The sequence below is a fragment of the Megalobrama amblycephala genome, linkage group LG17 (assembly GCF_018812025.1).
Source record: "Megalobrama amblycephala isolate DHTTF-2021 linkage group LG17, ASM1881202v1, whole genome shotgun sequence".
NCBI lineage: Eukaryota > Metazoa > Chordata > Actinopteri > Cypriniformes > Xenocyprididae > Megalobrama > Megalobrama amblycephala.
In genome coordinates this window covers 9520347-9664525 of record NC_063060.1, presented here as the reverse complement: position 1 = coordinate 9664525, position 144179 = coordinate 9520347, and the positions used below count along the sequence as shown (strand labels likewise).

The 144179-nt window shown below is 37.3% G+C and overlaps 1 protein-coding gene across 1 annotated transcript; it reads right to left on the bottom strand.

Annotated features, from left to right (window-relative positions):
* Positions 1-36664: 36664 nt before the first annotated feature.
* gpc1b (glypican 1b) lies at positions 36665-141009 on the bottom strand. The gene is made up of 9 exons (XM_048164676.1): positions 140462-141009; positions 82804-82962; positions 64640-65031; positions 44682-44847; positions 43789-43919; positions 42299-42415; positions 40537-40667; positions 40109-40284; positions 36665-37516 (listed from the first exon to the last, which is right to left on the bottom strand). Exons 1-9 carry the CDS (start codon positions 140604-140606, stop codon positions 37308-37310), a joined length of 1626 nt encoding a protein of 541 aa, XP_048020633.1. The 5' UTR covers positions 140607-141009; the 3' UTR covers positions 36665-37307.
* Positions 141010-144179: the final 3170 nt, after the last annotated feature.

Here is a 144179-nt window from a genome sequence, read left to right as displayed (position 1 = left end):
AATGAAGTCCTTGATGGTGTGGCAATAGTCTGGGTGGAGTGCCGTCTGGTGGTAATCACGGGCACTCACTGGTGATCGTGACAATAGCATAAAAGCATTTATCAGCCATTGACCGTAACACAAAATATTGGTTTACCAGCATCAGACAGAATTTGAATATTGTTGCATCCCTATATGGAATATTTACATACGGTATAGAAGTCTTATATGGGCAAAAACAGCCTGTTTAATTCTAACCAAGAGAGACTGGGGGCAAGAAACCTTTACTTATTGATAGTCATCTTCAGGGAGAAAAATACAACAATAACAATGTCCAAATCACTATCTGACAAATGATGACCACTGTGGTTAGTGACAGACATGGGGAACTTCAGCAAATGCACCTAAATGTCTGTTCTGTTGGATTAAATTGGAATAGAAACACTCTCAAACCTTCCCAAAACCATTTCTGACTACTTTCTAGTGGAACTTTCCAAAGTTTTCCCCCTTTTTCCTCTGACATTCTGGAGATAACAGTAGCATCAATGGAACATTCTTTCTTTTCTTCTGACAGTTGTGAAGACACAGAACTCCTTAGATAAACACTTTCCCCAATGAAAATGCAGAGAAACGCTCGATTCACTTATTTTTCAGATCCTTTTAAAATCTCCAGACTCGCCCAATCCGCCATCACAGGAGTCTACCTACGGCCGCTGGAGAGCAAAGCGAGAACTCGCCCTGACAGAAAGCTTTATCACATCTCCATGACACATAAAGACGTTTCCCTAATCTCTTCCTGAAAAGCGTTTGAACTTTACCTCTCTGAGCTGGCGGTCTTGTGAGAGCAGCTGAGCTCTGACTGATAACGATGGAGCAGAAAGATGGAGCAGCACAGCATATGTCTGAGGGTAAGGGTCAAGCCATTAAATCACACTCCTATCTGCCGACACAATAATGAAATATGCCTCCGTTTCTCTTAATAAAAAAAAAAAAAAAAAAAAAAAAAAAAAATCTGAGATCTGAACCATTCGAAACCCAACAAATACCTTCAACTTTGTAATTTAAAATTTTCAGATATTTTTATATAATATAATAGTCAACATGAAATAGTATTTTTTTTAATTATGTAATGAAACAGGATATTCATTGAGAAAAAGTACAAGGGTGAACGTGATTTTATCCATTGGGAATTGATTGGATTGAGTATATGAAGACTTTTTTATTCTTTGGAATAACATGCACCAAGTATTAATCATGGATAAGTCCAGGAAAGTAAATTTTAATTTCATGTTGACTTTAATACTCAAAACGTCACCCTTGTTCAGTCTCCAGTGAGTTTTGATGGGTATACGTGGCATTATCCGTATCAATTCCTTGGACTTATCATGAAAAGTATTATAATACCCCCATGATATCAATCAGTTGGCTTCCAGGTGGTACAAAGACAAACCTTTTCTGTGACATTTCTGCAGTCTGACAGCATTATCTAGACAAACTTCAAGTTCATATTCAAAGAGTCCCATTCTCCTAAAGTTATTTCATTACAAAGACATTATTGTACATATTCCCTTTATTTTAGAAACTTCAGATATTTATGAGTACTGACTGGAGTTGTCAAACGTACCGGTACTAAAGAAAAAAGTTGGCGGTACCAGCATCATTTCTGCAGTACCGGTAGTACAGAGTATCGGGTATATTGGGTCCGCTGGTAGACACTGCTTGCAAATGCTCTCATTCGTGTTTGTTTGAGTGCTATCTGAGCGTCAAAGGTTTCTATTTACAGCATGTTTTTCAAACATTGAGCATTGTAGTATCCAGTCACAATCATATTGAGCATGTGAACATGGTGCTAGTCAGTAAGTCAGTCAGAATCCACTTAACACCGCTGAAAATGTACAAGGTTTTGTTTGTTCAAAGAGAGCCACAAGCTCACGAATCCTCAATGGGAGTTTTTGCAAGCATGCAGAATTCATTGAGCTTGCACTCTGACAGCCTTGGAGATTATAAAGGAAGGGCTCTTCTCTTGCATTCTGAATACAAATTTAGTTTTTCATGCTGCCAAATACACTGCAAAGTTTCTGGATTGACAATCATATTTAAATGCGCAATTGAAATGAAAACTGCGATGATTGACAGTGAGAAACCAACGGACAAGACAAAATGGGACAAAATTCAAAACTTTTTGCTCTGGTACCAAAGTTTGACTGGTATTGGTACCAGCTACTGAAATTTTGTTACCATACTGACTGAGCCAAATTGTAAGGAATGCTGGAAAAACCAGGTCAAGCAATAGCTTTGTGTGAGGAATACACAATAATTTGTGAAAATCACCTCTGTAGCCTTCAAATTGCATTGGTTCTTGTGCTAGCTGCATTTCAACAAAACAATTTGTTGTGTCATATTTGACATCAATGTAAGTTTTTTGTAAGGTTAATGTAAGGTTTTTGCATGCATTGTGACCAATTGCAACATGCCAAGCTCAAAAATGAGATTTAATTGAAAGAAATTTCAGAGATAAAGTGGAGGGCAAGAATTTCAGTGAAATTCAGTTTTGGGAAGCAGATTTTTGGAACAAAGCAGCTGGTTTGTCGCTAATCCAAAGTGGTCTACCATCCCTAATAAGCATGACCAAGATCAACCTGGTAAGCTAAAGGCTCAGATATACTTAAATCAAAATCAAGAACGAACTGGTGTTATGTCATTTTAGAACAAAATCCGGTCAAAACAAAGTTTGTTTTGTGTTCGTTTCGGAAATTCGAAACAGCGAACAATCTGAAAATGTTCCCTTTATTTAATATTTTGTAAAAAATTTTTTTTTGCGCAAACAAAGTACTCAGTCGCTTCATAAAACTGAGGTTAAACCACTTGGGTCACATAAGTACGGAAGAGGACTAGGGCCAAGCAATAATAATAAAAAATAAAACCATCTCGAGAAGTTGTTAAATTTTGAGAAAAAAATCGTTAAATTTTGAGAAAAAAGTCAAAATAAAATGTTGAGAATAAACTTATTAAATTACAAGAAAAAACTCGTTAAATTTCAAGAAAACAGTCGAGATAAAATGTTGAGAATAAAGTAATTAAATTACAAGAAAAAAGTCATTAAATTATGAGAACAAATTTGTTAAATTACGAATTTGTTCTCGTAATTTAATTGTCACTGATCCCTTGTCTCCCGGACTCCAAATCCCATGATCCTCGTGTCTCCTCACCTGCACTCACTTCCCTCGTCTTCTCCTCCTCATCACGGATTGCCTGCACCTGTTCCTGATTGTCTTCACTCCCTATATAATGCACTCACTCCCTGCACTCCTTGTCTGTCCTAAATGTTATATTGAGTATGTCTGGTGTTTCCTTGTGTTGTTCATTAAAGACCCATTGTTATTGTGGAGATCCGTATTTGCCTCGTCTTTACACCAGCTACTGTAACAGAAGGACAGACCAGAACCGTTGGATTTCCACACTGAAGGAATGGGTATTCTCCTGTTTCCCGAGCCTCTAAAACCTCTCAGGGCGGACGAAAGACTTTGCCATCTGCGGCAGAGTGGCAGGCCGTTGGAGAGGTATGTGGAGGAGTTTTTGGAGGTTTCGTATTTGGTGAGCTGGACTGATGCCTGCCTTAATGCTGTTTTTCTGATGGGACTGGACAGGGACGTTATTCGTTATAACGAACCAGCCTGTAATTTCTCCTTAGTCGATTCCCTGAATGTGATTCTCCTGTTAAATGGTTCTAATTTTGAAGTGGATAAAGTTCCAGAGAACCAGAGTCCTTGTCCAGCCCCATCAGTAGCTTATCGGGCATCACCAGCTCACCTTACCCCAAAGCCCTGCACATACCGCTTCAACGGTCCTGCCCACTCCTGGCCGCCAGCTGCCGCCGCCGCCGAGCAATCCGCTCCAGCCGCCGCCGCCGAGCAATCCGCTCCAGCCGCCGCCGCCGAGCAATCCGCTCCAGCCGCCGCCGCCGAGCAATCCACTCCAGCCTTTCACGAGCCGCCAGAGGATACTGGCTGGTTGATAGACTTTATCACAGAGTCCATCGCTCCAGCCCTCAACGAGCCCTCAGCGGCCAACGAGCCAGTATCCCCAGTCTCAGCCGCCGAGCCAGTATCCCCAGTCTCAGCCGCCGAGCCTGCATCTCCAGTCTCCGCCGCCGAGCCTGCAGCTCCAGTCTCCGCCGCCGAGCAAGCAGCTCCAGTCTCCGCCGCCGAGCAAGCAGCGCCAGTCTCCGCCGCCGAGCAAGCAGCGCCAGTCTCCGCCGCCGAGCAAGCAGCGCCAGTCTCCGCCGCCGAGCAGCCAGCCGCCGCAGCGCCAGTCTCCGCCGCCGAGCAAGCAGCGCCAGTCTCCGCCGCCGAGCAAGCAGCGCCAGTCTCCGCCGCCGAGCAAGCAGCGCCAGTCTCCGCCGCCGAGCAGCAGCGCCAGTCTCCGCCGCCGAGCAAGCAGCGCCAGTCTCCGCCGCCGAGCAAGCAGCGCCAGTCTCCGCCGCCGAGCAAGCAGCGCCAGTCTCCGCCGCCGAGCAAGCAGCGCCAGTCTCCGCCGCCGAGCAAGCAGCGCCAGTCTCCGCCGCCGAGCCAGCTGCTCCAATTATGAACTTTGTTAAGACTGTTTTCCCGCCCTGCCTCCCTCTCCCACCTCCTCCCACTAATGTCCACACTGCACCTCCACCTCAAGCCACCTCACCCAGGACTCCACCTCGGCCCGTTGGTCCAGATGCTCCCCCTTGGCTCCAACCTCCCTCATCTCCACCGTGGCCCATCAGTCCACCAGTTCCGCCAGGCTCCATCCTCCCCCCGGTTCCGCATCAGTCGTTCGTCGGCCTTCCCTCACTTCAGGACTACACTCCTCGCTGTTCACCTGTCCCTTCGTCCCTCACGCTCCGTTGGCTTCCTCACTCCCTCCTGCGTCCCTTTGGTCGGCTGTCGCTCTGACTCCTCTGCGGCCTTCTGGAGCCCCGCCTGCGCCTCGGTCGGCCGAGCCTGCGGCATCGCCCTGTCCCGCCGGATCCTCACCGCCACCTGGGCTCGTCGGCAATTCGGCTACGGCACCTGACCCTCCACGGCAGCCCGCTGCACCTGACCCTCCACGGCAGCCCGCTGCACCTGACCCGTCGTGGCAGCCCACTGCACCTGACCCGCCGTGGCTGCCCGCTGCACCTGACCCGCCATGGCTCATGGGCCCGCCCTGGAGACCTCCACTCCTACCCATGCCTCTCCCTGCACCGGCATGAGGTCTCCAGGGCGCCCACCCCCCCTCCCCGGTGTTTCTCCTACGGCGCGAGGACGCGCCTACCGGGAGGGGGAGGTACTGTCACGGATCCCTTGTCTCCCGGACTCCAAATCCCATGATCCTCGTGTCTCCTCACCTGCACTCACTTCCCTCGTCTTCTCCTCCTCATCACGGATTGCCTGCACCTGTTCCTGATTGTCTTCACTCCCTATATAATGCACTCACTCCCTGCACTCCTTGTCTGTCCTAAATGTTATATTGAGTATGTCTGGTGTTTCCTTGCGTTGTTCATTAAAGACCCATTGTTATTGTGGAGATCCGTATTTGCCTCGTCTTTACACCAGCTACCGTAACAAATGACTTTTTTCTCGTAATTTAATGACTTTATTCTCAACATTTTATCTTGACTTTTTTCTCAATTTAACGAGTTTTTTCTCGTAATTTAACGAGTTTATTCTCACCATTTTATTTCGAGTTTTTTCTCGAAATTTAACAACTTTAATCTCGAAATGGTTTTATTTTTTATTATTGATTGGCCCTAATCCTCTTCCGTACATGAGCGCCCACCGAAATTACCCAGAAAAATTTGTCCCAGGAACGTTTTCCCCCCCCAGACCTGTTGTTGTCTGCATTTCCATCGCGGTCTAAAGTAACGTGAAGATTAGTCCAGTGATGTAGGACTTTACGCAACTTTTTAGTTTGCTCTGGATTTCGTCCTCTGCATATAAGCTTAATAAAGCCTGAACCTCGTCGTCAGTCCATCGTCGAATTTTAAAACTCCATTGTTGATTCAAATAGCAAACAACTGTTACTGCATGCACCACAACAAACTTTTACAACATGGTGTTTAAATAAAATGCTGCTTGGAGTCAACCAATGAAAATGCTGCGTGAACTCAACCAATCAGCATGTTCAGCACGCAAGTCCCACCCCCGAAAGTTCCTGAACTTTACTAACTCGTAAGCAGGTGGAAATTTTTATTCGGAACTTTATTAGTTTACACCCCTGTCCCTGCGGTCAAAACACACCGAGTAACACCCCTAAGTCCCTAGTTCCTGGGGAAAGTTCCTGCAGCGGAAACGTGCCTATGGATTACTTTTATGATGTCTTTACTACCTTTCTAGGGCTTGAAAGTGGTAATTGCATAGGCTGTCAATAGAGAAACCTCTCAGATTTCATTAAAAAGATCTTCATTTGTGTTCCGAAGATGAACAAAAGTCTTATGGGTTTGGAATAACATGAGGGTAAGTTATTTTTGGGTGAACTAACCCTTTAAAGCCCTAATGACAGGTAGTCCAACTGACAGACCATCTTGGACCAGCATTGGAACATAAATGACTAGAATTTTCCATATGTATACATCTCAAAAACCATGTCTAAGATATGATCCATATAATCTTTGACTATGCAGTACAGTAGGTAACAGTCCCTCTCCTGTAGCACGTAAAGATAAGTGTGATCTAGAGAGAAGAGGCCTAGCACTGCTGTGCCACAGGAGCAGACGGTCTCATTCACAGGGCACAAGAAGAGGGATGAGCATTTAGACAAACAAATCATTTCAGCCCAAGATTGCTCCGGCAGCACAGAGCTGTTCCATTATCACGCCACGGCTATCTGGGTAACGTTCAATTACAGTGTCATTAGGCTGAAGAGTGGAGCTGCCAGTACTGGGAAATGAGGGGCTGACGAGAGAGATATTGAGGGATACACTGAACAAAGAAGATACTAGAATAGATTTAAAGAATCAGATTTTGCTCAATAAGGCCAGACTTTGCTAACCTATTACATTTTATATCCAAGCAAGCAAATTTTCAAAAAAGCCAATGTACTATATACGGCACAGCTGAAACTAAACTGATGACTGGTTGAAACTGGCTACTGATGATTTTAAAACAAGAACTACAGGTGAATTTAGATATTATAAGATAAAGCTAGTCCAAAAATCATAGGTGAAATTATAACTTAATGTTTATTAACCCTGGGTGGTTTAAACCAGTGACTAACTATCAGTGTTTTGGAGACCAGTAAAAAATATTCACTGGCTATAAGCAGTAGTATTACAAGGTAGTGTACTATTCCACTTTTGTTTCGACATCCATAAACAAGAAACTAGCCCATAACAGCGCAAATACAATTTCAACACAAAAATCTGTCACTTAAAATCCTTTTCAAAATCCATGCAATGCAGTGGCACTTATAAAAACACTCTGCACATTAATCATGTCACATACATATTCATATATGCAAACATATTATTATACAATATGAAAATCGAGTCTGAAATGGATGAAACAAACTAATTTGTACCATACATAAGCAATGCGACATTCACTAAATTAAAGTGCATCAAAATATGCCAAATAATACCAGGTCTAAAAGGCAAGTTAAAGGATTAGTTCACTTTCAAATTAAAATGTCCTGATAATTTACTCACCCCCATGTCATCCAAGACGTTCATGTCCTTCTCTCTTCAGTCGAAAAGAAATGAAGATTTTTAATGAAAACATTCTAGGATTTTTCTCCATATAGTAAACTTCAATGGACCCCAAACGGTTGAAGGTCAAAATTTCAGTTTCAGTGCAGCTTCAAAGCATTCTACGGGATCCAAGACGAGAAATAAGGGTCTTATCTAGAGAAACCATCGCTCATTTTCTAAAAAAATAAATAAAAATGCTCATCTTGAACTAGCTCTCTTCTTCTTCTTCTTCTTCTTCTTCTTCTTCTTCTCTATTAGAATTCCAGCAATGTAGACACTGCTAAGTGTATTACTGCCCTCCACAGGTCAAAGTTTGAACTAAATTGTCATATACAATATGCTAGTGCAATTACTGTATATAACAATTAGTCAGAATATTTTAGTCCAGAGACATGTGACACATATGATTGGTTATTTCATGACTTAATAGATGACAGAACTATGACATTGCATGCTTGTAGTTTCTTTTGCGCTTTATTTATAGTGAGTAATATACAGCGCGTCATATTTGCGCGATTGAATAGTGCGCAGTGTTGCAACCCACCAGCTGAAAAACATTTAAGCTTTAAATAATGTTTGCAGTTCACTGTTGTATGCTGAAGCTCATTTGGCACCTGTATCATTTCTGCATGCGTTTGACTTGTGCCTGGCGCTGAGGCGAAGTTGAGTTTTTGTGGTCTTAAATTCTTGTCAACAAAAAAAGCAGACAGAAACAGCAGTTGTGAGCAGGGTGGCCAAAGGGGTGGCCATTACCAAGCTTAGGCCAAGCTCCGTCCCTGGTTGTATGGTGTATTTTTTGTATATAGTAGAGCTGTAGCTACATATAAAAATATTAAGTGTTTTCACTATGCTCTGTGGAAAACACAAATGCGGAGGGTACTAAATTAGCCAGTGACACATACACAGAATAGACAGGCAGGCTGATAGCCAGCGCATTGACCTTCTAATTTTGGCTGAGACCTTTACTGGTGACTGGCTCCTCGCTCGCACTAGCTTCACATCGCTACGCTCACCACTTGGCCATCCCATAATCGTCCTGTTATCTCCATGACAGCATGCAAAAGGGCTCGAGGACAGGAGCACGCCACTAAATGTCAGAGCTTGACACCAGACGTCATTTTGCAAACAGCTGAAATATTCCCGAGTGAGCCTGGGGATCAGACTTGATACTGTTGTGGTGAAATGAAATATTGATCTATGAAGATACCAGTGACAGATTCTGACAATGATTTCAGAAAGACTGTTTTATTTCCCCCGAAAAAATGTTTAGCTTTTTAAGGAATGCTTAAAAATTAAATACTTCTGCAAGTGTTGCTTTTATCTTTGCTGTAAGCCTGAAACAAGCCTGCAGGGCAGACCACAGGCAGGTGTCTATATAGCCTGGGCTGCATTTAACAAATTTTGCACAGTTGTATAAAGGGTAATTTATTCAATTGGAAGAAGCTGAACACTTTTCTCTTGAACAAACCAAGTGGTGCTCAATGCAGAGCCAAATGATGTCCAGCTCCCACTCTCTGGATGTAATGGGTGAAAGTTGACCTAGTCCAGCCCTACCTCTGGACCTAATGGGTGGAGTTTCATCTAATTATGTTTAGGGTAGGATTATGGGTGAGGTTAGGGTGGGCCTGGATGTCAAGCTCTAAACAGTAGAGGGCACAGCTCATACAAACCTTTCAGTTGTGCTTTCATTCTGGATTAAAGAAGAATAGGATACAGAAGAAGAAAGTTCAACACTCTTATTTCTAAATCTAATTTTAAGTCATTTTTGCTTATTAGTATGGTTGAATTAGATCATTGAAGGTCAGCAGCAAAGACATTGGTTAATAAAGTGAGATTAAATACATAAAGTATATTTGTGTAATTTAATATAGTTAACTATTACAGGTTTGTGTAAAATTCTGAAATTGCATTTCACAGTTTTTACTCATTTTGAGGAATACTGAATGTTTTCATGCAAGTGAGATTATTTAATTCATGTTCACATTTAGTCTAGAACTACAATAACCATCATGTTTACACAACACCTTTGAACTTTATTTCTCTCAACATGGGGACAGGAGAGCTGTCAGTCAATAAATGTGAAAAAGTAACTTGTGTTACTTATTTGAAAAAGAAACTTAGATATTTTGTTGTAAATTGAAAAAGTAATGCATTACTTTACTAGTTACTTGAAAAAGTAATCTGATTACAGTACATAATTTAAATTACTTGTAATGTGTTACCCTCAGTTAACAAAAACACGCGCATAGTTTTTCTTTACAAAGTGACCGCCAACTACTGGCCTGACATGCATTGTGCAGCATTTGTAGTCGTTTTCGCAGATCGGTGTGAACGGAGATCATTTTGACAACGCTGTTGTCTGTATGCGAAAAACGCAAAGGAACAACTTTTCCGTTCTTATTACATCATTACCATTTAAACGTACCCATAGATTGCTTTAGGGCTGTTTACATGACACCATTTTCAACTAAAAATGGAAAACTGTTTATGTGTTTTGCATTTTGCATTTTGGAGACTTGAAAATGAAAACTTTCTAAAACTAGTTTTAAAATGCAAGTTTTTGAAAACAATACCATTATATTCTATGTGTAAACTACAAAAATGCGAATTTGCGAAAACATTTGTGATGTCATATGCATGCGTAATACATGCAGTATTGTATTGTAAAACCTTTATTGGCCCCCTTAGGGGCAATTTGTTCTGTAGCATGATAGCACCCGGTACAAGACAGACAATACACAACATTAACAGCACATAAAAAAAAAAAAAAAAATACCTCTTCCTATTTGAATTAGGCAAGTTGATAGCATATGGAACAAACGAAAATTTTAATCTGTTTGTCTTAACTAGAGGGACCCTATACAAAGATCCTGAGGGGAGGGTCTGAATTGAATCATAAAGAGGGTGAGATATGCCAGATATGATGTGATGCGCTTTCTTTATCACCTGAATATCAAACAAATCTGACAACCCAGGCAATCTCACACCCAATACTTTACTGCAGTTATTTATAACCTTCGATAGAGAATTCTTCGGTTTGACCTTTAAAGAAGCAAACCAACAAATCAATGAAAAGGTTAAAATCGATTCAATATATGCCTTATAAAAAGCAGTCATCAATGTCCTATCAATATTAAATTTAGCTAATTTCTGCAAACAATAAAGTCTTTGTTGGCTCATCATACACAATCTATCGGTATTCTCTGCAAAATTTAGTTTTTTATCGATAACAGTGCAGAGATGATAACGGTATAGTTTTCAAAAACTTGCACTTTGAAACACGTTTTTAATAGTTTTTTTGGCCATATCACATCAAAGTTTTCAGTTTTTAGTTGAAAATGGTGGCATGTAAATGGCCACCACAGAAGATCTCTAGTGGATGATACATCAGAGTCATAAAAAAAAAAAAAAAGTGTACTTTTAAACAGCCTCGGAGAGACATTTTAAATGTCCATTTTTAATATTAAGAGAGTAACAGGGATGTGTGCAAAAAAGTGTACTATTTTATTTATTGTTAGGCAAACTAAACAAAGCTTGCTCACTCAATCTGAAGTCCATAAACAACTAAGTTTGCAATCATTGTCAATCATGCTGTGCTAAAAGGATAATATTCTAAAATTAAAATTTTGTCTCTTTGACCTAGACATTTCAAGCTTCACTACTGAAATACATAGATTACTTTTAGTATCTTGGTTACCTGTCATTTTGCAGACACCTTTTCCAAAGTGACTTTTTGACACCAAAAACTAATTGCATTGAAAGTCCCTCTGGAGCAGCCTGATATTAAACGCTTTGCTCATAAAAATGTTCCTATTTCTCAGAGATACAGAATATGTCAACCGCTGCACATGACCCTGTGGGTCCACCAATCAGAGGAGAACAAAGAACTGGGACACTGTCCAAGCCAGTTTCTGATTAGCAATTCAAAGAAAATTCTGTTGGCTCCGTGAATGTTGTTCAGTCAAGCCGGAGTTGTGTCTCTTAAGATTTTGCATTGCCGGGTCTGGAGTGATACAGTAATTGGCCATTTACAATACCTTGCCAAAATATTCTGTCTTTGTAAAATGTCCGTAATAAGTTTGTTGCAGTTTGAAAAGGTCTTAGCTAGGGCACACAACACTTTTACTATTGCTCATATCTGGGGATAGAGATTTCAGCAAACCTCTTGACTCTTATTAATGGTTAGCATGTGATTATTCCTGCATCATGTGTACTACGGGCATGCGTGATACCTCAAATCACACGGCTTGTTGAGGAGAGATGTGCTATTCCTTTTTAAGCAAATGGGCTCATGATTTTCACATGCAGACAATAAAAGGAGCAATATAATATAAACTATTATTTCTCACAATTACAGGGAGCATTTTTGTTTGGATGCTTTTAAAGCATATATCAAATGTTATGAAGAAATTACATGCATTGATGAAAAGCACTGTGCTATTTGCATCTTTTTATTAATGCACCAAAGAGTCAGCTCTTGGTCGGTCATCGCTCTCTTTGTTTTTATCTTCTGAATATTTAAAAGACAGCTGCTCATTTTCATACTTAATCTGATATTCAAAACAGGGCCACAGAGGGCAGACTCGATTAAACTCTCTCTCTCCCCCCATATTTCCATTTTCCATCCCATAGACCCGACTCGCTATCAAATTGTGTTGAGATCCTGTTAAACTGCAGTGAGGTCCTGTTACTTGCCAATTTCCCAGTCAATGATTTTTCATTTTCCCCAAAGTCCCTGGATTCAGTGCTTGTTGGAGAGCTGATGGATGGGCCAATCAGAATGTATGTATGTGTGTGGATGGAGACAGGGGGGTTCAGTCTAGGAGAGGGAGTGATCCGTGGCCTGTCAGCTGACAATGGTGGGAGGGGGCGGGTGGGTGCTCCAGGCATCTGGAAAGCAAACAACAGCATTAGGGAATGCAAATTGAAACTGCGGACAAGCTGGAAAGGCTCGATCCCAGACGGAAATGTAGCACATCCTTGTCTCCTTATTGAAATATATCAGCGAACACTTTGCCCTAAGGGATGTTTAGCATCACGAATAACCTGTGTGGCATAATCCATATCTGTGCCAGTGAATATTCAGCGAAAATACAATTTGCTCCTGTGAGTGACTGCAGATATATTACCTGTTGCTCAGCTCATAGCCCTCGGAGTGTAATTTGTTATGTCAATCAAATGTAAATACAGCATTTGCCTCTCATTTTCAAATCTTGCTTTCAGTTGGCCACAAATACTGTCTGGAGCAATTAAGTCAATAAATGATTGGAATTTGAAAGAGAGAACATTGTCTATATTTATTTATTCATACAGTGTTCAGCATAAATGAAGTACACCCCCTTTGAAAAGTAACATTTTAAACAATATCTCAATGAACACAAAAACAATTTCCAAAATGTTGAAAGGACTAAGTTTAATATAACATCTCTTTAACTTATAACATGAAAGTAAGGTCAATAATATAACTTAGAGAACAAAATTTTCAGTTTTACTCAATTTAGGGTGTTGCAAAAATGAGTGCACCCCACTGAAAGTCTCTGGAGCAAAGCTAAATTTTAGACTACAAATGTCTAATTTAACAAGAATTCAACCACAGGTGAGTCTAATTATTCATTACACAGGTGTCCAGCAGACAGTTGACTATAAAAGAGTGTTAAAACCCCTTCCCATTTCATGCTGTCAGCAATGGCACCACATGGAAGAGAAATGTCACAAGACCTGAGAAAGAAAATAATTTATTTATACCAGAAAGGTGAAGGCTACAAGAAGATCAGCAAAGCTTTACTTATCAGTCAGAATACTGTAGCAAATGTGGTACAAAAATTTTAAAAAGATGGAACTGCAATCATCTCACAGAGACGTCCACGGAAGTTAACACCTCGACAGGAGCGTCTTCTGATGAGAAGGGTTGAAGAAAATTGGCATGCAAGTTCACTGCAGTTATCTAAAGAAGTAGAAAACCTAACTGTGGTGACTATTTCCCGTGACACAATACTGCGTACGCTGCAGAGGAACGGCATGCATGGGTGCCGTCCATGAAATAAGCCTTTCCTAAAGCCGAGGCACAAAAAAGCCCGCCTAGAGTTTGCCAGGGCCCATGATGACAAAGATGAAGACTACTGGGACTCTATACTCTGGAGTGATGAGACCAAGATAAATGTTTTTGGAACTGATGGCTTCAAAACTGTATGGCGTCACAAAGGTGAGGAATACAAAGCATGTGCATGTGCCTACAGTGAAACATGGTGGTGACAGTGTCCTTATGTGGGGCTGCATGAGTGCTGCTGGTGCCGCGGAGCTGCATTTCATTGACGGCATCATGAATTCACAGATGTACTGCTCTATACTGAAAGAGAAGATGCTTCCATCACTCCATGAACTTGGTAGTTGTGCACTTTTCCAACATGGCAATGATCCTAAACACACATCTAAGGCCACTGTTGGATTTCTGAAGAAGAACAGGGTGAAAGTGATTCAGTGGCTCCTGATCTAAACCCAATTGAACACCAATGGGGAAGAGACAAGTTGAGCATCACTCTCCATCCAGCACCCAGTCTCTAAAAGAGGTAATTCTTGAAGAATGGAAAAAGATAGATGTTGCAAAATGTCGCCAACTTGTTCATTCCATGCCTAGAAGACTTGGTGCTATCATTAAAAATCATGGAGGTCATACAAAGTACTAGATGTAGTAGTTTTTGTTGTGGGGTGTACTCATTTTTGCATCACCCTAATTTGAGTAAAACTGAAAAATGTGCAATCTAAGTTATATTATTAACCTTACTTTCATGTTATAAGTTAAACAGATGTTTATTAAACTCAGGTTTGTCAACATTTTGGAACATGTTTTTGTGTTCATTGAGATATTGTTTAAAATGTTACTTTTCAAAGGGGGTGTACTCATTTACGGTAAGCACATATGTGACCATGTAAAGTTAAGAACACACACACACTTGCCTCCCCCGAGCCCACTGAGTTTTAACAGACCCCCTAAAGTGTGTAGTGGGTTTAGTCGGGGTAATTGAGAATGAATGGGGGAATGTAACCTGAGAGGAGGCAATGCCTCCATCATACTATGATTGGATATGATCGGTTTGCGCGATAAATGATAAAAAAAGATAGCGTTAATGGGAAGACTAATTAAAAAGTAAGTAAACAACTCAGCCACTTAGATATCACTGCTTTATGTCACGTCAAAATCAAACTTGAAATGGCCTGTAAACATGATGACTGTGGAGGGTTTTAGTGAGCAATCAGCTACTGTAAATGTAGGCCTATCTTCGTTTTTGTGACCAATGTTTACCGAGCTTGATGGCGGATGAAAATAAGTTGACTATTAAAAAGAACAGCTGAACATCAGTTCACAAATAAAATATATTGTTTAAATTGTAACTGCCTTTAGTTATTATTTTGGAATAAATGAGGAAAAGCACTACTTTACATGCAATTTACAAAGCAATACTTTTACATTATCCATGTGTACACTAGGCCTCGAAAGTCTCAATGTTCACAGCAAAACAGCTGGACAGATGGTTACAAGTCCTGCAAGTTAATGCAGCTGTGGCTCCCTCAATGCACCAGACCGTTTCTGACTCACATGAGATTCACCAAAAAGTTATTTTCTTTTCTTTCTCTTTTTTTACTAGACAAATGAGGAAGTCTGGATATATTTGGATTGGAATATGAAATATTGGCTTGGTCCTGTTGGGCTCCACCAGGTTGATTAAACAATAAATTTGGAGAGTTTATGGAAACCATGAGCGCATGACGGAGTTATTCCACACACTCCTATATATCCTTAATTTTGTAAATAATAAGAAAACTGAATCACTCCTGAAATAAAGAATACTGGGGTGTAATGGAATTTTTAAATTAATATAAGCTTCGTAATGGAACCAAGCTCATTTCAGATTAGCCCATTAAATGTGTGTGCGTGCGTGTGTGAACATGGTCACATATGAACATATGAATCAGTATGAAAGTGTATTTGCACTGTAATTATCTTCTTAGAGAGTTTGTGTGCAAGTTTAATGGATTTTAAAGGGGGCCTATTATACCCCTTTTCACAAGTTGTAATATAAGTCTCTGGTGTCCCAAGAATGTGTCTGTGAAGTTTCAGCTCAAAACACCCCACAGATCATGTATTATAGCTTGTCATATTTGCCACTATTTGGGTATGAGCAAAAATATGCCGTTTTTGAGTGTGTCCCTTTAAATGCAAATGAGCTGCTGCTCCTGGCCCCCTTTCCAGAAGAGGGCGGAGCATTAACAGCTCGTGTTTCAACAACAACAAAACTGGAGAATCTCACACAGTCAAAATGTCGATTGTCAGTAGTCGGACACTGATGGAGAAACTCAGGAAGAAGTTACAACTTTTAGAATGCAACTGGACATTTCTGAATGGTTGGTTTATGTATTTATGTAGTTGTTCAACTCATCGACTAGCATGTACCAGCCTGTTAATCTTTTGTGCAAATCCAGCGTTGCACTGACCCTCGTTTGTAAAGCAGTCTGGCATAAAATGATTTGTGTAAATATATAGCACTTTCTTCTGCACATTTCCTTCATAAATTAAATATGTCCTCAGTGGCTCAGAGTCTACGGAGACTCTTATGTTCGTTGGTACATCCAATAACAGAACATTTGTAATGTTTTTTGGCACAGACATTGTATACCTCCAGCTGCTACAGCGAGGAAACAGAAATGGCACACTGCTGCGGCTCACTCAGGGCGGTATCTACGAAACCCGATTCCAAAAAAGTTGGGACACTGTACACATTGTGAATAAAAACAGAATGCAATGATGTGGAAGTTTAAAATTTTTATATTTTATTCACAATACAACATAGATGACATATCAAATGTTTAAACAGAAAATGTATCATTTTAAGGGAAAAATAAGTGGATTTTAAATTTCATGGCATCAACACATCTCAAAAAAGTTGGGACAAGGCCATGTTTACCACTGTGTGGCATCCCCTCTTCTTTTTATAACAGTCTGCAAACGTCTGGGGACTGAGGAGACAAGTTGCTCAAGTTTAGGAATAGGAATGTTGTCTCATTCTTGTCTAATACAGGCTTCTAGTTGCTCAACTGTCTTAGGTCTTCTTTGTCACATCTTCCTCTTTATGATGCACCAAATGTTTTCTATGGATGAAAGATCTGGACTGCAGGCTGGCCATTTCAGTACCCGGATCCTTCTTCTACACAGCCATGATGTTGTAATTGATGCAGTATGTGGTCTGGCATTGTCATGTTGGAAAATGCAAGGTCTTCCCTGAAAGAGACAACGTCTGGATGGGAGCATATGTTGTTCTAGAACTTGGATATACCTTTCAACATTGATGGTGCCTTTCCAGATGTGTAAGCTGCCCATGCCACACGCACTCATGCAACCCCATACCATCAGAGATGCAGGCTTCAGAACTGAGCGCTGATAACAACTTGGGTTGTCCTTGTCCTCTTTAGTCCGGATGACATGGCGTCCCAGTTTTCCAAAAAGAACTTCAAATTTTGATTCATCTGACCACAGAACAGTTTTCCATTTTGCCACGGTCCATTTTAAATGAGCCTTGGCCCAGAGAAAACACCTGCGCTTCTGGATCATGTTTAGATATGGCTTCTTTTCTGAACTATAGAGTTTTAGCCGGCAACGATGAATGGCACGGTGGATTGTGTTCACCAACAATGTTTTCTGGAAGTATTCCGGAGCCCATGTTGTGATTTCCATTACAGTAGCATTCCTGTATGTGATGCAGTGCCGTTTAAGGGCCCGAAGATCACGGGCATCCAGTATGGTTTTCCGGCCTTGACCCTTATGCACAGAGATTGTTCCAGATTCTCTGAATCTTTGGATGATATTATGCACTGTAGATGATGATAACTTCAAACTCTTTGCAATTTTTCTCTGAGAAACTCCTTTCTGATATTGCTCCACTATGTTTCGCCGCAGAATTGGGAGAATTGGTGATCCTCTGCCCATCTTGACTTCTGAGAGACACCACCACTCTGAGAGGCTCTTTTTATACCCAATCATGTTGCCAATTGACCTAATAAGTTGCAAATTGGCCCTCCAGCTGTTCCTTATATGTACATTTAACTTTTCCGGCCTCTTATTGCTACCTGTCCCAACTTTTTTGGAATGTGTAGGTTGTCCCACCTCATGCCAGTATTTGACTAACAATTTCTGCCCAGTTTAGACTAAATGTTTTCATTCTAGCAGTTTATTTTCTACAAAGCCCCATGCTTTGTTTTTCAGTGAAGATTTAAGTAGCATTAAAGATTAACTGTGTTTTGCTTCATTTCAGAACAATTTCTGCAGGGGCTAATAAAAAGCAATTTTATGAGTGTATTTAACAATGCTCCTCTGTAATGACTTTATTTCAATATGGTACAGATTCTCTTCCATAATGACTAGCCATTTTCAGTGGAAATAGGCCCTGCTCTTCAGTAACTATGATAATAATAAGACTGCTAAAGCTGTCTCCGCTGGGAACAACGCAAAGTCATATTTTGGAGAATGATGCCCTCTTCTATTCTATGCTAGAAAATGTTGTCCTTGATGCTTTCTAGCCTGAAGAACTTCTACTGACAGAGAGTCAAAAAGAATGAGAGAAAGTTTTTAGTTGAAATTTAGTTTTAAGGAGTCATGAACACTTGAAAAAAACTGAACCTGTATCAGCAGTATGGTAATGAATCTGTAGGGTTGTTTACACTTGGGCAGCATTTTGGGATGTATGATATAAAATGTGGCTTAAGGGAAGCCACCAGGGCTTGTTTTTTATTTGTTTATTTATTTATTTCAGATTAAGTTTCAAGACTTTGCTCAGCCAGTCTCAGCACTGTTTAAACCTGCAGATTTATCCTGAGGGACAAACAATTTCTCTCTCTCTCTCTCTCTCTCTCTCTCTCTCTCTCTCACTCACTCACTCACTCACTCTCTCTCTCACACACACACACACACACACACTCTCTCTCTCTCTCTCACACACACACACACACACACACACACACACACACACACACACACACACACACACACACACACACACACACACACACTTCAGCCTGGCTAAAATGGTCTGGAAGTTCAGGAAGTTCTCTGGATTGCTGAGAATTACATCAGGATCTTCGATGGAATCATGTCCCCCTGGTACGGTGCCCTCAAACACCCTCACATATAATTGGATTTGGAATTTTTATCTAATAATATTAAAATATGACATGATTTCCTCTTCTGAATTAGAGGAACTCAGGTTGAGCGAGTCTCTCAGGATTTATGCACTCTTTAAAAAAAAGTACTGTGGTGGTAATGCTTTGATACAAATAAATATAAAATAAAAAGTATACTTTTATTCAGCAATTGATAAAAACTGACAGTACACTTTTATGTTGCAAAAGATTTCCATTTCAAATAAATGCTGTTCTTTTGAACTTTCTATTCATCAAACTCTTCAAAACGTATCATGGTTTCTACAAAAAATTTCAGCATATTAGAATGATTTCTGAAGGATCATGTGACACTGAAGACTGGAGTAATGATGCTGAAAATTCAGCTTTGCCATCACAAAGATAAATTACATTTTAATATATATTAAAATAAGAAACAGTCATCTAACATTTTAATAATATTTCACAATATTACTGTTTTGACTGTATTTTTGATCAAATGAATGCAGCCTTGTTGAGCATAAGAGATTTGAGACTTAAAAAAACATAGAGACCCCAAACGGTAGTGTACCATATTTAGGCTACATAAAAACCTTAAAACATATCATGATATTACTAAAAATGTTATTTTTCATTGTTTTCTATTGCATCAGTCCAGCAAAAGTTAGACAATGAGAACTTTATCATAAGTCATGTGCTGTACTGCCTACCAATGGACAGGAGGTGAATTGCAGCCCCTGAAACTGTAAGCACTTGCACGCTAGATCTGAAAATTAACTTCTTTGAATTCCACAATTGCACTATTTTCTGCTTAGGAACAGACACGTATCAATGTTTCATGCATTTACAATGAAGACTGGATCCTGTCAAGCTTCAAAAAGGACTCAAGCAACATAAATGTAGTAGTCCCTATGACTCATGCACTAGCTCAAACTATACAGAATTGTGAAAGAAACGGATTAAATTAGCTATTTACTGAAAATGTTCACATCCACCCAAGTCTCCATGGTGCATTCACAAGAGTAATGATGAGTAAATCCTCCTTTTGAGCTTAATCTTTTGAATGAATCAGTTAATTGATCTAGTCTGAAATGACGTAGAAAGACAAATACAACGTCAAATCATATACTCTGTATGATAGAGTTTGATTTGCATGTGATGTTTAAAACTTAAAAAGATGGTCACTGCAACATTGAGACCTTTTTGTTTCTCTCTGTAGCCTATATGGGCCACAGAAAAAAAAAGAAAACATCAGTTTTCAGGCTTTTCTGTCTGGTGTTAAAATATATACTAGACTATAACCTGCCCCACTCCATCAGAGACGGTGGAATTGATTATCTTTGTGTGAACTGACCCAGTACCAGACCAACCAAGCAAGTGAGCTGGTATGTAGGCCAACCTGGCAATTATCTGAGAAGTTCAGACTCTCTCTCCTTGTCCAGCTTTCTTTTTTATCATTTTGGGGGTATATATTCTCCTCCAGATGTCTTTAAGAGGTGAGATTTTAAAGCGTTAAAGCCAGGAGAGGCTCGGTTCTGAGAAAAGTGTGGGAGAGAGAGAGGTAGAATGATCTCAAAACACTCTCTAAAGAACCTTACTATAAACATGTTTTCTTACAAGCACTCTAATATTGATCATTCTCAAGTTGTAATCCAGAATGTTCCTTGAAAGGACAGCACTATGAACAGCATCTGTCGAATACCTAGTTAATAATTTAGACTCATGGAGGTCTGTTTTTATTATTATTAATACTGTCAGCAGACCTTAGTTACAATTCCTTATAAACAGCCACTAGATGGCAGCAAAAGCTTGGCAAATATTGAAAAATTCCCATCAGAATATCCAACAGCTTCAAATCTGCATTTGTTTCTCAACAACGCCGCATTTTATTTTTGTAATTAACAAGATAAACTGGACTTTGACATTTTTGTACTCACAGTCAAAGTTATGGCATAAAACATAGTAAAATAATTGCTAAAATGTTCCAGTGGTTCGCCACACATGTATTTTATTGTCATAGGCTACATAAACTCGTTGCAGTCAGCTTTGAGACTTGAAATACATCAGATGTTACTGGGATGAAAACCAGCTGAACTTTTGTTTAAACATGACAGGTTTATTATGAATACAAGTGATGCAACAATGAACAAAGGAATAGTATAAAGATATAGATGACAGTAAGACATTTAAGAACAAACTGTGCGTGGGTAGTTGGAAATATTCTCACAAATAGAAAAAAAAAAAAAAAGTTAATAAATGGGATTAATAAATGTCTTGAGTAAGCCTAGTAGTAGGCTACTAGCTAAGCTAAGGCAAGTATAACTCACTTGGGATTCATCCAGAGTCGTTTGAAGCTGTTCATCAGATTCAGTGACGGTTTCAAATGACATATTTCGCCAGCAGGTGGCGAAAACGATCGTCTTTCACGTGTTATGAGAGCGTTAATATTGCAATATGTAATATTTTTCAGAAAAAAATCTCCAAAACCACTAGGCGGTATATATTTTGTTCACTTGAGTACTTACAATATCCCAAATGTTTCCAACTATTTGTAAAAAATTGCAATTTTAACCAAGGCTCCGGGACGTGTGAGGAGTCGCCTGTCAATTGCGTCATACCCGCGTTTTCCTCGGTTTCCGGTTTTATTTTGTAGAAACCATGAAAACACCAAAGACGCTTTAAAATATTAAAATATACTATATTTATAGACAGAACGAATAAAACGAATTGTTGTTATATAGCTCAACACGTTTAGAGCAAATGCACAGGGTAATGTTATAACAGCATTTTCAACACTCTCAAATGTATCTAAAATGATAAACAGAGCTGCGTTACCTCATACTCATGACCGGAAAAGCGGAAGCGACGCCGGCGACTGTGTCATAATGGTGAGGCGTGTGTTGCGCAATCGCTCCAGCGGCCTCGTTCAGCTCCCACAACACTCGGTCCTGCTCTGCTTCATACTACAGTAACTTTAATAATCTCATCCATGAACACGAGTTCTTCCTGACTCCAATCCCTATTCTTTTGCACCGTCCGTTGAGATGGAGACCACATATCCCAAGATTCCGCTCTAAACCTTTGTTACAAGCTACACCTTTGGTACTTTGGCTTCTAGCGACCTCTAGCGGACAAAATTATTACATATTATACCTTTAATAAATGAATTGAGTCATCGAAGACCAAAATAAATCGTCTTTTTTTCTTTTTTTTTTTAAATGCCTGTCAGCTCTGTCAAATTTGTAGTTTTTAGATCTATAATATTCCATCCATGCCGAACTGTGTGATTGATTATTTCGTTCGGTCATTTATCAGAAGATCCTCGTTCATGAACGAGATTCTCAGGGGAGGTTTGTTCAAATCACTCAACCCTGATTATTAGGATTGCCTAGTATTAAACTCTGCCATAGCTTGCCCTGAATATTTGTGCTACGATCATGATAGACCTACCTTACTACCTTGTTGAGGAGGTGCTATACTGAAAAACATGCAAAAAAAATTCTGTAGATTTACATTGAAGTAGGCATGGACCAGAATAGCATAGATATTTGAGGATAGACTCTTTTGACTTTGGTCACCACTTAGACTACCACCCAAAACACCATCAACACATAGAAACATGCAACAAAAAACAAATTAGCCACAACAAAAACCTGGCAACTATACAAAACACTGTAGCATTGTGGGAAACACAAGCACCACTCATTTTGTCTCGGTGACATATTACTGGAAGGTGGAACAGTCAAAGTAAGCAAGAAACTTGCATTTCACAGTGTTCCTGAAGACACTGCACAAAATATTTTAAGGGATTTTCATTCTGTCAGCAGGGTCAAGGCCCTCTTAATGTGAAACGCTATGAATCAGTGAAGAGTTCGCTGATGTGGATAAATAACACCAATGCTCAATTTAGTCTAGCGAGAAAGGAATGTTTAACGGAGACAGAAGAATGTCTGAAAGATATGCAGCGCCTGAACCACAGATACAATAAAATAACATTTGGACTCGCTCTTAAGAGCACAAATAAGAACCGTATGACATTTTATTTCTGGACGGTGGCTCCACAAACACAAGAGGAATCTCAGATGTGGAATATAGTACTGTTGACGTTGGAGGGCCGTATTGTCACACTATTAACCACCATCCGTCTGGAGGTGGGAAGAGATACGCTTCAGATCTTCCTACAGCCATCATTTCTCTGAAAAATAAATACACAGGATGACACGTTGTCGCATTGAAGCTTTTGTTTTATGGGGAATCTGGCTGGTATCAATCTGTTGGAGGAAGACGGCGGAAGCGGATGCGGGGCGTTCTGAGCACACAGGACAAAGAGGATGCGCGTCGCATTGCCTGCTGACCAGATTTCATCAAAGTGAGGGATGAGCAGCAGAGCCTTTATGTCACATAAAAGAGATACACTTCAAACAGACCAATCTGAAGCTGGGCCGCAGGCCTCCATGTGGGGTGTGTGGAACGTCAGGTTCAAACGATGAAGCAGGCATACATTTCTCTGTAGAGCTTGATATACAGTGATGGATAAAGTTTGAACATTACTGTGGTGGTTCAGTGGTGGAATCAGACAAGTAATAATTTACTTTGACATAAAGCTTGATACTGTTTGATTATCATATTCATATGCTGTGCTATTTACAGGGTAGGAATATTATGGTAGTGTCCAAATCCATTGGTATGTGATGCAAGTGGAATTAGCAGACAATAAGGCCATGTGTCCAGCAAAGTATTTTTTTCAGAGGCTAGCATTCATTTCCAATTGTTTTCAAAGGGAGTGCCAGGATTTTTACACCAGGAGTGTAAAGCCCAAAGTATAGTTAACTTTTTACATGTACGTGAGGGTTAGCGCACAGCGTATATGTGCACCGCCGGATTTTTGTAACCGCACATGTGCATTTAATTTTTTTGCAGTATCTAGTTTATCTACAAGATGGCAACCGTGCCCTGGGGCCGTCGATTCGCAAGGCAGTCAAAGAAAAACTGCATAAACAGAACAGAGCGGAACGCATGCAAGCTACAGCAACAATGGAGGCCTACATAGATGAGAGAATGTGCGAAGAGGTTAGAAAGTACCCTCATTTATCAACTCTAGCATGAAAGAATACAAAGATGTTTACATAGGATGTAACTCATTGCGAGAGATTGCTCAAAACTGCGCACGTGTTGAACGCCTGTCTATGCATACGAGTCAAATGAAGTATACTTTCCAAGGCTGTGCGTTTACACTAGCGGACGCATAATAAAAATATACCCAGGGCTTAATGTGGCACTGAGCGTCTTTTTCACGCTTAAGTGGTGACTGCTCGTTTGTTTTTTTTGTCAGCCATGGGCAGGACAAATACAACAATGACCAACTGTTACAACCATAGACTGTAAAAAAAAAAAAAAAAAAGATGGACGATGCACCTTCACTCTCTTCCATTGTAGTAACTGAAGCCGCCAGTGTGCCAATATGCGCTGACATCTTGAGTTTCGAGTCTGTGCGTAGTCAACTTGGAGCCTGAGTCTTCGAAATAGTGAGCACGAAGTGGAGCGATATAAATGTCCCGGCCAAACTCAGAAAAACTTGTCATGTCGGTGAGAAATAAACGTTATGGAAATGTAAAAATTAAATTGCGAAGATCCAGAAAAAAAGTCTGTTGGCGCCTCAGTGACTACTTCACTCAGAGATGCTGTCAATCTCAGCTGTCAATTTTTTGATTGACCTTTTTTATAGCATCAAATAAAACCAAACTTTTTAAAGCACAACACTTGAACTTACACCAGTGTGATAAAAACTGCCTAAAATGACAGAAATTGTCTTTGGAGAAAAAATATTTGAAGTGTAATTTAATAGTTTAGTTTGTCTAACGTCCCATTGGAATACATGGAGAGGGCGGAGTTTATGAGCTATACTGCATCCAGCCACCTGGGGCAATCGAGACGCTTTCGCTTTACTTTTAAAGTCGGCATGAAATCAAAATTGACCTATTTACTTTGTTAGTGCTTATTACTAGTCTTGTGGTGAACAATTAATCTGTGCAAGTTAATATACAGAAAAAAAATATTTGTCGGGGTAATCTTTAATTAAAATCTGAAAAGTCTGAAATGCCGCTCCTCATGATGACATCAGTTTGACGGCTTGGGTTGAAAATGCTTAAACTACTCTGTTAAATATTCTGTTTCATTTGGAAATACGTCACAACACTGGAGAAAAGTCGTTTGCAACTTCCGGTTCACGGGGACTTTAAAGGGGACCTATTATGCAAAATTCACTTTTGCATGGTGTTTGGACATAAATGTGTGTTGGCAGTGTGTGTACACAACCACCCTATAGTGATAAAAATCCACCCACTCCTTTTTTTTTAATCCCCACAAATCATAAGCAGTGTCTCAGAACAAGCCTGGCAGTGTGATGTCACAAAAGCCACAGGCCCCGCCCACGAATGTTGACAGACAGTGACGTTTGAACATAGAACCGCCCTGAGTGCGTTCACAACCAGTTGTACAGTCCGCCATTGCTGCACTGACAAGAATGTCTCACAAGAGTTTTAGGTGTTCTGTAGCTGGATGGATTAATCCACATAACTCTCTCCATTTACTACCTAAATCTGAAAACAAGGTGGATTAACTTGGTTTTCCAGGAAAATGCTCCCTCAGTTCTGTCAAAATTCTTTTATGTCTGCGCGAATCATTTCACACCGGACTGCTTAGTGAACGAATATCAATACAAAGGGACAATACAAAACAGAGACTGTGATAAAAATATGCCACTCAAAGATATAAAGGTAAAAACTGTACGTGATCCAGCTTACAGTCTCCAGAGTGATACTGGATACAGCAGTAATGAAGGTGAGAGCACTTTATTACAGTTCATTGGAGTTTATTTACGGGTATAAAGTTTACCACTTTATTAAGCACCACCCGAAAGGCATAAGGTCTTTGTATATTTGTTTACTGTTAGTTGTATTGAGTGTTTCTGTGTACTTCGCTGTGTATGTTGATGATAATACAAGGGAGAGAGAGAAAGTACAATACACGAGAAGAAAGTACAATAAAATACAAGGGAGAGAGAGAAAGTACAATAAACGTCATAAATCTCATCTGTAAAGTTTTGGCCATCATTCGGACGGTACAACAGGCTTGTGCTAATATAGTGGATAAAAAAAAGAAGACAATATAAGTTATAACTGTAATTTAACTAAACTATACCTATATCTCCATGCAGCATATATTCACAGTTTCTGACATTATAGTGCATCCTGACAGGGGAGAACGAGCTCTTGAAGCTCCGCCCTCTTAGGCTGATCACAGCAGCTCATTTGCATTTAAAGGGACCACACTGAAACGGCGCGTTTTTGCTCAACCACTAAAAGTAGCAATTTTAACATGCTAAAAAAAAAATTATCTGTGGGGTATTTTTAGCTAAAACTTCACATACACACTCTGGGGACATCAGAGACTTATTTTACATCTTGTAAAATGGGGCATAATAGGTCCCCTTTAAGGACTCGTGTGGCAAGCTGACGCTTGGTTACAAAATTGTTGCTGTATAACGACATCAACAAGCAGAGAACAGAACATACATAGTGTCACAAGTGTCTACATTGTGTTGACATTTTTAGTCTGAAACAAATCATCTGCGAAAGGTGAAAAGGACTTACATCTGCATAAAACAAGAAGACAATATGAATCACTTAATGCAATGCAATCAAACATAAATGATAATGGAAATAAAACTTAGCATACTAAATAAACTTACTATATAAAAATAGTCAGTTATTAAAAGAATATAATAAAAAAAGGAAAATAATGTACATTTTTGTGTTTTCTCATTCATTGCTATGTTTTTATGAAAAACTGTTTGCAAGCATTTCTAACATTTTTTATTTTTCCTGATTATAATCTGGTTGTAGTACTTTAATACTTTGAAATATATGATGGTACTAAAATCTTCTAATACCACGCTGGTAATCGCATAGTATGTCTAAAATACTATGGCAGTACCACAGTCCGAAATAATCATGGTAGTACAAGAATACTTTTTTGGTAAGGAACAGGCAGAAACAGTTAGAAAAACAGACTAATTACAGTATGTAAATCAGAAAACTAAAACTAAAACTAAAGAAATAAAGCAAAATTACAGGGAAAACCAAATGCAATTTTCTATATTCAGTCCCTGTTTGAGTATTTGCCAGTTTAATTTGGTCCAGGCTGTGTTTCATGGAACCAAAATGAATGGATAAAACCCTATGTTTCTTAATGTAGAAATTGTCCATCTGCTACACCGAGCGTGGGGTGCTTGTGTGTGTTTTGGGATGGTACTTTAGCTCCAGAATGAGAGATAAGACTTTTCTCTCTCTCTGCAGAGCCATACAGAGGAGCTCACAATATAAATGATGTCTGTTTCAGTAATCAACCTCCACAATTGGGTGGAATTAACACAGACCCACCTGATCAGCAGGGAAAGAGAGAAAAACAGCATGAGCCAAACATGTCGAGAAAGACAGAGACAGAGAGAGAAAGAGAGAGAGAGATGTAGAACAAATGAGATTAGGCAGAATAATCAATGAGACACTGATACTGATCCCTGAGCAAATTCATTGGCTTGAACAGATTGGCACAATTAGACAGGAAATGGCTGTTGACATCATCAGTTGTGTAGAGGGCACAGATGGGCTCTACCCAGGAGACAAGAAGGTGAGAGGGAAGAAAACATTGGAACAGACCTTCATAGCTGAGATGAAAACAGCTTAAAAAGGTTGATGTGTGTTAGTTTATGGCTTTCACCATTAAAAGAGTGAAAACAGTGTCATAACTGAAATATCAGTCTAATTGGTTCTCACACTTCTGTATTGAATAGGCTAAATAATATTATAAATAAATGTGCAGAATGGAGTGGTTTAGTCTTAAATTTCAGTCAGGACTGTTCGTAGTATGTATGTCACAGTCCGACGTATACAATACATTATAGACAGCTTCATGACATCACAACATATCGCAGTGGGAATATCTTGCCAGAGCTGTGAGCCGTTTACAAAAGAGTTATGGATTAGTTTATGTATCATAAAAATATTATGTGTTTCAATTGTCAGGAGGCCTGGACAAGTGTGTCTGTGGTTTTAAAGTACAGATTGCTCGGTAGCGGTTTTATATATTCCCTACATTACTCCACTAGTATAGTCAAAGACTACAGAATAACACAAGACGTGTCACTCATTTTGTTTTGAATGGGAGAAAGTGTAACGCGCAATAGAGGGTATGCACGTGATGTCACCGTCGACCGTTAGGACTGTGGTTACGCACGCTGAGTGGCAAAAGACTGAGCAGCAGCATTGGTTTTCAAAAACTATACTTTAAAACTATATATATTTTAGGGCTGGACAATATGACGATATAACATTGATATAAGTGATTAAGCAGATTTAAACCTACCGATATTGTAGTTATATAAAATATTCACAGCCAGATTTGCTTTATGTATTTCCCCGGCGTCAAATCAGGCACATATAAATGTCAGGAAACACGACTTCTGGCTGCATGTCAATATCCATGGATTAGGTTTATTTGACAAGTTGTAAGAAACACTTTCGAGTCCAACCTTTAGGGTAATTCGTTAGTTTTACTCGCGTTTTCGCCGTTTCTCCTATTAATCCAGTTACGCTGCAGGTTCTTTTGCCACTCAGTCCAGCTGAGGGAGCGTGTTTTCGGCGGGAAAGTGACGTCGATGCATACCCTCTATATGGCGGAATAAGTCCCGCCTTCTAAATAAGAGCCAATCGCCGACTGGTAAAGTCATCGCGTCACTGCAGCGGCCGTTAGAAGCACTGGTTCAAAGAGATAGGAGCTGCATGATGCCCAGGATGCCCGAGAGGCGTTTCAAAGATGGCCGCCGAGTGAAATGACTTGTCTTAAAGGGACTTTGGTAGAGTCCACTTGTTGAGTGAATGAAAACGAGTGAGTGAATTCGAACACTGGCGCTGCATCCGAAATCAAATAGGCTACTTCCCTACTGTACAGTATGCGAAAAACAGCAAAATAGTATGTCCGAATACATAGTATTCGAAAAACAATGGGCGAAAAGTCTCTGGATGATCTACTACTTCCCTCGAGATTCTGAAGTGCGCATTCAATGGACACTGTACTCTCCTACACTCAAAAAAATGATACTTTAACTCCCTGAGGTCTGAAAACGCGCCGGCGTGTTTTGCAGGTTTTTTTTCACATAACAGACTTAAAATACGTAATTTTTTTGTCATAGAGACATAAGTAATATATCAATTGAAACTATAGAATATCTTCTTTTATTTGTATACACTCAGAGTAAAAACAAAATGTTGTGCTTTTTGCAAAATAAAGAAAACTAAAATGATGCATGATCTGTCGTCTCCCTCTGAACAAAGTTTAATCTGATAGTTCTCAGAAAATGAACTATAACTTAGTGAATACTAATCACAAAAAAAATAGACTTATGTCTAAAGACACATTGAAATGTCAGGTTTTAAATCATGTAAGTCATATCGAAAACAAAAAATCTGTGTTTATGTAATCTGTATGAAAAGAGACACATGTCAGAAATCCGTGATTCAGCTCATTATCCGCTAATGCGGCCACGCCCACGGAGCCAGCGCTATTCAGAGGCAAATTATGAGTCAATACAGGCATACATCGTCTCAATCATGTATTTATTGTCTTGAAAAGTGTTTATCTGTATGTGAAAGCCATGGTTAGCGACCTCTGGAAGACATGCCATTAGTTCCTGATATGTCCTCTTCTTCTTTAGAATAATTTGTGGACTAAATGTGCACAGAGAGCGCCCTCCGGCTGCAAGTATGAATTGAAAACACCATTCCTGAAATGTCCTCTTCTTCTTTAGAATAATTTGTGGACTAAAGGTGTACAGAGCGCCCTCCGGCTGCAAGTATGAATTGAAAACACCAGCGCTCATAGTGATGATAATAAATATTGAATAAATATAACTCCTCTGTATTGAAAATTGACATAAACATATGAGAATCCATCAATATTTCTCCAAATGTGCATACTTTTAAACTAAAAACCTATATTCAGACTCACAGAAATACATTATATTTTAAAGAATATAATAGAATACCATTATTTTAAATTGAGCTGAGACATGATTACAGAGGTTTTTTTCACAGCCTACCTAACTGAAAGGCCTCATTAATATGCAAGTCATTTCAGGTCATTATTATGTGATTCTTTTGTCTTATCAGGTGTAAATGGCCCATTATTCATGATGATTCACGCCTCCATGCATACTGTGTTTCTTGACAAAAAGTGTCTTACAAAAACTAAATCAATATATTGTTTTATATGAACAAGTAGGCATTATAATTTTTACATAATTTTGAAGCAAAAACTCTAGCCTACAACCTCCAATACCCATAAGTCTTGTAAACACAGATTTAATATATATTTTTGGCCTTATTTCAGTGACTTAATTTTTTTGTTTTTTTCAATAACCACGCATAAACATTATTCTTTCAAAAACATAAACATGTGCATACATGATCCTCACATATTATGGTAGCCTAGGTTGTGCTGAATACAGTGTAATGACACCTTTGTCATTAATATGTTTATGAACAACTGAAAAAAGCATAAATGTCAGGGCATGTCAAAACTTCTCCAGGCCCCAAATCAGCCTCAGACTCCAGAGGGTTAAACTAACTCAAGTCAATCGTGGACAGTGGTTCCACACAACCAACCAAGTTTTTATTAACATTTATTTTTAATGTATGCAAAATCATTGTGTTGTGACAACACAACTGACTAAAGAAGGATCTATGTAAAACAGTTATGTCCATCCAACTCAATTCAATCATGGACAGTGGTTCCACATGATTGAAACAAGTGAAACCCAATAGAATCAACCATGTTAAACTAACTAGAATCAATTGTGTTCATTTAACTTGAATGAAAGGTTTTAGTTTAAAGGGCACCTATTATGCAAAATTCACTTTTACATGGTGTTTGACCATAAATGTGTGTTGGCAGTGTGTGAGCAAAACCACCCTAGAATGAGAAAAATCCACCCAGTGTTTTTTTTACAATCTTAATAATTCATAAGCACTGTCTCAGAACGCCCTGTTCTAAGATTGCTCTCACTGTGATGTAGAATTGCGCTAAGCCCCACCCACGTGGTTTGATTGACAATCTGGTTTTGGCATAGACCCCGACCTCGGTGATCTGTAAACCATCCTCCATTGTTTCAACGACAGCCGGTAATGTCTCCTAAGAAACATAAGTGTTCTGTTGTGGGATGTAATAATGAACATAGTAGTTTTCACTTACTTCCGACATCAGAGCCACTGAAAACGCAGTGGATGGATTTTATTTACGAAGGAAAGGCGCCACTCAAAATTCCAAAATACGTTTATGTTTGCGCGAATAATTTTTTGACTGACTGTTTTGAGAACGAGGGTCAATTCAAAGCAGGTCTTGCTTCAAAGTTAATCCTCAAGCGTGGATCGTTGCCTACTGTTCGCGATCCAACGTCACCTCCAGAAGAAGTAAGTGTATTTAATGTTTTTTGAGCAAATAGTCATTTCAGTCGATGTCAGCCAATTCAATAACAAATGCGTCTAAAGTTGTTGTCGTCGTCGTAGAATGTCTGTGTATATAATTTAAACCTTGTTTGTATAGTGTGTATCCACACGTATATATATATATATATATATATATATATATATATATATATATATATATATATATATATATATTTTAAAGATATTGTATTAAAAACTGTGTATGTTTACTTAGCAAACGTTATCACAGTATTTGTGTTTGTAGTTTCAAAAAATTGCGCGAACGTTATCACAGTGTGTGTGTGTGTGTTGCACATCCATAATTGCAAAGGGGGCGCGATTAAAACTCTATAAGTACATAAATGTATCAAATAACCATTCAGAGACGTCCGGCTCCATTCTCAATTGTGTTTCTTCTGCCGGAGTCTCTTCATCATCTGGGTCTGATTCCGGTTCAAACATGTACGGCTGAATGCCATACAAAACAGCGGGTCTCTCACTCTCAGCCATTCTGCTTCTACCCTCTGTTTATTGCCATAGGTATGCAAGTTACGCCCTCATCCAAAGGCAGGGCGGGGATATGCAGCTCATTTATATTTAAGGTGGTACACACCAAAGCAGCTCTTTTTAAAACAGGCCCCAAAAATGACATTTTCAAATGGTTATAATAAATTAACTGTGGGGTATTTTGTGCTGAAACTTCACAAATACATTCTGGGGACACCCAAGACCAATATTACATCTTGTAAAAAGGGGCATAATAGGTGCCCTTTAAATAAAATAAATAGTTTTCATATAAATTGATTTTTACAAATAATCCTACAAATAATGCTTCTTGTTTAGTCTTATGATTTACATAACTTTTGTGAAAAGTGATACTGGTTTCATCCAGATCACTACCATTGTGAATACTTTATTATTAAAGTAATTTTGAAATTTTGTTAGCAGGTCCTCAACCCAAGCACAAGCTCAACATCAAGTTAAGTCAAAAAGTAATTGTTTCAAATCAATTTAACATTAAGCAATTAAATTTGAATGGTGTTGATTGTACAACATGGCGGTTTCATTCATACTATCTATATTCATTCTATATAGAGCATACTTTTTAACTGTCACAATATACATTTAAATTCAATTGTAGTAGTAAGCGATTTCAGACGGAGTGCTTTTGCATAGTTTGTGCTTGCTGTTTAAAAATTATTTAAAACTTGGCAAATGGGCAGCTCCAGTGGTAAGATGAAAAGATGAATCTTGAACTCTGTCATGGAAACTATGTCACATTTCATTGAAGGAGAATAAATATTTTGTCATCTTTCCTCTGTGGACCTATTTGTTTAAATAGTCAAACCATACTTGGTCTATAATAAACTACATTTACATTCAATTGAGAAGCATTTGTCTGAAATGAGTGGTGAGGAAGAGGAAAAGTAACCCATGCTAATTTTTTAAATAAGGCCACATCTTTCTGAGAGGTCTGAGATATTTGAGGTTGCTCATTATAGACTGTTTAATTTTGCTTGCAATGTTGTATCTCTGATCTACTCTACTCTGCTTATTGTTCTGGTGGCTGGGAATATGTATAATTAAGAGGAGGGGACATTTTCAATCTAGAGAGCATTTTATAGGACAGAACTTTTTCATTGTTGATATTTTTGATATTTTCTTCTGAAAAGTACAGTTTCTCAAAGTTCATGTTGTCAATTTTTAGAAGTCGGTATACTGAACATGACCTCAAAGTTATGAGACAGACTTGAGGCCACAAAGCTTAACCCTCTGGTGCTTTTTGGTCACTTTTCACTGAAAAATTTTCCTTTTTTTTTTTTTTACTTCATCGGAATGCTATGAACTTGGTAGAGATTTTGGTAGAGGTACACACACACACACACACACACACACACACACACACACACAAAGGACATGATTCGAAAAGGTTAAATGGTCCTGAAAAAATAGTCACACTTGTGCTCCATCCATTGTAAATGAATGGAAAACGAATTTTATCTAGTGGAAACTTTTGGTACTGCGCCCAAAATAAATCTTACTGAAAGCTCTTTTTTTGACATATCAACCTCAAATTTGGAACACAACTTGTTTAGATTCATGGCTTTGATTTTCTCACAGTTTTAGAGTAAAATGGAAAAATATACATTTTGGAAAATATAAATTTCAATAAAAATTGAAAATAGTATTTTTTTTTTTTTCATTACAATAAACTTAAAATTTTAATTTTTTTAAGTTCACTTCTTAATTATTTTTTTACTTGAGCAATAATCTGCCAAGTTTATATAATAAAATAATTTGCCAAGAGATCAAACTTAAGTGTGCTCCAAAGCATTCAATATTTACAACAGTTTAATTTCATTTTCATGCTCAAAAAGAGAATAAATGGATTATAACTACTGAAAATATTAAATAATAAAAACTTATCAAACTAAAATATAGTACATTTAATTCATTGGAAAAAAAAAAAAAAAAAAATCTGTCATTTTTGACCACCACACAAAGAGCACCAGCGGGTTAAATTATACTGATAATAATATAGCTTACATATACATTATAAAAATGTAAAACAGAAATATTGGTAACACTTTACTATTAGTACATAAGTTAACTACATTAGTTAAAATTAACTAATAATGAACTGCACTTATACAGCGTTTATTAATCTTTATTAATGTTAATTTCAACATTTACTAATACATTATTAAAATCTTGTTAACATTAGTTAATGCCCTGTGAACTAAAATGAACAAACAATGAGCAACTGTATTTTTATTAACTAACGTTAACAAAGATTAGGAAATACAGGAACAAATGTATTGCTCATTGTTAGTTCATACATTAACTAATGTTTAACTAATGAACCTTATTGTAGTGTTACTGAAATATCATTGAGGTTTCAAGATATTTGCACCCCAATGTTTATAAAAGTACACTGACCCAAAGTAAACTGACCCAAGATGTTTTGATTATATAATTTGATTATATAATGGTTTGCACTAATATTTAATGGTTTGACTTTTTTTTTTTTCTGAAATCAGGCCAATTTAGGAAAAATGTTTTTAGAGAAAGATTCAAAGCACTTGGCTATCATCTCATATCTGTGTGTTATAAGTGTGTGAGTGTGAACAAAATAAACACGACAGATATTTTCAAAATCTTTTGATCTATATAATTGACACAAGGGTTTTTCTCTTTCTTTTTAAAGAACATACAACAACAATGGACAGATAATTTCTTCAGTCTCTTCAAAATATTCTTCTTTCAACCTTAAACACAAACTCCCCATTATTGTTTATTTAAAAACAAACTAACAAAAATAATAAACTATATACCAGAATGCATTTTTTTTTTTTTTTCATCTCAGCACATTTTGACAATATCAGCCACATTCATCAGGAAGGAGAGCGTGGCAGTGCCACCATTACACCATTGCACCTAGAGGTGGGACTGTTTTCCTGACCTGGAGTCAGACCACTAACTGTCAAACATTTAACAAACGTGCTAAAGACAGTTGAGACTGATTTCAAATCAGATCACTCTACAGATAGTTAATGAATTGTGCCACGGCACGGGTCCATTTCTTCAACCACATCTGAATCAATCGATCAACAAAACAATCCATAACACCGCCTGTGGGATATTTCTCTGTTATCGACCCCTGATCATGATGTAGTCATGCGGACGTGGCCGCGTGCGTCATGCAAAATGCAGCATTTCTAACTGTAAGGGTGGGGGTGTTGTCTCTCCATCTTAATGATCCGGTCAGATCTGTCCGCCACTGTATATAGTGACTGAAACTGCAGCACTTTCTCTGCTGAGCCAATGGCAAACTTAATCCTCATTCAGGACAGTTACATCACTTCCTGTAACCTCTACAAACACAACGTTCATTAATAGAGTTAAAAAATACACTCTTCTCAGGTTTGGTCAAAATGTGTCATCCTCTCTTAGGCCCGACACTCTGTGCAAGTACGAGAACGCAAATGCTTCTAGCTATGCTCAATTTTAAGTTGTTTTTTGAAATGAATCTCAATGTATTTAAAGGGGACCTTTATTGCTCCTTTTACATGATGTAATATAAGTCTCTGGTGTCCCCAGAATGTGTCTGTGAAGTTTCAGCTCAAAATACCCCCCAGATCATTTATAATTTGCCCCTATTTGGGCGTGAGCAAAAACACGCCATTTTTGTGTGTGTCCCTTTAAATGCAAATAAACGGCTGCTCCCGACCCACTTTCCAAAAGGGGGCGGGGCTTTAACAGCTCGCGCTTCGGTTGCTCAACAACAACAAAGCTGGAGAATCTCACGCAGCCAAAATGACGAATGTCAGTAATTGTTCAAAGTTGGACACTGATGGAGAGAATCAGGAAGAAGTTACAAGTTACATTTCTGAACAGTTAGTGGATAAATTTATGTAGTTGCTGTGGCGTTGATTCAACTCATCGACTAGCATATGCCGTCATGTTAATCTTTTGTGCAAATCCAGCATTGAATTGAACCTCGTCTGGGAATCAGTTCGCCGTAAAATAAATCCCCGTCTGTTGTAGTCCTTAAACAGCGAATTCTTTAAAAGGTAGTCAAACTCTCAACATGTTAATAGTTATAGCTACCTAGACATGCAAATATTTGCAGGTAACTCTATCGCCCCCTTGAGTACTAAAGTGTAAAAACACACATTAGTATGCATGATGGCTTGTTATTTGCATTTACATACTTGCATAGAGTGTGATTCTTGCCAACTACTGACAGACTTTCATTGGTAAAATGTTGCTCAGTGTTACGCAACACCGTTTTTCACATCAACATTGTGTGCGTACCATAAACAATCCAACTCGTCCGCTAATGAAGGGAAGGGTGTGGGGCTGGGAAATATCTGAGACACACATATGCGACTCACTGAGCTAATCTGATCTGACGTGGATGCAGCATGTATCGAGTACACGTGTATATTCGTATAGTGAGTTCTTACAATGCTTTCTCTGAAGTACACTCACACATAACACACACATCGCTATGAGGTTTGAATCAATATCAAATTAACAATGTCCAGAAACCCCTCCACATCCCTCTGGTTTTGAGTCTTTTATTCTCCGGCTTGTCCTTTCCCGTGTGTAAAATCCCTTTCTGAGATGACGGTTATTACATATCTGTCCCACGGATTAGAGCACATCATTTCGTAAAATGTGCCCGTCTCGTTCTCATTGCTGGTGCGTTAACGTTTCATCCCATATATTGCTCTAGTGCTGTTGAGGGTCTTCAAGGATATACTGAAAATGTGACTGTGGTTAGTACACGTTTATTTACATCCAGAGTAAATACATGTTGGGTTTTCATTAGGATGGCCCTGAAACCCATTTGTGAAGCGGAGTGCGGAAACTTTTACAATAAACAAGATAGAGAGAGACAGAGAAAGAGTGAGACAGCTGGTCTTCAAAAAACAAGGCTCTACTGAGTCTTGTTTTCATGATTAGAAAAGCTTTAAAACAAAGGAGAACACACGGTTCTTTCAGTTGCTTTGATCGAGTGTTGAAGGACATTCTCAAGGTTTGAGACATCTTATCTTCATGGGTCTTAATTAATAAATAATTGAACAAGGAAAAACCAGCATGTTTTGTTTGTTGGGGTGGATTTTCATAGCTATTGTTATAGATATCATTGAAGCATTCTCAGAGACCTTTTTCACCACAGACATAAAGACAAGCAAAAGACCAGCTCTAGGGGTGTCGTATATCAAATAAGAGACAAAAAAGTACACAGATCTAAGAATATTATTCCATGGTGTTCTTATTCAAGACAAAAAAGTGATGCATTCGCCGGTTTCCGTTGATGTTTGCATGTTTGTTTTGGCAATGTGACTAACCCCGCCCCTCCACAATCCAACCCAGTCCTGTACTCAGTCCCAGTTGGTGGAAATGCCTGTCAATTATCGCCTAAGCAAGACTGTGACCAATGAGAGAAGGTAGAGGCTGATGCAAGGAAGGTTCTGGCTGCTTCTTCCAATCACCACCTTCTTGTTCTCCGGCTGATAGGCGTACACTTTGGGTTTGTCCGTGTTTGGGGCCATTAAACGCGGACCACGGGAACACTGATCGTCGGCACACATTCCACTTCCTGAACCGCTTATATCATCACCTGAAGATGAGAAAACAACAAAGAGATTCATGAGCTAAAGTCAGACAGAGTTCAGGAACGTTCCACAGTAATGACGAAGCTACATTCCAGGGTTGGAGAGTAACTAACTAAAACTAGCAATGGTTTTAAGTTAACTACATTTTTGGAGCCTGACAGTAGACCGTTTTTTAACTTAGTTTGGAATTTGATTCATATTAGTGAATCATACCCCTTTTCCACCAGCATGAACTGGGTGCTATAGTTCAGAGCTAGTGCTATTGCCGGTTCGGAGTTGGTTCGACTGACGAGCCTTCTAAGAACTGGTTTGCCTTTCCACAGGCTAGAGAGCCACCACAGAGCCAGGTCTTACGTCACTGTATACGTCTCATCATTCCCAGCACCGTTAGCATGGCAGTGCCAAACACAAAGACACCAGGCTTGTTCGAGATGGATCGGCGTATGACATCAAAGTACCGCGAGAACGATTCAAAAGCATAAGGAGTCGTATGCTCTCCAAACGCGGTACTTTGATGTCATACGCCGATCAGTCTGCACAGCATTGCCGCATCTCGAACAAGCCTTCCATCAACAATGGCGGATGTTGCGTTACTATTGATGCTCATGGCTTTTTGCGAACCTACATCGGCATTCAAACATGGCGAATCCGTGCAGCTTGCCATTGCTATTGATGGTCACAAGTTTCTGTTCATCTTGTTGGTCATGCTAACCCCGCCTCCAGCCCCTGATGCAAGTGGTTCTTACTTCTAGACCAGCAATGTTTTGGTGCTACTCATGAACCATTTTTCCTGGTTCACAGCTGGTGCTTTGGGTGTCGAAAGAACTGATTTGAAAATAGGCTCTGACTCTGAACCAGCACTCAAACTAGCTTGGTGGAAAAGGGGTATCAGTCCATTCAGTTCATTTTAATGAACCAGTTTAAAAAAAACAAAATGTTGTCAATCACCAGGAGTCGATCAATTATCCCTTCTTTTGTAGCAATATAAGCAGTTTTAAATTCTGTTAAATTAGGATAAATTAAATTATCCTTTTTTAAATTTTTTTATTATTAGTTTAAGATTATGTACGGAAGAGGATTAGGGCCAAGCAATAATAAAAAAATAAAACCATCTCGAGATTAAAGTTGTTAAATTTCGAGAAAAAAGTCGAGATAAAATGTTGAGAACAAACTCGTTAAATTACGAGAAAAAACTTGTTAAATTTCGAGAAAAAAGTCGAGATAAAATGTTGAGAATAAAGTCATTATATTACGAGAAAAAAGTCGTTAAATTACGAGAACAAATTCGTTAAATTAGAAAAATTGTTCTCGTAATTTAACGACTTTTTTTCTCGTAATTTAATGACTTTATTCTCAACATTTTATCTCAACTTTTTTCTCGAAATTTAATGAGGTTTTTCTCGTAATTTAATGACTTTATTCTCAACATTTTATCTCAACTTTTTTCTCGAAATTTAATGAGGTTTTTCTCGTAATTTAATGACTTTATTCTCAACATTTTATCTCGACTTTTTTCTCGAAATTTAACGAGGTTTTTCTCGTAATTTAACGAGTTTATTCTCAACATTTTATCTCGACTTTTTTCTTGAAATTTAACGAGTTTTTTCTTGTAATTTAATGAGTTTATTCTCAACATTTTATTTCGACTTTTTTCTCGAAATTTAACAACTTTAATCTCGAGATAGGTTTATTTTTTTATTATTGCTTGGCCCTAATCCTCTTCCGTAATTATGTCTTTAACATTAATGCTATCACCCTAGTTTCGTTTGGTGCTAGATAATAATAATAATTGTTAATATAAATATAAATAATTATTATACTATTTAAATGATATAAATAAAAAGGCATTGCTTTTATGGCATAAATGATTTAGCTATTAATTTGTAGCTATCTGTTTTTTTCCCCAAAAAGGTAGCTGTAGTTTTGACTGTATAGTTGTTTAACTTGCTGTTTCTCAAAGTAGGGGTTGCAGAAAATTTTTGATTTGTGAACAAACACTTTTCAGAAACCAATGGCAAGTGATACACTTTACTCAATACACTGTAAAACTCTTGACTTATGACATAGACTATATGAATAAATAATTAGCTATTTTCTATAGTGAAATCCACTGCAGCTTTCTTTAAACATTACCATTCAAAAGTGTGAGATTTTTAAATATGATTATTTATTTATTTTTTTAATGTGAATTAATCAAAAATACAGTAAAAATAGTAATATTGTGAAATATTATTACAATTTAAAATATACATTTCTGCAGCCACTTGTCACATGACCATTCAGAAATCATTCTAATATGATGTTTTGGTGCTCAAAAAAATAAATAAAAATCTTCTTATCAATGTTGAAAACAGTTGTGCTGCTTAATATTCTTGTGGAAACTGATACTGTTATTTTTCAGGATTCTTTGATGAATAAAAAGTAAAACAACAACAACAACAACAACAACAACAACAAAAAAACATTTATTTGGATTTATTTTGTAATATTATAACTGTATTGTCTGCTATTTGCTAAATAAAAGTAATAATAAAGTAAACTTTTTTTAATCTTACTAACCTCAAACATTTGGTAGTGTATGTGTATACAGTACTTACTGGTGTCCTGGAAGTCCACATCATTTCCATTGATGGCATACTTCAGTCGGTTGATCATTATCTTAAGCTGCATGATCTGTTTGCGTACAGTCATGTCTGGTTTGGTGATGTCGATCTCCACCTCAGGATTATTGATCTGACTGGCCAACCCGTCTCCCATCACTTCTGGCAGATACCTGACAGAACACAACACAGTAAGAAAGAAGCATGTGATCTGGTTGAGAGGCAATATCACAGACTGACTAAAATCTGAGTACACATTTTGCCATTGATAATAATATCGGTGCTCCCCAGCTTTTAAAAATCTGCAGATTTTGTACTAAAAAATGCTATAAAATAATCTACAGAGAGCCATTTTGTAGTCACTGTACAAGACAGTTGTGTTTCTATTAAAACTGAGGTTGAGTGAGCTGTTCATGTGCATTTACCTGTCCACACTCATTCCATTCCAACATCTGTCTACTTCACTGGGTCCAGACTCACGATCCACACACAGTTTTCTGGGCAAATGGACCCAGTATTGCATCATATCTCTCAACATTCTGGACACATCGGATAACTGAGAGAAAGAAAATGTGATCTCACAAATATGGCATATGGCAATGAAAAAATATTTACAATTACAAATAATAAAATAAATAACACTTCTGCTGTTGTTTATGCATTTACAAAATGTTTCTAATCAACATATGCTAACATTAATCATTTTGCACATTATTGAGCCTGCAGTTCGAGGTAATATTAACCCCATAAAACCTGCTGTACCATATTTTCTAAGGCCTCTAAATTATCAACATAATCAAAACTTTGCAGAAAACCTGTTGTATGCAATCTATTTCATGCCTTCTGTCATCTGATTTATAGTTCATACTTTTTCAGCAACTATAAGGCCTTTTTATATGATTCTTAAAAGGTCCACCTTCAGGTCGTGGTATGCATCTTTTTTGTGAAATCTTTACTATTTTTATAAAGTAAATGTTAAAAAAAAGACTTATATTGTTAGTAATATTTTAAGATTAGCACCTACTGGACTGAAGCAACTTTACTTGATTGTAACGTATGTTTTGTTTTGGTTTAGTGTCATTGTGTTTTGGTTCTGTTTTCCCTGTTCTGGTTTGCCTGTGTTAATTAGTTCTACGCACCTGTTTTGGTTCAGTTTATTACTCTTCCTTGTATTTAATTTCCTTTGTTTCATTGTCCAGTATAGAGTGGATATCAATAGGTATCAATTTTATGTGCTATACTGTCATAAAGATTTAATTGATTTACATTACAAGCTATCTGTCACGAATTCGGCCTCTGTGGCTCCCTCTGATCGCCACCTGAAGGCTCCCTCACCGGAGTACTAACTCTTTTTGGACTTCATTTACACACACTCACACACTGCCAAGTCTTGTTTTGCCACGGCTGACATTTCTGAGAGTTCTTTCATGTGTATTGTTTCTTCGTGTATGACCTTGGATTGTTTATACTGTTTTGATGTTCTGCTGCCTGCCCAATTGACCTTCTGCCTGTTTATCTGGATACTGCCTGTTCTGTTTGCTGCCTGCCCCAACCCTGTGCCTGTCCCTTCGTTACGATTCTGCCTTGCCTGTGATACTGCTGTTGTTGGTGATTTACCTCTGTCTGTTGTACTTCGATTATCTACAATAAAGCTGCACATGGATCTCATGGCTTCAGACTCCTCATTACACTATCAGAATTTCATCTTACTTTTAGCTAAATAAATATCAACTACACCAAACTGACTATTTGCTCATTTTGAACCTGCCAATTTTTCATAAATATTTTTTAAAATAAATACTTTTTTCCACATTGAGTATGAGTTTTGTATTCTACTATATCATACTATATGAATCATAAAAGACCTATCAAATATTGTACTCAACAAAAAACACATATGCAAACTTTATTATTATTTTTTTTTAGGATTTAAAAAAAAATCTTTTGTCTAAAGGTTCAATAAAATATTCATTTAAAAAAAAAATAAAAAAAAAATAGATTTTTCTGACTATTATTTCATATGTCATGCTTAAAATGGTTAATAAAATAAGTGTTTAAATTATATTTTTGTGTACATTTTGTATAATGAACCATTTTGTTACTGTGATGGGCTGCCACTTTATGTTCAATGTAAAACCTGGGTCCTAAAGCAAAAACTGCTACAGTACACCATATAAACACACTCACCAGTTTCTCCAGCTGGGCTCCAGGGGTGCTGCTGACTTCTTCTGCTGTGTTTCTCCCTCGCTTGATCTGGTCCTCAGTGTCGGAGCTCTGAGCAGGAGAACCACATGCCTGAAACACCTAAAGAACAAGAAATCATGGCATGGGTTTGGCACATGGTTCTGGTTAACTTTATTTATTTATATTTATTTATTTTTGAATTAATGATACACTATATTGCCAAAAGTTTTGGGATGCCTGCCTTTACGTGCACATGAACTTTAATGACATCCTATTCTTAATCTGTAGGGTTTAATATGGAGTTGGCCCACCCTTTGCAGCTATTACAGCTTCAACTCTTCTGGGAAGGCTTTCCACAAGGTTTAGGAGTGTGTTTATGGGAATTTTTGACCATTCTTCTAGAAGCGCATTTGTGAGGTCAGGCAGTGATGTTGGCGAGAAGGCCTGGCTCCACTCTCACCACTCTATCTCCACTCTAATTCATCCCAAAGGTGTTCTATCGGCTTGCAGGCCAGTCAAGTTCCTCCACACCAAACTCGCTCATCCATGTCTTTATGGACCTTGCTTTGTGCACTGGTGTGCAGTCATGTTGGAACAGGAAGGGGCAATCCAAACTGTTCCCACAAAGCTGGGAGCACGAGATTGCCCAAAATGTCTTGGTATGCTGAAGCATTAAGAGTTCCTTTCACTGGATCTAAGGGGTCAAGCCCAACCCCTGAAAAACAACCCCACACCATAATCCCCCTCCACCAAACTTTACACTTGGCACAATGCAGTCAGGCAAGTACCGTTCTCCTGGCAACCGACCAAACCCAGACTCATCCATCAGATTGCCAGACAGAGAAGCGTGATTCGTCACTCCAGAGAACACATCTCCACTGCTCTAGAGTCCAGTGGTGGCATGCTTTACACCACTGCATCCAACGCTTTGCATTGCACTTGGTGATGTAAGGCTTGTATGCAGCTGCTCGGCCATGGAAACCCATTCCATGAAGCTCTCTACGCACTGTTCTTGAGCTAATCTGAAGGCCACACGAAGTTTGGAGGTCTATAGCTATTGATTCTGCAGAAAGTTGGCGACTTCTGCGCACTGTGAGCCTCAGCACGCGCTGACCCCGCTCTGTGATTTTACGTGGCCTACCACTTTGTGGCTGAGTTGCTGTTGTTCCCAATTGCTTCCACTTTGTTATGATACCACTAACAGTTGACCGTGGAATATTTAGTAGTGAGGAAATTTCACAAATGGACTTATTGCACAGGTGGCAATCTATCACGGTACCATGCTTGAATTCACTGAGAGAGCGACCCATTCTTTCACAAATGTTTGTAGAAGCAGTCTGCATACCTAGGTGTTTGATTTTATACACCTGTGGCCATGGAAGTGATTGGAATACCTGAATTCAATGATTTGGAGGGGTGTCACAATACTTTTGGCATTATAGTGTATATAAAAGGTTAAGTCTTTAAAGAAAGGTTTACAGTTCAGCACTGACCTTATTGTTGAATGTGTTGAGGTTGTCTTGCATGTAGAGAATAGCTTCAGCAATGCGTTTTGGCAGAGACAGAACCACCGAATCCACACTGTAAGGCCGACTCAGTTTGTCAACTACCTCCAGCATAGCATCTACACAAAAACACAGACAAAAGTCTTTATATCATGTTGACATGTTGTCAGATGACTTTCAGCACATGTTTGACAATCTGTCATGTCATTTGCATTAAGTGCCCACTCACTTTTCTATGGCGTTGGTTCCAGAAATATTTATAATAGTCTTTGTTAAGGTTTTCCATCAATTTTTTCAATTTTTCCATCAATTTTTCACAGACGGATTTTAAGTCTTTGTTGAAGCATTAAAAACCTTGAACCAAACCAACCAACTACAAGGTGAATCACAATATTATAAATTAATTGAATTAATTTAATTTTTACTTCTGGGAACTGACTGTAGCATTTTATGGCCTTGTCCCAAATGGCACACTTCATATGCATTTAGCAGCACATTCAGTGCGGACTGGGCAAAAGTGTGCATATCAACCACAAAGGGGCGCTCACGAGCACCCTTCTAAAATCTAAAATGACAAATGGGACATTCTACGGTCTTGTAGACTTAACGGACATGCGCACATGGCGGCCACTATAAGTACACAAGACCGTAGGGTGTACCATTTGTCATTTTAGATTTTAGAAGGGTGCTCGCGAGTGCCCCGTTTGTGGTTGAAATGCGCACTTTTGCCCAGCCCGCACTGAAGCGAGCTCTGCAGCAGACTTCTACCCAACAATCAAAGCAGTGTTACGTCATGAAAGTGCAGACTCGTAGGAAGACCGCAAGTGTTTAGGGTGCAATTTGGGACAGGGCCTATAAGGGTCTATCTTAGCTCTGCACACCTGCCAGGTTCCTCCACTCAGAGTCCAGATCCGCTTGATTGGCGAGGCAGCCCTTCATGACATTCTTACAGTAGTTTGAGCAGGGCTTGGCAAAGGCAACGCCGCTACAGAGAGGACAGTACGTCAGCTTCATCATGGCACGCACACATTCAGTGCTCAGAGACACCTACAAGAGAGGGACAAGAAATGAAAGAACAGCTGAAGCATATTTATACTGACTCATGTAACCACAGAAAATGCCCTGAATTGTGTTGTGTCACACATAATGAAAAAAAAAAAAAATGTGATAATTACATTCTACAAATAAGTCTTTGTCAGTTCTTACAGTTTCCCATGAGGTCCAAGGATGTGGGATGATACATTTTGATAAGATTATTACATAACACCCATCATGCTTTTCTACAGACAGTAACCCCATGAGGTTGAAGACAACTTTCACAATATTCCCACTTTTTATCAGAAACCTCCACTCCTCTGATGTCAAAGCATGGGATTTATTTAGGGCCCCATAGGGAAAAGTAATGCAATTCAGAAAGGAAAGAAAACTTGACATTTGCTTGTATAGATGTTTAAATGAATCTAATTTCATGGATATTGGAAGGCAAAACTAGTTTTTGTTTAGGTGTGAATGTAATACAGTCAGTATGACATTTGATTTCTGTAAATGTAACTGCATTCTTTCTGTCCTAACTGCATTAGGCTGCACGAAACATTGTCGCAGCTGCATCATACAACTTTGACACAGTTTCACAAAGCAGTAACTGTATATTGCAATGACTTATGTGAAGTAACCGGTTCTGAACAATCTTCAATCAAAACCTTCAATGCGATCAGATGATGAAACACTTGCAAATCACATGCATTATTTTATTATCAACTGGGAGTCCTTCAGAAAGTGGTGCGAATAAATTTGTATTTCACTGAAAATATACCTTTAAAGTCAAATCGAAATAGACAAGTAACCCCAGATGACATCAGTGCGGTTAATGCTGAGCTGCAGTTCTGTCATACTGTATGTGATCAGCCTGATAAGAGGAGACTCCATTGTCCATTATATTAAACCTGGACGAAAACTAGATTTTTACAAAAAAAAAAGTTCTGGACGAATTCTGGACAAGGATGAATCTGCATATATTGTCAACTTTCCTCATGATACTGTATAAAAGCTGTAAAACTGATGTCTATAGAAAAAAAAATTTAAGAACAAAGATTTAATTTCCAATGCATTTCAATATGACTGAAACTTTTTGCAGATGTCATTTAAACCTAGAGGTTCACTTAATTACTAATTACAATAACAACAGATGGCTTTCTGCAGGTTACACCAGTAGGTGTGACAAGTGACTGTCTTTAGGTCATTGAATCACTCAACTGATTCATTCAAACCCACTGATTCATGCAGAAATTAAAAAAAAAATGACTGTCATGAATCACTGAAAAAGTGAGTCATTGAATCATTCACTCAAACAAAGAACACAGATTCATTGTAGAACAAAATACCAGACTTACTTTATAAACGAGTAATTGAATTATCCACTCAAATGAGTCAAACATGCCGATTCATTTAGAAACGGAACTATGGCTGCATCCGAAATCGCATACTTCAACAGTATGTGACAAGAGTAGCATGTGGGTCAATGACGTGTCGGGTCTTTTTTTTTTTTTGTCCAAAGTCCTTAATAATAATACAAAACAAAGATATGACATCCAAAGTATTTAAAGTAGTACAACTAGATATCTTTTATTGATTCCAAAATGTTTTAATTATATTTTGCTACATATAAAGGTATTTTAAAGATTTTGAAGTGTCAAAAGGTCATTCGGTTTAACCGTCCAAAGGTCAATACAGCCACTTCATTTGTGATTAAAATATCTTAAAATATAATAAATGTATATATTTTTTTATTCTGGCATGATTTTATAACATCATATATCAACATAGTGAAAAAATTGTATTAGAATTATGCGTAAGTTGCTTTGTTATGAGAAAGAATGTCCGGAAAAATGAATTTCATTGATGTTATTAGGAGTAACCAATATGAAGGGACCATTTTGGATGGTCATGCGATCAGTATCATGTGATAGGATGTGACATCATTCAGACACCTGCAAAGGACCACATGGTCATGAAGCAAACTAACTAACTCTCTTTTAACTATTTGAAAAATTCATGTTGCTCACTTGCTCATACGCATGTCCCGAAACATCAGGTCATTCGGTACAACCGCTATAAAACATGGAAAATGTTGTAATATTTTAAAAACTTGTACTAAATACAAAATGTTTGACTGTCCTTTTGCTAGCTAGCTAGATATCAGCCTGTTAGCATTGTTTTAAAATATCGTCATTTGGTATAACCAAAAATGTCATTCAGTAAAACTGAAATTTTGGTTAAACCGAATGACATTTTTGGAGACAAATTTTGTCCATCTTGTAAAAAATGACAAAAGCTGTGTTAATTGATTATAAAAACCACAATGTCATTGTTAACACTTAATAAAACTTCAAAATTAATTATATCTCCATTATGGTTTTTTTTTTTTACACTTTTAAAAACCTTATTTGTCAATGCCTCATGTCCGAATTCACAGTATTCTGAAAGTGTGTATACGATGGACACTTCACTATCCCATGAGGCCATGGGAAAGGATTTGTGAATGGCAGTGAAGCGACGTAACTGACGCTGGTAGGTCACATGATAATGACAACATGGTGAATGTAGTACACCCAGATTACATTTTTACTACACACATTAATACTTTATAGAACATGCTTTTTTAGCAGTCTTAAAGTAAGTTCTTGCTCAAAATAAGTACCTACTTAAGAGAGTATTCCATTTCGGACGCAGCCCATTTATTGTGTTCATTTATTCAAATAATTAATTCAGGAAGGAAACACAATGTTCTGCTGTTGTTTCGTCAGTGGACCAAAAATAGACAGTGAAAATGGCAATATCTAACATTTAAGTTACTCAATATTAACTTTTTGTTTGATAAACTTTAGTAATGTGATTGGGAAAGGTGCCACATGGGTAGCAGATTCACTTCACTCTAGATATTTGCATACTTCACTTTAAAGTGAAAACTAGCAGCATCAAGGGAGGAAGAAATTTTTGTCACACATTGAGATATAAATAACTGGACTGGACCGAGGTAAAAAGACTTGATTCAGACTCCTACACACCTTACACACACAAACACACCACCCTTCAGGGAGACCTGGCAGTGCTTGTTACCTGAAGGATGACTCAAGCACAAACTCTTTAATGAGGAGAGAAGAGAAGAATGAGAGAAAATATGATGAGAGAGAAATTCAGAGAATAGACAAATGGAGTGAATGTGAGAAGGATGTGTGAAGATGCACAGGAAGCTACGGGGAGGAGGGAAAGCGAGGACAGAAGAAGAGAGAGAGAGTGTGAGAGAGGGAAAATATAGAACAAGTAGAGGGAGGATAATATGGCACATCAAAGCCTCTGAGCATCTGTGATTCATCAGATCAGAGCAGGATAGATAGAGTTTGCTGCCCAGCCTATGGCTCGGATTCAGTTCGGACATCGGTCCCACACTTGGACTTTAGCCTCATGGAATGCCAGGTTGGACATTCAGCAATCTCAAACTAGTGATTCAAAAAGTTATTTATTTTTATTAATCAAATGAATTGATCGAACCGATTTGCAAATGTGTTATTTACTCATTGAATTGGGCATTTCATACACCCTCAGGAAAAAAGGTACAAAAGCTGCCACCTTAAAGGAATAGTTTAACCAAAAATGAAAATGATACCAAAATTTACTCCCCTTCAAGCCATCCTAGGAGTATATGACTTTCTTCTTTCAGTTGAACACATTTGGAGTTATATTAAATAATATTCTGGCTCTTCCAAGCTTTATAATGGCATTGAATAGTGTCTGAGTTTTAGAAGCTCCAAAAAAATCTATAAGTAATCCATATTTATGACGTAGGATGTATGACATAAGGGTAGCATAAGTTTAGTTGAGAATTGACAAATGAATAAGTTTTAAAGAAAAATGTTGGAGGATTTCGATATAAGACAAGTCATCCAGTCATTAGTTGGGTCAAAGGTCACCCTCCCACCAGAACTACTCAACTCTCTCATGAATGCACGTGTGGCCATTGCTGAAACCCAGTTAAGCGTTAAATATGGATATTTTTCTTACAAAAACCCAACGCTTCTCTTCAGAAGGCACTTATTAACTCACTGGAGCCATATGGATTACTTTTATGATGGTTGGATGAGCTTTTTTGGGCTTCAAAAACTTGGGAAAAGCTGGGAAGAGCCAGGATATTATTTAATATAACTCTGATTGTGTTCGGCTGAAAGAAGAAAGTCATATACACATAGGATGGCTTGAGGGTGAGTAAATCATGGGATCATTTTCATTTTTAGGTGAACTATTCCCTTAAGGGTGCATATTAGTACCTTCTGAAAGGGTACAGCCCCAGTTTTTATACCTTTTTTTCTGAGAGTGTACTGAACTTGATATGAACACTAACCAAATTAGTAAACTGTCAATATGCCTAATGTAAACATACATTTTGAAGGAGCTTTTTCATATAATCACGCCAATCATATTTCAAGGATTTTTATAAGTGCCTGCTTACCTCACTTGTGTGACAATTCTTCCAGCATCCCTCCTTCTTCATATTTTACCATCTATATTATTTATTATTACTAAATTCTTGATCTATTATATTTTTGCTTTAGTTCAAAGGGAGATCTAAGTGCTTGAGCAGAGTCTCATATTTAAAGGTACAATATGTAAGATATTCGCGGTAAAATATCCGAAAACCACTAGGCTAGTGTTATATATTTTGTCCAGCTGATTTCTAACAATATCTCTAATGTTTTCAACTACTTGTAAATCATGAGAAAATTCCCATTCTAAACAGTGACACGGGGCAGTGCAGTCGCCTGTCAATGACGTCAGTTACCCTTTGTTACCGCCTTTACTGGCGTAGAAACCACATGACAACAGTGTCGTGGACAAATGCGGAAGTAGTGTCTAGCGTCCAGCTAACCACTAGCGTGCTTCAAGCAGTTCCTTATTTACTTCTTGCACGTTTTATGGTGGATTGTGTTACTTATTTATGGAACATAATTACTGTTTACCATCTGGTTCTGTCGACAAGGACAGCTCCTGTAAACGTAAGCGTACGGGCCAACCAAACGACCCAAGAAGAGTTTGGGACAGGAGGAGAGAAAGAGCGAGGATCAATATCGGTGTTGCATTTTCTAGATGGAGAGAGCTTCGCGACAAACTTCACCTAGATAGAGATGCCGATCTCGCTTGTGTTTTACTTGACAGGTGAGCTGTTTTGATTCGTATCTTTACACAAAACGTATGCCATTATAACGATCAACACGATTAGTATTATGGGGCATACACGCCAAACGCGGGGCATCGCGTCTCTAGACCCGCGCGAGGACGCGTCTGATCCATAGTCTGATCGCGTCTCTGCATTGACTTTGTATGTAATCTACTTGCACAAATCGTTGAACTCGCGTTTGCTATGTATGCCCAATTATTGTGTTTGAATGTACACGAGTGTATATATTTGTTGAACAAGTGGTAATCGTTTTCATATCATCTGACTAAACAGTAATCAATTAATTTGATAATTTACTGTCAAACTATATTTGCTGTATTGTAATGCAATATAGCATGACCCAATATGTAATGGTGGCATGTGAAAATTGTCTTTTTCAGACACTTACGAAATCCAGTATTGGATAGACTTGTTAGTTACTGTAGCAGCTACAGTGTAGTTATCATAATTTTACATCATAACCTCACAATAAAAATTGTGCTGTCAATACATATGATACATATGGTAAAGCGGAAGCAGCGCCGGCGACTGTGGCATAATAAAAGTCCCGCTGCTCGTGAGGCGTGTGTTGCGCAATCACTCCAGCTCCTCGTTCAGCTCCCACAACACTCGGTCCTGCTCTGCTTCATACTACAGTAACGTTAATAATCTCATCCATTGACATGTTTTCTTCCCAAGTCGTATTGCACTGTCTGTTGAGGTGGAGACCACATGTCCCAATATTCCACACTCAAACTTGCCATCATCAAGCTACGCCTTTGTTTTAAATAGGCCTCTAGCGACCTCTAGAGGATAAAATTATCACATACTGCACCTTTAATATGCTTATTTAATGTGTAAGTAAAGTGCTGTAGGCAACAGTGTGACCTTATGTGACATTAATCTCAGTTAGACTGAACTGGAACACATGAGAATAACTGAATCGTTTATGGAACTGTCCAAAGGAACCAAATTCGCAGAAATGAGTCATACTTTCCAAACATTATAATTTGTTCCCAGAGATTCTGAACATTGTAGGTTTAACATTTTAGACCTTTGAAACTTGCAGAAAGATTGAGTTTCCTAATGTAGTGATTTAAAAAATGACAGCATGATGGAGGAAAGAATGGTGTGAAATGAGCTCATCCTTCAAGTATAGATACATTTGAGTTTAACAGCCATGTCTCTCAAACCAAACACTCCCAGAATCTCTAGGCCTGTATTTTACTTGCCATCCAGCCTTTGCATCCTAATGAGGACTCCACAACATATATGCCCGAATCTATTTGGCACCAAAAATCCCAAAACAAAGGGCTTAATAGAATTAGCGGTTTAGCTAATGCTACGATAGCTAGAGGTTAATGTCGGCAACAGTATCTAATGTAATCCTTTTATCTGTTCCCATCTTATCGCCTCACGTTATTAATTTCAGCTCTGAATCAGACACCCCAGGGAACATATTACACACGTATCCTTGATTCCTGATAATTAGAAGGAACAGCTGGAATATGTGTCAGGAAAACATACCAAACAGACCACGGCAAATCTGATCAAGAGCTTTGGAGTAACAAAACAGAAACCAACTGAAACATTTTTGGGACATTTTTCTTGGATAGAAATGAAAAATTCTTGGACCAACCCTCCCTCATCAAAGTATAGTCCAGACTAAATTAGACTTAATTAAGCTTAAATAGGCTACTGTCGTATCTGTTTATCTAAAGTGGTTGAGGAAGTATGCTGTTTGCATGGGAAAACCTTTTAAATAAAGCTGAGGTCATGCCATTGGGCGGCAAACTGTTTCCTATAAGATACAAAGTTATCTTTCTCAAGGGGGCTTTACTAATCTTGAGACATTTGACTGATTTTTGTGAAGCTGATCTTTTGTTCTTCACATCATATATTCCCAGACATCACATGACATTTTATGTGCTTTTAACAGGCTTAAACAGGGTTGTTGGTGTGGACAAATGTATTGGTTTTATTGTATTTTACATATTTTACTTCAGTTTTTGAAATAAGTCTCATATTCTTGTCAAAGCTGCATTTATTTGATGGAAGAAAAAAAAAACAGTAAAAACGGTAATATTGTGAAAAATAATTTACTGTTTTCTATTTTAATGCAATTTATTCCTGTGATGGCAAAGCTGAATGAACCTTCAGGAAGTCATTGTAATACGTTGTTTTGGAGCTTAGATTTGGTTTTGAATTTGTGGAAATCGTGATTTTAATTTCAGGATTCTTTGTTGAATAGACAGTTCAAAAGAACAGCATTTATTTGAAATTATTTTCAAAATCTTATCTGTCATTTTTGATCAGTTTAATGCATCCTATTCATACATACACAGAACAGGCACAACACTATGACCACTGACAGGTGAAGTGAATAACACTGATTATCTCTTCATTACAGCACCTGTTTGTGGGTGGGATATATTAGGCAGCAAGTGAACATTTTGTCCTCAAAGTTGATGTGTTGTTAGAAGCAGGAAAAATGGGCAAGTGTAAGGATTTGAGCAAGTGTGACAAGGGCCAAATTGTGATGGCTAGACGACTGGGTCAGAGCATCTCCAAAACTGCAGCCCTTGTGGAGTCCAAGAGTGGTCCAAGGAAGGTGACAGGGTCATGTGCGGCCAAGGCTCATTGATGCACGTGGGGAGCGAAGGCTGGCCCGTGTAGTCCAATCCAACAGACGAGCTACTGTAGCTCAAATTGCTCAAGAAGTTCATGCTGGTTCTGATAGAACGGTGTCACAAAACACAGTTCATCAAAGTTTGTTGCGTATGGGGCTGCATAGCCGCAGACCAGTCAGGGTGCCCATGCTGACCCCTGTCCAAACCTGAAAGCGCCAACAGTGGGCATGTGAGCATCAGAACTGGACCACTGACAGGTGGAAGAAGGTGGCCTGGTCTGATGAATCATGTTTTCTTTTACATCGCTTCGATGGCCGGGTGCATGTGCATCGCTTACCTGGGGAACACATGGCACCAGGATGCACTATGGGAAGAAGGCAAGCCGGCGGAGGCAGTGTGATTCTTAGAGCAATGTTCTGCTGGGAAACCTTGGGTCCTGCCATCCATGTGGATGTTACTTTGACACGTACCACCTACCTAAGAATTGTTGCAGACCATGTACACCCTGTCATGGAAACGGTATTCCCTGGTGGCTGTGCCTCTTTCAGCAGGATAATGCGCCCTGCCACAAAGCAAAAATGGTTCAGGAATGGTTTGAGGAGCACAACAATGAGTTTGAGGTGTTGACTTGGCCTCCAAATTCTTCTGAACAAACAAGTCCGATCCATGGAGGCTCCACCTCGCAACTTACAGGACTTAAAGGATCTGCTGCTAACATCTTGGTGCCAGATACCACAGCACACCTTCAGGGGTCTAGTGGAGACCATGCCTCGATGAGTCAGGGCTGTTTTGGCAGCAAAACCGGGACCAACACAATATTAGGAAGGTGGTCATAATGTTATGCCTGATCGGTATATATATTAGCATAAACATACAATGAGCCCTTTAACAACTTGCCTTTTTACAGTCAAGATATTGAGAAAAGGCTGTGTGAAATATGTTACAATAAACATTAAAATGGGTTGTGAATGGAGTTACACATTCAATTTATACATGAGATCATCACCTTGTCTTTTTTTAAAAAGTCTTGCAACATCTGCAAGGACAAAATCCAATCATAAAAAAGTCAGAGCGCCACTGAGCTATTTCACAACACTGGGTGACAATTTCAGAGAAGATAACTTGTTCTCTCGAGAGCTCAGACTGGTTAAAAATATCACCAGAGCTTATTGCTCTCATTACGCTATTTGTGAACAATCCATAGTTATATTCTGCTTTGGGGAAATTAGTAAAATCCACATGAAGCAGAAGAATAAAGAAATATTTATGATTCTGCAGTTTTTACAATACTCTAATCAAATACACAAATTAGTGACATTAAAGGATTAGTCCACTTTTAAATAAACTTTTCCTGATAATTTACTCACCCCCATGTCATCCAAGATGTCCAGGTCTTTCTTTCTTCAGTCAAAAAGAAATTAAAGTTTTTGATGAAAACATTCCAGGAATATATACATATAAAAATTAGTTCAAACTTTGACCTGTGGAGGGCAGTAATACACTTAGCAGTGTCTACACTGCCGGAATTCTAATAAAGAAGAAGAAGAGAGCTAGTTCAAGATGAGCATTTCTGGTTAAAATGTATACAATTTTATTTTATTTATTTTTTTAGAAAATGAGTGATTGTTTCTCTGGATAAGACCATTATTTCTCGTCTGGGATCGTGTTGAACAATTTGAAGCTGCAGTGAAACTAATTTTGACCTTCAACTGTTTGGTGCCCATTGAAGTTCACTATATGGAAAAAAATCCTGGAATGTTTTCATCAAAAACTTTAATTTCTTTTCGACTGAAGAAAGAAAGACATGGACATCTTGGATGACATGGGGGTGAGTAAATTATCAGGAAAAGTTTATTTAAACGTGGACTAATCCTTTAATGATGTGAAACAGCCAATGTATTACAAAAGATAAGCTCAATTCAAGATACACTACTGTTCAAAACTTTGAGGTCTGTAAGATTTTTAATACATTCAAAAAATTTAGTAAAATATATTATAATATAGTAAAATATAGTAAAAACAGTAATATTATAAAATATTATTACAATTTTGAATATATTTTAAAAAGTAACTTTTTCTTGTGTTGGCAAAGCTGAATTATCAGCATCATTACTCCAGTCTTCAGTGTCACATGATCCTTCAGAAATCATTCTAATACGCTGATTTGCTGCTCAAGAAACATTTCTGATTATCATTAATGCTGAAAACAATTATGCTATTTAATATTTTGTGGAAGTCTTGATACATAAAGAGATAAATAGAAAGCATAAAAAAGATAAATCTTTTGTAACATTAGAAATGTCTTTACTGTGACTTTTGATCATTGTAATTAGTCCTCGCTGAAAAAAGTATAAATTTTATTCAAAAAGAAAAAAATCATGCCGACCCCAAAATTTTTAAAATGTCTTAGTATCTAAATAAAATTGATCTTGTTTAATGATGTTTAGATGATTTTTATTTATTTATTTTTTTTTTTGCAGTGAAATTAGCAAAGTTAACACACACATCACAACCTGAGCCACTCTCTCACAGCTTTCCGAATTCAATGGACCCTTTAAGCCAAAACAATTGCGTCATGATGCCTTGTTTCCACATTCCCAGCTGTGATGGATCTATGTTCGAAAGCAGAAGGCCTGGTCCTGTGAGGTCCACTATGTTTGTCTGCTCTAGAATGTTAGCTCTTTAGCCTGGACTCACCCTATCCCACAAAAGCCCAGTGTTTCAGAGGATTCTCAAGCTATTTATTCAACTACAGCTGTATAATCAATTCAACAGACACAATATTTGCAAAATATTGCTGTTTGATTACCATTTTCAAATGCTATAGTAATTCACATCAACATAAAATGGCATTCACAACCTATTTTTCTTGTGCAATGTTATGTACACTTACAAAAAAAGGTACCATACTACCATGTTTTTTTAGACGCAAAATGGGAAAATCATGGTACTGTATTCTTGGAAGTATAGAGTACTATGCTAATACCATGAGGATACATGAATTCTAGTACCATGGTCTATTTCAGAATACCATAGTATTACCATCTGATACCATCACTGTACTATGATACCACCAGAGTATGTTTTTGGCAAAGTTAAATACTGTACTGTAATGTGCTTCAAAGACAACCATGGTATCACCACCCAAAAAATACCACTGTATTTTTTAAAGAGGACCTATATATTATGCACTTTTACAAAGTCTTGATTTTGTTTTTAGGGTCTACTAGAATAAGTTATCTTGCTTGAATGTTCAAAAAACACATTATTTTTTTTTACATTACTGCAGCACCACTTTTCCCAGTAAAGCTCTGTTTAGTTATGGTCTCTATTGGTCGGCTGGACCAGTGGTTGGATGGATGTTGTGATTGGTCAACTGCTTTGTGCTTGTTTCAGAAATTTCAACACACTACTAACTCAACTCAACCAGGCCTCGCCCCTTTTTTTCAGATGCCTCGAGCGAGAATTATTTAAATGAGGAATATTGTGATGAGTACATTGCCTAAAGAAAACTCAAGACTTCAATCGAGTCATTTCTGGAGTTCAGAAACAGTGCTTACTGATATAGAGAATAACTCCCTTTGAAGTGGACTTTGTGCTTTGTAACTCTGCAGACCTTTTTCATGCTCAAACAGCAACATCACACACTAAAGAAAGTTGAAAATGTAAAACAAACAAACACAATAGGTCCTCTTTAAAGAGTTTCCACCTTTGTTTGATTTATTCATTCATTAACATATGCTTAAAGTTCTTGCCAATGTTTTCCCATCTCTCGTCTGTTTTATAAGGCTCTACTTGTTCTTCTGTCCTTAAACGGCACGTCTGATAAGAGATGCGTGCATGTGGTTGGGGTCACGGCGCAGTCTAGATGTGCTTTCTTTATAGATGATCTTCTCTTAAGTAATTAGAAAGAAAGATGGCTGCGCTCCTCCCAGTGTGCGGAGAAAGATGTGCGGCGACTGGCCTACTTCTGAAGTCACGAGGAGCACAAGTCGTCCTTAATAAAAATGAATAAAACACAGGAACGACTAGAGAGGAAAGAAGGGAAGACCAGCTGTGCTCATAGCTCTTTTATTCTTTCATTTCCTTCCTTTATTTCAGGCTAATACTCCCCTAATACAATTTCTTTCCTCTAAAACTCTTCATTCCTCTTTTATCTTCGTATAGTCAACCTGAATGACCCCAAACAAGGTAAAAGTTTGTGTGCCATAATGTTGAATATCACTGAAAATCATTTTGACTCATGAATATTTTAAATCATTCATTATGAGATTGAGAATCCACAATCTAATACAAGCTATCTTATTCTACATGGAGTGGGCTGCCTCATGGCGACAGACATGTTTAGATCACACGACCACTTAAATGGAACTCACTTTATTATATAATACATAAAAATACATAAAAAAAGCTAGCCAGCTGCTAATAGAGCATTTCTACAATGGCTTTGGTGATCAAAAACTATTGTTTTTGCATGATACATTTATACCACTAGGAACCAGTAAAAGCGAGATATCTGCGATATTAGCTAGTGCTCCTTTCATTGTGCAAGAATATAGAAAGATATTCTATAGAAGCTTGTTTCCACCACGGAATAACAAAATAAAAAAGGCAATTGCGACTTTCACATCTCACAATTCTGACTTTTTTTCTCAGATTTGCAAGACAAACTCATAATTGTAAGAAAATGTCAGAATTGTGAGCTGACTTCTGAATTCCGAGGGAAAAAAGTCAGAATTGCGAGTTTATATTGCACAGTTCTGACTTGAATTCTTGCAATTGAGAGTTTACAGTATATCCCGCAATTCTGACTTTATAACTCATAATTGCAAGTTTACATCACACAATTCTGAGAAAAAAGTCAGAATTTTGAGATAAAAAGTCACATTTATCTTTTACATTTTCCCTATTCCGTGCCGGAAACAAGCTTTCGTAAGATTCAAATCAAGGTTATTATCATTAACTAAAACTAAAACTATAAAAAAAAAATTGTCGATTGAAATAAAGTAGAAATAACATTCGATTTTAAATATTAGATAAAACACTTAAACTAAACCAAAATATTGCCTTGGATAAATAACTGAATAGATTTAAGCTAAAGCACCAAAATAAGCACCAAACTGGAACTAAATAAAAACTAAAACTGAAATTCAACTAAAATGAAAATTAAATAGTAATATTTAATAAATAAATAAATGACTTTTTGCTGTTTTTAGTCCTGTCAAGTTCATGTAACTATCTTAAAGCAAGCTCCATATATAGGAATTATGTCAACAACCAGACATTCATCCACCTAATAAAAGTAGTCCCACCTCAAAAAGCATACAATTCAGATGACTTTAGAGCGTAATTAATAAGGTTTTACTGAATAATTCATGTGCTTCACATTTCTTCTTTTAAACCCTTTGGAATGTTGGCCTGGTTTACTTCCATCCTAAGTGTTTCACTCTAACCGCAGGATAAGTCTAATAAGTCTTTAATTTCATTATGCCACAAATGCTGTTGATAGATCTTAAGTGTATCGAAGCCAGAACAATCCATTAAGAGAACTGGTGAACATAATGAATGATACAATTATGAATGAGTGTAACAGAATAGAATGAAGAATTATTTAACAGAAAGGGGGTGGAGGCATCTATAAGGGAAAGAGGGCACTACTGGAGATCAACTTTCTAATATAAAAGAAACAGGGATGTCAGTCTCATTGCTAAACAATCACTTCCAGATTGAGCTGGATAAGACAGAGAGCAAGAGATAAGACAGTATGTTTAACCAAACCCTCAGAAGAAGAGAACAAAGCAAAAGTAGAACGCTCAACTCCCTTCAGCGCACGCACACAAAATAGTTTCATTCCAAAACTTAGTTAGTTGTCTTGCTGTATACTGCCTTCTAAGGTAGATTTGGAAAACCCTACACAGGCAGCAACATTGCATTTCACACAAACAGTGGAAGCGCAAGTTTGACATTAGCACGTTGCTAAGCTAACAATATAATACTCAAATAAACATAAAAATACTTGGCACATACACATATTTTGGTAAAATAAAATACCAGAAAATCCCAGAATGCATGAGAAGCTCAGTGGTGTATAAAAAACATTCATGATGGCAGACGAAGTGAGAGTGATTATTATAAATATAGGGGAGAGTGGGGTAAGATGAGCCATTTTTTACTTATGTGGTCCTCAAGATAAGGAAAAATGAGGCAGAAGTACAATGAAAGTATTTAAAGTAATTTCAGGATATTTCCTATCATTTTAAATGATCAGAATACATCTATGACAAAGGGTTCTAAAAATATGGCTTCTTATAAAAAAAGTGTTCCTCTGGCTCAATTTACCCCAGGTTAGGGGTAAGTTGAGCCGAGTCAGTGGGTGGGTGTAAACTGACCATCTAACTGAATTAAACCCATGTGAAATTTTAAAGATAATGTACATATTTTAAAAACTAATTTAATAATCAAATTTCCTTTTACGAATTTTCTTTGTAAAAATATTTTACAAATATTTATTTTTTAAAGCTAAATTAAACAACATAAAACCAACCAAATGAAGTTGAAATTTCAGTATCTTTAATTGTTTGCATTTCTGAAACAATATGTTGAACATCAAAGTTGTAACCTTCCCATAAACAGACTAAACAGAGTGTTTGTTAAATAAAAACTAAATAAGAATGAATAAATGTCACTGAAACTAAATAACATTTTAGTCAAAAATTTCTTGACATGGTAGTTTTCTGCAATGCCAACCATGTTAGGCCATTAGAGACTAAGATATATATGATTAAACATCCCCTGGCTCGTATCAGAGAAGGATTTGGTGTACTTGTACACTGTTCCTACCAAATAAACTCGAAAATAAAGATAAACTAAACCAGTTGCGTAATATTGCACTGAAATGACAACAGTTTATCCTTCAGATTTAACTTAATGTCAGTGCCTAAGGGTGGGGTAAGTTAAAACGCTGGCTCAATTTACCCCACAGCATTTGGCTCACTTCGCCCCATAGCTGCCATTTTAGGAAAAGCTAGCTTGTTTACCAATTCAGGCTAATATTTAGCTAAATGACTTGCATGGTTTTATATGTTGCTAAATCACCAATATGCATCATAAATAGTTTTAGACCTGGACAAATTTGCTTTGATTACACAGCCATTACATCTGTAATGTTAAAATTTTACTTTAACAAGCCAAAAACAGTTTTTAAAGTAAATAAGTGATTCCACTCCTCCCATGTGCTTTTCCTTTTCACAGTCTGGCAGAAATGATGGGTGGTTCTAAAATATATGGTCACATGACAATGTAATGGTACGGTTACCAAGATACAGGGGATGGGTCAACTTACCCCACTCTCCCCTACTGCATTTTAACTTAGAATTAACTATTTTTAATCAATATTTTTTGGCAATGAATTAAATGCAAGTATATTTAAAGTTATTCTCACCTTGTCTGACATCATGGATGATTTTTTTCTCCTCTGAGCTTGGTGCAGCAACCCTCTACATACACATTGGCAACAGAATCGCCATTGGCTAGTAAATTTTTAGAACCTGTCAGAATTTTGACACACACAGACTATTTTTCTACCTAAATGGGTAGAGCCTTTTGGGTCATTTTTTGGGTTATTTTTCCAGTGTTCGGGTATTTTATGTGTTACCCAGATTCTGGGTCAAATGTAACAACCCAGTGTTTGGGTAGTTTTTGTGTTACCCAGATCTTGGGTTAGACATAACCCAGGGGTTGAGTTATTTATCACAGGCTTTACTGTAAAATATGATCGAAAACAAAGGAATTCTCATATTATCAACCAGTGGTTGTGTGGAGTATTTATAAAAAATAAATACATTTTTAAAAAGTGTAGAGGATTTAAGTTAATCATTAATTCTATGAAGTAAAAAAATACGCTAGTATTACTGTAAAAATGTATCAACCCTTTATGCTGGGTTAAATCATCCCATTATGCTGGGTTAAATGAACCCAACGTGTTCTGTCCTATATTTACCCAGCCCTTGGGTTAAAAACAACCCCAATTTGGGTTGTTTTTAACCCTATGTTTTTTTTTTTTTTTTTAAGAATGTATATTCAAAATACCATTCTGGGATTTTCTTCTCTGCGTATTTCCCTCTTACATGCTGGGGTTAAAAAAAACAACTCTTGGTCAGACAAAACAGTCTGGAACTGCCAAATCAATCACTTTCCCACCTTAGTACACACACACACACACACACACACACACACACACACACACACACACACACACACACACGCTGCCCTTTTCAATATGCAGTGCTGGCAGTTTCTCTGTGTTGTCAACCTTGACTTACTTTGAAGAGGTCAGACACAGAGTTAGGTTCCCTTCACTACTCATTTAGATTTCAGGAGAGGAGAGAATTGAGAAGGGGAGAAGAAAAGTGGAGGAAAAGAATGAGAAGTAAACAACAGATGAACCAAAGTGGACAACAACAATAAAAGGAAATCAAAGATTTTTCTAACCTTTATCAGTGATAATGTAACATATATTTAACCTTTTGTGGAACTGTCTGAATCATTGTCAGTTTTCCTAGAATGGAAACAAGCAGGATGGTTCAACATGGTTTGGAAGGCTTACCTCGGGTTTGGAACGACATGGCAGTGAGTAAATAATGACAGATTGTTCATTTTTGGGTGAAGTATTCCTTGCTAATACAAGTTTCAAGGGTTGAGAGAAGGCCTTGCCCAGAATTCAAACACACTAAATGTGTATTCTCTCACATATAAAGCATTGAGAATTCTGATTCTCAACTTAGTGAATCACTCCATTCAAAAAAAAAAAAAAAAAAAAAAAAAAACAACAACTCAGTGCTTCCCACACATACACTTTACTTGGGCGGGCCGCCCTGGTATAATAATGGCCGCCCAAGTATATTTGGAGACAAAAGCTGATTTATGCCAAGCGATTGCTAATGAACTCAAGTTGATGAATTATTACAATGTCTAATCATAGCCTTTATATAGAATGTTTTATACGGTTGTTTTAAAATCTGAAGGATCAGCCTACAATAGTACAGACATTTCAAAATAAGAGTCCCGGTGTATTGCGGGCTTGTTTATAATTAAAAGTCACACGCTAAGTTTTTTTCTTTTTCTTTTGGGCATTATTGGTATTTTAGTTGCATAATAAATTATATTTAATTTGATTTCCATTTAATTCATAGTAAATTATTGTAGTCTCCCCCACAGGAAGAAAAGAATAAGAACATTATTTGACATATATTATTCATTATATAAATTTTACTATTAAAATCTGTGTCCCATTCACTGAGAGAGACACTATATGACAGCAAGGAGAACATAGGAAAAGGATAACCATTTAAATGCTGTAATTTTGCATAATTTACAATGCATAATAATGCATAATATAATTAAATGTAATAGTATGCTATGTAATTAAAATTAATTTCAATTAATAAAAATACTGTTAAAAATCACACATTATTTGTTTGTCACATGTAGTAGACCATTTTTGTGCAATGGGTAATAGGAGGATTTTTCACCCGGCTACCACCGCAAGTATATTTCAAACCTGTGGGAAGCACTGAAACTGATATTGATATGAACTGATATTGATTCTTAAATTCCAAGAATCGATCTTTTAGTCTATGCTGTTTTCATTTGATGAATGAACAAAAATGTATGGCATGCCTCCCATCCATTAAATCACAATAAACTTTGTGCTTTGTTACTTTTGATCTAAAACAAAGTCTCAGCTTTCAACTTCTGTCAATTTTATTATGAAACTCAAAAAATAAATACTGCTTTGGCACTCTTTAATGTGGCATGATTTTACTACTACAGCGCAAAATAAACATGAATGAACATCAGAAGGTATGTTGAAAGATAGAGTACAACTTACTTTTTATTATTATATATGAAACATGTAGTCCACAGAAACTTTTGATAAAATATATTATTTTACATAATATATTAGAAAACTATGTTGCGTAGTTAATTAATCAATGTTACTAATAAATCTGTTCAAATGCTGTTTAGTGAGATCCTAATTATTGTGTGGATTAAAATCAAATCTATATTCTTACTATAGGCATATAACCTTCAGTCATATAATTGAAAAGATCTGAGATAGTTATGCTTTGTTAATCGCCAACTGTTGCTGAACTACTTTAAATATACAGTATAAGTAATTTGCCAATTCCTCCACAAAAATTCTGAGTAACCTCCAAAATATCAATAAATGAGGTCAGGTAGGTTTGGTGTATCACTACACTTACTGTCTCCCTAAAATGTAACAGGGTATGTCTGTGGTACATTTTAGGTTTCATTTACATTTTTAACTTTTACATATCAGAATATACAGGCACTTTTATTGGGTATGGAAATGGGGTTTTGTCTCCAAGGATTTTAAACAACAATGAATGGTTTTTACAAGAAACTAAGAACAGTTAGAATGAACCTGTAAAGGCTGCAGTTGAAAGCATTTTTCTGTCTAATGTCAGCATTAATTGGATAGATGCAATACTTTTGGTGCAGTGTGTTTTGTGTGCGTAGGTGTGTTTATATGTACATTGATTGCCGCAGCCTCAGGGATATTCATTTTGTCTTGTTTTCCTGATGCATTGATCCTACGCAGTTTCCCGCAATGTTTCTACATGCACCTGCGTTTATGTGTCTCAATTGTAGTAGGAGGTATTGGGTTTGTGCATTGCCACAGGTATAAAGTACGAACGCAATGAATAATGAAATAAGGACATCTTTCTGAAATCTATAACCATTCGCAAAACAAGAGGTTTCCAGTATCAAGACATTGTTCTGTCCTTCATGGAATCTGAAATCCTGCATAAAGTAAAGAAATCAGAGCAAATCCCAACATATTTGATGTTTAAAGAAATAGTTCACACCAAAATGCGAATTTTATAATTATTTCCTCAACCTCATGCTATTTCAAACCTGCATGCTGTTATTACAGTGACCAGAGGCTGTCAAGAATGTTGTCCATATTTGTTCGCTACCATAGTCTGTCTCTCATACAAAGCTATCATATGGCTTCAGAAACCATAGAATATAGTGCACAAGTTATATGGATCACTTGTATGATACTGTTATGGTACTTTTAGTGTTGACATTCAATATAAGTTTGATTTATTGCAAGAGATGTGTGGTGATTCTTATATAATAATAAGAAATAACTGCATATGGGAATGACATGAGGGTAAATAATAAAATAAAAAAATAAAAAGGGTAATCATTTAAATTGTCCCTTTTCACAAGATGTAATATAAGTCTCCCCAGAATGTGTCTGTGAAGTTTCAGCTCAAAATACCCCACAGATCATTTATTATAGCTTGTCAAATTTGCCTCTATTCGGGTGTGAGCAAAAAAACGCAGTTTGTGTGTCCCTTTAAATGCAAATGAGCTGCTGCTTTCCAGAAGAGGGTGGAGCTTTAAGAGCTTGCACTTTGGTTGCTCAACAACAACAAAGCTGGAGAATCTCACACAGCCAAAACGCACATTTGGAGAGACTGTTTATGATTTATGGGGATTATAAAAAAAGGAGTGTGTGGATTTTCACCATTATAGGCTGGTTGTTTACACACACCATGTGACACCGAAGACCGGAGTAATGATGCTGAAAATTTGCTTTGCATCACAGGAATAAATTACATTTTAAAATATATTCAAACAGAAAACAGTTATTTTAAATTGTAATAATATTTCACAATGCTACTGTATTTTTGGTCAAATAAATGCAGCAAAAAGTGACTTCTTTCAAAACATTTTAAAACATCTAAAAACTTAAAACGACTACAACAGTAATGTACAGTGTGTGAAGTGGACCAATGAGATATCATGATATAAACTTGGCTAATCAGTGCAATGTGATGGTAAAAGCAGCCAAGTGACAGGCAAAATGTCTTCATGTACATCAAGGTCATGGCTGGTTGGGACAAAACGTTAGATTATCATAGAAAAGATATTTGAAGACACAGAGAGATTGAAAGTAACCTACCTGTGAAACCTTCCGGACCGCTTCTCCGCTGATAATCAGACCCTGCGCAAATGTTCTGGCTGCAATAACCGTGCGTGTGATTTTGGTCTTGAGCTCTCTGGGAGTGTCTCCAAACGGTTTCAGCGTTTCTGACTGCTTGGCTACACACTCCAGATACTCCTCTCCGATACTGTACTGAGGGTTTAAAGCTTTAAAGAGTCTTTCCAGCAGACGGGCCCAGAATTCGTTCAGCGCCTCCTCGAGATTGAGGTTGGACCCTCGGTAGTAGCGCCGAAGGTCTGTGTACAGATCCTGAAACACCTTTGTGATTTGGGAGAAGAGAGATCCAAACCCACTCTGGAAGGAATTCTGGAGTGATGCTTCAGAACGATTCAACAGCTCCAAGAAATAATCTGGAAACACACACACACACACACACACAAGAACAACATTAGAGCAACATTAATGCTCAAGGGCCACACTCCTAAAACGTTAAATGTTAAAGAATTATTTTTAATTAATGAAGTGAGTAGACAGTGCAATATGACCAATATTTTGCATAAAAATTAATTTTATATGACAGTATATATCACATCAAAATGTATATGTATATTTTCAATTATATTTGTGTGTTGTCCATTAACAGATACATTTATATAACCACTCATAAGTAAAATAAATTACATAATAATGCAGTATTGTTTATTTTTTAATTAAGTATTTTACAAAAGTAAGGCACTTCATCTCATTTGATTATTTCCTTTTTATTGGGAATTTAATGGATGCACCCAAAATATAAGATTGTTCACAACAAATGAACCAAATGAAATGAGACTGTAGGATTAATGGAGTGTTTTACAAGATTTCAGTCTTTCTTTAAAAATGTAAAGTTTAATTCAATATGTTACTTGCTGCTTCTTTGTAATTATTTGTGAATTATAATAAATGAGAAATCATTCACCAGAATCATTCATTCATTTAGATTTTTTAAGACACGTTGAAACACGTCTATAGGATAAATTGAATCCTAAGTCAATAGTTAGACAATAGTCAGTTGTGTAGTTTGTGTACCAACACAATGAGAGGCAATGATGATAAAAAAAAACAAAAAAAAAAACGTTTTAACACACACACACACACACACACACACACACACACACTTACTCACATGCAAAAATGTTCAGAGAGAAAGTCGATAAGTATGAATTGTGTTATGTAACCCAGTGATATCATAAACTCACAATAACCCGGTCACACATCAATCAATCCCACATTACCCTAGAGAGAGTGTTGAAGGACAGAAAGAAAGATACTCTGCATCTGAAATCACATACTTCCCTACTGTATAGTATGTGAAAAACAGAATGCCAAAAGAGTAGTATGTCCGAATACATAGTATCTGAAACACAGTAGGTGACCCACTACTTCTGCTGAGATTCTGAAGTGCGCATTCGATGGACACTTTACTATCCCATGAGGCCACAGGAGGGTATTTATGAATGGCAGTGAAGCAACGCAACTGACACAGGTAGGTCACGTGACAATAACAACATTGCGGATGTAGCAGGTCGGAATTTCATTCATACTACCCATACTCATACTATAGAACATACTTTTTAACAGTCATGAACAGGGCTTGACATTAACTTTTTTGCTCACCAGCCACTGTGGCTAGTGGTTTTCCAAATTTACTAGCCACTCAGCATTTTCACTGGCCACAATTTTGACATCGGTACCATGGGGAAAAACTGCGACATAGATATTTGTCAGCAGATGTATCATAGCCTGCTGTCACTTTAAGACCTAACGCACAGATCCATTATACTGTTAGTACTAAGGCGGCTTTATGTGCATGCTTTGGGTGTGAGCACAAAATCTGCAGAGTGAGTAAAATTATGCCCAATACACACAATACCATGCAGGAATTCAAGCCTTGTAAACTGCAGCAATATTAATCTGCCGCAAGTTAAACGATGGGAGGCGGGTTTGTGTGTCAACTTAATGTCAGAGAGATGAGAGAGCGAGAAAGAGCAGCTGGTATCGTGTATCTATTCTGCGGAAAATGAGTATTTGAAGTGTTTCAGATATATTTCAATATCGATATGTATCGAAAAATCAATATTTTTGACAAAAATGTATATATTATATATAAATTTCAACCCGCCAAGGTGGCTAATAGAAGTGACTGTGTTTCACGCCACTGCTGAAATCCACCCGCATTTGGCAGTTGTTAATGTCAAGCCCCGGTCGTGAAGTAAATTCAAATTCAAATGTAGTACCTACTCAGACAGAATGCAATTTCAGACGCAACGATAGAAACTGGATATAGAGCGGTGCAGGAATTATGTAAATTTGTAGGCCAACCCTGGAAATTAGCATCATACTGGTTCCCAATAGGATTTTCACATAGACTTTTGGATTATCACAAAAATAACATAATATATTCAACACAATAAACATAATAAATCAATAAAAAGTTTATGATACTTACACGTTTTGTTCATCAAGATCATTTTAACAAATTTTGAAGCCTAAATACAATCACCATTAATTAATATTGCTTATAACTTGTAACACTCTAAAACAACATTCAAAGGCAATAAATACTACATTAAGGCAATTCTATGATGTGCGTGTGTTGTGCACTTAAAGGGTTAATTCACGCAAAAATGAAAATTCTGTCATTAATTACTAGCCCTCATGTCGTTCCAAACCTGTAAGACCTTTGTTCATCTTCAGAACACAAATTAAGATATTTTTGATAAAATCCGATGAGTGAGGCCTGCATTGCCAGCAATAACACTCCCTTTTTCAATGCCCAGAAAGCTACTAAAAACATATTTAAAACAGTTCATGTGACTACAATCGATGAGAACACTTTTTGTGTGCCAAAAAACATAATAACGACTTTATTCAACAATATCTAGTGATGGGCAATTTCAAAACACTGCTTCATGAAGCTTCGAAGCTTTACGAATCTTTTGTTTCAAATCAATGGTTCGGAGCATGTATCAAACTGTCAAAGTCACGTGAACCATTGAAATTTCGAAACACTTATGACGTAATGAAGCCTCGTTTACTGAAATCCATGACTTTCACGCTCTGAACCACTGATTTGAAACAAAAGATTCGTAAAGCTTTGAAGCTTCATGAAGCGTGTTTTGAAATCACCCATCGCTAGATATTGTTGAATAACGTCGTTATTTTGTATTTTTGGCACACAAAAAATATTCTCGTCGCTTCATAACATTAAGGTTGAACCACTGTAGTCACATGAACTGTTGATGTGGCAATGCAGGCCTCACTGAGCCATCGGATTTTATCAAAAATATCTTCATTTGTGTTTTCCGAAGATCAACGAAGGTCTTACAGGTGTGGAACAACATGAGGGTGAGTAAATAATGACAGAATTTTCATTTTGGGGTGAACTAACCCTTTCAAGCCTGTCAATCAACCAGAATCTACCTAAATTTATGGTCAGGAGCCACTGATACAAGTGTATAAAGCCATGCTTTTCTGTACTTTTATAACACACACACACAAGATGCGTGACACTTCATAATGATGAACTCAAACAAGGTCAAAATTAATCTTTCTAAATCCTATACCATTTCTATTCCTACAACTTATGTGTGTGTGTTCAGAGATCTTCCCCACATTGCACCAAATGGGATTATGTCTGTACAAATACTTTGATGATGAAATACAGAGCAGTGTGCTGTAAATAAGACCATTTTGTGCCCTACATCTGATTAAGTTCACATTAGTCATACTTTTGTAATGGCCAAACAAATGCTATATAAAGGATACTGCACACAGACTTGATGAAGCATTTCAAAACATATTAAACAGATCACTGACCATTTGTTTTTTTCCAGCTGCCCTTTTTTGTTGAAATGACTCAGTTACTGCACTCTAAATCCCATCACATTCACGTCCCCCTGCACTGTGAGGATCCCACATTCATTATCTCTCTTCACGCTTCAATGGACACTTTTCTCACCTTTCTTATTTTCATTTAAAAACCTCTCCAAAGTGTGTTACACTGATCCAGGTGAGTGTATCTTCACTCCCCCTCACTCCGAACCCAGGTTTTTAGGGTCTGATTAACAACATGACAGCATGCAGGGCAGAAATCTGCAAGAAACCCTTGCATATTTGTTCGTTCTTCATTATAAATGCATAACAATAGTCTTGATCTAAAACTAATCTCATACTAATAAAAAGAAAATAGAAAAAGATTCACTTAAACCACAACTAAAGTTAAATGTTTCATTGTACCTCCCACATTAAGATGTATTAAGTTGAATTCAAATGAAAATGTACAAATATGACACATCAATATTGATTATTTTAATGGCTTGTCAGGGTTAGTATCATAAAGTAAAATGTAAATATATTAATATGAAATTTTAATTCATATTATTAAATTAAAGCTTAAAATGCAACACTTAATGTGTGTGTATATATATATATATAGATAGTCTACACGATAGGCTACCAGCTGCTCTTTCTTGCTCTCTCACCTCTCCGACAGCGAGTTGACCCACAAACCCGCCTCCCCTCACTCACTTGTTTCATTTGCTCTGGATGAATATTGTTGGTGTTGCACGGCTTGAATTTCGATGTGGGACTGTGCATATTGTACATAATTTTACTTACTTTTCACACTGAGGACAATTGAGGGACTCAAACTCAACTATTAAAAAAAGGTTCAAACATTCACTGGTGCTCCAGAAGGAAACACGACACATTAAGAGATGGGGGGGTGAAAACTTTTTGAATTTGAAGATCAAGGTAAATTGTACTTAATCTTTCTTCCGGGAAACATGCAAGTATCTTCTGTTGCTTCTGAAGGGCAGTACTAAATGAAAAACAGTTATATTTAAACGAAATAAGACAAATTTTCATCCAGTTCAAAAGTTTTCACCCCCCGGCTTAATGCATCATGTTTTGAATGCATCTTTTTTTAATAGTTGTATTTGAGTCCCTCAGTTGTCCTCAGTGTGAAAAGATGAATCTCAAAATCATTCAGTCACTGCTGGAAATGGTTCAAATATGCAAAAAAATGCTTGAAAACTGAAGAATCTGCAGGAGCTGGAGGATTTTTCTGAAGAACAGAGCTCAGTTTAACTGTTCAGGACAAACAAGAGACTCATGAACAACCATCACAAAACATAAAAAACAGTCGTAGATCATCCAGGTAACCATCCAGGTATTAAGAACCAATAGTTCACAAAGTTTTGAACTAGGTCATTTTAATAAATTCAGCTATTTTTTTTGTCTTATGGATTATATGTAAACATCTTTTATGTAAATTATCTTACTCAGAACAGTACTAAATAAAAAATAACATGCATTTTGTATGATCTCTCTTATTTATTTTGTTAAAATTTTTCACATTTTCAAAGATTCTGCAAGTGGTTCACATACTTTTTCTTGCAACTGTGTATATATATATGCGTTTTGAAGGCAAAAATAGAGCATCCATACACAAAAAATTCTGCATATGGTCATCCACTGGAAGCTAGTTATTTGAATTTATAAAGTTTTATATATGGATATTTTTCTTACAAAAACTTCATGTCATAGGCCTTTATTAACCCTCTGGAGTTGAATGAATTACTTTTTTTTTTTAATGGATGGATGCATTATTTTTGGCTTCAAAATGCGGCCCATCCCTTCAAAACCATTATAAACCTTGGAGGACTAAGGATATTTTTAAATATAACTCTGATTGTGTTCGTCTGAAAGAAATCATATACAGCTTGAGGGTGAGTAAATCATGGGGTAATTTTCATTTTTGGGTGAACTATCCCTTTAATAACTACTATTAATTTTGTATTTAATTAAATATAAGTGATATAAAATTGTTCATGAAAGCTGGAAGTGAAAAACGCCTTATATTCCAATGTGCCTAATTATTAGGCAGGTTTTCTTTTACAGATAAAATGAGCCAAAAAAGAGATTTAACTTAAACTGAAAAGTCAAGAATTATTAAATGCCCAAGGACGCAATACTAATGCAATACTAGAAATTGCAAAGTTAAAGCATTACCAATGGACAGCGAAATGCTCATTGGGTCAGAAGGGTCAGACAAAAACAGATGGAGAAGAAAAGACATGTTAACTGCAAAAGAATTAAGAATTAAGGAGAAAAATTAAGTGTGAAACCATCACAAACTCTTTAGTCTCCAGCGCCACCATTTTCCAGAACTGCAACCTACCTGGAGTCTCCAGAAGTGCAAGGTGTCAGGATCTCAGAGACTTAGGTTAGCTTAAGAATCCTAAAAAATGATCCCCACTTAATAAGAATCACAAGTGTTGTGAAATACATGAAGACTGTTTTTTTATATATATATATATATATAGAGACTTTATAGACAGACAGATTGAGAGTGAATCATGAAGGACCAGCACCACATCCTCTTGTACCACTGTTTGAAGAATTCATCTTGTAGTATCTGGCAGAAAGTTTTGGAAGATCCTTTTTAGTCCATCTCTGCAAGACGGACTTTTTAGGATAGGAAATTGACTAAAAATGAACTTCCAAAATTTACTTGTGGTGAGAAAACATCCTGATTTTAAATGAAGAGAAACTGATATCAAAAAAAAGAAAAAAGAAAAAAGGAAGTCCATGAAACGTAGATTGCCAATTCTTTATATTCCTGTCACACTCATCTGACCCTCCACCCCCTCACTACACCCATCTCTCATTCTCTCTCTCCTCCATCTATCTCTCTGACAGGCGTGCGGGTGTAATGATATCAGCGGCATCGTAACAGAACACGTCGGGCTGTTAATTTGCGGCTGAGCTCGTGATGGAGGGACAAGCAGCTGGGGACCACAGAGTGATGGAATGAGAGGAGAAATAGAAGGGAAGGGATGAAAGGAAGAGAGGGATTTGAATGTGATTACATGTAATTGTATTTGTGCATTCTGACAAAGTGCTGAATGACTGAATTGAAGGAGTACCAGCCCTCCCTCATTTTATTCAGTATTTTAAATTAATGCACACACATAGACATTTGAGCTGGATTGGTGAGGACCTTTCACAGAAACAATATTTTCCATTCAAGAATTATGATATTTAGCTACCCTACTACTACTAAAGGACAGTTCAATGGTTGATAACTATTGTGAGTGCACTCTGCAATTTTATCGTCCGCCGCTTTAAATGCTCAAGCTCTTAAACGCCAGGTGGATTCTGATGTTTTTATTATTCATCATCTGGACAAAATCATTCACTAAATATTCCTCTGAATCATTCCTCTGTGTTGTTATCAAAATAATGGTGGTATGGACACTATTCTCATAGAATTAGAACAATTAATAAAACCTGATAGTGGTTATAGTTACCATCCTTGGTGTGAACGGGCCTTAACCCTCACAAACACCTGTAGACATGTAACAGTTCTCGGTTAAAAATCGAACCGTACCATCATCACCCTGGTGTTGATAGCACACGAACGCAGGTGAGACCTGAACAGCACCTTTTAAGCCTCGCCAATTTAAACATTCAAGACGGGTCTCAGACAGTGCGCAAATATTGAGTTCTCTTTCAGGTCTTGTGTCATGATCACTAGTTGGAGTGCCCTAGTTAGCCACCAGAGGGCACTCCAACCCGGACAATTGCCTCACTACTGCAGACTTCATTTCCCATAACCCACTTCCCGGACTCATTATCCTTCATTGCACCAGCTGTTTTGAGTTTGACATTAGTGTTCTATTTATACTCAGTTGTATCTGCCTTTGTTTGTGGTTCGTTGTATTGTGTTACATGCACTTTTTGTGGAGTTTGACCCTTGCCTGTGTCTGGATTACATTTTGGATTACCCCATTAAAGCTGCGCTTGGATCTTACCATCTTGTCTGTGTGCATTACGTGACATCTTGCTCTTGAACAGACAAATTCACACAAAAATTATGCCTAACAAACAGTAGGTTATGTCTTAAGTGAACGTAAACAGTTGTGAAAGACAGTATCAGTGTATTGGATCCGTGCATTATGTCTTAAAGTGACAGCAGCCTAATATTCCTGCAATCTGTATTTTTAATGTTAATCAAACAAAACAAGACAAGAAAATCACTCTCTGCTCGACTTAATAGCTTTTTTAACTTTAATAATGATGAATATTTATTTAATTTATGTGAAGATTATATGTTATGCTGTTTTCCATTTGATTACTTCAATTTCTGTACCTGAAAACTGTTAGATACCTGAAAATCCTGAAAAATTTTATTTGTATCTTTGCTCTATTGTATTTATTTGTGCTGTTGCTTGTAGTTTGAATTTTTGTTCTTATTTTCTTTATTTTTATTTGACAGTAGTCCGTTTTTCCCCTGAACATAGCACATACTGAACTGTACCGAAACTGTGACCATGAGTAATTTGAACCCTTACACCCCTAGTAGACATTACTCAGTTTAAAGTTGCAGTATGTAATATTGAGGGCTAGCGGTTAAAATGTGTACTGTAGTCCAACTTCAAAATACTGGAGAGAATCGATTTCCCTGCCCCCTAAGACTCAACGCTCACGCGGGTTGCCAGATTGAGGACACGCAACAGGAACGAGCACAATTGACAATGGAAAGTGATGAGTCTTACACTGTAAGTTGACTGGCTATTGTATACATTAGCAATTGTTTCATTGCCGATGCCAGGTTGGGTAGAATCTGCGATCTCAGACCCAATTTGTTTGCTGGCTTTCATGGCTGTGATCCGCTGTGTTTTCCACCAACTGGCAACCAGCATTGTCGAAATACTATTGAGTAAATTGGCAGCATGCATGATCACACAGTCCAAAACTACAACAGACATTCCGACACGGAACGCACATTGTTTTTCAGAGAACTTAGCAAACATATTATGGTATTTATATGCTTTAGTACAGTCAAAAATGACACAGAGCACCTTTAAAGCAGTGTTTCTCAACCAGTGGGTCACACCCCAAAAATGGATCACTAGACTGGTCACAGACTGTGCAGTCAAAGAAACAACAACATCAACAAAAAACGTAATTCTAAATGTTTTTCTGATGTCATACATTTATTCTGAAAGATGTGTAAAAGCTGTTGACTCTTCTGTCATGCGCAATTTAAGTAAAGAGTGTCTGAGAAAAATGTCCTGAACTCAGTATCTGCTGTCAAATGAGATGTTGTCAGCCTATATTTAAGTGTCATTATTCTAATGTTATTAACTTTCTATGAAATGTCTCTCCCCCCAGAAAAAAAAAAAAAAAAAACTTTCCTGTCCTGTCAGATGTTATACTCTGCTCATAGTACGCACTTTTCAATTGCTTTATACTGTATCACTTTACTATATATAAAAAGCAAAAGTAAAAGCATTCAACGTCGTAGTTATGTTGTCAATCAGTAAGTTATGAAATGTCCAAATTACCAATAAACTACATAACTGGTACGTCATGTGTTAGCTGGGAAGGATTTGCATGCAGGTAAAATGTTCATTCTATTCATCAGGATCAGTGTCCATATGTTTTCTTAACAGTTCATGTTAATATTATGCATTTTTATTTTCTGTAACCTTAACACAAAATACAACTTCATTTTCACTTTGTGTTACTTTCTATATTTTGATGACTGTGGTGGCTCATACCAACTTACTAACTTTATTGTATTAACACAAAAACTAGTTTGGAACTGATTTTTAATAGCTTACCTTTATTCATCAGTGTTAGTGATATTGTTACAGTTTCTGTGTATGTTAATTAAAGTGGGATGGTAATTGTATGTGTGCCAACCATTTTTGAGAAGTAAACTTGCTTGGTTCAAATTGCTAACAATTTGGAGCGTGGCTTAATGACCTCGGGAAACTGTGGGTCCCATGGCCAAACTATTTATGAGCCCAATTTATGAGCTTTTCAAATAGAGAGGACCACTTTAAATGTCAGTTTTCTGCATTTTTCACTATATTTGTTAAGATATTTTCATAAAATTTGGCCTTCACAAATCTACCAAATCTGTTTTTATCTTAATGGGGGACTTTCCATTGCCTTCTATTGTGTTTATATTAAGCTAATGAGACCGTCTATCCCTTAACCCCAAATTTAACCCCCATTAAATTAAGAATTTAATATGTTTATTGTTTATATGGTTTCCTCTTAAGAATCATTTTCTTGGCTCTTTTTTCCATATTTTATTATTGGAAATCTGATCCAAAAACAACAACTAATCAGTAATGTTTAGGTGAGCATAAACATGGTTAAATAGTGAACAAGAGCAAGATGTACAGCAGACCACAGACATATCTTCTGCTTAAATGTAAAGTGAATTACAAATACATTAATCTTAAATCCCAATACTGGATGACTGGGTGGGTGGATGGATGGATGGATGGATGGATGGATGAATGGGTTTGTTTGAGGTCCTCAAAAGTGTTTTTTAAAAAGTTTTAATGCATTTGTGAGGACTTTTTTCTTTTAATATATATATGTACTAGCCACAAGAGTACTATATTCGGTAAAGCTAAATTGATTATTTAATTTCAATATCTTCAACCAATTAGGTTACTGTGTGTGTGTGTGTTTAAATAACTGATTATTGTATTCATATGGTTGAGGAAACACAAAACACCTTGCCCATCACTGGAATTTGAATAGGAATAGGAATGTTTAAGCAAACCAACAACAACAAAACAAGTTGAAGCAAAACGGATAAAATGGAACAGAACTGAATCAAACTGAACTACAATGAAGCAAACAGAACATAACACAAGATCAGAAATTTGTCCCTTACACACACCACACAAGCGTGCACAAACACACACTTTTTCCACTCGTCATGTGAAAGACTGCAGGCTCCGTCACATAATCCGAAGAGGTCTGATTGGGGCTTAAACCCACATACTGCCGAGCAGAGCGGCAGCCGAAAGGTCATGTTCTTCACCTGCAGGTCTGTCTACACCTAGTATCAGACATCATGCATTTGGAAAGTACATGAATTTCAGGAACTTTATGGTCACAAATGAGCTCTTTAAAGCCTCCTTCAGAGGAGCTCGTAAACTCGGCAGCTCCTGTCTGAAGGGTCTTAAATCAGACAGTACACCAGCTGTGGCCTGAATCTCCTCCTGATAACATGCATGTCAACTGCACAACCTGAGTTTCCACAGGTGCACACACAGGTGTACCTACATGTCAAAGGAACCTACGGTACTATACACTAACGTTCAAAAGTTTGGGGTCAGTAAGGTTTGTTTTTTAATTCTTCTATTCAGTAAGGATGCATTAAAAGGTTAGTTCACCCAAAAATGAAAATTCTGTCATTAATTACTCACCCTCATGTAGTTCCACACCAGTAATCTTCGAAACACAAATTAAGATATTTTTGATAAAATCTGATGGCTCAGTGAAGCCTCCATTGCCAGCAAGATAATTAACACTTTCAATGCCCAGAACACTACTAAAAACATATTTAAAACAGTTCATGTGACTGCAGAGATTCAACCTTAATGTTATGATGCGACGAGAATACTTTTTGTGCGCCAAAAAAAACAAAATAACGACTTTATTCAACAATATCTAGTGATGGGCAATTTCAAAACACTGCTTCATGAAGCTTTACGAATCTTTTGTTTCGAACAGTGGTTCGGAGCGTGTATCAAACTACCAAAATCACGCCCCCCAGTGGTGAACCATTGAAATTTCGAATGACGTAATGAAGCCTCCTTTATTGAAATCATGTGACTTTGGCAGTTGGAATGCTTAACATAGTTAACCAATACTACACGAAGAGCACTATTTTTATCCAAATACAAGCATAATTACAAATGTGATATTAATTTTATACAATGTACATTTTAATAAACAATCAGTCTATATTAAGTGACTTACATTTTAGACACCAAATTGCTCGTTTCGCTTGTTTTCGCCAACAAAAATAGTTCCAAAGTCCACAGAACTGTTTTGCGTCTCTGAGCAACACTTCCTGAATGAATCAGCTGTTTGAATGAATCGGTTGAATCTCAATGACTCGCTCACCTCCTTGCATGTTTAATTTCACATTTAAAGTGTCTTTTCATTTTATAAATAATTTCAAATAACAGTATTTAACGGTTTATGTTTTTAACATTTCAAAAACAGTATTTATTCATCTGTAACTGCTCTTGACTGATTAACTTTAATAAAGTTTGATCAATAGTTATATAGTTATATATTAGATTACAATTTCTGTACCTGAAAATCTCCTGTTTAAGCCTACATAAAACCCTAAAAAGCACTGTTTATTTCATGTATGTTTATTCTGTTGTATTTATTTGTGCTATTACTTTTTATATTACTAACTGTTTACTTGTCTAACAATATTTAAAATTTAAGTGAGTTAATCTAGTAGCTTTTGGTGTCATAACTTTATGTATCAAAAAACAACAAAAACAATAACTATGCTTATTTTATAGGCCCATTTTCTTTTCTTTTACTTTATTTTTTTTTATTGTGGGGCCAGTGAAAATTTTGGCAGGTCAAGTAAAAATTTGAACCACTGGCCCAACTGGGCCAGTAGAAAAAAATCCTTAGCGTTGAGCCCTGAAATTGATCAAAAGTGACAGTAAAGACATCTGCATTGTTACAAAAAAAATGTAAATAAATGCTGCTCTTTTGAACTTTCTATTAATTAAAAATCATGAAAAAAATGTATAACGATTTCCACAAAAAATATTAAGCAATGGTTTTTAACATTGATTATATGAATAAATGTTTCTTAAGCATCAAATCCACATATTACAATGATTTCTGAAGGATCATGTGACACTGAAAACCAAAGGTATGGCTGCTGAAAATTCTATTCAGCCATCACAGGAATAAATTACATTTTAAAACATATTAGAAGAGAAAACTGTTATTCTAGATTGCTGTTTAACTGTATTTGTTAGCCTTGGTGAGCTTCTTTCAAAAACATTTAAAAATCCCAAGAGTATAATGAAAAGAGAAACAGAATCATAACATATAAAAACTGGCAGTCACTGTTCCTCATAAAACTTGTGTGTGTGAGGGAGAGATACAGACAGAGAGAAATGTCTCTGGGATCAAAGGTCTGTGTCACAGTAGGTCTTTCCTCAACATGATTTGCATGTCAACATGAAACGGCCAATAAGGACGCGCGACAGAGCAGCTGTCCTTGTCGCAAATGACATCATCAGAGGTGACCTTCAACAGGAAATTGTTTTCATGGATGACTCAGTATAATTGAAAATATTCTTTCAATATATCAGCACTTGAATTGCTCAGTTGCTATTCACACAAAGGCACTTGCGAACAAGTCATAAATTAAACAATGTGATCTGATAAAAGAGATTTATTATCTTCTATGCTGCAGTTTGATTCAATGTAGTTGTCTTTAACACAGACACGTGAATCTTCTGGCCTGCAACTTGAATTTGATTGTCTTTAGAAAGTCTTTTTCTTCCACTTCTGTTTAGCTTTATATCTAAATGTGGCCAAATGTTTTCAACATGTGTGTCTGTGTCTGGCACGTTCAGAAACGGTCCCCTACAGCGAAAAGCCACTCCTTATGAATTCATAAACACTACTGAGAATCTCCTCACCCTTACAGAGAATCCAGCTCCCAACACACACACGCACACACACACACACACACACACACACACACACACACACACACACACACACACACACACACACACACATCGAGAGCCATACTTAACCTCCTAAAACAGACTCATAACAGCTCATTATGCTCTAACATACTTTTAGCAGTGATTCTAAGAAGACAAAACAAACTCTCTTAGAGACAAACCTTTCAACACATGAAGAAACTAATTCAATCATACACATACCTGATGACAGATACAACTACACAGACAGTCAAATATGAGAAGGGGTGTATGAAAGGATTACAAGATTTACATGACCTAAAGAGAGAGAGATAATAGGTGGATGAAAGATAGACAGAAAGATAGAACTAAAATATAGAATGATGAATAACAGACAGACAGACAGACAGACAGACAAGACAGATAGATAGATAGATAGATAGATAGATAGATAGATAGATAGATAGATAGATAGATAGATAGATAGATAGATAGAGAACAACAGACAGTAGGATAGACAGAATGACAGACAGACAGACAGACAGACATAGATAGATAGATAGATAGATAGATAGATAGATAGATAGAACGACAGATAGAACAACAGACCAACAGACAGTGTGATAGACAGACAGACAGAACAACAGACAGAATGACAGACAGACAGACATAGATAGATAGATAGATAGATAGATAGATAGATAGATAGATAGATAGATAGATAGATAGATAGATAGATAGATAGATAGAACGACAGGCCAACAGACAGTAGGATAGACAGACAGACAGAATGACAGACAGACATGATAGATAGATAGATAGATAGATAGATAGATAGATAGATAGATAGATAGATAGATAGATAGATAGATAGAACGACAGACCAACAGACAGTACAACAGACAGTAGGATAGACAGACAGACAGACAGACAGACAGACAGACAGACAGACAGACAGATAGATAGATAGATAGATAGATAGATAGATAGATAGATAGATAGATAGATAGATAGATAGATAGATAGATAGATAGATAGATAGAATGACAGACCAACAGACAGTACAACAGACAGTAGGACAGACAGACAGACAGACAGACAGACAGATAGATAGATAGATAGATAGATAGATAGATAGATAGATAGATAGATAGATAGATAGATAGATAGATAGATAGATAGATAGAACGACAGACCAACAGACAGTACAACAGACAGTAGGATAGACAGACAGACAGACAGACACATAGATAGATAGATAGATAGATAGATAGATAGATAGATAGATAGATAGATAGATAGATAGATAGATAGATAGATAGATAGATAGATAGATAGATAGATAGATAGATAGATGATAGATAGATAGAATGACAGACCAACAGACAGTACAACAGACAGTAGGATAGACAGACAGACAGACAGACACATAGATAGATAGATAGATAGATAGATAGATAGATAGATAGATAGATAGATAGATAGATAGATAGATAGATAGATAGATAGATAGAACGACAGACCAACAGACAGTACAACAGACAGTAGGATAGACAGACAGACAGACAGACACATAGATAGATAGATAGATAGATAGATAGATAGATAGATAGATAGATAGATAGATAGATAGATAGATAGATAGATAGATAGATAGAACGACAGACCAACAGACAGTACAACAGACAGTAGGATAGACAGACAGACAGACAGACACATAGATAGATAGATAGATAGATAGATAGATAGATAGATAGATAGATAGATAGATAGATAGATAGATAGATAGATAGATAGATAGATACCACTCTTTACTGCCAGTTTTCTCTTTTTAGATACTTTTTTTTTTTAAACTAAACTAGAAAAATGTGAGAGAAAATGAAATCGATGTAGAAATGACAACAGCCCCTGAGATTTATGATTTAAGAGACTTAGCCCCAGGTTGCTGTAAATTGATCTTGTTTCCAGTTAGTAAGGAGCGAAAACTGGAAACAAATGTCTGCATCTTTGACAGCACGCATGATTCAGAGAGGCTGTTTTATTATGTTTATAATAAATATTGTCACATTTTGCACTGTTAATGCCTTTAGTCTTTTAAATCTTACATCAATAGCTGCACACACACACACACACACACACACACACACGCACACGCACACGCACACACCTTGGGTATAATCCACTATCGCTGCTTACTGTGCCAAGCATAATTCATGCTGGGAAACACACACTGACCAGATCTCCTCCCTGTGCCACAGCACTTGGGAAATAATCACAGTTCAGGCATTCTCACCACAAACACACTACATTATGTGTGTGTGAGAGAGTGTTTGTACACACACAGGATTCCTGGAGGTAAACTGGCAGAGACATGCTTTAAACCCCACAATTGGCACTTATGAACTCCAGAATGACAGAGACACTGACTTTTTTCAGCTTTAAGTACCAAAGTCACCAACTGCACAAAAACCCACAAAGAGAGAGATTCTATATATATTGCTTCGGTTTTTAACATTCAATTTCAACAAATGATTCTAGAGATTATTAAATCTTTGAAAAGCGCTACTCTGCCTGTTCTCGTCTACTTTATTTGTTCTGCTTTCCCAACGATAAAATTAAGCAGCTGCGACATTTGGCCAAGATCACGATTAGGGTGCCAGGCCTACCCAAACCATCTGTTGACCTTTTTTATTTTTATTTATTTTATTTATTTATTAGGCTATGTCATGAAATTCCCTGGTCATGTTTTACATATTTAACATTCTAAATAAATATATAAATACTGCTTTTATATTAAATATTAATATAAATTTAAGAAAATCAAGTGCATTTTTTGCATTATGACATTAATTTATTTAATACTAATTGAAATACTCATCTCTAGTAAGTATAATGGTTTTTTTTTTTTTTTTTTAATGGTCAGACAGTGATTTTTTAATCACCGCATCACAATAATGACATTTTAATTTCTTTACAGCAATGAGAATTTAGGGAAAAAATGCACCTGAATGAAAATAATGTCACAATGCAAAAAAGCAGGCTTTCATTTGTCTTAATGCAAAATATGTCTTTTTTATTCTTTGTGAGAATCCCCTATCCAAAACAGCAAAACGCACACATATAATCCATGTAATTGAATAAAGCATGCCTTTATGTGATTGAGAAGTTGTTTGTCTCTTACAGACAGAACTAATCAAAACAAATCACACCCACACACACCAATCTACACAAAAAGCAAAAACACTGATTAAAACGCCTACACAAACAGAGAGAGAAAAGGATAGGATTATGAAGCTAGAGAAAGATAGAGGGAGAGAATTATATACATAATATATATACAGACATTATTCACATTATTGTAAGAAAAGTGTGAGTGTATTGCTGTCAAAACATTTGGTTGTAGGGCTCGATCTCTGTCTCTCCAAACACAATCACTCAGGTAAACAGTGTGAATAACATCCGCACTCACAGTATTCAGCAGGCTTGTGTGTAAGTGAGAAATCCACACTGGTACTATACACACACACACACACACCATCTGTCTAATGCCACTAGGAGGTTTTATCAGTGCTGCTCTGAGATATCAAGCACAGGTTTGTTAGGCAAACAAACTACACTCTTAGAAAAAAGGGTTCAGTTGGGTTCTATAGAGAATCCTAGGGTTCTTAATTTTAAAGAACACTTTATGCCAAAAAGGTTCTATAGGATAAATATCATACAGTTTTGGACAATCGCTAGGACACATTTCACAATACTTTCAAAGGTCACTTTCAAAACTCTTCACACAGCAGTTAATTTCACATTTAAAATACACTAAAACTACCAAAACACTTCAGTCTCAAATCAAGTCGTCCTTCCGTAACTCTAGCAAAAGTTGTAATCTAACAAAAACACTTTATCATTCATAAAACACTAACATCAGATAGCATTTTTCTTTTGTAAAATGTCTTTAGAAATCAAGAATTACACTCTCTACTGCTTTCAACATGGTATTACTGTAGAAATGTATCAAATTGCTGTCTTATTCATTTTTGTATTATATTACGTTTTGAACTTTAGTTTAACAGTTTTGAAAAGAGTATGCAAACATGTGCAAATTGGCCTGTGGGTATATAGAGTTTTGGCTGTGTTTGTGTAGAAGTGAGAATATATTTATGTAATTTGAAAAATGCAGTCATCGAATGCATTTTGTGCCAAAGCAATGAAAAATAATCCACAGTTTAGCCTAGATAAACTGCTGTTGTGCTCAGCATGTGAAGAGTTTTAAAAAACTGACCCAAGTATTGAGAAATGTATCCTAGTGATTGTAAAAAAAAAAAAAAGAAAAACTAGATGATTGCATAATGTTTAACTGGTTATTTCAGTTTTGTTCTACTGTAGTGATTAAGTATGTTTACCAGCTGTTGAAAAAAAAAAAAAATGCATTAAAACAAATTACAACAATTAATAATTAACAATTAAAACTAAATCCATAACATGATCCCATGATGGGAACCCTTAAAAGGTTCTAATTATGAAGTGCCTGACATTTTTTTCAAAGACTGGTATATTTCTTCATCAAACGATTCTTCTCAACCTCATTAAGTGTATAATGGAAAGAGTTCCCAGACAGTAACTTACCATCAAAGCTCTTGAACTGGCTGCTGAGAGAGACCTGTAACGTGCGTCCAGACTCCTTCACCTGCGTCTCAAACTCTCGTTTGCTCAGGTTCAGGAGGTTCTCCTCCATTCCAGATGTGCAGCAGGTGTAACCCTGAGGACACACCCGCAGGTGCTCACCTGAGAGAGACAATTAACAACATTATCAGGACGTCACTATATGCATTTCACTTTCTCCATCCATCCATCTATCACAGGTTATTGGGGGCCTGTAGTGAGTATGCTGTGATTTTTCCTTTTTTCCCTCCCAGCCTTATACTCCTGTCCCAGAGCAACACCCCATAAGCACCACCACACTCACTAATGCATAGTATGCATCTGATCTAAGCTACATGTAATTGAGAGCATTCTGAAACAATGCAACCTGTCAATTTATTATAAACAACACAAGACTTTAACAGCCAATGACATTTACAGCTGGAGAGACTGGACTGATGTTCTACTGTTTAGTGTCAATCACCATCTAACTTAGCCAGTTAAGATGTACATTTAGCCTTAGATGTTATATGAATATGGTCCCTGGATCATAGGTTTTATCAGCTGGCAATTTTCAATGCACATTTAAGAGTGCAAGTTAAAACTATTATTAATAATAATGGAAAGATGAGGCTTATCAATATGTCACAATATCACCCTTGGACTCTGTTTTGCACCATTTCCTGCTAGTCTGTCATCATAGTTATGCATTTTGATTCATAAGCTTGCAATTCGAGTCAATATCAGTTATTTTGGATATACTGTATATCAGGTAGGCTACAGTACATAGCAAATTTTTTCAAGAAAAAAATTTCCAATTCCCCACGGAATTGCATGCTTTGTGTGGTGGGTAAACACTCTACTGGTTGTGTGTTTATTAGTCATGTTTAATCAGAGCGTTTCAATCTTCTGTTTCAATCTTCAGCTACAGTGATATGATGCGTGTTATCTTCTTCTGTGGCAGGGCATATTTAGAGCTTCTGCACAAGAGCGCCCTCTTGGCAAAGGCTGTACGCGACAGCCTTTGCCAAATCGCGTGTGATTTAATTGCGATAAATAGTGCAGCCCTAATATGTGTATGTGTGTATTTATACAGTATCTCACAGAAGTGAGACACCCCTCACATCACAACAAGAAATGACACTTTGCTACAATGTAAAGTAGTGAGTGTACAGCTTGTATAACAGTGTAAATTTGCTGTCCCCTCAAAATAACTCAACACACAGCCATTAATGTCTAAACCGCTGGCCACAAAAGTGAGTACACCCCTAAGTGAAAATGTCCAAATTGCACCAAAGTGTCAATATTTTGTGTGGCCACCATTATTTTTAACCCACTTGGGCATGGAGTTCACCAGAGCTTCACAGGTTGCCACTGGAGTCCTCTTCCACTCCTCCATGACCACATCACGGAGCTGGTGGATGTTAGAGACCTTGCGCTCCTCCACCTTCCATTTGAGGGGACAGCACTGACAGGCTGACCCCCACCCCTTCAACCTCTGCAGCAATGCTGGCAGCACTCATACATCTATTACCCAAACACAACCTCTGGATATGACGCTGAGCAGGTGCACTCAACTTCTTTGGTCGACCATGGCGAGGCGGAACCTGTCCTGTTAAAACGCTGTATGGTCTTGGCCACCGTGCTGCAATTCAGTTTCGGGGGTCTTGGCAATCTTCTTATAGCCTACGCCGTCTTTACGTAGAGCAACAATTCTTTTTTTCACATCCTCAGAGAGTTCTTTGCCACGAGGTGCCATGTTGAACTTCCAGTGACCAGTATGAGAGAGTGAGAGCAATAACACCAAATTTAACACACCTGCTCCTCATTCACACCTGAGACCTTGTAACACTAATGAGTCACATGACACTGGGGAGAGAAAATGACTAATTGGGCCCAATTTGGCCAGCGGTTTAGACATTAATGGCTGTGTGTTGAGTTATTTTGAGGGGACAGCAAATTTATACTTTTATACAAGCTGTACACTCACTACTTTACATTGTAGCAAAGCATTTCTTCAGTGTTGTCACATGAAAAGATATATATATATATATATATATATATATATATATATATATATATATATATATATATATATATATATATATATATATATATATATATATATATATAAACCTACCCATCACAGAAAACCTTTTGCATTTTTACATTTAAAAAAAAAACAAAAAAAAACATCCATCTGTTTTCTTCATGGGGACCAAAAAATGTCCCCACAAGACAAAATTTCTAGTATTATGTGGTACATTTTATATATATGAGTTGAGTGTTTTTCTAGTAAATATTTTCAAACTGCATGTTACAAACAATAAATCTCTTGAGAAATAAATACTTCAAAATGTGTATACAAATGCAAACAGACCCCCAGTGGTGACGCTCTGAATGTGTCATTGACTGACAGCTGAACATCACAGCACAGTTATATAACAGAGTACAAATGATTTTTATGAAGGGGGGAGGGGGTGAAAGGAGGGGGCTGAACAGTAATTGAAAATTTCCACTCAATCGACTGATGTTCACCCCTGTGTTTGGTCAAATATTGTACTACAGAAGTGATGACACGTCAGTCGTTATTAAAGGACCCTGTCTCTCTCTCTCTCTCTCTCTCTCTCTCTCTCTCTCTATCTCTCTCTCTCTCTCTGTCCTTTCCAGTTTTCAATTTGCGATGTTCTTTCCTAGCATGACAAATGCATTTTTATTAACAGTTTGCAGCTCAATTACATACAAAAAGAATAGTGCAAAATAAATGTAATAATAATAATTATTATTATTATTTAATGATAATGGCTATTTAATGGTTATGGCTATTTAATGATACAAAACAAATTCTTGAAAAATAAATTATTATACCCCTCTCTCATTAAGCTCTCATGTATCAGTCAGAGTATTCTGTATTAGTATTCTGTCGTTTTAACATTTTTATCAAATAGAAAACCACATCATTCTTATATATTGCCATCTTGGGCCATAGTGATGTGTGTATTTGTATGTCAGTGTAGTGTGTCTATCTTGTGTGGTGTGTCAGTGTCAAATAAAGCAAGTGTCTACCTGTGACTTGTGTGTCTGAGCACATGTGTGTTTGTCAGTGGGTGACAGTACACACTGTCAGAGACAGGATTCTTTTTCTAAAGAGCTGGGCTGTCAGCCATTTCTATCCTGGGCCTATTCTCCAATCCAAGGACAGAGGAAGAGAGGGAGAGACTCCAGCAGCACAGTTCATTTCCCACTCTCATATATAAAAGCACACTGAAAACAGATGGAATTTAATGCACTCTTATCTGAGCTTAATGCTACTGCTCAAGAAGGTTTACAGGCCCTTGAACAGCATAACACTTGATTAAACCCACACAACCAATGTGTTTGGCCTCTAACATCCAGTGCAACACAATGAAAACAGAAACCAAGGTAACGGACAAAATGTGCTGCTGTGAACATGGCTGGTTAGAAAAAATGAGATAAATATGGAAAGGATGTGATTCATTGTCAATTATTTTGTGAGGCTGTGGGTCCAGTAGTCAGAAAGAGGATTCAGATTCTCATTTTTTCCACAGAAGTAAAAAAAAAAAAAAAAAAAAAAAAGAAAAGGTATTCGATCACAGAAAATGTTTCTTTTATGAATTGATACACTATATTTATCCACTATAAACTCAGACTGAGCTAATCATTATCATTTACCCTTTCATATTTTACAAAGATGCACCGATATATCGGCCAATAATCGGTATCAGCCGATAAAAGCAAATTTTCACATTTGTAGTTTGTGTAAAGAAAATGGTACGAAACCAGTTTAATGATCAATATTAATAGTAATTAAATGAAATAATAACATTCAGAAAGTTAAGAAATATTAATTTAATCTTCAGATTTTAGTTAATGTGTGTTCATATTAATCTGAGTAATGTGTTTATGTTTATAACTGATACCAGTTACTCTGAAACAAGTTGATGAAAATTTTGCATTTCTTTTTAAAATATAATAATTAAAAATATAATGATTAATAATTAATTATAATGAAATTATCATTCATTTAAAGGAAGGTATAAAAGGCAGAACCCCAAATTGGTATCGTTATCGGTATCGGAAGATATTACTCTGAATAATCGGTTATCGGCAGCGAAATTTAGTATAGATATGTAAGCAATAAGGTACGAGAGGCTGTGCTGTGTCGTGAATAAGTCACTGTCACACCACGGTCTGTCCAGCAGAGGGAAATAGAGAGCACAAGACCTTCCACAACTTCCTCCTGATTTCCTGTTCATTATTAGCTCAATGATATCACCTGTGCCTGGCTTGTTAGTGTGTGTGTGGGAATATATAAGACCTGCATTTGTTTGTATCTTTGCTCAGTCTTTAAAGGTGCCCTAGAATTAAAAATAGGGATGTCCAGATCCGATCACGTGATCGGAAATCGGGCCCGATCCTGTGGTTTCAGACTCGATCGGAATCGGACGTTACCTCCCGATCAGGACTCGGATATATATGTATATATATTCTCATTATTTTTAACACATCTATAGTAATGCGGTGGCACAGAGTTAGGCCTGTTTCACACTGCAAGCGTAAGCGGCGCGTGAGTAGCGCATATTTTTTTCAGCGTGCATGAACGGATGCATTCACACAGGCAGCAGGAGCAGCTCGTAAAGCGTCAGGCAGGAGCGTCGCGTAAGCAGCAATGCCGCGATCGTCTCGGCACCGAGTCTATCCCTGTGTCTCAATCAGCTCCCTAGCTCCCTAGGTCGTGAATCAGTATATAATGAAAGTGAATGTGGCTGATACCCTGATCAGTGCCCTGACTACTGAACTAGGGAGCTGATTGAGACACACACTGCGCTGCTGACGCGTAATTAAAGTGAAAGCACACTTTTGATGGACAAAATAAATATAATTTCACACAAAAAGTGTTCAAAATGCACACAATACGCATGTCTAATGTGTTTTAACAAGAATTTGAGTATGACAGAAAAGAAAATTAAGAATCAAAAATAATAATAGAAGATTTACCCATTTAAACTTGTTTTTTATTATTCAGTTTGGGTTAAAGTATGGTGTATTATAAAAAACTAAAGTAAACTAGCCAGAAAATATGATATATATAAACATTATTTTAGTTATTACACAGACTGCAGCATACCCAAATCAAACCAAATATATTTGTTTTTATATTAGCCTTTTTTATATTTACTGTTGCACTAAAGTGAAGTGAAGTGAACAATTTGTTATTTATTACTTGATTGTTCAAGCTACCTCACAGAAGTGCTCTGTTTGTAATTAAATAAAAAATAAGGAACGTCCTGGATTTTTTTTTTTTTTTCGCTCTTCTTTATTCTTTTTTTGATGTATTATAGAAGTATCGGATCGGGACTCGGTATCGGCAGATACTCAAAATCAAATGACTTGGACTCGGACTCGAGGGCAAAAAAACCTGATCGGGACATCCCTAATTAAAAATTGAATTTATATTGGCATAGTTAAATAACAAGAGTTCAGTACATGGAAATGACATACAGTGAGTCTCAAACTCCATTGTTTCCTCCTTCTTATATAAATCTCATTTGTTTAAAAGACCTCCGAAGAACAGGCGAATCTCAACATAACACCGACTGTTACGTAACAGTCGGGGTGTACGCCCCCAATATTTGCATATGCCAGCTCATATTCAAAGCATTAGACAAGGGCAGGACGTCTGGATGTGCACAGCTGAATCATCAGACTAGGTAAGCAAGCAAGAACAATAGCGAAAAATGGCAGATGGAGCGATAATAACTGACATGATCCATGATAACATGATATTTTTAGGAATATTTGTAAATTGTCTTTCTAAATGTTTCGTTAGCATGTTGCTAATGTACTGTTAAATGTGGTTAAAGTTACCATCGTTTCTTACTGTATTCATGGAGACAAGAGCCGTTGTTATTTTCATTGTTAAACACTTGCAGTCTGTATAATTCATAAACACAACTTCATTCTTTATAAATCTCTCCAACAGTGTAGCATTAGCCGTTAGCCACGGATCACAGCCTCAAATTCATTCAGAATCAAATGTAAACATCCAAATAAATACAATACTATATAAAAAATACCAAATAAATACACACACACACACACACACACACACACACACACACACACACACACACACACACACACACACACACACACACAGAGGTGCCAAGCAATTTGTTGTGATCTTTTGGTGGCTAATATTCAGTGTTTTGGCCGTAACCCCTGTTCGATTCTGACTCATGGTGTGGTTGCTAAATTACCCCTCAGAGATCAATAAATCACATTTCTCTGTAAAGTGAGCTGGGCTAGGCTGGGCTGGGCTGGGCTGGGCTGGGGTTCTATTCAGCCTTGATAAATTAGAGTTAATATAAAACAGATTTCTCTGTATGTAAATCTGGAAACACAAACATCTTGTAAACATCTTATGGTTTCTGCCTAGTACAAACTAAAGAGAGAGAGACCTTATGTGACCCCTAATAAAAGCATTTAAAGTAGTGAGTTAAGCCAGTGCTATTTTCCCTTTAAGGTCTCTCATGGCCCACTAACACACACACATCGTAAGATTGGAGATTGACGAAGGACCAATTCACAGACCATTAACTTATCAGAGAACTCTAGGGAGGAAAACTCCTATTAGGATCCAATTAGACCACAGAATGAGAATCCAAAAAACCCCTCTAACTCTGGTGTGAGTGTGTGTGTATGTGTGTGTGTGTGTGTGTGTGTGTGTGTGTGTGTGTGTGTGTGTGTGTGTGTGTGTGTGAGAGAGAGAGAAACAGAAAGAGATGAGTGAGTTAATGTTATTTTACCAGGGAGAGGAAGGAAATGTTCACTTTAATCTGTTCAGCTCAAAAGCAGTTACACAGATAAAGCATCAAATTAACACACACAGTCAGCAGCCTGGATGTGTAGCAGTAACTATAGAGCATCACCACATCCAGGAGGAAGTGATTATGGATATCTATCTTAAAGAAACCCCTCGGAAGAAGACATTTATGACATGAGATTCCCAGAATGCATTTCCTCCATGCCTTTTTGGCATGTGGAGTACACTACTGTTCAGAAGTTTGGTTGTTCAGAGGTTGGTCATATTTTGAAAGAAGTTTTTTATGTTCACCCCAAGGCTGCATTTATTTGATCAAAAATACAGTAAAAACAGTAATATTATGAAATATTTTTACAATTTGAATTAACTCTTTCCTATTTTACAATATTTTAAAATGTAATTTATTCCTGTGATGGAAAAGCAGAATTTTGAGCATCATTACTCCAGTCTTCAGTGTCACATGTCCACTAATATTCTGAACTGCTGTTCAAGAAACATTTTGTATTATTATTAATGTTGAAAACAATTGTGGAAGCCATGATTCTTTTTTTTCAGGATTCTCTGATGAATATAAAGTTCAAAATAATAGCATTTTTTAAAAAAAAGAAATAATAAATGTCTTTGCTGTCACTTTTAATCAATTTAATGCATCCTTGCAGAATAAATGTAACAATTTCTTTAACAAAAAAAAAATCATATTGACCCCAAACTTTTGAACAATAGATATGCTGCGCATGTACTATTGGATATTTACTACTTCCCACTTCTGAAGTCGTGATTACAAACCTGTCCCATGAAGTCCTTTATTTTTGGCAAGAACAGGGATCACGGAAGACACTATGTTTATTCTTGCCTATTTATTTGGGAAATCTTATTAAAGCCAAAATGTATTGAAGATATTTATTTTTTTAATAAATTGTAGCGTCCCATTTGTTGACAACCACATAAACATATACACACAGTCAGCTTGCTGGCGATTCTGGAATTTAGGTCAATTACATGCTATTTTGGTTGTGTATAAAACATACAATATGCTTCAAATGTTTTTGTTTTCATATATGTAAATATGCACTACTTTAATGGCGATGTAGCTGTTGTGGAAAAAAACTAATAAAGAATACCAGTCAAAGTTTAATCGTTCTCCCCTCCGCCATTAAGATTTACGGCACGCCCAACTTGGAAATTAGGGTATCAAAATTATCTCAGAGTTTCCCAGTGATAAATACGACTTGAGAGGGCTTTCCGACTAGGAACTTCCAACTAACTTTGGTCCTGGACCAGCATGGACCAGCATAGACCAGCTCAAACCAGCATACCAGCTTCAAAACCTACCTTACCAGCGTATGCTGGTTTGCTACACCACTGCTAAAATTTTTACATACGTGCTAAACACATGACTTCCTATGTTACTGTAATCCTTTTTACCATCACCAGCCATCCAAACAGTTTTTATTTTACAGTAAACACTGTTATTACATTGTATTTCCCAACCGTTTCCTTCATGGTATAGCTAGAAGTGTAATGCATAGACAGTTAGCCTAGCAATTAGCCTATCGACTCATTCTGAGGAAGCTGCTTAATGCTGTTACAAAACAGAGAAGCAAGCAGACGTTGTCCACTTTGCTGTTTCTAAATGTAAAATAGATTGTTTTCAATCTATAAGGGAGACATGTTAGCAATTATTTTAATTTCAGCACATTATTTAGCTGAGATTGCAGGAACGTCATGATTAATGCTAGGGTTAATGCATGCTTGAGGAAAAAGTGTGTGTGAAAAAGCAGATGACATTCATTAGCATGTCAGACTTTGAAAACTTCACATTTATTCCTCACATATAGAAGAGTGCAAGTTAGCAGCAGGGACACTTCATCTGAGTGATTTGATATGAAACATTTAACACGCTAGCTCTTCACCACCCAATCAATACAACACAAGAGCCCTCATACTAAAACACAATCGCTTTTCTGAGGTAGTTGATGAATGAGTTTGCCAGTGGCGTGCATTTCTCCTAACGATCCACTGCAAACAACTACGTTTGTGAAGCTGCATGTCTTGCATTAATGAGAGCATTTAAAGTCAGGGAAAGATGAAAAACATCCTCTAATAGCATCACTCATTCACATACACAAACTTATTGGCACTGTAACAAACCCTTACACAGAAGTACTCTGGCTGTACCATGGCAAAATGGTGGTATCAGTAATACACTATAACGTTCAAAAGTTTGGTTGGATGGGTATGTTTTTTAAATATTTTTAAAATAAAAAGCAGAGAAAAGAAACCCCTTGGAAGAGGACATTTATGATATGAGATTCCCAGAATGAATTTGGCAAGTATACCGTTCAGATGTTTGAGGTTGGTCATATTTTTAAATAAGTTTCTTATGATCAGCAGGGTGCATAAAAAATGTATTTGAAATAGGAATCTTTTGAAGTCTTTACTGTCACTTTTGATCAATTTAATGCATCCTGACTTAATAAAAGTATTCATTTATTCTAAAAATAAAAAAAAATCTTACTGACCCCAAACTTTTAAACAGCATATTCAGTTTTTACCAGTGTTGCCAAGTCTGCAGTTTTCCCGCGGAATTGGGCTACTTTAACTCTGTTGCTGCGGGTTGTTTTTCATGTCCGTGGGTTGAAGCTACCCCAAATAACATGATATTTACCCCTGGGATGTGAATCTTACCAGGGGAACCCCACCAAAAACGTGGATTTTACTCCCCGGAACATGATTTTTACCAGGGGACCCCCCCTGAAATGTGATTGGGATAGTTTTGAGCAGCAATTGGTTGGGTTTTGTTGTGAAAACCTGGCAACCCTGGTTTTTACAACTTCTGAATGGCTGTCAATACATCAAATCAGCTAATCTCAGATTTGTATAAGCATCTCAGAAATTATGAAATCTTATCAGAGCTCAGTAGTACATCATAGTGTTCTGGCTTTATTAATGTCACTTGCATCAGATGAAAGGAAGTAGAGATATCATAGGAAGTTGAAAGATGTGACCCATTCTAGTGAGATGCCTCGTTAAATAAATCCCAGACAGAAATCCCACCCACACACCGTTCCTGTCACAGAGAGAGAGAGAGAGAGAGAGAGTTATCAGGAACATGATGGATTACAGCGCATTTTAGAAATGAAGCCTGAACAGAGAGACACACACACACACACACGGCGGCGTTCAGTATCACTGAGCTGTACAGCGTTGTGGGCAGAGAGACAGGACAGATGATCCGGTGTGTAAAACTCAACACAGGATTATCACTGTAACATCCTCCTGTCTTCCGCTGGATCAGTGTTTATCTCACTGTGATTATTTCCTACAAATTAAACCAATGCACTCACAGGGTTTTTTGAATGTAATTTTTGCACGTCTGCATTGTTTTAGCACCCAATTCACAAAAATATACTATGCAAATAGAGTATGCTGCAAATACACCCACCAAATTACTACTTGATCATGCATACAGATTATTACAGTCTTTTACTGTATATCATTTGATGAATTACTGCTGATCAGTAGTAAATGTACACAAACGTCCAGCTTTCTCTAGGCCAGGGGTGTCAAACTCAGTTCCTGGAGGGCCACTGTCCAGCAGATCTTAGCTCCAACCCTAATTATATACACCTGAACCAGCTAATCAAGTGCTGTGTCTGAAATCTCCCCCTATAGAGGGTATGCATCAACGTCACTTTCCCGCCGGAACGCACTCCCTCAGCTGGACTGAGTGGCAAAAGAACCTGCTGCGTGACTGGATTTAATAGGAGAAACTGCGAAAACACGAGTAAAACAAACGATTACTCTAAAGGTTGGGCTCGAAAATGTTCCTTATGACACGTCAAATAAACCTAATCCATGGATATTGACATGCAGCCAGGAGTCGTGTTTCCTGACATTTATATATGCCTGATTTCGACGGCGGGGAAATACATAAAGCAAATCTGCCTGTGAATATTTTATATAACTACAATATAGGTAGGTTTAAATCCAAGTAATCACTTATATCAATGTTATATCGTCATATTGTCCAGCCCTAAAACATATATAGTTTTATAGTATAGTTTTTGTCAGTGTTGTTTATTTAAAAACACCCAATTATGCAGAATATAAGGTGGAAAATATTTAATTGATGAGTTGTCAACATAATATATAACAATACAATATATACGGTATGATTTTACCTCAAAATCCAACAATCTGACACAAAATTTTAACTGCAAATACATGTTTCTCTGCTGGAGTCCAGCTGTTTCTGTGAACTTCAGTGATCCATTTGCTTTTTTTTTTCTGTAGCTTTCAGCAGTCTTTAAAATATACCTCAGGTTATGTGTCAAAGCTATTTGTACAGTCAATCACAAAGCTCTTTCCTGTTTTGGAAGTGTTTTGAGTGTTTTTAACGACATTCACGCTGAAAACCAATGCTGCCATTCAGTCTTTTGCCACTCAGTGGGCGTGACCGCAGTCCTAACGGTCGACGGTGATGTCATGTGCATACCCTCTATACCCTTAAATAGGGCACTGTTTTAGGGGGCAGCCATTTGAAACCAAGGTGGATGACATCGAGTGCACTCATTCAATCCCACAATGCACCACAACAACGAGTATACAACTGATGCACACTCAACGGCTAGAGAATACCCATAATGCACTGTGAGAGTCGCACACCGAATTAATTCCTGCGTCTCGCCAGAATATGGCGCCCATAGCTCAATCATCAGGGTTTGACGTGAACCGAGCTAAGTGATCGTTAGATTTAATCACCATTGGCAGCGTAGTTTATTGTAATGCTTTTTTCTCAGTTGGTCAGAACAAAAGTGGCAGACATGTTATTTAGTTGTTCAGATGACATTTTCCGGTGAAAATTCTTATTTTAGTCATACTTCCAAGACATAGAATCTGTAATTCCGAAGTACAGTATCCACACCGATGTGGTGACTGACAGCAAACATTAGATTCATCCGCCCTGAGGAGCCATGCCAATGCACAACCCACGTAAAGATGATAATTCCACAAATAACTGCAATTGCAGGTTTCAAACAGAGATGGCGACAAAGAAGCAAAACTCATGGACTGCAGCTGTAAATTGTTTAATTAAGGTTTACACATAGTTTCCAAGACAGAGTTAAAGACAAATATTTGCATCTTACTACTTGAGCCGCCAGTGTGATGGAATTTTTTAATTAATCATAACTAACATTTCTTTTCCATTGCAGGAATAACATTTATATGCTTTTGAAAATTAAATGTCCTCAAACCTTGCATGGGCCTACGTCAGTGTGTGTCTGAATCATGTCCAAATACAAGAAAAGTGGAAATGAAACTTAGGGACAGCTAGACAACTATCTAAATATAATAGCCCCATGATATTGAGTAACCAACGCACTAATAAACACATTGATTTGGGCAGGTCTTGCTTTACCTAGTAACATGAGGGTTTGAGATATGAAGAACCAATCATATTGTAGAATGCTTTGCCATGCTCCTATCCTATATAAACTGTTGTATTCTTCTTGCTGGTGGGATTCTCTGTGATTGATACGAGGTCCTCCGGCCGTGAATAAAGCATATTCTAAGGCAAAGTCTGGAGTCTATCTGGTTATTGCTGCGCAGTAAGTTAGGGGTCAAGACGCTGACCGAAATATTATTGAGTGTCGATTAGGAGACGCTAGGGTGTCGATTAGGAGGCGCCCCAGGTAAACAAGTAAACCTAAGTCAGGTGCGTAGGGGAAAATCTACCTCACCAGTTTGCTAAGTTTCAAATGATTATTAAACAGCAGTCGCTGCTTAAACAGGAAAAAAAAAAAAAAAAAAAAAAACTTTCCCTTCACTTTTTGCTGTTTCAGCTCAATAAAAAACAGGACAACATGCCACTGACAGGAGGCCCTGTTAAACAGACAGGTAATGCTGAGATTTCATTCAGATGATCAAGTTTTGCCAAGAGGAATCTGGAATTCTGATCCGCCCGCATCTGTCTCCCCCGTCTAGAATCACAAGCAAAAATCACTGTAGCAGAGCTGACTGGACAGTTTTTCACACGCAGCCTCATCAGCAGGTATTTATTGGTGTAAATGAGGGATTTGAGAAATGAACCATGCGAAAAATATGAAAGTTGAGAAAACGAGGGGGGAAATACTGTCAGATGTGGTGTAATTCAACACTGCGTGAAGACATGAAAGTCATTCATTTACCAATTTTCACTTTCACTTTACAGTTGCTTGAAAATCAGTATTATAGCCAGCAATATTAAATATCTACAGTGTCTGACACTATGCTTTCAGCATAGGTCGCCTAATAACAGTAAAGCCAGCTTGAAGTTAGTCACAACGCAACGTGCACCATTTCATCATGTATATAATGTTAAATCACGTATAAACATACGCCAACACAGGAGAATGCATCAATATGTTTCTAAATACGCGAATTGTTGATTTCAAAATAAAAGTTTTAACCCTTGCTCTGAGTTGGCATGTTTTGATTTCCACATTTCCAAATTACAGTGGCTGTAGCATTTCTATCATAAAGAAGTGGCCAAATATTAAAGATTATGTGGACATTTGAATTAAATGTTGTTTGGCCAATATTAAACAAGGATTTGATCATGTTACAACAACAATCACCAGGCCACTGGCACCCTCTGCAAGTATTTGTTATAATACATAATGTATATTATGTATTTTAACAGTGTTGCTCAATAAAACCGAATGATTACTTGCTTCTGATACTTTATTTGAACCAATTATTATTGCCTCATTTTTATTATGTATGAATTTTGAGTCATTTTAAAGGCTACTGTTCGCTTAGGTCTATTCTTATTACCACAAAAAATGCCAATATTATCAGATTACTCGATTAATCATCAAAATAGCTCACTTGCCAAAATATTCATTATAATGACAGCCCTATTTAAAACATTTCAAAATGCACCTGCATTGTTTTGCATTTTGTGACTTGCAGTCAAATTAAGTCATATATAGAAGATTACTTAAAAGTAGTGTTAAAATATCATTTTGTCTCGTTCTCGTGAACCCAATATTGTGTTTCATAGTGAGCTAAGTGGATCATCACACCCCAAATAAAATTTTTCCCAACAGCAAATTCTTCTTTTAGCCAACCTCAATCAGAGTTATATTAAAAATATCCTGGCTGAGATTTTGAAGTCCAAAAAAGTGCATCCATCAATCATAAAACGTACTCCACGTGGCTCTGGTGGGGGATAATAAAGGCCTTCTGAAGCAAATCGATGCATTAGAGTAAGCAAAATATCCTTATTTAAAGGTGCCCAAGAACGTTCTTTCACAAGATGTAATATAAGTCTAAGGTGTCTCCTGAATGTGTCTGTGAAGTTTCAGCTCAAAATACCCCATAGATTTTTTTAAATTAATTTTTTTAACTTTTTTAACTAATTTTGGGGCACCATTAACTATGCACTGATTTACACTCGGCGCCGCCCCTTTAAGACACAAGCTTCCTGCCACACGAGCTGTCGACTATATTACAGCGCATTTACAAAGTTCACACAGCTAATATAACCCTCAAATGGATCTTTACAAGATGTTCGTCATGCATGCTGCATGCATGCTTCGAATTATGTGAGTAAAGTATTTATTTGGATGTTAAAAGTTTTATTCTGAGTGAATTTGAGGCTGTCCTCCATGGCTAACGGCTAATGTTACACTGTTGGAGAGATTTATAAAGAATGAAGTTGTGTTTATGCATTATACAGACTGCAAGTGTTTAAAAAATGAAAATAGCAACGGCTCGTCTCCGTGAATACAGTAAGAAACGATGGTAACTTTAACCTCATTTAACAGTACATTAGCAACATGCTAACGAAACTTTTAGAAAGACAATTTACAAATATCACTAAAAATATCATGCTATCATGGATCATGTCAGTTATTATTGCTCCATCTGCCATTTTTCGCTGTTGTTCTTGCTTACCTAGTCTGATGATTCGGCTGTGTGCAGCTCCAGACATTAACTAGCTGCCCTTGTCTAATTCCTTTTATAATGTTGGGAACATCATGGGCTGGCATATGCAAATATTAGGGGCGTACACCCCGACTGTTACGTAACAGTCGGTGTTATGTTGAGATTCGCCTGTTCTTCGGAGGTCGTTTAAACAAAAGAGATTTATATAAGAAGGAGGAAACAATGGAGTTTGAGTCTTTTCCATGTACTGAACTCTTGTTATTCAACTATGCCAAGGTAAATTCAATTTTTGAATCTAGGGCACCTTTAAAACTTTTTTAAGTAAAATAACAAGCTTCAGGCGCGACACCCATACGTGGAATATGTTTTGATCGATGGATGCACTTTTTTAGACTCATCCTCACTCCCATTATAAAGCTTGGATGAACCAGGATATTTTTAATATAACTATTTGTGTTTGGCTGAAAGAAAAAAGTCATATACACCTAGGATGGCTTGAGGGTGAGCAAGTAATGGGGTAATTTTCATTTTTGGGTGAACTATCCCTTTAAGTAAATTAATTCAACTGTAAATTAATGTGCATTACTTTAAAATAAAATGAATGTGTAAATTTAGAAAGTAATGCTACTCGCTACATCAAAAAAGTAATCTGATTACGTAATGCACGTTACTTGTCATGTGTCACCATCAATGCTTATAGCAGATGGAGTCCTGAATGCTAACTACAAGCTATCTTTACTGCTGTAGGGTATTAGCAGTGAAAGTGAGCTGAGAAGCAGCTGGGCTCTGTGGCCCGTGGTGCAGCGCGTTCTGCTCCCTGTGGGAGAGTTCTTCAGGGACACTGACATGGATCTAAATCAGTGTCTAATCCGCTCGACTGTCAGGCCGACTGCCACCATGCAGGTGAGCGTCAGCGCCCTAAATCCGCACACTAACCTGCTTTTGAGTATGCATGTCCATTCGCTTCTCATAATTCTGAGAATTCTCACACTTCTCATCAGTTTCTCATCGATTTTCATAGCATAGTCAAGGTTTCTTGCACAAATATTCAATAGTCTATTTCAATTCAATATTTTCAGCTCTCTTGCTGATCTATAGTTTTAAACAGGCGGTTTTCTATTGCACCTTTAAGACTTCTATATGTAAATACATATGTTATGACTGGGTAGCCTCTGATAGCCAATCAAGAGTTCACATTGTTGTGATGTCAGTGTATAGGTGTTGATATGTAAAACATGTATACAATATGCAGATATATGCAAATGAGGGTGGTCATATGTTACAGTGCACATAATTGCAATGAAATCACTGACAAATTACTTCAAATGAGCAAGAAAAACCTTGTTTTCATAACAAAGAGGCTGAAAAAATGTACAAGAGAAGACTCAGTCCTTGACCTGTTCTACAGATGGGCTTTGGTTAATCCGTTCCCTCTGCTTTTGTTTTAACATTCATTATGGACAAAGTCTACTGGAAAAGTCAATCTCCTCTGTGTCTTTGTGTGTTTTGACAGCATGAGATATTTTGGACTTTTGTAATTTGGTGTGTGTGTGTGAGAGTGAGAGAGAGAGAGAGAGAGAGAGAACAGTGCGCTGTTTAGTGAACCTTGTTGCTGAGATACAAAGGAAGTATTCATCAAGGACGAATGTAAATCGGGTAATGGTGCAAACACACCCACAAAATTACTGTTTATCTCAATTTGCATGGTGCAACTGCCCAGCTTGCAATGCAATTCTAGGTGGTAGGTTGAAGAGGATGCAACAGACTACCGCAAGCATCATAGACAATGCTAAATGCAAATAATAAAATACAACCATATAATACAAAGAGCCAGTTGCAGCCTGATGTGTATCTACAGTATAATATAGAAAATAATTAATATAGAAATATAATGTAATAAATTTAACAAGTAAATGATATACATTATAAAAAAATTGATATATTATTGAAAAAAAAAAAAAAACATATATACTGTATATATGCAATAAATGGAGAATAAATTGTGAAAGTTCTAAAAATAATGTGCCTTAATAAATAAATAATATAGATATAGATACATATAAAACTAGATTTAATTTTAAAAATATATAAATACACATTATTGATTATGAAATGTATTTATAATTAATTAGCCTATATAATCAATATAATAAACTTTATATAGTTATATAATCTGGAATGTTATTATAGAATAAAATTATGTTTTATATACAGTAAATGTGTGTGTGTGTTTCAATTTTCAAATATAAGTTACACATAAATGATGTATATATTATTATTATTATTATTTCTAAGATACACTAATACACTAATTTGGAATGGCTATAAAATTATAATTTTTTTGAACTGCGTTGCATAGATAAGATATCTCTGGAAGGGGGATTGGGCCTGTGTGGCGCAGTTTGAGGTGTCTTGGCAAAAGGGGAGATTGAAACTTTGTTTATCAATTTAAAGTGCCTTAACAGGTAGAGCTAGACAGCGGTCCTGTCGTGTGAGGAAGATCCATTTAGATCCGCTCTGATGGATAGATCTGTTTAGATCCACTCTGACGGATGACAACAACAACAAATAAAACTCCCTGAAACGTCCTAGCTCTTCAATCCAGATAGCAAAATTCTGTTTTTACTGTTATTTCTATTTCTTATGTTCTATTTTTATTCTTCTTCTTTATGTAAAGCACTTTGAATTACCATTGTATATGAAATGTGCTATACAAATAAAATTGCAAAATTGCAGATGGTGTAGTTACAAAATCTGAATAAATAGTACTAATATTTCTAAATTTGGCATGTTCTATAATTAAATTTATTTGCGTAGAATGTGACGATAACTTGATTGAAATATAAAGATTATACATATAATAAGTTGGACAGTAGGTTGTATATGAATACAACACAGGGTTTTACATTCAAATATTGCGCGCTGTAGTGTGAATTCGCCTCAAAGTGTGTTTGAAATGAGACGGCACTAGTCACAAAACTTTCTGCACGCTCTGTAAAGCCTTGAGCAGCTGTCCATGAATCAGCAGACACTGTGGTCCCTTCATGAAGTAAGGGCACAAAAAACACAATTCAGCTGTCTTTCTGTTCTTCACTCTTTCAACACAACACCCACATCAGTCACCAGCGACTGATGAATCACACACATGCACAGATCTGTGTTTGTCTGGAATATCTCAGCACCTCGGGCTGGATCAGAGCAAGTGCAAACCTCTTCTTGTTTAACACTGTTTTTTTTTTTTTTCTATGCATCAGTCTGTGTGTCTGTTTCGTTCTCTTGTTTGCTCTCTCTCTCTCTCTCTCTCTCTCTCTCCTGTTGAAATCTGTCAGCTCTTTCTCAAGAGAGCAGATTCACAGACGCCCCAAACGCCGACAGCTAGCTTGACTATCAGTGTGTTTGAACTAGGAAATAGACTGAAATTTTAGTGGAAGAAAAGCAATGCAATGAGCAAAAGGTCGATTGAGTCAAATCTGACACCCACAGAGATGACCTGAAAGGAAAATGAAATTAAATCATTTTAATGAGAATATATCTCATTATTTCATTTAAACAGCGATGAGAATGAACAGATGCATTTCACTAAATGTAATGTGTGAAACAGGATATTTACTGAAAAAAGTCTTTAAGTGACTTTTAGCTTTAGCTAAAGTAACTACATCTTTAATAAGCATTCCATTAGCATACATTTTTCCGTAATAGTGTAGCATTTCCAGCAACAAGCTACTTAGCAAGTAGCGGTATAGCGTGACAAAACACTACATCACTGTTTTATGTTACAAGTCATGTCACGTTCCACTCCAGCTATTTCCAATCATCTGTTTAAATCAGGAAAAATCAGTCAACATCAATATGTACACTGCCCTCCAAAAGTTTGGAAACGCCCTAGAAAAGTGGGGTTTTGGACAATATTGGCATGAATACTTTTTAATTTGTGATAATTTTGCACTGATAAGGGACAACACAAACTACGAAACCATATTTTATTACATAAACAGTTTATAAATAGAAAAAAAATAACATTTTTGATTAATCAAAATATCCACCATTAGCAGCTATCTGACCTAAACTGGGTTCTAATTGGTTCATTGTATTCTAAACTTAGTTGGCAATCAATTGTTGAAGCTATTAAGGTGTTCTGACCCAAAAATCTTCAAACCTGGGCAGAGTTTAAACCAGTAACCAGGCATCACAACTGGCAAAGGGGCATGTCTGACTTTGACATGTATATACAGGGAGTGCAGAATTATTAGGCAAGTTGATTTTCTGATCATATTTTTTTCCCAAGCACATTTTACCAATTCCAATCCACATCAATCTTAATAACTACTATTAATATTGTTTTTAATCATTTATAAGTGATATATAATTGTTCATGAAGGCTGGAAATGAAAAATGCCTTATATTCAGGTGTGCAGAATTATTAGGCAAGTTTTCTTTTACAGGCAAAATGAGCCAAAAAAGAGATTTAACTCAGACTGAAAAGTCAAAAATTATTAAATACTCATGAGAAGGACGCAATACTAATGCAATACTAGAAATTGCAAAGTTAAAGCATGACCAAGGGACAGCAAAATGCTCATTGGGTCAGCGGGGTCAGACAAAAACAGGTGGAAAAGAAAAGACACATGTTAACTGCAAAATAATTAAGAATTATGTGTGAAACCATCAGGAACCCTTTAGTCTCCAGCGCCACCATTTTCCAGAACTGCAACCTACCTGGAGTCTCCAGAAGTGCAAGGTCTCAGGATCTCAGAGACTTAGGTTAGCTAAAGAATCCTAAAAAATGACCCGCACTTGATAAGAATCACAAGCTGAAGTGTTATAAAATACATGAAGACTGGGTTTTTATAGGCCTTATAAACAGACAGCTTGAGAGTGACTCCTGAAGGACCAGCACCACATCCTCTTGTACCACTGTTTGAAGAATTTATCTTCCAGAATCTGGCAGTAAGTTTTGGAAGATCATTTTTAGTCCATCTCTGCAAGACAGACATTTCAGGATAAGAGATGGACTAAAAGTGAACTCAAACACCTTACTGCCAGATTCTGGATAAATTCTTCAAACAGTGGTACAAGAGGATGTGGTGCTGGTCCATCAGGAGTCATTCTCAAGCTGTCTGTCTATAAGCCCTATTAAAACCCAGTCTTCATGTATTTTATAACACTTCAGCTTGTGATTCTTATCAAGTGCGGGTCATTTTTTAGGATTCTTTAGCTAACCTAAGTCTCTGAGATCCTAACACCTTGCACTTCTGGAGACTCCAGGTAGGTTGCAGCTCTGGAAAATGGTGGCGCTGGAGACTAAAGGGTTCCTGATGGTTTCACACTTAATTCTTCACCTTAATTCTTAATTATTTTGCAGTTAACATGTGTCTTTTCTTTTCCACCTGTTTTTGTCTGACCCCGCTGACCCAATGAGCATTTTGCTGTCCCTTGGTCATGCTTTAACTTTGCAATTTCTAGTATTGCATTAGTAATGCGTCCTTCTCATGAGTATTTAATAATTTTTGACTTTTCAGTCTGAGTTAAATCTCTTTTTTGGCTCATTTTGCCTGTAAAAGAAAACTTGCCTAATAATTCTGCACACCTGAATATAAGGCATTTTTCATTTCCAGCCTTCATGAACAATTATATATCACTTATAAATGATTAAAAACAATATTAATAGTAGTTATTAAGATTGATGTGGATTGGAATTGGTAAAATGTGCTTGGGAAAAAAATATGATCAGAAAATCAACTTGCCTAATAATTCTGCACTCCCTGTATTGCCATTATTATGTAATCAAAATGAAAATTATTATTGCTGGTCTTCAATGATAATGTCAAGTTACTTTAATGTATTTGCACCAAAAAATGATGATATCGTCCAAAACCACACTTTGCCAGGGATGTTTCCAAACTTTTGGAGGGCAGTGTATACAGACTATATTGTTCAAAAGTTTGAGATCAGTAAGATTTTTGAACATTTTTTTTAAGAAGTCTCTTATGCTTACCAAGGCTGCATTTATTTGATCAAAAATACAGTAAAAACAGTAAAATTGTGAAATATTATTCAAATTTAAAACAACTTTTTTCTATTTTAATATATTTTAAAATGTAATTTATTTTGTGATGGCAAAGCTGAACTTCAATATCATACAATCCTTTAGATCTCTTCAATCCCAATACGCTGATTTTGTGTTCAAAAAATATTTCTTATTATCACAGTTGAAAACAGTTAATATTTTTGCATTAATTTAATGCATCCTACTGAATAAAAATTAATTGATTATATACATACATTCATAATGTTTCAAAGGATTTCTATTTCAAACGTTCTTCAAACGATTTCTTAAGCAGTTAGTTTAAACTGTAATAATATTTCATAATATTACTGTTTTTGACTGTATTTTCAATCAAATAAATGCCCTGGAACATAAAAATCTTACTTAAAAAAAAAAAAAAAAAAAAAAAAAAAAAATGAACTGATCCCAAACTTTTTACTGTATATAAATATATATTAAAATCAGGAGTCATATTTCAAATAAAATGAACATGGGTACAATAAAATGTAACAACAGTTGTATCATATTGCATCATTTTTTATTTTTTTTATTTTAGGTTTTATTAATTTATTCATTTTAATTTTGGAAAAGAGAAACATGTGAACATATACGATGATTCATAAATAAGAACTAAATTGAGTCTCCTGGGCTTCTGCAATAAAATCTGCCTCTGGCCAGCTGTCAGCCTATTCTCAAGAGTGCAGATGCAGAGTCGCCCCAAACTAACTAGAACTAGACTCAACTTTAGAGGAAGAGGTTCAGAGCAGAAAGCACAGGTCAAATGAGGTGATTTTGACATTCACATTGAGATGAAATCTCAAAATACACATATATATTCTCTCTCTCTCTCTCACACACACACGCACACACACACACACACACTCCTTTGTGCCCATGTGGGTGGGATACACTGCATCTCATTGCTAGCCTAAGGTGAGGTCCTGTTAAAAGTGCGTGTGTGTGTGTGAGTATCAACAGCAATCTCTGTGTCCTGAGGGTTACATGTCTGTTCATATGCAGAAAGTTCAAGTAACATTGACTAGCCTTTGTTTCCCTGATACAGAAACAACTCCATTCCAACATTTAACACCCAGCGGGCAAGAATCAAGTTCATCCAGGAAGACTTAAATACACTCTGGAAAACTGAAATATTCATCGTATCACCTCAGGAGATATGAATGAGAGGTGAAGGCAAATATAATTTAGCTGTCAGGACAGAATAGTGCTGGGGTTCTGCTAGTCTGCGGCGGAATCAAAATAGCGTCCAACAGCGTGTGAGCGCTAACTGGACAGGCTAGAGCCTTAACACATCATAACTGTTAAGAGCTTTTCTTTCAACTACAAAATCTACAACGTAATTTAGACCTTTTCATTATTTAATAAAGTAAGGTATTTTATCATATTGTTTAGTATTAGCATATTGGTAGCATATCAACTATGTACGGCACAAAAATAGCATAACAGAGTTTGACATTAGCATGCTGCTACGCTTAGGATCAGTATGTTTTTTGGAATTGCTCCTAAAAACAAAAGCAACATGCACAAACACTGGTTTATAAAGTTTAGTTTATAAATATATCAAATGATTATTTATCAAAAAAATGTGGTACTGAATGTAATATAAGTAGATTACTGTTCAAAAGTTTGAGATCAGTAAGATTTTTTTAATGTTTATGAATGAAGTCTGTTATGCTCACCAAGGTTTTTTTTTTTTTTTTTTTTGACCAAACAATATAGTAAAAACTGTAATATTGTAAAATATTTTTAATAGTTTTCTATTTGAATATATTTTGAAATATATTTTTTTATTTCTGTGATGCAAAGCTGAATTTCCAGCATCATTACTCCAGTCTTCAGTGTCACATGATTCTTCAGAAATCATGTGCTTCAGAAAAAAAAAAAATTTAAATATTTTTTGTGGAAACCTTAATAGGTTTTTCATAATCTTTAAGGAAAGTTAAAAACAGCATTTATTTGAAATAAAAATAGTTTGTAACATTATAAATGTAGGCCTATTTACTGTCAATTTTGATAAACTATATGAAAGTATTCATTTTTATCTTTCTAACCCTAAACTTTTGAGCAGTAGTGTCACCAGTTACATCATAAAGTTATTGACCAATAACATTAAAAAAAAAAAAAAAAAAAAAAAAAACTTTTTAAAGACATTTTCAATGAAGACATTTAATAAACAGTGTTATTACTACTTATCAAAAAAAAAAATTGGTACTGAATGTAATACAAGTATATTACTGTTCAAAAGTTTGGGATCAGTAAGATTTTTTTAATGTTTATGAATGAAGTCTGTTATGCTCACCAAGGTTTTTTTTTTTTTTTTTTTTTTTTTTGACCAAACAATATAGTAAAAACTGTAACATTGTTTGAATACAAATTGTTTGTAGCATTACAAATGTAGGCCTATTTACTCTCAATTTTGACCAATTCAATGCAACCTTGCTAAATGAAAGTATTATTTTTTATCTTTTTAACCCTAAACTTTTGAGCAGTAGTGTCACCAGTTACATCATAAAATTACTGACCAATAAAAAAAAAAAAAAAAAAAACACTTTTTAAAGACTTTTTCAATGAAGACCTTTGAGTTTGTGTTTTAATAAACTGTGTTATTATTATTATTATCTCTATTAATCAAAGTACACTCGATTGTACAATAGTATATTTCTGTTATTTCAAGTTATACCGAACTTTTATTTTGACAGGGTGGTGAAGACGTTTGACTTCATGCATATATGATACGTCAAATGTCGATAGTTTTCTCAAATTAATTAAACAGTAAAATGTTCATAAAGTGACTAGTCCATATCGATATCTGATCCATTGGACAGCCCTAATTTTGATTTATTCATCCAAAAATTGCCAAATTCTGTGACGTTCCGCTTTATACAGTAAGTTCTATTTGTGACCGGATTCTGTGATTTCATTCGTGTTTTTTGCATCGCTGAAATTATATGCCTCTACATGGTATTTGCAGTATTAAAGAGAGTTAGTTTTGTGAGTTATTTATTGTTGTGTTATAAAGTTGTTTCCATTAGTGTACGAAGGGCATGCAGTTAATAGAAGTCCGCTCTCTATACACTCTACATAGCGCTTCATGGCCCTTGAATAGATACAGCAGCTGTTTCAGCTACGCACCGGTATGGCGGTTTTTGAAAAATACATATCGGTCTTGAAATTGCTTTTACAAAAGATTACTCCAGTTTTTACATATAGAAAATTGCAATACAACTGTAGTTTTACTGCAGATGTACTTCAATATACTGCAGTTCTTTTTTGTAAAGGCCCCGATATACTTCAAACGAAATCGAAGAACGAACTGATGTGATGTCATTTCGAACAAAATCAGGCCAAAACGAAGTTCGTTTTGTGTTCTTTTTGGAAGTTTGAAACGGCTTGCCAAAGCCGTCTTTCAGGAAAAGTTCGCTCCAGCAGCAAAACACCTTCGTACTACCATTGGTCCGTGACGATAAAGTAACAGGAGGTGTGCGCCGAGTCTCCGCCTTCACTCGCGTGGAATGCGTCTTTGACTCATTTCGTGTGTTTGAGTTCGTTGAGGTAAGATCTTCACGGGTAAAAACATGAACACACTGGATAGCCGCTTTATAGTAGAAAATTAAGTTTGCTTCTGATGAAATGAGGCACTGACACTGTTTTTCATGTTTGATACTGTAAAGGTGCTTGCTTTTAAGCAATCTATCGTGACTGGAGTGCTAATTTGCAGAGCGCATGCTAACATTCCCATGTTGTTATGATCAGATGCTTTTTTTATGCTTTCTATAAAAAATGCTTGCTGTTTTCTCAATTTTGTTGTTGTGTTTATTTTGTTACTTAGAAGAAAGTGGACAGCATGTATTTACATATTCATCTAAAGGTCGCTCTCAGCAGTGTGGGCGGCGTCAGATGTTCGTTTACAGTATATCGCAGCTCATGCATTTCGAACTTCGTTTTACTCCTAAACGAAGAACGAAAAAGAACTTTGTTTGAAGTATATCGGGCCTTAAGGGTGAAACCGGTATACCATACGAACCGGTATACCGCCCAGCACTACTTCAAACGTCATCCTTCACAGGAAGTGATGTCACACTCCTTATTTTTTCAAGGTCTTGCATTGTATCCAATGCCCACATTGACCCATAACAGTGTCTCACCGTCACATGGGTATGTGACACAAAGGAGTCTGGGACACAGTCATTGGACCCATGCTGCTGACTCATGTGAGACCATAATGTGATATTTCAGCACAATGTGCGCCTTTGAGTGATATCGTACAAGCGCTGGCATAAGCGCTGGCACAGAGCAATCAGAAAGCATGAGGATTAGCTTCAGAAACCTGATGAACTCCTGGCAGACTCATCCTTGAGCATCCAGGAATTCAGTCACCCAGTTCTTTAAATTCCATTCGCCTGATGTGATTTGCGAACAACAAAATATCAATTAAATCAAATTTTAGTGAATAAACAACAGCACCTTTTACACAGCGAGATATCAAATCTAATATTTTGATTGACTAGTCAGCTGGCATAACATCACAAATTAAGATGTGAATGAGAGCATACGTCAAGGGGGAAGATTGGCCGCATTCAGCCTGAAACGCTGCTTGACTGGGCAGCCCATAGCTGGGCATCATGCCAGCCTGTCCTATCAGGCCGACACACGCGACAACATGCACTCGCACGCGGGTCCACAAGAGTTCATCTGTCCCTGTCTCTGCCGGAGTACAATCCAATTTAAAGTTTTCAAATTCCACTAACACACATCATTCACACTCTCTTGCAGATGCCAACCGCATCAACGCTGACATATACAGGTTGGGTTCAGGTCTTGGGTACGAGTGTCAAACTAAAGCCCGTGCAGACCTCTAGCACGGATCCGAGAATTCCAAACTCCACATTTTTGAGATACACGGGGGGTCAAAGGTCATTGTAGCAGACAGTCAGTTCATGATGGTGTTAGGCCTCTGCTGAGATTCAATCTTTTGGAATGCTGTAGATTCACATTTGTGTATTTGCCTGAAATGATTAATGAGGAGCCACTACACTAGTATTATCCTCAAGGCAAGATGAGTTCATTAAAAGGAAATGAGGTTGATATTGATGAACGAAGCTATTCTCAAGAAAATCCTCGGGAGAGTGGTATTAGATAGCTGAAGCATTGAAAAGTCTGCGGTCTGTAACTGCAGTCTACCATTACGACTACTGCTCATACTTTGAGTTAGGGATTTGAAAACCCTGACCATAAGTATTCCACTTTTTTTAACCATTTATGCTATGGATGTGAACAATACCTCAAATCATGTGACTTGATAAGGAGATACTATTATGACTCAAATCCATTTAGTTTTTGTGCTCACAAAATATGATGCTTACAGACCTTACACCCACACACACACACACACACACACACATATATATATATATATATATATATATATATATATATATATATATATATATATATTATATAATATAATATATATTACTTTTTTATAGTATAGTTTTTTATAGTATTTATACTATATATATATATATATATATATATATATATATATATATATATATATATATATATATAACATAGTATTTTTTTACTTTTTAACCCCAACTCCCACTTCAGCCACTGTTCTACCTGCAGATTCACTCTTTCATTCACGGCTACACTGGGTCTCTTTCACGCATGGCACCACTCACGTTAACCGAGCTACATAGAGACAAAAGCAGAGAGAAAGAGGTAAAAAAGGCAAGGAATGGCTACAAGTTCAATATCAGCTTTCTTAATATTTTTTTACATGAGCGCACACACAGCGGTGAGAGACGGAGAGTGAATTAAGGTGTTTTGACGGATGAATGGGAGCGGCGTTTAGAGGAATGCACTGTTCTTTCTCACCATCCACTTCTCCCTAATCCCTCTTTCACAGTCACACTGAAAGGAAGCTTTTCATCAAAAGAAGGTTGAAAGGCATGAATGCCCATCTCTCTCGCCGTCTCTCCCAGTGTATCTCTTTTTATCCCACTTTCATTTTAAAAACCACATTCCTGCTTCAGTGTTCAGGTACTGTTCTTTTGTTCCAACCCCCTTTTCCATCTCTCTCTCCCCCTCTCTCTCTCGATGGCCACGAATTTTAGAGAGATTGCGTCTTGCCCTTGTTGGAAACAAGAATTCCAGTTCTTAACTAATCCCAACCACATTTCTGTATTGCCAGCAGGACTCTACTTAAATTGGTAAAGTATGTGTAAAATCACAAGTCTTATTGCACATTAATTTTACATAGCATCTATAGAGAGAAGCAGATAATCTCAATTAGATTTAAACATTATCTGAAAAACATGAGTGGTACTCACCTGAGCACAATGCTGAGGCTGCTACCAGGACATTGTTACATTGTTATTTTTCACTAAATGCATTATCAAACTAGTCAAAACAGCTAACAAACAAAAAACTTCAAATTTGAATTCTGGCAGTCATAAGTGTCAAAAAAACATATTATATTTATGTATGTTCTACAAACCTGATTTTATGACTTCTGTTAACAGACATCCCACCTAGCAAAAACTCATTTCCGAGAGACGGCACAACAATACTAATAGGTAAAAATGACTTTAGTTAAACCACATTTGTTTTATTTTTTTTTTTTTTATTGCCAAGTAAGCGTGCTGAACTTTCTCTTCCTGTATCCTATTCTTAAGGCCCCGGTATACTTCAAACGAAATCAAAGAACGAACTGATGTGACGTCATTTAGAACAAAATCAGGCCAAAACAAAGTTTGTTTTGTGTTCTTTTTGGAAGTTCGAAACGGCTTGCCAAAGCGAACTTTCAGGAAAAGTTTGCTCCAGCTGCAAAACACCTTCGTACTACCATTGGTCCGTGACGATAACGTAACAGGAGGTATGCACTGAGGCTCCGCCTTCATTCACGTGGGATGCGTCTTTGACTCATTTCGTGTGTTTGAGTTTGTTGAGGTAAGATCTCCACGGGTGGAAACATGAACACACTGGATAGCCGCTTTTAGTAGAAAATGAAGTTGTGCTTGTAAAAAAAATGAGGCACTGACACTGTTTTTCATGTTTGATACTGTAAAGCTGCTTGATTTTAAGCAATCTATTGAATAAAGTGCTATACGAAGACCTGACGTGACTGGAGTGCTAATTTGCAGAGCTTGTGCTAACATACCCATGCTGTTATGATCAGACGCTTTTCTTATGCTTTCTATAAAAATGCTTGCTGTTTTCTCAATTTTGTTGTTGTGTTTATTTTGTTACTGAGAAGAAAGTGCATGGCACATATTTACATATTCATCTAAACGTCGCTCTCAGCAGTGTGGGCGGCGTCACATGTTTGTTTACAGTATATCGCTGGTCACGCATTTCGAACTTCGTTTTACCCCTAAATGAAGAATGAAAAAGAACTTCGTTTGAAATATACCGGGGCCTTTATGCAATCCAAAATGGCTGCACAGCTGAAAGGTTTGTTTGAGCTGCGCCCTCTACTGTAAAGATATGGATTTGCATTTCCTTTAGCCTGAGGCTTATTTCACTTTTGGTGTGAAAGGGCCTTTACATTTGCCAAAAATTGAACTTCTTTGTTTTTAAAAAACAAAAGCATGCCCAGCCCATGTGAGAAAGTAATGCAAAAGTAACGTAACATTACTTTACATAAAAAGTAACTAGGTAACGCAATTAGTTACTTTTTTAGAGAGTAGCACAATATTGAAATGCATTACTTTTAAAAGTAACTTTCCCCAACACTGGCAATTATAATCTGTTTTTAATACTATAAAGCTTTAGTCAGTACTAAAAAGTCCCAGCTAGGTAAAAAAGCCACAGATTTCTTTACAAAATGGGCTGGAAAGCCTGTCAATCAAACTAACCGTAGCTCAGCCCTAAAGTTGATTCTCCTTCTGTGTAAATAAGATCAAAAACTGACAGCCAGACCATGTACATCTGATCATCAACAGACTTCCTGTTCTGAAACCCCAGGCTGTTTCCTGATTTGCTGAGGAGTTGAAAACCTGCCAGGACTTATTGGTGAAATTTCTCAGTCTGGATAACAGTTTTCTGTCATTCAAATATTAGCTAAAAAGCATCAGTATGACTACACGTGTGTGTGTTTTTGCATAAAGACTGCTGTTTGGAATATTTCAGAGGTGACCACACTTACATCATTTTACCCTTTACCCTCCATCATAGAGGTGTACAAAGCATGTATTGTCCAACTCTTTCTCTTTATCCCTCCCTCTTTCTCTCATCATAAAGAGCTGGCTGGCTGAATGAATGGATGAAAAGTTCACTTTTAACTCAGCTGAAATCTGACTAATGTGTGTTGTGCCAAAAACATGTCAGATCATGTGCCACAGGAACACGGGAGACGGGAGATCTCTTCCTCTCCTTTCCATATAATATTTCCAAAGCAGCCAATCAATACGGGACCAGTATTGGATGGAAAAACGGCAGCGCTCACGGGCATTGGAGAACATCATGAACAATGGAAGAGTTCACAGAGTTTATGCCCATTACTAAATTATACAAAACATACACCAAAAAGATGATGCAAATAGACATTACAGTGCAGGTGTTCATTAGCAAGGGCAGATGGGAAGGTTGAGATTTCCTCATTGTTCCAATTATACATTTTGCAGTAATTTGGAAAGTTTGTGGTTGCCAGTTTACCTTCTGACTTCATCTTAAAAGCACAGTGTGTCATTTATATGCCACAGAATTGCATAAATAATTATTGCTTTCAAACAAGTTTCAATGACTACCTCGTCCAGCCCTATCCCGAATCACGGCATTGGATGAGTCAAAGTTGCTATGTCATGCTGTTTAAACAAACAGGTTTGATTCAGTGCCGCTAGTGGCAAGAAATACACACTTTACCTTTAAAAAAAGAGAAAAAGTCTTTCAGGTTTAAAGCCGCATGCCAAAGAAGAAGCTTTTTAAGCTCCGTATAAGGAACATTTTATTCTGTAGTATTTCAGAAAACCATTTATGTACTGGTGCTTTAAAGAACCCAAAAACCAAAAAAACTGATCTGAAGAACATATTTTTAATCTCCAAAGCACAAAATCATCAACTTAAAAATTCCATATACTGTACAAAAACAAGACTTCTACTGTATGTTGAATCTAATGTATGCAAACAAAAGAGTATTGAGCATGCAGAGTGTTTTTAAGAGTTTAGTGCTCATTCTCGAATAACTCAACTAAAGTCCCTGGCCATTGAATATTGATCCATGCGCAAAATAGAACCGCCCAAAACAGAAAACATAAGCTAAAGTTCAGAGTATGCAGAAGATGGTGGTGATGCTTTCAAATCAGACACGTCAACGCTCTGATTTCCTTCCAGAAACCGAACAGCTCATTAAAAACGAATGACCTCACATGTGAGTCAGACTCTTTAAGTCATCTGTCAGAAGAAAGGCAAAGGTTACATAAAGAACATGTCCTGGAGAGGCAACAATTCAAAATTAACTGAGATTTTCTGGAGGGCCTTTAAACGGCAAAAGCAATCACTCAAACACATGAGCAACACTTAAAACATTTAAACCAACAACTAGATTTTTCCATCATCTGACAGTGTAGGTGGTGCTTGTTTGTGCAAAAATCCCGCCAAAATGCTAGAATGCTGTTTCTAAGGTGTTCAGGTTGCCATGCGGTTGCTAGGTGGTCTGTAGGGTGGTTCCTTATTGGCCCATTTCAAAAGAGCACACTCCAAGCTTCTATAATATTATTAATGCTATAAAGTGTTCATTCTTGTCCCAACCCTAAAGGTGTGGTCAACATTAGAGAAATTTTGGGAGCAAAAATATCAATCGTCCACTGTCAATTGCACAGCTCACAAAGTAGTCATTTTCAAATCAAGAAGCATTCTGTTGTTAAAGGTGTCAAATTTGTGTGACCAACTTGAACTTGATGCAAAGTCTGGCTATAGGGAAATTGTTTGCCCTCATGCAAAATTCCAGATCATATGGATTCCTTTTGAATTTTTGCTTGTGAAAATTCACAGACCGCATCTTAAAGGGATAGTTCATCCAAAAATGAAAATTCTGTCATCAGTTACTCACCTACATGTTGTTCCAAATCCATAAGACTTTCATTTATCTTTGGATTCACATTCAAACATTGATAAGCAAACTCAACCGTACTAGCTTGATGCACAAGAACAGACCTCATTGGTTCTAGCCAAGGCTTGACATTAACTTTTTTGCTCACCAGCCACTGTGGCTAGTGGTTTTCCAAAGTTACTAGCCACTCAGCATTTTCACTGGCCACAATATTGACATCAATACCATGGGGGAAAACTGCCATATAGATATTTTTAATATTATCTCATAATTTGGCAGCAGGTATATTAGGCTGCTGTCACTTTAAGACCTAACGCACAGATACATTATATCGTTACACGAGTTTTCTTTCTCTTTTCTTTCTCTGTTTACGTTCACTTAAAACATAACTGACTGTGTTTACATGAATTCTCGACCGGCATTTTGACATTATGTTGTGCGTATTAGACTATTTTAAGCACAATAAGCAGTGTAAAAGAATTCAATTTATTACTGAGAGGCAGCTTTATGTGTGCATACTGTGATGGAATTTTTTTAATTAATCATAACTAACATTTCTTTTTCCTTGCAGGAATAACATATGCTTTTGAAACCTAAATGTCCTCAAACCTCGCATGAGCCTAAGTCAGTGTGTGTCTGAATCATGTCCAAATATAAGAAAAGGGGAAATGACACTTAGGGACAGCTAGACAACTATCTAAATATAATAGCCCCATGATACTGAGTAACCAACGCACTAATAAACACATGATTTGGGCAGATCTTGCTTTACCTAGTAACATGAGGGTTTCATATTGTATTCATCATGTTGTCTTTCATATTGTTTTCATATTGAGGGTTTCACAACCAATCATATTGTAGAATGCTTTGCCATGTTCCTATCCTATATAAACTGTTGTATTCTTCTTGCTGATGAGATTCTCTTTGATTGATACGAGGTCCTCCGGCCGTGAATAAAGCATATTCTAAGGCAAAGTCTGGAGTCTATCTGGTTATTGCTGCGCAGCAAGTTAGGGGTCAAGACACTGACCGAAATATTATTGAGTGTCGATTAGGAGACGCTCCGAAAGAACAGGTATATTATTGAGTGTTGATTAGGAGATGCTCTGGAGGATATTATTGAGTGTCGATTAGGAGACGCTCCAAAAGATCAGGTATATTATTTAGTGTCGATTAGGAGACGCTCCGAAAGATCACGTATAATGTTGAGTGTCGATTAGGAGACGTTCCGAAAGATCAGGTATATTATTGAGTGTCGATTAGGAGACGCTCCAAAAGATCAGGTATATTATTTAGTGTCGATTAGGAGACGCTCCGAAAGATCAGGTATAATGTTGAGTGTCGATTAGGAGACGCTCCAAAAGATCAGGTATATTATTTAGTGTCGATTAGGAGATGCTCCGAAAGATCAGGTATAATGTTGAGTGTCGATTAGGAGATGCTCCGAAAGATCAGGTATATTATTGAGTGTTGATTAGGAGATGCTCTGGAGGATACTATTAAGTGTCGATTAGGAGACGCTCCAAAAGATCAGGTATATTATTTAGTGTCGATTAGGAGATGCTCCGAAAGATCAGGTATATTATTGAGTGTTGATTAGGAGATGCTCTGGAGGATATTATTGAGTGTCGATTAGGAGACGCTCCAAAAGATCAGGTATAATGTTGAGTGTCGATTAGGAGACGCTCCAAAAGATCAGGTATAATGTTGAGTGTCGATTAGGAGACGCTCCAAAAGATCAGGTATAATGTTGAGTGTCGATTAGGAGATGCTCCGAAAGATCAGGTATATTATTGAGTGTCGATTAGGAGACGCTCCAAAAGATCAGGTATAATGTTGAGTGTCGATTAGGAGACGCTCCAAAAGATCAGGTATAATGTTGAGTGTCGATTAGGAGACGCTCCAAAAGATCAGGTATAATGTTGAGTGTCGATTAGGAGATGCTCCGAAAGATCAGGTATATTATTGAGTGTTGATTAGGAGATGCTCTGGAGGATATTATTGAGTGTCGATTAGGAGATGCTCCAAAAGATCAGGTATATTATTTAGTGTCGATTAGGAGACGCTCCGAAAGATCAGGTATAATGTTGAGTGTCGATTAGGAGACGCTCCAAAAGATCAGGTATAATGTTGAGTGTCGATTAGGAGACGCTCCAAAAGATCAGGTATAATGTTGAGTGTCGATTAGGAGATGCTCCGAAAGATCAGGTATATTATTGAGTGTTGATTAGGAGATGCTCTGGAGGATATTATTGAGTGTCGATTAGGAGACGCTCCAAAAGATCAGGTATATTATTTAGTGTCGATTAGGAGACGCTCCGAAAGATCAGGTATATTATTGAGTGTCGATTAGGAGACGCTCCAAAAGATCAGGTATATTATTTAGTGTCGATTAGGAGATGCTCCGAAAGATCAGATATAATGTTGAGTGTCGATTAGGAGACGCTCGGGTGTCGATTAGGAGACGCCCCAGGTAAACAGGTAAACTTAAGTCAGGTGCGTAGGGGAAAATCTACCACAATACTTTGGGTGTGAGCACAAAATCTGCGGGAATGAGTAAAATTATGCGCAATACGTGCAATCCCATGCTGAAATTCAAGTCCTCTAAAGTCAACAATATTCATCTGGAGCAAATGAAATGAGTGAGTGAGGGGAGGTGGGTTTATGTGTCAAATCTCTGCTGGAGAGATGAGAGAGAGAGAGAGAAAGTACAGCTAGTAACCGTGTATCTATTCAGTGGAAAATGAGTATTGGAAGAGTTTCAGTATTGATATGTATCGAAAAATCAATATTTTTGACACAACATTCCACTTAGATTCAGGTGCCTTTTTAAAAGACTACAAGTGAAAAATGCATATATTATATATAAAATTCTACCAACCAAAGTGGCAAGTAGGAGTGATTGTGTTACACGCCACTGCTGAAATCTCGCACATCAAGCAAGTACAGTTGAGCATGGGTGAATAGACTTTCAATAGAGGGACAGAAATCTCTCAGATTTTATTAAAAATAACTTCATTTGTGTTCAGAAGATAAATGAAAGTCATACAGGTTTGGAAAGACACAAGTGTGAGTAATTGATGAAACAGATAATGAAAAGAATTTTAATTTTTGGATGAACTATCCCTTTAAGTGTGAGCACTACTAGCTCACACTGAGCCTTAGCAAGTGGCACTTACTCCTATTTCAGAACAAGGTCCACACACACTTGCCTGTCTGGACAAGCTCAGTTCAAAATTACAGGCTGTCAGAGATGAAGCTGATGTTCTCTGGCAGCTTAATCTGAACGTACATGACACACAAACACACTTTACCGGCTGCCAGACTGAATCTGCTCATGGTAAACAACAAGGTGCTTTCTGCCTGTTTCTATGTGCAGGTCTGCGTTTGTCTAAATTGTGTGGACTAAATGTCCTGACAAGAATAGAATTTTGTTCTATTGTTCTTTTGTATGGACAAGCACCCCTCCCATTTTCTTTAGAACATATACAATTCTGATTTAGTTTGTATTATCGCATTAGCCTGCTTTTGCTTGAGCAATCATTGTGCAAATACTGTACATCGTTCAAGTTAATCACACTTTTCAGCGCACTGAGCGAGAGAGATAAAGAGAAAGAAAACGCACACAGAAACACACCATCCTCGGTTTCTGTCCGTCCTCCAGTGGAGTGTGTAGGACAGATCGCTTATGTCCTCAATGATGCTGAAGGATGCCAAAGGCCACGATTAGGGGATGTTTGATAAACACGGCATGAATTCTTTCCTTGCTTAAGTGCAGGATGTAAATAAAGTCCACTCATGTCAGCTCTGCTTTTGAAAACACACACATACATCCATATATACACACAGATATATAATATACTGTAGATGCAGTGCTTTTCACAGGGCTAGAGAGTCATTCACATGAACATTTTAATTTAATTGAGAAAATTAATGTTACTTTCTAAATTTATTACAGATATTTATTCCTTTTTTTTGATTGCTACTCTCTTAGAATACACTTTTTTTCTTATATACTTTTATTCTATTTTGCGCTATATATATTTCTATCAATATCAACTAAATTATCGCATGTCTGTTGATTTTATTTGTTGCTTATTCTGCAGCATTAATTACATTTTTTTTAATTAATATTTTATATTATTAAATTTAAAAACAAATTTCATTTAATTATTAATACTTACATTAATTTAATTTATTAAATTCAAATTATTTAAATTAAATTTGCACTATTGTTAGATAAAGAATGATGCATAAAAATCAAGAGGGACAGTGATGAAAGTAAGATGACAAGTGAGAAGCAGAAAGAGGAGGATGAGAGGGACAGATGGAGGAAAACAGAAGAGTGAGACAAGGACAAAGAGAGAGAATGATGGATAGATGATGGACGCAGAGAGAGAGATGAGCAAAGGAAAAACAGAGGGCGGGAAGAAGCTTCTGTGTTCCGCTAAGAACAGGATTACGGCCTTGATGTTCCTCAGATATTCAATTTCTCAGAGGCATTTTAATCCCACGGGAAAACAAACCCTGCAATATCTTTCTCTCCCTCTCTGTTTGTGTTTTGTGTCTCTTCTTATGCGTTTCTGTCTTTAGTTAGAATGAAGAACAAACACTGAATACATCAAGCAGTACGGAACAACACGTCATTGCCAAAAACCAAACAGAGGCCAAACACTTCCATCACGCAACCCTAACCTCCACTAACAAACCACACGCCATCACACTGGGATTGACTTCTGCATGAACTGTCCTCACTTTCGCATTGAACCATAAAATAATTGGTCTTCCCACTCCCAACTTGTCGGCTCTCACTGACACTGCTACCATTCATAGATCAAACACCATAATACAAAATCCCAGCCACCCTCTCAACTCATGTTTCACCCTTCTGCCCTCAGGCCGCAGACAGCTACCCCATAAAAAAATCACGCCTTGGGAAAAGTTTTATACTCTTAGCTATAAGCTACGGAGCCCCAGACATGACATGCAGGAAAAAAATAGTGGGCTAATGATTTATAAATCGAGGGAACAAAATAGTAAATCGTGCGCACGATTTAATTTTATTTCTTGCGTGTCAGGCTCCGTAATAAGCGTTAAATTTACAGAATGCGTAATTTTTAAATTCATTTAAATTCATACATATGTTGCCGTTGCCATTTTTGTGTAATGTGTGTATTTATGTGCACAATATGTATATGTGTATTTTGTGCAGTATGTGCATATTATGCGTGCTGGATGTTGTTCTTGGTACAGTCAGCGAAAACAAATTTCCTCTATCGAGGACAATAACGAATGAATCTGAATCTGACAAGATCAACACAGATGCCAAGAGAAGCAGAAGAGGCTGTGTCATGAAGTTAAGAGTTTAGTTTTAAAAAGGCCATATTTACTTTTGTAGAATGTTTCCCTTAAAGAGACATTCAAATTCTGTCATTTCTTCACTTGAAATGTCATTACAAGCCTGTATGACTTTCTTTCTTCCATGGAACACAAACACAAAGCTATTTTTTTTAAATGTCTCTCTGTTTTTTGTGTGTACAATGGAAGTCAGTGGGTCAGTTTCCCATTGTTTTTCATTGTATGAATGAAAATATTCTTCAAAAACATTCTTCAAAATTCTTCTTTGTATTCAAATTTCAGGACATTGTTAACTTCTTCGAGATTTTGTCCACTAATAATTATAATTGTTCAAATTGTTTAATTCCCAGGACATGGAACATGACATACAACAGAAAATTTCCACAGCAATCCATTAAAAACCATTAAAAAATATCATGAAAATGCATTGATCAAAAAGGGTGGAAACCCTGTACTTAATATTTTCCTAAAAAAAAAAAAAAAAAAATGAAAACAAATAAAAAAATACAAATTAATTTAATGAATATTATTACAATTACATATTATTGGGTAGGAGCTTTGTACTCAGTTGTACCAATAAATAAATAAATACTAGAGTTGGCAAAAGTACCAATTTTGGTATCAAGTCGGTACTGAAATTTTAAAAATGTAACGCTTTGAACACTTTTGAGCAGATTCGTAAGCACCTCTGATTGGCCATTGTGTTCACGCGCTCAACATGTATATCTGTGATTGGCTACAATGAATTTGAAAGCGTTTTGAAGGTGGGAGCGGTTGAAAGCAGGCATCTATCAACTGACTGGTCCGCGATAGACGCCTGCTTTCAAACGCTCTCGTGTGTATCTCTGTTAGCGTTCGGTGAAGAGTCTCATTGATGACTATTTACAACATGATTTTCAAGCGTTGATCATTGAAGCCAATCACAGACATATCTGATGAGGGAGTGAACACAATGACCAATCAGAGGTGTTTACAAATCCGCTCAACAACGCTCACATTTTTAAAATTTCAGTACCGACTTGGTACCGAAGTCTGTAATTTTGACATCTCTAATAAATATAATACAATACAATACAATATTAAATATTATATTAAAATAGAATATTAAAGGTCAGTTGTTTTCCAATCATTTTCCAGTTGTATTTTTCTTTAGAGTTTATATTTAAAACTTTTAAGAACCTTACAGAAGCTGTCATACACACTAAAGAAATCCCAGACAGGGATTATAAAATAAAGATCAGCTGTTTCCTTTGACTGCTGACTGTGATGTCAGAATTTTGTGCGGTTGTCTTTGTGTAGTTAAATTTCTTTCAAACACGCGGCCCATTGAGTTTCTGTCTACACATTCATTGTCATCTCATCACTGGTGAAAGGCTTTAATCTGAGACCGCTGTAACACGCCGTATCATGGCCCATCTCCGCTCAGTCACAACATGATGTCATTAGACTCCCAGCATGCATCGGAACGGTCTATTAATACAAGGATGTGATAATCTAACCCATGATTCCCAGCAGAGAGGGATTACACATAGAGTAAAACACTACAGCACAGCGGTTGTGCCTCTGAATGTGAAGGGAATCTAATGAACACCGTCACCCAACCAGCACCACACCGATGGGTGATGGACACCCTACATGCAAGAAGATCCATAAACCAAACATTATAAATGAAGCCTAAGCATGGCAAACATGTTAACTATCATTCCAAAAATGTCTTCCAAAATGATAGACAGTTCACTTCCAAGTAAGGATCACTATCAAAGGAATTTAGTACTTCTAATAAAGGTTCTTTATTGGCATTGACTGTTCCATGAAAAATCTTTAACCATCCATGGAACCTCTCCATTGGACAAAATGTTCTTTATAGTGGAAAAAAAGGTTCATTAGATTATAAAAATATTCTTCACACTGCTTCTTTAAAGAGCTGTTAAGTAAATGGTTCTTTGGGGAACCAAAAATGTTTTTTCTATGGCATCACTTCAGAAACCCTCTTTTGGTGCCTTTATTTTTTAAGAGTGTAGGATGAAAATAGTAAAGAAAAATAGTACTTTTAAGCAATTTTATGTTTGAAATTTAGGTTTTTACTTGCAGGCAATTAAAAAAATAATAATTTGGGAAAAATTAACATTTAAGTTGGAATGCAGTAAAATTAAGTAAGACTAATGTAAATAATAGGATTGAACGAACTCAAATAATATAAATTAAGTTGATAAAAAGTAATAAATTAAGTTGAGAAAACTTTTTATTTACGTGTTACCAATCAAAGTAATTTTTTTAAGTTGATCCAATTTTTCACTTTTACATGCCACTTTTAGATGAACATCCCATAGAAATTTGTGGAGATTTCTATGAACCATGGGAATTTCAGTAAAATTAATTACAAAAAAATGACTGTATATTGAAAGTGATAAACACTAATTTGTGTATTATTCTCATTTGGTCTGAAATAAAATGTGACATCTACTTAAATATACTGTGTGTATATTATAGGTACCTTGAGTAAATCAATTTTGAATTGCCCAAACAACATTTTAAAATATTTTTTAAGATCATTTCTACAGTTATCGCAAAAAAAAAAAGTAATAAATGCATAAACAAATCCATAAATTAATGGAAAATAACATCATAAAACCATCTAGTTTTTCTTTTCTTTTTTTTTTTCTTTTAAAGTAATAGTTTCAGTTCTCGATTCCCAAACTTGATTCTTTGTTGTTCACAATCTCAGAGTGTCAGCCAACAGTGGCTCTTTTCATATAAGATATGAATTATATCACATCAACATAATCTTTGGCCTCCAAAAAGAGTGTAAAGATGTCATTTTAATTTATGGTCTACAAATGCTGAATTTATTAAGGTTTATGCTGCTTTATCAGGAACAAAGTGCTTTATTCAAACCTAATCAGTGGTCATAAAAAAACTATCAGATGTGCTGAATCGAATCAATGCAAAAACTACAAAACCTGGATCTAACAGCCGTGATTTTTCCAGTGCAGATGTAACAGATCTGTTCAGCTGGCTGGAAATTAGAAAATTACAAATTAACGCAGCAAACAGCTTATTGGAAACGAGTCAGCTTTCAAACAGAACCGATGTTTTTGGAGTGTATCAATAACCACACAACACTCATCATTTATGTAAGTAATGATAGATTAGACTAAACAACCCAAAACACCTGGAGCACAGAACACACAATAATCACACACAGACTTTCCTTAAACTCTCACAATGATCTAGCCCTAATCTCAGCCTCAGACAGCACAACCACAGACTGTCTACTGACTATCTGATACAGTTACAGATAATACAGCCTCAAAATAGTGCATTAAAACAAAATGAACTGTGATTGGTCTATCAGACAGTCTCCTCTGGTCTAAACGGCAATGCAGGTATTACTATGTGGACAAGACCTCACGAAGTATGGAAAAAAGGTCTCACAATGTTGGACAAATCTAGGCCTAACACACACACATACATGATGGCACAAATGTAACATTAGCACGAGCTTCAAAGAGCCAGGTACGGATTAGCTGATCCCTGAAGAGGATCAATAACTGTCACATCTGCTGCTTCAGCTAAAGCCTAGAAAAGCCAGACAGTGTCCACCTTTCAGCATTTATATCAATACACACTCCCCATCCACAGACAGACCTGGGCTGTGTGTGAGCTACATCTATTCAACACAAAGCAACAAATCACAAGCTTGATTTTTGCAGAATGTTGATAATTGTGAGAGAAATCAGATAAAGATGTGTGTGTGTGCATGTTGGCCAAAGAGACTGGAATAGTGTTTGTAAAGATGATGTGTTTAAATGTGTTCCATGTTAAAACATCCTCTTCTCCCGTCTTAATGTCCAGTGACAGTGTAAATAGGAAAAAAAGAAAGTGTGTTTTGTCTTATTTCCTATATATATATATATATATATATATATATATATATATATATATATATATATATATATATATATATATATATATATATATATGATGTTATCTGTACCACATTAACTCTTAAATGCATGACTGTTTCGCCAATCATTCTTACATATTTGGGTCTTTATCGACCCGGATCTATATCTAACACGGAAGGATCTCTACCTGTCGTGATAATATAAAACTCCTCTGATATTAGAGTAACCATTACAGAAGAATAAAATAAATCATATTTTGTTACCTTTTGGAGCTTGAAAGGGCTCAGTTTGAGCAGATGTTTTATGCCGTAATCACTGTCCTCGTCAGAGCTCATTTCCCAGTAAATTCAGCAAAGAATGGGCTAGTTTTATGTTTGAGGTCACGAATATGAGCCCATTCGCGATCTCAAACATATTCTCAGAACTATATAATTTTCAACATCTTCAAAATCAATATTTCGATCTCTAACAGCTTCACCAGATCCATCCAGTAACAGTTACAGTCATATTTGATTGCGTTCAGTACTCGCTCTCAGTAAATCGCTGAGCCATTTATGTTTCTCTTATTATTTCGTTTTCTGTCTAAATGAGTCGTCACCAGCATTATTCAGACATTGCCACCTTGTGGAATAAAGGTGAATTGCACTTATTCTGTCTCAAACATATTCTCAGAAAAAATAACTACGCTATACAACCTCGGGTCGTTTGCGACCAAGCGGCAATGAAGCCAATACGGAAGTCTTAAACTGCGATTCATTGACTGGCCGCTAGGGACAGGCTTCAAAAGAGAGCAGAATCTCATAGAGTCCCATGTTAAATTGGCCAAGTTTATAGCAGAAAAAACATGTTTACAAGTTGGTTCAAATTGTGGTTTTGGTCTATACTGCTATTTTTGCCCTTCATGACAACTCTGAGGGGGGTGAATTTTTTTATAACTCATCCGTTTAAATTATATTAAGCCTTAAAGTTCTGCATAATTAAGGGCGTGGTCACTTGAGTGACAGGTAGATGCCGCTGCTGTCTGTGTGCCGTCATGTTACCTCAGATGCCGCTGAATTTGGCATCTCAGCCGTTTTTGTGCTTTTTTTCTCGATTATTTTATACAATTATAAAATATGGCTTGCTGCATAATATTCGAGACTGATGTGTGTCTGTGTAGATGTGCATGCATGCGGAAGAGACACAGAACACACGTTGTTGGATCGTGGCATTGGCTGAAAGTTTTGTTTGTGAGATTTACTACAATGACAATACCAGGAGGATATACAACTCTGACAGCACTGCTGTCAGAGTTGCTGCACTCTTTTGAAAAAAATATACTTTGGACACAGGCTCATTTGTTTGTTAGATACGATCGTATACAGTTTTACAACGTAAACGCTGCTCAGATTGCATCCTTTCTTGAAGAACGATGACAGAGAGCAGATCATTCAGAAGAAATGTGAAATGTTTTTTTGCAATGGACACTCATATTTTACCCAAGTGCCACAGATTGGATTCATCTCGCGATCTCTATTTCATTATAAAGGTATGAAGTCCCATTTGATTTTCCATGTTGTTATTTGCACACCCAATACTACTGGTGTTGGAGGATCTATATCTTAAAGAAACACCGTAGATTGACAGTAAACTTTTAGAACGTTCTGATGATAAAACTTATCTTCATTAATATTTTAGATCGTATCTAAGATAGATAGATAGCTCCTTTGCTTGCTAACATGGTCACGTCGAGCTAGGCGGGCGTGGTTTCAGCAACCAGTCATATCGGCTCAAACCACCTCCCCGCCTCTTTGCCCATTTTCAGTTATCCGGGAGTGACATTCGGTGACGCGCAGCTAAGATGGCCGCGGCCTCATTTACGCTTCAAAACTGCTGTTCAGAACTCTATGGGTGACGTCACGGACGCTACGTCCATATTTTTTTACAGTCTATGTCTGCGACCCTATACAATTTTTACAAAAAATGAATACAAAAATAGGCATTCTTTTATAATTTTATGATTTTTTTCTTGTTATATTCTTTATAATGAATTGATTGAGGAATACCAAGAAGGTTGATGTCTAACTTTAAAAAATGAATGAGGAGGAGGGTAGTGAATGAAGTCCCGGGTCACTAAAGACCCGAGGTATGCATTTAAGGGTTAATTATTTAAGTTGATTGGACAAAATAAAAAATGTTGTGATAACAATATATAATATTAATATATTTATTGAATATTTTAATACACATATATACACATTATTTTAATTTTAAAAAATCTTACATAAATAAATATTATATTAGCAGTCACTGCAGGACGCCAACCTTTTCAGATGCCATGATTGTTAACAATGACTCATTGGCCATCTGTGAGCAAGTCACACTAAGGCCCTGTTTCCACCTGGTATTAAGATGCGTTTTGGTCAATCGGATCACAAGTGTATGACTCTAAATACAGGTGTAAACAGGGTCTAAAACGTTTTGAGCTTGTCCACGTTCGACCACTTCCAGAGGTAGTCGAAAACGCATTCAACTGGATTACTTTCGTATTGCAGACGCTCATGTGGTCAAATGTGTTCGAACAGCCACAAAAGACCGCTTATTCTCCACATACTGACCTAATGCGTAAACATTACGGGAAGCAAGCCAGACGGGATTTAAACTTTTCGGCTCAAGACCCAAGTTTGGTCTGAAGACGAAAAACATACAAAGCACAATGTTCTCTCACCATTCCTGATTTCTAACACACTCACAGCGTTTGGTGTGGTCTTGAGGCTGTCCGTATGTAAGCTGATGCTCTCCGTATGTTTTTCCGTCGTCTCCAGTCACGTTCATATGTAAATTGCTCAAGCTTATTTTGTCCACTACTTTGATTGTTGCGATCCTATCAGACTTATGATAGCAACCTGATTCGTAACAAAGCACTGTTCGCCAGAGGAGGACTGGCCCCCCGACTAAGCCTGGTTTCTCCCAAGGTTTTTTTTTTCTCCATTTTAACACATATTTGCCACTTGTTTGCCACCTGATGTCACCTGATGGAGTTTGGGTTCCTTGCCGCTGTCGCCTTTGGCTTGCTTAGTTGGGGACACTTGACATTTGACTTGACATTTGATATTCAACAGTATTCTTGACATTTAGTCAACAGTGCTTTGATCTGCCTGCATTGACACTATTCTTTAAGAGCTGCTGTGCAGCCAAAATTATGTACCAGTTATCAATGTAAAGCTGCTTTGACACAATCTGCATTGTAAAAAGCTTATAGATTTACCCACCCATTGACCTTCCCCTTGAAGAAATCAGGACAGATGTGGTTGAAAGTGGACAAAAGAGACAGATTAAAGCACTAGGTATAAACAGAAATGTGTCTCAAGTCAAGTCACCTTCATTCATATAGCGCTTTTTACAATGCAGATTGTTTCAAAGCAGCACTTACAGTGATAGCAGGAAAATAATGTAACAAAGTTTGTTTAGTAAGGTCAATATTGATTCATTTCCATTGTAAAAATCATTAGTTATTAGTTTAGTTCATTTATCTATACAGCAGCTCTGGAGAAAACAGTGATGTCATCATCCAGCTGAGTTCAGTTCTCATACAATGGTGTCAAAGCAGGCAAATCAGTAATATTGTTGAATTTTCAGTGTTAAGTCGATCAAAACGCATCTTAATAGGGCCAAAGAGTGATCATTTTGAACCAGAACCATACAGTGTGCACCAGGCACACATACTGTGTGCAGTCAGGTCAATATCAGAGGTGGAAAGAGCAAGTATGTGATATCACTACTCTCTCATTTCACTTCACCTTGTCCTTTTCCCTCCTTTTCTCATCTACAAACACAACACCCTGCTACCCAGCCAGCATAAACAAAATAGGTCATGCCTGACGTCAGACAAAATCAACAACAGTCAGAAATCACTTTGCTTATGTAACAATGCTAATTACTATGATTCCCAACAGCTGGACTGACTCATTTACACAAGAGAGAGAGAAGCACAGGACGTCTTCGCCTGTCACTGTAAGAAGGGCAATCACCAGATTAAAGTATGTCACTTACAAGACCCAACAAACGCAACTGAACATGACCAACGGCAACAAACACCAACAGCGGCAGAACACAGAGAACCGACAAAACCAATACTGAAAATTCCTTCATAACACAATAACACAGTATATTGTACCCTATTTCTTACAGACTCTTCTTAGAGTGTAAGTGGTTTGCAGGTCTTATCTGGCCAATGAGTTGGTTTTCACTGGCCCAGCTGGTCTAGTCTGATGGATTTAAAGGTGTTTATGTTTAATTGTTAAAAATTAATCTCTCTTTAGTGAAATATTATTTCTACTTCCATTATCCAAATTCTATTAAACTGCTGACAACTTAATTGCCACTTAGACCCATCTAAGATGTGGAAATTGAAGAGCATGTTGGCAGCACCATTCAGATTTTTAACGGTATGCCTCCATCCTATCAAGGTGTATTCTTACTTATAGTGGATGGAAAACCTATTTACAGATAAATTTGAAGTTCAAACACAAGGCTGAAAGAACAGGGATTGGTTTTCTAATACACTGTAAATCAGCTCTCTATTTCTATACAAAGCAACAAAGAGATGGACTTGTGTCGTGGTGAGATGTAATGTACTGTAATGACTTTAAGGAGAACCATTGATAAAACTGATGTGTCAGCATTGCTCTCTTTCTTACTGTCTTTCTCTCCCATCCCATCCATCTCCCTCCTTTCTTTCCTCCCGTGTGGATTTGTGATTCAATTTTGTTGAGTGATGCCATGTGGTTGGGTCACAGAGGAGAACACCTCCTTTCACAGCCAAAGAGACAGATTCCTAGACTGGGTAAACCCAGCCTGATCTGCCGACGATTTGATTTCGCCCGGCAACTCAGTCTGGAAACCCGTACATTCATTTCTACTGCTTCTGTTACACTTTTGCGGGAACCAATCACAGACTGGCTTATCCACCTTGCTCGCTATTGGCGGGTACAACACGATGACGATAGAGAAGCGACGGCAAGCACGACCGTCAATCCAATTCCTTTTAACTTCTCGACGATGCTGAATGACTTCTTTAGTTTAGCAAACGAATCACTCGAGAGGGTGTAAATACCACTCACTTTCATATTTTTTTTGCACAACCTGCAAAAATCGCTCGATGCCATTGCTGCTTCTGCAAACCGCTGATCAATGCTAACTAAACCTGTCTGGAGTTTTTGCATCGCTCTGCTAAGTACGTCACCCGGATCTGATTGGTTGAAGGGCTATCCAATTGCGTGAATAATGCTCGTTGATCACACCTCTTGTGCAGTAAAATATACATAGCAGACTCCCCAGACCAATGTTCAATTTTAAATTGAGCTTGGTCTGGTGATAGCCAGAAAAACAGATTCCCTCTATATGCTGGACTAATTTAAGAGAAGCTCGGTTCACACTGACCAGCTACATCTGCCATAAAACTCTGAGAGCAACCTAATCAGCTACAACTGCTACTGTCAACTAATATCCATATTTCAACATCCACATGACATATGTAGTCCCATTTATATAGATAGATAGATAGATAGATAGATAGATAGATAGATAGATAGATAGATAGATAGATAGATAGATAGATAGATAGATAGATAGATAGATAGATAGATAGATAGATTCAGTCAGTCTCAGTGGGGAAAGCTGTTCCTGATATGCCCAATGAACAAAACCACTAGTCAACTCTGGTGACACGCTGCACTACCTCCACTGGAAACCACTTCATTCTGACATCATACTGGAAACATGCATATTATATAAATCAGCAGACAGAGATGGAAAGAGTTTAGAGCCAGTGGGCCATTACCCTCCAGCAGGGTCATTTCACTTAACATGGGATTTAAAAAGACAGAGCTGTGCTAACACAGAGGCCACATTAAGTATTTGGTTTATCACATTAAAAGTATGAACATTATTTTAAACAGTTTATCTATTTTTTAACTTATTTGTAAGAAAGGTTTTGCTTGAAAAACAATGTGTGCTATCTAAATGAATGGCATTTGGTTTGATACTCTGTTTTATAATGCAAAGACATTTATGCATTTTTAAGTGTGACTTAAGTGTCCAACACACTCTGTGGCCTGTGTACACACGTACACACACACCTACACACACTCGCACACACACACACACGCACACACACAAACTCAACTGAGCATGAACTATATACATCAAAACAAAGCTGGATTATCTGTATTATTTATGAACAACTTTGGCTCAGAGGAACAGAAATAGAGAAAGAGAGAAATAAAAATAGCAAACGAGAAAACAAGAGAGAATTTCCACGCCAGCTTTGTCTCTAATTAAACACAGTCTGCTGCATGAGATGACAGTTTATACTTCTTTTTGTGCTGTTATCTTAATGTTAGCCGTTTCTCCAGAGAATCAGAGAAATAAATGGATCGCCCAGAGCTTTTAGCACATCTAAAAATACATCAATCTCATCAAACTCAGAGAACAAAATATATCTCACTCCCCTCTCTCGAGGGTCTGTCTCTAAAAGACGATGCAAAAAACTGACGGCATTTGAACATTTGTGATGAAATTCCCTGCGCAGTGCAGAAATTACAAATGAAGATGATGACAGCATCTGTCCTGCTTTAGTACTGTACCTGTACTGATGTCATGTGTGCAGAATGTTGCTGCTCTTATTGGTTCTTCAGAGACTTTTTGGCAGAATGCATCATTTATTGCAGCATCTTTACGAAAAATGACTGTGGTAAATATAGTTTTATATTTATGCCAAATAGTATTCTAGTACTGTGAAGCCTCAATAAATTACAGGTCTCCTGCAAAGGTCAAAGGTGAATTTCACAAAAAAGACAGTCAAGAAAAGTTTTGTCAAAAAAAAAGGACGAAATAATATTTTCCATAAAGAAAATGAACAGGGACATAAAACCACAGTATGTGCTTCATCAATCTCATGTCTCCTGCACATTTCAGTGGTTTCAATGGTAAAGATCTGGACTGCCAACACAAAGATTGAAGGTTCATTCCAGAGGTCGTTTGGACTTCATTTTGACAGACAGGGTCATAAAAATTCTGTCATAATCTATTACCTGTCATATCAATTTTCATATTTTAATGATAATAAGACTTTTAATAGCTTTTGTGCATGAACGGGCAAAAATGACAACACAATATATTACAAAATACAATATGTAAAAATACGTGAAAAAAATAAATTGGAGTGTCTATTTAAACTAAGTGCAAATAGCGTCCCTTGTTGGCAAACTCTATTTACAGTACACTAGCTCCACCCACCAATATCTGGTTGGGTCACTCAAGTCCCTGTAAAGTCAATTCTGAGAATTGTTTCTAAACACATTATAAATGTTACAAATGTATTGCTGAAACACATTACAAAGACTGTGAACTATGTAGTACTGAATTGTAAAGTTAGAGCGTTAAACAGTTTTTCACCAATTCTGTGTTCAGGATTTTTTGGGCGGAGCTAAAATGGGGGTTTGATGACGCACTGGAGCCCCCGAGCATGACCCCGCCCCAAAAACTATAACTGTCGATGACGCACCGAGCATAGCGCTGCCTCTAACGCTACAGCGGCTCGCCCGCTCAATCTCGAGTGTCATTACTGTTAGTCATACAGCCTACATTTTGCTAGCTAGTAATGCCTTCGTCACGCAAATGCATATTAACTGGTTGCGATAATATACAAAACAGCTCAGGCTCCTTATTTAAATTTCCTAAAAACGATAATATGAAGAAAGGGTGGATTACTTTTGTCTCTGCAGTGATCATTTTACACTGGATAGTTTTACAAACTTTCATCAGAGACAAATGGGATTCACTGATAATCCGCTGTTACTGGTGAATGGGGCTGAACAGACTATCTCCCGCCTCGGCCTTCATCCTCCCGTCCCACCGACAACTGATGATATGGGGCCAGACAGAGTCTCTCCCATCCTGGCCTTTATCCTCCTATCTCGCAGCGCCGACATCTGTCGACTCAACAACAGTCGGCAGTACGTGCTTATGTTATAATTCGTAGGTAGTCCACAGTAACTAAATTTTGCAACCTTCTAACGTGATTCTTTTGTTTCTATGCATTAGTATGTTGGACTCATTAGACAAGTCAGTTAAGACGGCAGCTCTCGCGAGTGGGTGTGGTTTCAGCGCCGACAGCGGACACGCCCCCAGCATTTGAGAGCAGAGAATACTGCTTAATCTGCTTAGTGTAAATAGCATATCTCTATTTTTAAAAGACTAAAAAAACTACCCAATTTCACCATCAGAAGGGTTTGTGTGTACTGTACACGCTCCACTGGATTTTAGTAGGGTAACCATAGAAGCACATTTAATTTTTTTTGCAGTAATTAGTTTTTGGCAACCATGATGTGGGGGCTTCACAGGGTAGTCGAAGAAAAACTGCATAAACAGAATAGAGCGGAACGCATGCAAGCTACAGCGAAAATGGAGGCCTATATAGACGAGAGATTGTGCGAAGAGGTTAGAAATTACCCTCATTTATCAACTCTAGCATGAAAGAATACAGAGATATTTACATGGGATGTTACTCGTGGCGAGAGATTGCTCTAAACTGCGCATGCGTTGAACGCCTGTGTATGCGAATGAGTCAAATGCAGTATACTTTCCAAGGCTATGCGTTCGACTGTGCGTGTACACGTAGAAAAATAAAGTATACTTTCTGCTTCAGTGTGATTTCTCAAAATGACGGACGGCCTTTAGATTTTTCCGTCACTGCTAAAAAAGAAACCAGTCAATGATGGAAAAATATTCAGTTAACGTGACCTTTGTTTCATTCCCAAGTAACTCTGACCCAAGAACTAGAGTCATGAAAATCCCTCTCCATCTCCACCGTAGCCGTCAACGCGGCACTTAACCCTCGTTTGCCTCAGGGAGGACAAAGCCTGCAATTAGCGCACTGTTTGTTCAAAGACACTTCATCTTCTGAAGCACAACGGAAATTCTCATTAGAGTCATAATAAATTAATATTTGAGCCAAAGGAGAAGGAAACTACACAACTATGGCATTACGAAATTATGAACTGCAAAACATTTTGTTTTCTGGGTTAAGTAACCAATTTGTCAGCTGGATTTAACAGATACACACAATCTCTCTATTTCTCACTGGTTCCTTCTGCAGACTGATAATGAAAACCAGCCCACACAATGTTGTGTAACAAGACTTGAGACAAAGTCTGGTCCACTTTGCAGCTTTTTCTGTTCAAGAACTGCCCACTTACATTGGAAGAGTTGAGCAACCACCTAGAGTTTCTTTTGTTTGTATGTGTATATAAGTAAATCAATACACTGCTAGTATTTGTTGCACTGCATGTAAATGTATTCTGATTTAAATAAATGAATAAATTGTACTATTTGTTTATCACATTTAAATGCATTCTGATTTTAATCCAAAAATCAATAAATCTAAAGAAAATGACACCACAATGACAGATGGAAAAACCATTCAAAATATGGCATGGCAGTCTATATGTTGACTTTCATTTTATGGCCAACAACAGCTAAAACATTCTCCAAAATATCTTATTTTTTGTTCCAAACAAGAGTCATACAGGTTTGGAACGATATGAAAGTGAGTAAACGATGACAGAATTTTCATTTTTCTGTGAGAAAGTTTTGTGAAGTGTCATTTTCCAGCTTCCACCTGCAGGTGATTTTTATGAGGTCGCTGTACAAGCTGAATGTTTCTCATAAGCGCCATTAGCGATCATTATTACGTCAGATGTTCCCATAATGAATGGGGTGAAATCTCTCTCCTTTTCCCACACCTCCCTACAGCTGCTGCGAGTCCAGCCAAACCAAACACGTTCTCCCCACTGCAAGCTCGCTGTTGTGAATATCCAAAGTGGAGTTCGGCCCAGCTTTAACAGGAAGCTCCATTGAGTTTCACATTTGACACTACACTGCTCTTCCAAATCCCCCAGAATGCTCTCGCTGTACTTCCTTCTGATTGTAGAGCACGCAATGACTCTTTTAATTTGTCCGTTAAATCTGGAGAAGCTTTGCGCTTAGTCTCCAGAGGTTAAAGTTAGGCTGCTGTTAGGAGTGTCAGGCCAGAGACTAAGGCATGCTAAAATTAAAACAAGACTTGACAATTTCTAAGAATCCACAAGCTCTGGTACACTTGCTGTTCTGTCAGAAAGTCATTACAGGAACCCCATGTGTTGGTTGTGCTGTGTTATTCTAAGTCATAACTCAAAAATTTACAGCAATCAGGAGTTATAGATTGAATTTAGGTTCTCAGCCAAATGTCATCCACATCACAGTTTCATAACGTAACTGCTGTAACATTAGCCGTCTAGCTAACTTCCTCCATAAACAATATGAAATGAGCCATATGCCAGCCTGTTTCATCTCAAATACATAAACACAAACATACACATACATAAAATGTGTATTTGTTTTTGATTTCTTTCTCTTTGAGGTGTAAACAGGCTTCGAAGAGGAGGTAATGGACCGCTAATTGAAAAATGGATAGGCGAATCTGCGAGGCTCAATATGGCAGCTGTAGGAATGGAAGTACTCCCTTTTAATTAAAAAAGCAAAGTGTAGGTGTAGTCACAGCATCTACCAGCAGGGGCTAACAAAGCCAGGCTAACCAGCCAAACACCTTGTCTGAACAGATCAATGTGTGTATACTTGCAGTGTAAAGTTTTAGTACTTTGCAATGAATTTACAATGAATCATCGAGGCTAACTGAAAATGTGGTTAAGATTATAAAGATTAAACTGCTTTCCAGAGAACACTGTGTGACTCTTGCTCAGAGTCAGGGCCAATTAAGCTTCATTGGGATGAAACGAACCGTCAAAATATTCAAGTGCTACACAGCACAGGTGTCTAAAGTTATATATATATGTATAAAAAAACACATTAAAGTCAACTAAATTAAGTTAAGTATGTTATATTAAGAAACAAGACTACACCGATCAGGCATAACATTATGACCACCATCCTAATATTGTGTTGGTCCCCCTTTTGCTGCCAAAACAACCCTGACCTGTGAGCATGGACTCCACTAGACCCCTGAAGGTGTGCTGTGGTATCTGGCACCAAGATGTTAGTAGCAGATCCTTAAGTCCTGTAAGTTGCGAGGTGGGGCCTCTATGGATCGGACTTGTTTGTTCAGCACATCCCGCAGATGCTCGATTGGATTGAGATCTGGGGAATTTGGAGGTCAAGTCAACACCTCAAACTCGTTGTTGTTCTCCTCAAACCATTCCTGAACCATTTTTGCTTTGTAGCAGGGTGCATTATCCTGCTGAAAGAGGCCAAAGCCACCAGGGAATACCATTTACCTGAAAGGGTGTACATGGTCTGCAACAATGCTTAGGTAGGTGGTACGTGTCAAGTAACATCCATATGGATGGCAGGACCTAAGGTTTCCCAGCAGAACATTGGCCAAAGCATCACATTGCCTCCACCGGCTTGCCTTCTTCCCATAGTGCATCCTGGTGCCATGTGTTCCCCAGGTAAGCGACACACACACACACACACACACACACCTTTTCAAAGAAAATATGATTTATCAGACCAGGTCACCTTCTTCCATTTCTCTGTGGTCCAGTTCTGATGTTCACGAGTCCACCGTTGGCGCTTTCAGCGGTGGACAGGGGTCAGCATGGGCACCCTGACTGGTCTGCGGCTATGCAGCCCCATACACAACAAACTGTGATGCACTGTGTATTCTGACACCTTTCTATCAGAACCAGCATTAACTTCTTGAGCAATTTGAGCTACAGTAGCTCGTCTGTTGGATTGGACCACTTTTGATATATACTGACCACTGCAGACTGTAGGAACACCCCACAAGAGCTTCAGTTTTGGAGATGCTCTGACCCAGTCTTCTAGCCATCACAATTTGGCCAAAGTCACTCAAATCACAGCAAGTCAAGTGACAGCATATCTAAACACTTGGACACAAATACAACCGGAAATAAATCGTGCTTGCAGAGGTTTTGCTTGACCCTTTTCATCATTACTGCTATCTGGGTCTGATTCGGGCTCAATTTGATAATATGGACGCCATTATTTACATTTCCACTGAAGCACATGTATCAACTAATGGTAAGGAGCGTGGTGTTTCCGGACGCTTCAGCAATCAAAATACACTGGGCCAGCTAACCAATCTGAGCACATTGCGTATTTCGGAGGGAGTGGTATCATAGAAGCAAGAAGTCAATCCAGCCGTTAAAATGACAATGGAAACAGCGGTGTAGAATAAAGGTAAAATATATTAAAAATACAGCGTTTTTTTTTTTTTTTTTAAACAAAGCATTAAGACATGTTAAACTGTGCCCCATAAACACAATCAAGCCAAGAAAAAAAACAGTGAACCACCCCTTTAAGTATGATTAGGTGACTTAAGTGACATTGAACATGGCATGATTGTTGGTGCCAAACCAGCTGGTCTGAGTTTATCAGTATGTGCCATGTCATTCAGTCTATGTCTTGTATTTATACAGGTAGTAGAATGTGACCCTTCCTCTCTCTCTCTATCTCTCTCTCTCCTCAAAGGATGTCACACAATAGCAAATCCATCAAAAATGTCTTCGTCTAAATGTCACCTTGGTCTCTCTCTCCTCTGGGAGGGCTGCGAGTCCTTCACTCACAGGAAGGCTGAGAACTACATTACACTGCATGTATTACAATCTGAGTCAGTTTGTCATATTTAGTGGCTAGATAATTCAATAAGCCTCACTCTGGACTGCAGATTTACATCACGGTACTGTCCTGGTGTTATCTGATTTCAGAAGTATCATATTCAGCTGTGGATTGCATCCTGGGAGAGAGGCCAAGGTCTTGTATAGACACATAGTTTTATGTTTTACCAATTACCAAGAAACTCAGGGTCCGCCAAAAAAAGGACAATTACACTCAAGACAAATCCATGATAAGAGATCAGCTCTGCTGAAAAGACAAGTGGACAATGCTAATTCAAACTGGTCCAGCCTTGTTAAAGATGGCCAAAGCTGGTTAAGCTATAGTTAAAAAATGTAGTTTATCCTAAAAGATTTTTTACCCACCCTTCTTCCACCTCATCATTCCAAACATGTGACCTTCTTCAATTAAAAACATCTGTTTTTGCTCATATGAAAAGGGAATCACTCTTTTTAGTTGGATCTTTTCAATGAATCAGGTCTGAATGATTCATTCATAAATCAAACTCCTCTCGAACTCATTAGCTATGTTTCCATCCACCTATTTTTATGCGTATAAAAAAAACTTAAGAGCTCAACTGAGTCGGACAAATTTTTACACGATACAAAAACATGCATATAAACTACGATGGAAACACTTTTACCAAATAAATTCCTTGATGCGCATCAAAAACAACATGACTTTGCGATGGACCTCAGCCCAGGTGAGAAAAAGTAACGCAAAAGTAACGTAACGCATTAATTTCCATAAAAAGTAACTAAGTAATTAGTTACTTTTTTGGGAGTAATGCAATATTGTAATGCATTACTTTTAAAAGTAACTTTCCCCAACACTGCACATGGACCCTTTTTACTTTTATGGTGTTTTGCAACCTTTTTGAAGATTTAGTCTACATTAATTGTAAGTGCATGGAAAAGAGCGACCAAATGTATGTCATGCAGGTTATGAACAACATGAGAGTAAGTATATGATGACCATTTTCAATTTTTGGATGAACTATCCAGCACACCAGCATCCAAAACACAACATATGCTTGCTAGCCATAAGAATCATTTCAGCAAAGCATCAGGAAGGGAACAAAACATCAAGGGACAATTTAATAAAATACTAAAACTTCTAAAGTCCAACCATCTGTTTTTTCTGTTTTAAGAGACAGAAAGCACAGAAGAAGCGGCAGATTGGAATGAGAGTCTCAATATCAGTTTTCTCTTCCTCCTTCATTGCTGCAGTGTGCCGAGCAGTTTCTCAGCTCTGCATGACATCAAACACTATGTGGTGAGTTTCAGGCTCCAGAGGGCAGATTACGGCTTAATGCCTTCAACATCTACTGCATCAGCACTATAAACACTTCACTCTATGTCTGTGAGTATGTGTGTGAGTCTAGGAATACCCCATTCTCGATTCATCTTACTATGGATTTGGAGGATAAGTGCACAAATTTATTGTAAAAGCATGCTGTGTGACCCCTAAAATCAATGCATGCAAATCAATACACACTTACAACAAATCAATACAAAATACAACGCATTCTGTATGCACACACATACATACACACACTCACACAGCATGAATAAAAAGAGGAATTCTGTACCATGCCCTATAGCAAATGTACTCATGCAACTTAAATATTGAAATATTCATCCACAAAGAACTTCTGCAGTCTATGATGTTACTATTGGCCATTTTGCTTTCGAGCAACCATCATTTGCCTCCAGCAGATGCACTAGCGGCCATCATCCAGTGGGCCCGAAACGGCTTAGGGACCTCATTAGTGCTTTCATGCTCGCCTGTGTCCATGACTTAAACATGACTAATGACAGCTGCTTTACGACCACTGCTGACTCTAGAGTCACAGCTAGGGGGCGCTACACGTCATCATCACGGTGAATGTGGTTTGAGAGGCTACAGGTGACATCCTGTGTGAGTAAATAAATAAATTATATTGGTTTTTATACAATATTAAAACTTATAAATAGTAACAATAATAATAAAAGAACTGAATGAACTGAAGGGAACTCGGTCAGTTGGCAAATAAATAAATAAACTTTCATACAATATAAAAAATACATAAATTCTTAAATTATATATTAGAATATTATAATAATATATATTTTAATTATATGTTAAAATAATAATAATAATAAAGAACTGAGTGAAACTGAACTGAGTTCCGAAGGGGAACTTCTAAAAATATAAAAAAAATGATAAATTCTAAATTTATATATATATATATATTAAAATTATATAATAATACTAATAAAGATCTGAGTGAAACTGAACTGAGTTCAGAAGGGGAACTCAGTCAGATGGCAGATAAATAAATAAATAAATATTCATACAGCATAAAAATGATCAATTCTAAATTACAAATTAAAATATTATTTAATAATAATAATAATAATAATAATAATAAAGACCAGCAACAGAGAAAATATACATTATATAGATTATATTTATACATAAAATGTACATATAAATATATTTTCATGATTAGCATAATTAATTTATTATATATGATACATTTTGATAAATTATCAACTTTTCCCACATTTTATGCAGGCTGGGCTTAAACCTTGGTAGGCCACATGAGCACCATGGCTCAATATGTCAGCAACTGCACTGACTACAATGCCACGCCTCCAACCAATACATTTTTTTTTTCGTCATCACATATTATAATCGCCAAAATGTCCAGTTTTTGAAAAACCTAGACGCTAATCTGATAAGGGGTGTTTGCAAGTACAATTCCAGTAATGTGATCTATGATTGGAGCATATTAGGCAATGATATGCTCCCTAACTGTTTTCAACTGCATCAAAACAATTTGAAAGATTTTACAAGATGACAGCCTTTATGTTGGGTGTAACTCCATCTACTAAACAAGGAGGGTGAGAGCAAGAAAAAGGAAAATAAGAAGTACGCTGTGACAAAGGTGAGTTGAACTTGGCTTGGTTTCCTAAAACGATTCCTGATATGAGCCTAACAAGAACTGACAGGAGCCATCTTGACCTGATATGTCACTGAATCACTCTTGAAATGAGGTCAGGTAGAGATTATAGTTGTGTATTGTCAAAGTCAAGCTCTGGTGTGGGTCGCTCGGCTTGTTTGGGCCATTAGCAGGGTGTGCCACAGTTCGCCGAGGTGGGATCCCCTCTCCGGATCACCAGGGGAATATCATTACTCACTTCTGAGAATGCATGGAGACTGATAGAAGACAGCTGCTTTTATATGAGCTTTGTGGTGTTCTACTAGATAAAACACAGTAAATATAAACACACACACTCACAAACATGACCAAGGGCCAAACGTTGCTCTCACAGGGTTGGTGTCAATTTCATCTCAAATGAGTCAGAGCGAAAGATGATATGCAATCCAGCTGAATGTTCAAATCCAGCCTTAGAAATTCAAATGAAGCTTTTAAGACTTTACCTATCAAAAATTAAAGTCACAGCCTGAACGAAATTCATCCATCTAAGGTTAATGCCGATCACCGACTGGCAGCGGGAGAGGAAAGAATGGAAAAAGAGCGAGAACGAGCGGATCCATTAATGTCACAGAAACTGCTAAAGAAGATCCGAGTTTGTGTCCAGATTTCCTGTTCAGACAGCTGACAACAGTCATGCAACTTTAATATTCACAAAAACCAAAATCAGATTCCTGCAGTTTTACGCATGGGAGGACAAGTATGTCAGCTCTTTGAGTGGAGAGCCAGAGAAACATCAGTGCTTAATAAAAAGCTGCAGTATAATAGCAGAACATCTCCTGGGGGAAACTCTTGACTCTTAAACAATTACTTTCAATTAAATCTCATTGGTTGAGATGTTAGGGATAGGGGCTTGATCACCATCACTTAGACGTGTAAGAGCGTGCTGTCTAAACACAGCCCTCACTGGTGATGTTACCATGATTAAAGCGATGGTAACGATGCATCACTCTGATTGAATGCGTCTGGACATGCTGTGCGTGTTTATGAGGATAATATCTCCATCACATTAATGTACAGTCGCTAACGTCGGATTTTCACCTCTATTAATCTTCTAAATGGAGAACACTTTCTGATCATTAGGGAATACCGGCCGGGATCAGCTTGTGCGTCATGTGCAAGAGGATGATGGGTAAAAATACATTCAGGCTGCAATGCTGAGCACAGTATCTAAGGTGGTAGAAAAATTCAATGAAACAAAGAGAAATCAAGGTCTTCTCTGTGTGTGTGAAAGCACTTTTACCACACAGCACACCCAGTGAGGTTTCAGCTTTTCAACTTACTTTGTGTCTCAAAAATCAAAAGTGAAAACTGTACCCTCATGGAGCAACTTTGGATGAGATGATACTCCACCCTGACACACACACACACACACCAGAAGCGACTGCAGAAAGCTCATAATCACCAGTAAATCTCTGTAACCATGCCACACACTCAAACCGACTGACAGCAGAAGAAACAGTCTGGGAAATTGTTATGGAATCCTGGGTCATGGAAAATTAAAAAGTCCAAAGACCTGTGGGAATGTCAAACTCACATGTATATATATATATATATATATATATATATATATATATATATATATATATATATATAAAACCATGTTAATAATTGTATACTTTGCCACCATTTTAAAATCTGTATTATTGCACTTTGAATTCATTGTGTTGTGTATGAATGAAACTTGAAATATTGATGACAATACATTTGAATCGCACTCTAGCTACTTGCATTAAAGTTTGCCTTTGTGCCCAGTGTCTTCATTCACAACTGTCATTCACGCTGAAATCTAGAATAACAGTAGGACTGGTTCACCTACCGGATATTTCTGTTTGCGGGACTCCGTTCAGATTGAACCCCTTGCTGTTGTAGAACTGCCTGATGTCCGAGCATGTCTTGGGTTTACTGTCCCCGAACACCAGCCCGGTGAGAGCGCACAGAAGCACCAGCACGACAAAACCCATCCTGGACAGAAGAAAGAAGCGTGATGTGCGAATCAAATCCTATGGCGAAGAGCAGCGGATAAACGCATCCACAGCGAAATCAATCTCCCGTTTCCAAAAGCGCACCGGTTCGCTCCCACGCGCTGTGTCTTATTCAGTGGCAACAGCTTGAATTAAAAAGGAGAGCGCGGTCCTGTGTGAGAGATGACGGAGCGGAGAGGGAGGAATGACATGAGCTCACGGGAGCACACAGTTCGGAGACGCGTCTGTGCGCTCGGGTTCGGTCGAGTGCGAGGCGAGGCGGAGCGGGGCGGGAGGGCGCGCGAGCGAGCGAAGGCACCAACTGCAGGGCATCGGGTTCGTCTGCCGCTGCCGCCGCGATCCTCTACAGGATGTTGCATCAAATCAACCCGTTGGCCAATGAAGACGGGATTCCATTTCCCCACAGGCTCTCCTGTAGGACAGGATAAGGATCTCTAAGGAGATTCCTTACGTAATTTAGTGAAATTCTGGTTTTGAGCTGACTTGACATGTCATTATGCTGGATTTTTGTGTCGTCCAAAGGGATATACAATGAGAACTTTATAGGATTCAGTTTGGAATCAAACTTTGGAACCAACCCTAAAGGGAATTTTCTTATAGGATTCCAACATAACATTAAAATGAAATGTAGCCTACACTGAATATATGTCCTACTATTTTTAAAACATGCAAAAAACAAAGTGTGCATCCTGTCCTCGCTTACACCTGGAAGCAGAATGACACTAAATACAGGAAAACGGGGTCTAATGAGGTTTTAAAATTCATCTACTTCAACGACGAAAACACGTGACCTCAATGCAGCTGTAGTGTAAATGTTAATCTGTTCTGATGCGCCCCAAATAAGCACGAGGACAAATCGGGTCTTTTCCAGTTATGTGCGGTTTAAAAATAGAAAATCGAGGAAAATAATGGAAAAGCACATATTTAAAGGATTAGTTCACTTTAAAATGAAAATTAGCCCAAGCTTTACTCACCCCCAAGTCATCCTAGCTGTAGGCCTATATGGCTTTCTTCTTTCTGAGGAACACAGTCGGATATATTAATAAATATCCTGATGCATCCAAGCTTTATAATGGCAGTGAGCCATACCAACGAGTATGAGTTGAAGAAAGTGTCTCCATCCACATCCATCCATCATAAACATACTCCACACGGCTCCGGGGGGTTAATAAAGGCCTTCTGTAGTAACAGTGTCGGCGCTGTGGTGTGGCATTCGAGGGCCGTGCCCCCCCCTAGCGGTCATTGATGCCCCTCCTACCACAGGCCATTCTTTTAATATTAAATATACAAACTGTAACTTAAATGAAATGAAATGAAATCAGTGGGTAAAACATAAATTTTGGTTGTTCATGACATGTTACTAGGCTTGGTCATCATAGGTCAATGCTTATTGGTCGCTGAGTAAACTTGTTACATTTGATTTCCAGCACTCTGCACGCATAATCCATTTCAGTTTGTCCGTCTTTATCATAGGCATTCAGCAGCAACACTCGTCGCCTGCAACTCTTCTGAGGGTAAGTCATTAATTTCACTTATTAAAGCCAGCCCTGGCTTTGATGATAAGGCCTACTAAGCAGTAGAATTGTTGATGAATGTTTGCTGGGTCTATGTGTTTTATACTTGGCTGCCTGTAAGATATGCTTATGTCATTTCTGCCTGGTGCGTGGCTTGTCCAATTGGCTACTTGCTGCCCGAATGCGTGCCTCAGTTATGTCAGCGGTCCTGTCCCGTCCATGTTGTCCAGGGGTGTTTTTGATGAAGGTGGAGGCTGGTGTTGTCTAATGTTTATAACCAGTGGTAGGCCTACTTAATGGTTTTCTGGAAGTGCATAAACTGTTGAGAGGAGGATGAACTATTTCTGACATGTCAGAGATGGGTAAACTGCATTTATTTGCATATAGCCTCCATGACAGTCCTACGCTGTGTGTGACTGAGCTGGATCTCAAGTAGAGAGAGGGCATAACTTTACCCCACCCCTTTCTGCCTTTTAATGTGACTCCACTCCAAACGCTGTCTTCATTTTGTTTATAAAACGCAACGTTTTTAATATCAAAAGCATTTCTAAATTCAGTTCATATTTCCAACAAACGAAATTTCAAGCCAAAATAACCAAATGGTTAAAAACAATATTGCCAAAGTTTTGCGCAAATCTGTCATGATATAGAAATTAACAACAACAAGAATAAACGAAACTCGCAAATAATAATTAAAGGTGCCCTAGAATTAAAAATTGAATTTACCTTGGCATAGTTAAATAACAAGAGTTCAGTACATGGAAATGACATACAGTGAGTCTCAAACTCCATTGTTTCCTCCTTCTTATATAAATCTCATTTGTTTAAAAGACCTCCGAAGAACAGGCGAATCTCAACATAACACCGACTGTTACGTAACAGTCGGGCTCATTAATATTTACGCCTCCAATATTTGCATATGCCAGCTCATGTTCAAGGCATTACACAAGGGCAGCCAGTATTAACGTCTGGATCTGTGCTCAGCTGAATCATCAGACTAGGTAAGCAAGCAAGAACAATAGCGAAAAATGGCAGATGAAGCGATAATAACTGACATGATCCATGATAACATGATATTTTTAGTGATATCTGTAAATTGTCTTTCTAAATGTTTCGTTAGCATGTTGCTAATGTACTGTTAAATGTGGTTAAAGTTACCATCGTTTCTTACTGTATTCACGGAGACAAGAGAGCAGTGCCATTTTGGTGCCCTAAGCATAATTCCTTTATGATGCCCCCCACCCCGACCCTGAGAAAAAAAAAAAGTTTGTTTTTGCCAGTTTAACTTTTTATTACCAAACATAACTCAATACCAATAACACACAAATCTGCTTCTATTGTTCTCATTTGTAAGTCGCTTTAGATAAAAGCATCTGCTAAATGAATAAATAAATGTAAATCTAAATCTAATCTAATATAAAGCATAATAGAATGAGGTGCAATAATGCACACAAATCAACAGTAATGTTTGCTTTATATCATTCATAATGACATTTTATATTTTTCTAGACTAGACTAGAGCAATTATTAAATATCTTTCTTGTTCCCCCTTTTTTGTTACATATACATGGCTAACATGTGCCTAATATTTCTATAGGCTAATGAAATAATACCGGCATTTAAAATAAAAATTTCATTAGGCTATTTTTGGTGCCCCCTCAGCACTTGGTGCCCTACACACAGTGCGTGATGCGCGTGGTGGGAGCGGCGGCGCTGCAAGAGAGCCATCGCTATTTTCATTTTTAAACACTTGCAGTCTGTATAATTCATAAACACAACTTCATTCTTTATAAATCTCTCCAACAGTGTAGCATTAGCCATTAGCCGCGGATCACAGCCTCAAACTCATTCAGAATCAAATGTAAACAGCCAAATAAATGCAATACTCACATAATCCGATGTATGCATGCAGTATGCATGACGAACACTTTGTAAAGATCCATTTTGAGGGTTATATTAGCTGTGTGAACTTTGTTTATGCAATGATAGAGTCGAGAGCTCGGGAGGGGGCAGAGAGCGCGAGCAATTAAAGGGGCCA

Coding starts and splice junctions, on each gene's coding strand:
- gpc1b (XM_048164676.1), bottom strand. CDS start 140,606: ATGGGTTTTGTCGTGCTGGTGCTTCTGTGCGCTCTCACCGGGCTGGTG. Junction 43,920..44,681: donor TGAGTGGAGGAACCTGGCAG/GTGTGCAGAGCT, acceptor GTTTTTGTGTAG/ATGCTATGCTGGAGGTAGTT. Junction 42,416..43,788: donor TCAACACATTCAACAATAAG/GTCAGTGCTGAA, acceptor CTTGTTCTTTAG/GTGTTTCAGGCATGTGGTTC.